General features: G+C 40.6%; 1 long non-coding RNA gene across 4 annotated transcripts; it reads right to left on the reverse strand.

The window, feature by feature from the left end:
- Window positions 1–18720: 18720 nt before the first annotated feature.
- Window positions 18721–96050, reverse strand: LOC121074845. 4 transcript variants are annotated; one of them, XR_005822565.1, is made up of 2 exons: window positions 95206–96050; window positions 18721–19915 (listed from the first exon to the last, which is right to left on the reverse strand). It is a non-coding gene; the product is annotated as an uncharacterized LOC121074845 (long non-coding RNA). The 4 variants fall into 4 exon arrangements; XR_005822567.1 differs by lacking the exon at window positions 95206–96050 and adding an exon at window positions 94804–95195; XR_005822568.1 differs by lacking the exon at window positions 95206–96050 and adding an exon at window positions 34927–35116.
- Window positions 96051–111342: the final 15292 nt, after the last annotated feature.

Consider the following 111342-nt stretch of genomic DNA (forward strand, 5'->3'; position numbering starts at 1 on the left):
AAGAAGCGAGAACTAATACACTCACACTGCGAGGTGTTATGGGCAACGCTACCTCTGACTTTCTTTGGGGGAGGGAAGGAAGAAGTTAAAGTCACTTCAGAGTTAATGTTGCTATCATTAATTTTCTGTGTGTGCACTTTACTCATGCAGTCAATTTGTCATTGAAGGGTATAATTTACTCTTCTCTCCACAGATTTTTGAACAGCGAAGGAAGAGACTTCAGCTATTGCAAAGCGTGCAATACTGATGATAAGGCAGAAAAATCAGAGCTCTTGCAACCCTCCCATCACTTTGAGCCCTTTCTTCCAGCCAGGCTCTAAAGGAACTTTCCATCAAAGCCAGAAGAAAACTATATACAATTTCAAACCTTTATCTGACCTCTCGTTTCCAAAGGGTTATACCTTAAACCTCTGGGTCCTTCCAGCTTTCTTTTTTCCTGTTAGAACGCTTTCAGGTGTCCTCTGTACCCCCGTGCAGCTCGGAGCGGTGGCTTTCACGTCAGCCATCTCCTGCTCTGCTGGGAGCCCTTGCAGACGGGCGTCTTGCTGACCTTGCCTTCAAACACAAAAGACAAAAGAGAAGGGATGAAACTAGCTGAAGCAAGAGAAAGAGTTGTACAAGACAGCAGAGGAGAGAGTGAAAGACCGCAGCGACCAAGTATCGGTGAAAACTGCAAGTTACAGCAAAACACACTGCACAAAGAGCATTTTAACCCTATCTCTGCAGCACAAGCAAGGAGAGCTTTTCTCCTTGTGATAACTTAGGATAGATTTTTATACTCCAGTGAATTATAAATGTATTATATTATACTCTAATTATTATGAAGTGACGGCAAAACTGGGCTAGAATAAAGATGTTATTTCCATTAAGAGAAAAACAAACTCCCAAATCTATAGTCTGTTAAGAGAGGCTTTAGAAAGTTTGGTTCTCTAAATATGGAGCATACTGACCTTGAAAGTAGTAGAATCAAGGAAAATTGCTTAAAGTATTGCCACACACAAAAAAAAAAAAGGTAATTTTTTTTTTTATACCTACTCAGCCTTATAACATGAACCACACTGATTCCAGATGACAACTTTCTGAGAGCATATTTAACATAGACACATTTCTGCCATATATCAGAAGACATAAAAAAAATAAAAATAAATTAAAAAAAATATATGAGTAAAAGTCTCTGTGAATTGTTATGGGCATATACCTGTCTTAGTATCTTCTAAAAGTAAATCCATCTCTAAGAGCACAGGCTTATGGACATGTTTAGAAATTGCATCTAAATCTGAACACTTGATAATGTTCAAATATGATCATAATAATCAAGTTCATAATGATGAGCTCTCTGTAGTATTGACTGTCTTTTCCTTTTACCACCAGAGTTAAGTACCATTTTTTGGATCTGAATGCAGTTTGATTCTCTGCAAAGTTTATTTTCACAGTTATATTCCACATTTGTCATTTTTAATATCAGTCCATAGCTGATTATATCCCCATTAGGGAATATAATAAAAAGAGGATACACGGAGGTGAATTTTAGCTTTCAATTTATTTATATATTTTGTTTTTATTATTATTAGTTTTTCTCTGAAATTCACATTGAGAGAAGACTTTTGAAGGTGAATCTAGTTTTCCAGACATAGCAGTTTTGAGTGGAGTTACTCTGAGTTCTACATTTTTTCCCACCATCCTTTGAGCCATCACGCTCATATTGTGGTTTCCAGAGTCACTCTGCCTTATTTTTACCTCGTATGACTTGAATTGGAGATGCTGCATAGCACAGTCTCTGCTGAATGCTGCCAGAGGAGCAAACACTGGGATCATGAGGAGCCCCGAGAAGGGTGAAAAGGGCTTTGTCTCCCTCAGCACAGCAAAGCTGTGTGCAGAAGCACCCTTGGTTAAGGGTGGAAATTCATCTGGAATAGCTCATGGGCTACATGCATGTGTACAGTTATGTGCACACATGCAAGCATATATCTCTGTTTTCTGCCATCTTGTCTTAAGCATGCAAATCTTTCTTGTTATTTATTGAACACATAGGTTGGCTAGTCACCCAAAACCCTTTTAAATCAACAGGAGAATATTTGCATTTAAAATTGAATGTTGTCCTTTCAAAGCTTTTACTGAAAATTAAGAGACACCATTCATGGAAGGAAAAAAAAAAAAAAAAAAAAAAGAGCTTCAGAACAATTAAATAAATTTACTGAAAACAAAGGTGAACAAAGTTGTCCAACATGTAAGTATTCAGATGAAGTTTTCTAACCTCCTTGAATGCTGACCTTCAAAATTACATGTAACCATCTGCTCCTGAAATCTATATATTTCTCAAGATGAGGGAATGGGAGTTCAGAGCATGAATTTCCTAGGGGCTAGATTCTTGGGGGAAGCATAACTAGGGAAGCATGACCAATAATTTCCCAGCCTGAAAATCTCAGGAGTTATCAGCAAAGATATTGAGGAGAGGCTTTATGATGTGGAGGGCATAGCTGATTAGAAAACTCACTTTAAATGGATGCTAAAACAGGGAGAGAAGGATCTTGGCTGGCGCTCAAAATTTAAATAGAGCATAAAAAGCTGTTACTTTATTATTTCACGAGAAACTAAAAGAAAGTAATCAAGAATACTTGTGTACAACTTATTGTAGTAAAGAAAAATAGAGGGACTGCAATTCAGATTTTGGAATCCAGCAGTTTTATGAACTAAAGCAGTAATAAGTCCAAAAATAACAAAATGAAACAGAATTTAGGAAGCTATTTTAAAACAATTTGAATTACAGTGTATTAGTGAGCGTTGGAAAAAAAAATCTATGTATTTTTACATTGCTGCAGTTCTTGCTTGGGTAAAAAAAATAATAAAATAATAGTAAAATAATAAAAAACAGGATAAAACAAGAAAGTATAACTCCTGGAAATCACAATTACTGCATTTTGTAATGGCAGCTTATATTTACAGTATCCATTGCGTAAAGATGAGATTGTTGCAGGTCTATAACTACTCTATCTTTTGAACCTGTTTTTTGAACTATACACACATTTCCTGAAGGCTTATACCCAATCCCTGGTAAACGTATCACACACAGATGGCCCTGATGTTTTATCAAGACACAGTTTTGTTCCTTTTCTCTAAGTACAACGGTATATTTTGCTATTCCCTGCCTCTGTTGCGCCGCAGGATGTTATGTTCCAAGGGGAAACGTCTTATACAGGATCACCTTTGTTATTATTTATTATTTATGCAGAAGTGCAGACAGGCATAAAGAGTGTTTAAATAAAAGGTCCCTCGCAGAGGAATGTACAAGCCTGAGTCCCAAGACTCCTGACTGTGCTTACCTCCTACACCACAAACGGCGTGGAAAGGCAGTCTACACTGAAATTAGTGAAAAAAATTGTTAAGCTTGCCTTAAAGATTTTCTCTTTCTACCACATCGTGTGCTAAGGAACAAAGGAATATCCCAGCTGGTACTCGGCTGAACTCTCACACTGCCTTTAGGTAAATGCTGTGTGTGCATCTGACCTCTCTTCACAGAGGTGGATTGGAACAGGAGAAGTTAACTAACTTGCCTAACTTTATGACAACAGCATGTCAAAAACAAGGAGTGTATCCCAAGTGCATTGTTTTGTTCTCATGTTTTAATCAGAAAGCTCTCAATCAAGATAAATATGCGAGTGGATAGGCAGGTCTTGCACCTCTGGCGGTATTTCAGTCTGTGCAGGGAAGGTGTAAGACTTCAAACAAAATTCTCCTCTGATGTTGGTGGTAGCAGTCCACACCTCATTTGACATGTGTAATTAGTATCTCAAGGTGCAAGGTAGCGAAGAATATTAGCTACAGCCTTTATAAGAGAGAACAAAAGACCTAGAAATATGCTTATACTTAGCCTTGATGTACTTTCATTTTTTAAAGCAAACAGAAGTAAATCACTATGAATAGATTTGAAAAAAAAAAAGTGATAGACCAACCAGAGCTAGCGAATCTTAACCAAAGGAGCAAAAAGGATAGACATTTTTCTTGTACTTTGATTTCTTATCTTTCATTCCTTACTCCTTATTAACCTCTTCATCTCCTGTTTGACCCGTGTTTCCACTATGCGGCTGTCCATGCACAAGGCTTGGCTTTTCAGCCTGTGACTGGGTCTATCACCTGCTCCTCCCTCTTGCACTGGAGGACCTTCTTCTTGGAAGGCAGCCATGCTCCTTCCGAAAGTGACTAAGCTGGAAGGCACATTGCTGAGGGTATATCCCACAACCTTGTTTTCCAAAAGCTTCCACAAGCTTTCAACATAAAAAGGACCTGTCCTGTCTTACATGTGGGGTGGACAGCTGCTTTTCCCAAAAACGCCAGTGAAAGGGGCAAACAGAATTGTCTAGATTCCTTCTCCTCTTCTTGTTTTCATACAGTATCACTAGTTTTGCTAGAATCAGAAGAGGACAACAAATAGTAAGCTCACACAAACAGAAAGTGAACTCTAGAAAAACCCATCAAGAGGCCAACAGTTGTGAGATTGATTTGTCTCACATTGCTCAGCCAGACAAAATGGCTTAGAGCCATTCAAGGGCCAGCAGGATCATAAGTCTGTACTTTGTTTCAGCAGTCTTTGTTTCATTCCTAGAAAGACATTTGTTGTGTCTTAAGATTTAGAAATAAAATTTTACAAACTTTATACTTCAGAAATAAACCTTTACAAATTTAATACTTAACAAACTATGTGAGACTTCGACTACTAGTTATCTTCTTTCTGGAAAAACAACTTTCCTGTATTAATGGTGTTTGATTCTGTACTTTTAAGTTGCAAGTGGAAATGGGAAAAAAAATAAATAAAGTGATGAAATAAGGACAAAGAAAATTTAGGCTGAAAACCAGCAGAAACTTCTATCTCTTAACAGACGGCTATAATAAAATTTGAAATAACAGATTGGCCAAAACACTGGAAATAAGCTATAGAGAACAACTTCTGCACTGACAAGAGATGAACTTGAAACTGAATAGCTTTCATCCATTTCTAACTTCTGATCATACCAATAGAACAAGGAGAGGGTGTGGATATCAAAGAAAATTTCTTTGGGGAATTTATTCTCACTATTAGTTCTTCATCCCCAAGGATGTTGTTATGAAATGAAAAACACCTCCTACAGCTGCCATAATGATAAAATGAAAAAGAAATACTTATTTGGAAGAAAATGTATGTCAGATGTTTATACAACAGGAGTAGACAATAACGAAAGAAAGCTAGATTTGGGTAGATAGAAATGGCTCTTGTGCAACTGGGGACCAGCAGGAACCTATAACAAGCCATATATCTTTGTTTAAGGATTAATTGCCACCTTTCAGCAATGCAGGGCTTCCATCAGTAGGAAGCTTGAAAAGAGAGACTCCTGAAAGGGAGTATTATCCTTGTGATGTCCCAGCTGTTTCAGAAAGGTAATTGAGCCTTCTTGAAAGAAAAGGAGCTTCTGCAAGTGGCACTGCACTGCCAGTAACAGCCTTTCATGCATCAGTAGTTCATTTCCGTTGAAGTATCGTGCCATTAGCATATAGGGATATTTATTATATACAGAATATCAAAACAAGGCGACAAAGCTCTTAGAAAGAGCTTACCTTGGAAAAAAGGAGCTCAGTTTGTCTGGAGGGGAAAAGGAGTGTTGGCTTCTGTATTAAAGTGCATACTAAAACATAATGGAGTTTGGAGAAAGGCAGAAAATCACTGAGAAGATGCTCCTGAACATCTTTTGGGTATTCTATAGTTTTTTCTACCTTAGGGCTAGATTGTGCCACCCGGGGCCAAGCCTTTATAGGGCATGATACAAATCGTCCCAGATTTCCACTGTGTGACCATACAATAAACTGGCTGACAACACTGGAGCCTTTACAACGACAGTCTGGTCCCCTTGCAAAGCTATGGCAGTGACATTACTGTCAGCATATTTTTCCATATCCACATCCCTGTTGTGCAAGGGGAGCAGACCCTGAAAAGCTGCAGGACAGCAGGAATACACTCCATGTAAAAAGGAAAAGCAAACAAAAAAATCTTTCTTGTTCTCATAACCTCTTATATTTTAAGGAACAGACCTCCCATGGAGGTGGTACAGAAGACAAGAAAGCAGCAAATGCTTCAAACATAGCTAATTTACCTAAGCCAAAGGCAGAAAACTTGAAGTTAAATAAGGTACTGAAAAGGAAATGTATTTTTAGCATTTCACAGTTTGGTGCTTTCATTTAGAAGAACACCCCTTTCAGAAATATCTCTAAGATTTCTATGGCTAAGAAGTGAAGTCACTCAGGCTCCCAGCGATTTTTACAGCAGTAAACCTGCAATCTCTCTCCTGCCACTTTTATGACTAGAACCATCTCCTTTTCACCTTCTTTTTGCTCCTTTCTGCTCCCCCAGTGACCTCAGCTCTGTACTCACTTAAGATGGAAGCAAAGGCATGACTGTACAGGTCTGAGCTCCACCAACTCCTTCTCCTTCCTGCTGCTGCCTCCAGTATTCTTTCTTGCTTCTTGGATCTCCAGTCTGAGAGTATTTTTGGATGAAATCTAAGTGTCATCTGTGTCAACTTCCTAGACCTTGAAAATGCTGTATGTATTGGGTTGAGATTAATCTCTCTCGCTTGACTCCCCAGGGAAGGCAATTTAAACCTCACATCACAACAGATGTGTATTAGATTCGTCACTAGCCATGCCAGCTTCCTGTATAAGTACCTTAATTCACTTTCCATATGCATTCCTCCCTGCTGAAATGAAAGACAAGATAAAAGGCATAGAGATGACATGTGGTTCTGTGACCCCGGCTCCTGTCAAGAGCTAAAAACTGGACCACGACCATAAACACATTTAACATAAGCAACTGAACAGCAGTCATATTATAATGATTTACACAGCTGCTAAGAGCCTTGGCCTTCAGATGGTATATTGAATTTAATATTCCCTTATGCAGATATGTAATCAATTTTTTAGCTCAGAAATTTAATATCTCCCCACACTGGAGTAAATTTCCTGTGTTGCGAAGACTGCAAGGATGAAATTTGCAGTCCATATTGCAGGCACTCAGCTGTCATTCTGTGGCCCACTTTATTGAGTTTTACTTATACCCAGATTGAACCAAAGGCTAGAACCTAATGACTTTTAGTATCCTGCTGATTGTGAGGCAGAATTTTTCCTTAGCCTAATCTTAAATCATAGAATGGCTTTGGTTGGAAGGGACCTTAAAGATCACCTAGTTCCAACCCCCCTGCCATGGGTGGGGATGCCACCCGCCAGATCAGGTTGCCCAGGGCCTTGTCCTACCTTTTCTTGAACACCTCCAGGGATGGGGCATCCACAGCTTCTCTGGGCCACATGTTCCAGTGCCTCACCACCTTTACGGTGAAAAATTTAATCCTTATATCCAATCTAAACTTGCCCTCTTTTAGTTCAAAGCCATTACTCCTTGTCTTATCACTACAAATGGAAATACCATAATTATCAGTTGACATATATTTATAAAAATAGTAAAATATTAACAGTGCGTTACATTTTTATAGTAATTTAAAATCATGCTGTTGTAAGTGAATAAGTAATCAGTTTGTCACTCCACAAAAAGCCAATGTGCACTAATATTGCTCATGTCCCTGAAGAGAAACAGCTATTAAATTCTTCAGTTTTTCTATGCAAAAAACTATTCTGGAAACATGCATGAATGTTCCTAAATACAGATCCTGTGATTCTTCTAAGCACTGCACATCATTTTGAGAAACATTTCTCTATCACCCTCCCATTTTTAGTTACAGGTGTCTTCAGAATAGTGATTTGGAGTGAATGAGTTATACATGCACTATGGAAAAGAGTTTTTCAGAAATATGTTGTGGAAAACTGAAGATATAAAACACTAAAGCTATGAGATATTGCACTGCATCTTTAGAATACGGAGCAACGAAGCAGTAATTTAGAATTAAATACCACATTTAGCATGCAGTGTATTCAGAGTAACAACTCAATAATATAATGCAATAATAACTCAATAATGTAATATCCAATACATTTCTCAGTAATGAATGTTAATGATTAGCCTGTTTATTAATGGCTGAAAATGAAACCACTATAAACTTTGGCTGTGGTAGTCAGCAATGATGCATTAGTCATATTATTTCCCACAAAGAAAGTTAATTGTTATTGTGCATTGTACCTGAAGTCCTCAGCAGTATATTTTTGTCCTCAGTATTTTGTATGAGTAGAAATTTCTGGAAAAAAAAATAAAAATGCTTTATTCTGAATTCATATACAGCACTGCTTTGTTTTAGAGAAAGTTATTTCCAATACTGCTCACCACCCACATGGGAACCAACTATTCAAAACAGCTCCCTGGCTGCTTTCAGCCTGCTTCTGCTCCCTCTGAAACCCTCCCAGTATCCAGATTTAGGATGAAATTTGCAAAAGTTTTTTTTTAGAAATCATTTTATTAAAGTGCTAAAATTCCAGTTTATCCTCATCACCAGAACACCCAACAGCCAAACAGAGATTTTAGCAATGACTAACATCTGCCCAGTGCTGTTATTTCGGCCTTTTATCTTTTTAATTGGGAAATCACTTTATGTATCACATAGAGTTTTTCTGCAGCTGACTATGTACCTGCTGTATGTGGTAATCTTTGTGAAATTTGGGGTAAAATCTGTATACTGGTCTACGAGGAGCATCTGTTAAGCTTTTCAGTCATTTTCCAGCCCTGTTTCTCAATGTGTACCTTTTCATATCTATATGGTCGATACCATGCTGCATTGCCTGCAGGTCTTCCTGCCACCCTCCCCTTACTACTTGTGAACACATTGACTTATTTCAACCTAATTGATTGCTAAAGAGTAGAGGTAAAGTCTAAAAATGATCCTAGTGAGGTCAAGGCTGAAATTGTAAGAAAACGTTTACAAGAATAAGTCCGTAGGACTTCATACATGCTCATGTTCAATTAGCATTTGGGAACCCCAGTATAGCTTTCCATTTGAACCATCCAGGATGATCACCAACCTCCTGGTGGGGGGATGTGGCATGACAAGGGAGGGTGTAGCACCCACTGCTCTTCCCCAGTCACTGTGAAATGTCCAAACCTGGGTGCTTTTGCAGCTTTGGAGTGTTTTCTTATTTAGCCAAATGGGGTTTGTGATTATAGTGAGCCATTGCATCAGAAGAAGACTGAAACCTTTCCTCCCGTTCCTTGTCTGCACCTAGTCAAACACTGGCATAGCTAACATCATATTATAGTTCGTGTATATTTTGGAATGGAGAGGATCTAAATGCTCATTTCTTCAATTATCCCTGCTTCGTTTTCTACAAATCAGTCCAGGCTTTTCATTTGAGATATGAGAAAATCAGGTAAAGAGCTACAATGCCACATTTCTTCAAGCTCCTGAGAGTAAAAACTTTTTCCTATTACATCTTTCTTCATATTTTGTGTAACAATAAACTTATTTCTTAGGCAGAAGCTGAAGGGGAAACTGAAAGTAGCACATTTGGTCTTTATACTAATATCAAAAAAAAATCAAAAAAAAAAAAAAAACATAAGCTAGAGCTAACAAGGAAATTACCTGTCCTATCAAAAGTATAATTTTTCTACAATGGGAGATTCTATTTACAGAGTGCTGCAAATGTAGTAAATCCAAAATTGAATTTAGTACAAAGACATTAATGTAAATGAAATCTGCAGTTATGAGCACTTTTTTCACAACTGTTTCTTCTTGAAAGTCATATGAAGTACATAAATAAATACAAGGATATAAGGAAAAATAACCTAAAAAATAAAACTTTCCAATAGTCTACATTACTTTGCTTGATCCAAGATGAAACGTGATCTGATTGTAAAAGGCAAAAACAATTATTTCAATGATTAGAAATGAAACCCTTTAGGGTAAGGAATCACTTACCTACAAGACAATTTCCACTGGTTTGCCATGGGAACACGAACACCATGGGCACATACCATGGGTGTAGCATCTTTGTTTCTTTTGCCAGTAGAACATTGGCAGTATTCTGCCAATGCTTCCCAGTCAGCCAGAAGTACAACAGCCCCCTCCCCCTGGGAATGGGTTATTACACTGCTTCATTGCTAGAAGCACCCATACTGCAATACCACATTTTCTGAAAGTTTCTGTAATAGAAATCCTTATTCCTGTGAGCCTGTTCATTTTTTTTTCTTTTACTTCCTTACATTTAAATAAAGCTCTCGGATGATTCCATTGCAATAGCCTTACACTTCACACTTAATCCCTTGTCTTCCTTCCGACTGCTGCACCGGAGAAAGTACTTGGAATTCAATCTTTAAATTTTTATTTCCACAAACTCCTTTTTTTTGCTGAGCATGTCAGTCCATCGCTTCCAATTCACTGTGCTATTTCTGCAGTTGGCAATATTCATGTTTTTCAATAAGGGTATGGTCTCTGTAAAAATAACTAAACACAACTCCAATGATAATGATGTTTTCCTCTTGCCATTTCTCACATGGGGCGAAGGTGAGCATGTAAACCAGGTGTTTTTGGCGAAAACAAATTCCTAAACTCATGACCTAGCAAAAGCTACTTCAGTGTATCTTAGCTTAGCTGGAGGAAGATCCTGTGTGATTTATAATAGCAGATACAGAGCAACAAACAAAACATTATATAAAAATATGCTATCATTAATTTAATGTTGTTATTTACAAATACCTATGCAATGCTCATAACTGTTTCTCCATCTACTCAAAACAATACCTCTAATTACATTAACTGCTCCACAATTTTATTTTTTTTAATTCAGGCATGAATTTCAATCAGGTTTTGTGATTCAAGTAGGTGGGAGGAAAACAGATAAACAGTCATTTTTCATGTGTTATTTATGCAAATATATTACTCTAACCAATAGACACACTGTTTACAGACAATGCCTTACTCTTCCAAGTAAGAATGCTAGGAAATGCTCATTTAACTCTATCTCATCTGCAGGTCAGATCTGCATCAGTTTTTAAAACAGCTTACTTATCTCAATGAAACAAATTAAATGTACTATTTCTGCACTGGTCTTATCCATGGCAAAATGTAATAGCTTTTTACATCCGAGTATATAGAGAACACATATAAGTGCAAGGAAAAACATTGCCTTTTAAAGGACTATATTAATCTCTTTCTCTGTGCCCATGGATCAAAAAAGAAAGGATTAAAATACTCTCAGTGCTCCCTTTCACACTGAAAAAAGTATGGAAACATCATTGCAAATGACAGAGAACCCAGCACAGGCCCTCGAGGCACTGCTTTGTGGTTGGCCAATGATTTTCTCCTCACTACTTTTCAGCACAGTGCTGTCTCTTGAAAGGCCACTTGTAGGATTTGATTACATTCTTTTGGACATTTTAAAGAATGGGAAACATTTTTCAGTAATAATAGAAAATGAAATTGCTGTTCTGAAGAGTTTATAATCTCAGAACTTAATTGTGTGATGGTAACTGCACATAAATAAATTACGCACTTGTATTTTAAATCCCTTGAAGTCATCAGACAAGAAATGAGTTTGTAGGTTACAAGTTTTGAGAAATGTGGCAGACACATACACCTAAACAGCGACATTACTGCTGGTGGCGGCCATCCAATATGTTCAGGACATTTGCAGGAACTCAAGCAGCTGTTGGCCTTGAAGCAGGAGCTTTTTCTGACTGTCATCATTTACCTTGAAAATGACTGTTTTGGAAACCTTTTCAGTGAAAACTGCACAAAAAATGTGTAAGCAAAAAATCAAGATGATCATGAAAGAAATATGTAGCAATAATAACGCATGCGATTTAAAACCAATAATAAATATCACTGTCTAGGAAAAAACACTCTACCCCTAGCAGTAGATGTAAACCAATTACTAAAGAAACTAAGATTAAAGATGTTTCTCATGAACAAGAAAAAGTCTCATGTGATAAGCAGCTCTTACTTAATTAAAATTCTTCTTCTGAGTCTTCTGTAATGGAGGAAATGCAAACATTTTTTGTTGATATTGCCAGGGGACAATCAAGGACATCGTTTAGTTCCCCCTTCATCCCCATTACAGAAATTGTACCAGTACCCCTGGGTAACATTTGTCTATCCTAATCTCTTCTGCCAATTGGAGGGGCTTCTGCAACCTGCCTAAGAAGATTAAAAAAAACCTTGTCTAATTCAAATGATGTGTTCTTATGCTCAGAAAGGTCCAATTCCTGCCTGAAACATCAAAACCACCAAGGAGAAATGGCCTCAAAGGGCAAACAGGGTTACACAAACAAGGATGCAAACTCCTTTAACAATTTTAGAAAATAATCAGAGGGACAGCTATCAAAGGGGTGCCTTGCTGGAGATAGAGAAATAAATTAATAATATAATTAATAAATTAATAATATTATTAATAATAATAAATAAATAATAGTATTGCCCATCTTTTCCATATGTTTCTAATTTGTGCCCCCAAACTTAACTATATTCAAGGTACTGTTTTTTCTCTCAGGGCTTCAGGACAGCTCTGCCCACAGAAGGCAAGAAAACATACCTTAACCCTTACCTTTGAGAAAGGCAAGATATAGGGCTACACGTCCAGGGGGGCTATTTCCCCTACTTCCTAGACTGAATGCCTCCTTTACTTCCAGAGGATATGTAAGACTGCACAGGTTAGCAGATATTTCAGTCCCTTCCTCTCTGTTTCCAGATTTTATACAAATGAGGCATGGCAGTTTCCCAATAACTAACACAACAGACTCAGAGGCTTTATGTTCTATTTTCTACCTTTCAAAAAAGATGAACTGCTGCCTTCCTTTTATGACCCCTGTGAAAGGGATGATTAACTGAATCAAAACATGTTTCATCAGGTGAGTCTTGGCAGCTGTAACAACGAGGGTTATTTAGGAGCATCTGAAAGTAACCTCATGGAACAATAAAACTCAGTATTTTGTCAGGTGTGTTACTTTACTATAGACAGCATGAATGACTGACACATGAAGGGGTCAAAACACTTATTTTTATGCAGCTGCATATTTGTGTTCACCCTTTAGGTTTTTCTCTCTCAGACTGGTGACATTCCAGATCGAAACAACAATCCCTTATAGTCTCTTCTTTTTTGTCTTACATGTTTTGAAAATTACAGAAATACAATGGGTAATCCACATTTTTAAACACCCATTTTTAACAAAGGGTATATAACATAAAAATACATATAATGGCTTTATGCTTTCCTCTGGTTATACTGTGTTGTATGCAAATGTATTTATAGCAATTTTCAAGAGTTTATAAAGCCAGAGTGCACTGTACAAAAGAAAAAAAAAATTGCATTCAAGGCATCAGTTTTCATCATTACTGAGTGCTGTTGAAAGCCCAAACAAATTTGTTTTACCAGTTCAGAAGCGTGGCATTCTGCTAAATATAACTTTGTTGATTTATCTACAAAAAAAATGGGGAGGAGATACTAGAATAAAATTTATTCTACAGTTTTACATTCCTCCTGAAACACAGGATGCCAATGAATGGAGCACAAAGGGATTCAATTAAATAAATCAGATGAATGCCTTTTGAAATATATCTCAAGGGGAAAGAGTATCAGTTCTTTATGACATGCATTCATGTAATTCTGAATGTTAGGATGGTCAAGGGGCCTTTTATTATCATTAATTGTTTCATTGTTTGTACTAAATTTTCACTTTGAAAGCCTCAAATGTGAGAAGATCTAATGAAGATCTACATTTACTAAAACAATTCAGTATGAACTCACAAATTCAGTATCTGTATTCATAGCTCTATACATTAATTCATATTCTAAAGGGATCTGTCAGAATACAGAACAATACTGTGAATATTTTGATGTATATTAAAACACTGACGTGAAGTTATTTAATTTCGTTGGTAAGAGATGGGTCAACATGAGGCAAATGTAAATATAACCAGTGTTAGAAGTTTTGGTGTGTAGCTGCTCCCTTCCCATTGTTCTAAAACCAGTTGATTCTGCAACAACAATAAAAAGTAACTAATACTAGCTGTCCAAGTAGCATTCAGGTGTTTATAATAAATGCCCCCTTAGGAACAGTGCCAGGAAATGTGTGAAACCAGACAGTTTTCTCCAAAACTAAGGAATATCCACTCAACCCAGTCAAAATTAATAAGTGACATGATCAAGACCTCTGGCTGAAAAGGTTATACAAAATGCATTAAATGTGGTTAATTCTGATATTGACAGACTAACTGTTTGGTTAAAGAATTCTTCTACACTACACTTATAAAGTACAAACTAGCATTTTCTGTATTTGCTTCAATGAATCTCTATGGACGTTCCAGGATGAATCTTAAAGACTTTGGGAAGAGTCTCAAAACAGCAGCTGAATATATTGGAAGACCTCAAGTTGCAGTATATCCGTAATCTTTTTTTTTTTTTTTAACATGTATTTTAAACCTGTTTTCTTTAAAGGGCTGATCTCAAATAGCAATGTTCATCCCAATCATTTCAAGAAATGGCTTTTAAAAAGCCAATCTTTAAGCACAGTATGAGAAATAATAGTTCTGAAATAATAGAACGTAATCAGGAAAATACCAAGACGTGAGTCATGACTCTTACTGATTGTTAAGTCTAGCGATCCAGTAAGCTAGATCATAAGGAAAACTTGACTCAATAGCTGTTAGTAAGTGTTCAGAAATCTCAGCATCGCTTTATCTGTTTTCACCAGCTCACTGGAGGAGGAGTCGTACCTTGAGATCAACTGCCATCACTGGGCCAAAGAATAGGAATACCTGTAGCAGCTCAAGAAACATGGTATCTTTGCACTGTCATCAGAACAAAGATCTTTTTGGGGAAAATATTAAGTCAAGTTTTGTAAGAAATAGTCACACTCACAATAGCAGACAGTCTTATGTCTTCATAGCGAAGCTCAAGCCAACTAGTATCTTCTCTGACTGGGTACCAAAACAAGCTGACGTGCAGGTGGGAGTAACTTGCTCAAGGAAGGAGGTCATGACAACACCTGGAAGAGATGGCAGAGGCTGGAAAAGTGAAAAAAACAGAACATTTTACTGACCATCTCTGATGTTACACATGCTCCTGAGAATGATTGTCCTAGATTTGAGGGTAGCTTTTAGACACTAGGATTATGAGTTTGTTTCTGACCTAAATCTGTTACATTTCCCGCTGCTGTAGCACAAATATATCCTTTAATCAATTTTACTTTGCTGCCGTTCATATTGGGTCTCCCCTGACTCCTGAATTATGAAACATAGTGAGTATAAAAACTTTCCTTTTTTTTTTTTTTTTTTTTTTACCACAAATACCACCAAAATATATGCAGCTCATCTTTCTTAGTTGTTTCTGATTTGAACATGCCCATCCGTTGGTTCACAACTTATGTTATAATAATCAAGGTATAATAATTTAAAGTGCATAAGCCTTTCTTATTCTTTCTGAGCCACACTAAAATAACCAAAAATTCTTATTTAGTTGTGCATCCAATGCTAGCAGATCATTTTCCCTTTCCAAATACATTAACCATTTGATAGCGTTAATAAGATGACTGCATACTTCAAACCATTCCTACCAGCATGCAAGAACTTGTTACTACCAGCAGTTGTACCATTTCATCAAGCTCTTCTATATCTCATCTTTTCCCATTCAGTCAGGTAAATCTCATTAATTGTATAAAACCTGTCTATTTTTACTCCTAGAGTTCAGCACTCTCTCTTAGCTCATTAAAACTGCCTTAGAACAAAACCAGAAGCTTTCTCTCTGAGAGACCTTCACCATGCAGAAAAATGTTAACCTCATTCCTAACCTCTTCTGTTTTTTAGCGTCATCTTGATATTTTTTAGCCATCTTTGACGTGTTGCAGTGAACACCTGGACTCTTGGATGAATATCACAAACAAATGCAGGAAAGGAAAAAAGCAGACCATTAAGCGTTCAGAGCATGCAATTCTGTTACATATCATCTACTCAAAACTTTTTAAAATAGTTGTACTCACTAAAACAGGTCTTTAATGAGAGTTGAAGCATGTATGAATATTTTCTATGAATAATTTGAAGCCAAGATGTTTCCATGTCAAAACCATACCAAAAAACAATTGCTTTTAATACTCCTATGAAATATATGAGATGCTTTACCCTTTTGGGATGTAACCCAAATAAAGTTTTTTGAGGATAAAAATAGTAAGTGACTTTAAATAAACCATTGTACAGCCATAAGCTAGCATATAAACATATTGTTTTAATTTGATTTAAATGCTCTGGGAATCTGCTTTCAAATAAAGATTCAGATCTTCTGGTTTACACAATATAGTCTAACATAAGACTAAGCAAACAGTATCACTGCTAAGACAATTTTCCTGCCCTTTCATTGTGGGTTCTTTGGGTATCTTCAACTTTCAGTAGTTTAAATGAGCCATTTTACTATTTCTCAGCAGCCAGAAGCTTGGAGATGTCCCTTATGTTTCACACTTCTGCTGGTTGCTTTAACTCTAAGATCAACCATAACACTCTCTGACTCCAAAAAGCCTTGAAACATATGTCAGTGTTTAGGGTGAATTTCAGAGATATTTTTTTTTAAACTTTGCATGCTACGGTTAGTAGGTATTTCTGCAATTTCAGAAGAGTATGATTTTCAAGATAGTCTCTTTCTTCTCTGAGACAGAAGAGACAAAGTCCTGGAGAGCTAAGTTTGATCAAGAAAAGAAGCTTAATTGAAAAGAATTGAAAAGTACCTTTTGCAAAATAACACCTTCTTCCCACATTACAGATATTTTAAAAGACTTGCGTAAGGCAAAATGAAAAGCCAGTAGGGGGCAAGTGAAACACTATACTTTGGGTTTGTTTGTTTGTTTTAACCACATGTATCTCATAGACATAAGCAAAATTATCCAGCCTTCTAGCAAAAGAGAGAAAGAGTTTGCAACACACTAAAAAAAAAAAAAGTAATAGTAGCTGCAAAAATAAGTTGAACATATACACATACACACACAAATCAAAGCTAGATGAAGGAAAATCCTTCCAAGAATATTATGGAGTAACTTGAGCACTTATGTTCCACAGATACAGCACTGTAAATCTTTAAATATATATATACATACATATAATGGATATTTCAGGGCTGTAGGTAGGAACAAACTTTTATACAGTTTTATATGTTCTCTGAACATCGTAACATATTGCACTTTTCACTGATGTTAAGACCAAATTCACATATAACATTGATTGATATATAAAGTATTTTTATGGAAGAGCAGTAGCCAGTCTTTCCTGCTCATGAAAAAGGAGGGGAGAGAAGACAAGCAAGATACAACAAATTACAAGAGATAAAGTACATCAATCAAGGCAGGCAGCAGTACGCTGATGACTGACAAATACAAGGTATGTATTCTACTACAATCTCAGCACCAGAAAACTCTAAAATATAAAGTGGAAAGTTGCTATCTTATGGAATATGACAAATTTAACGCCAGCAAAACTTGAAGGTTGTAGAAATTATCAACTAGGAAAGGAATAGTGAAACCACATATTACAGGAAACGCTGGTATCTAAGATGGCAGGTGCAAGAGGAGATGGGATTGGTATTTGCTGATAAAGTAGAAAAAATATATCGAATCCAGCATCAGCTGTCTTGTAGGAGTAACACACCGTTGTATCATTAGTTTTGTCACAGGCATCGTGTGGAATCAGAGCACCAGTCTGCAAGGCAGCAATATAGATATACACACTGAGAAATAGAGGAGGAAGGAGAATAGGGAGGAAATCACGGTTACAGGGAAGTCATGCAGCAGAAAGACACTTTACAATTATATTTGAAGAATTTTTTCTCATCCTACTGCACCATTTTCACTCCCTTCTGAATAGCTAGGCTGAGCCCCTAAACTCTTCCTTCAGAAAAATCCTCAGGAGAGCTCTGCTACAAATTAGATCCCACCCTGTAGAGTCAATATTATCTCTGTTTACAGAAAGATCATGTAATATCCCAAAGTCATTAATGTCAATTGCTTACATCACAAATCCTGAAATACAAAATCATGCTGGTAAACTATGTCATTGTTTGTTTCTATGCCATTTCTATCAGGGTAGTTTATACATATATATGCACATCATTTCAGCCTTCATGCTATGCTTGTTCTTTGAGATTCAAAAGCATATGCTCAGTTGCACGTTAAAAATTGAAATGATAATTGGAGGCATTCCAAAATACATGCCTGACCAAGCTATCTCAGGGAAAAAGTCAGTGCTGATGAAGCGACAAAGATAATTAAGTCTTGTGAAGACCTCATGTACTAGAGTAGAGTTATTTCTGAATGTCCTGAAGCACATCCATGCCTAGCACACATGTACAACTTCCCCTGGCACAGCTTTGTGCTGTTCCCATGTGTCCTGTCCTTGGTTCCCAGGGAGCAGAGACCGGCACCTCCCTGCCCATTTCCCCTCCTCAGGAAGCTGCAGAGAACAATGAGGCCGCCCCTCAGCCTCCTTTTCTCCAGACTGGACAACCCAAGTGTCCCCAGCCCCTCCTCACAGGATTTGCCTTCCAGCCCTTTTAACAGCTTTCTTGCCCTCCTCTGGAGGCTTTCAAGCATCTTAACAGCCTTTTTATGTTGGGAAGGCCATAACTGCACACAATATTCAAAGTTAGGCTGCACCAATGCTAAATTTAGTGGAAATTAAAGTCAGATATTGTATTTTCCTTTGTTTTTCAGGCAATCACTTACTTATTAACTCATTGCAGGTAAACAAGAGTCAGTAAAATAAAAAAACAAATCAAATAAAAAAAATCACAATTTTATTTTTTATTATTGCAACCTCAAGCCTCATCTAATGAGACCAACTTGCTGTTTGTAATTACTAGTTGCTACTTGTCAGAGTGATGCCCCTTGTCTTGAGAGGAGGACTCCTGTACTCCTCATGCATTGCAGCTTCTTCCTCCTCCATCTGTGGGAACATTCTGCTCATTTTGATGAATTTCAAAAGTTGGCATAAACAGCGATACCATTTACTGTCCTGGTAAAATTAGATTTCATGGTCCAGTTGTCAAAGGAATAACGGGAATCCATTTGTCACATGCAAAGATCTGTCAGTGTGGGAATTACCTGTGATTGTCACAGATGACAGGCGCTAATTAATGTTTTTTTCTGAAGGTGCAATCAGGCTGATAGGACCCTCTACCTGTCAGCTTTACAAGAAAACCCTTTTCACTCCTGACAGATTGCTTCCAGTCTTCAGCCTCTCTTTGGTCTGTAGGAGTCCTACACTTCCAGCCCAAATGTCTACAGCTTCAGAGAGAAATTAAAAAACAACAAAGCAATTCAGTGCACCTTTATAAATCACACTGGCAGCAAAACAGAATTGAAATGAGACATACAATGGGATGTGTAAGAGTTCAAAGGACAAAGCAATTACATTTTAAAGCATTTGCTGAACATCCCACATTAAAGCACACAAAATGCCTTTGCAGCCCCAGAGTCTCCCAGTCAAGCCCAGGGAGATGACTGATAGATGAAAACAACGTATTCCTCACGTTTCCATGGCAGCTTTCCCATCAGCCCGCTGATCAATGCAGGGAGTCCAATTTCCCCAAGTTGTTAATCTTGTCAGAAGTGTTAGCATCCCTCAGGTTTGGCAGCACATCTCCCGCTCCAGCTTTTCAATGACACCTCAGCTATGCCGACACGTCCCGTTGAGGACACAGCCCTGCGTGGGTTATGCAGCCCTGTGGTACAAAGCCATCACTCTTACACGCACGCTTCTCTGACAGACGTGCCTCTCATTTTGGGAAGGACTTGTGAGCAATTTCCACATTAGGAGTGTGCAGCTAGGTGTGTTCCCTCGCGCATTGTATATCGGTCCTAAAATATCCCAGGCTGTCACTCAGGGAACAGGCCTAACTCCTGGGCAGGGCCCAACTGACCTGAAATGGATCCTGGAGGAGCAGAGTCTGTACAGCTGCTGTGGGATCCTCTTGGAAAAACGAGGAGCTGCAGAATGGACAGAGAGCAAAGAGCTGCTGTAATCAATGGTACTAAATGTAAAAGGGAAAGCTTTGGTCACAAAATCAGCTACAATATTCCTAGGAGTTTCATAAATACTAAATTTTCACCTATCTTTAATAAAGCCTTAAAAGTGCTTGTGTGACTAAGGGCTTTATTTTCAAAGCTACTGAGGTGTGAGATTAGTTGTGAGATTTCCAGAAGAGTTTTGGCATCTTTCAGATGTGAGGTTCAGCTTCTATAGTAATAAAAGTCTCAAGCTTCTGACATGGCTTCATGTGAGCTCAGTACTCACTGGTCCAATAGATATTTATGCCATGCATCTGTTGGCTAAAATAAATGATTGTGAACTATATCCAGCACTATTAGAGTCAGCTCAAAAGCTTTTTTCCTTTACAACCAGAGATCAAGATGCACGGACTCATTTCCACTGCCAGAGGTATAAGATACCTGGGCATGTTCAAATGAACTTCCACTAAAGTTAAGTTCAAGTGTAGTTCACTGTGTAACTCAATAACATTTTTCCCCCACACAATTCCTTTAAAAGCACTGTTTATCAAAGCTTTCTTTGCATGATTATTCCCTGTAATTTTATTTGCAGTACCTGATTTATCAAAATCTGTATGTGCTTAGATTTATATTTGTGGGAAAAGACATAAAAAATAATTAAAGAGAGAGATTCAATTAATGTAGTATTAGATGTAGCTGTTTTAAAGTAAGAGCTTTTTAAGTAGCCAATTATTAAAATAGGAGTGCATTTATTTGCATATCATATTTGTCTATAAAAATACCATATATAAATGGATTTTCATGGTAGCTGAGTCACAAAAGTTTCTCAACAACTATATAGTTGCATTCAGATTAAAAAAAATAATAATAACCATGATTCTTCAAGTGAATATTTGATAGTGAGTTACAAAAACGGGGATAAATACAAGGTATAGGAAAATGTGTTGGGACAGATCCTTAACAAGTCTGAAGCAACATAGCATGATTGAATTTGGGAGCTGTGCTTCGCACCAACTAAGCGTTTTATCTATTAAACACACGATTAAATCAGAGAAGTGAATAACGGCACAAAAAAATATCTGTGCACTGGAGGCTGTCATTTCTAACCTCTTTCTACATTTGACCAAAGAATGAAGGACTTCCAGGGCCAGCAGCAGCTAGGACACACACAGGCAAACAGTATCACTGCTAACAGTGTTAGAAACCTAAAGGTCAACACATAAACATGCAGAAAATAAAGGTGTGCATTGTTTGAAAGGTGTATGTGGAGGAGCTTGGTATCTCAGAGCACATTTATTGGGGTTTTCAATCTGGATGAAAAGATTCCTCCAGCCACCAGAGCTACCACATCACCTTCTGTAGCTTTTCTGGCAATGCTAATTAAGAGCAGATTTTGTTCAGACAATATGCTTGCAGCCCGTACTACAATAAAAACTGATAACTGACTCAAAAATTTGTAACAATGTCAGTAATGCTATCTAATGGCAGTTCAGAGTTCAAAATTTATGTTTTGCCTCGTCAAAGTTTCTCCAGATGTATTTCTCTGGATATTTCACAGGTTCTAAATTCCGAGTTTCACAATGTCAAATGCATGGTTTAACCCCTCCTCAACACTGCCTCCTCACCACTTCGAGCAGAGCAAAGGAGAGGGGCCTAAGGTCTTGCCCTGTTCAATACTGGCTTTGATTGCCTTCTGTAAGCAGCTACAGCTGAGAATTGGAAAGAAAAAAAAAAAAAAAACTGAGAATGGACATAGAATACAAAATTAAGAAAAAAAATGTTAATAATTGACTTATTGAGAAAAAAAAAATGAACCAGGAAAGTTTTCAGCTTTAAAAGGAAAACTGTTTGAATGAAATTTAAGGAAAAATTTAAGGTAGATTTATGTTTAAAATTTGAGAAGATAACAGTCATTGGCATACGTCATGGCATGAGTGCCTACTGAGGGCTGACTCAGTGTCTTGGCCAAGGGACAGCATCACGCTCCCTTACTTGCTGAACGAACACATCTGCAGTCTCTGTATGACCACAGTTACTGTGACAGATAATTCAAAGACACATAATTCTGATGAAAAATTAGAGAGAAACCTCATGGCGCGTGACCACAAGTCAGACTGCGCATCCTTCACAAGTTACTGCTTGCAGCAGACGATACAATATGCATGAGCAAACTCAACAGAGGAATCTTAAGCCCACTCAGGACATGCAGTAACAAAGATAACAAGATGCTCTTCCTGTTAACAAGATGCTATTAAATAAAAAGATTTGTCATGGTAATAAAAAATATAAGCAAGAACAGACACAGCCTCAAAATTGTACCCAAAATGAGCAATTCTTCTCAAGCAAAACAAGATAAAGGCAAGCTTGTAAGTGAAGATACATATAACAGCAAGCCTAAATAGAAAAGACAATAACAAAAGAGAAAGAAAACAAGGAGATTAGCTTAGGAAAACAACAGACAAGAAAATCAAACCATATATAACAACTCTCCTGGGGAAAAGAGTATGAAGTTGAAACAAAAGGAAGTGCCTTAACCAAACACAAACAAAAGATGAATAGATGGGAATAGATAAATAAATAAATAAGAAATAAAATGACTCCAAATGTGGAAATATTAGCTAGTTGCAAATAGCTATCCAGTCATAGTAATTCTAAGAGGCACTTAAAATGAAAACATTATTGTGCAAGGATACGTACAAGAACAAAATGTCCCTCTCTTAAAAAAGTAGTCAGCCAGTTCCAGTGTCCTTTACCAAACTTTTTTGAGGGGATTTGAATGTACAGCTTTATTTTTCAGACACTATTATTTGCTCATGGTTCCCATCAATATCATTATCCACAATGCTTTTGTATTTTCCCCTGCAATGGCAATTTGTGAGTCAGCCAACGCAGCAGCCCAGAGATAATTGACAGGCGTCACTCAGAAATAGTAAAGCAGACTAAAGAGATGAGTGTGCAGGCAAGCGGTCATTATGTTCTACCCTTCCTAACAATATTAGAGGCAAATCTACTTAATATTTAAGAACAGGTCACTTCTTTTTGTCTGAAAGATTTAAGAAAGTTGGTTTCCCAATGTGAAAGTTTAAAAACCTAAATCTAACATCTGTTGAAATCAATGGGTAAAAAAATAAAGCGGTATTTTTGTGTTGATTTCAGAGAGATGTGAATCAGTTTCCAACACATTAATCACAAAGCACAAATAGAAATGAGACTCCTTTTTTGTATTACAATTGTTTTTTTATGAGTAGTTGTACAAAAGCCAAACAACAGGCTTAGCAGCAACATAAAGTTAACCTTCCAGAAAAATACCTTTCTCCTTTGTCCCAACCAGATACATGCAAAAAGATGGCTTATAAAGTATTAAAGCTGACCAGAAAATTATACCTTGAGCCAATCCTCATTGCTTGAGCAAAATTTGGTTTTATTCGGTACTATATCAGAATATATCTGGAAGATATATCTGAATAGAATAATGTATATCTATCTGGAAGAATATTGTATCCACATATCTAGTTTTAAAGAAAACAACCTCAGTTAGTGGTTTAGCAAAGTGCATTTGTTCTGATGGTTTATTTGGAACAAGACAGAAAAAAGGAAGTTCACTCTTTAGCAGAAATGATTGAACTTCCTTTGTTGGGTGACTGCTGGACACCCTCGCTTGGCCGGAGCCATGATGGGAAGCAGTCACTGCAAAGACTGGTAGAGGATCATCCCTTTGCACCTCTCTGGAGACGACCAGGCTGGCTGTGCTTCCTGCACCCCCTCTGTGTGCAGATATTTGGAATGTAAATGTATTTTCTGAATGCTGTCTAGAAAGACAAGAAATTGAAGTATCCAAAAATTTCAAGCACTTACCTGAATTGAAGTTACAAAACCAACAAAAGTGGTAGAATTATAATAGTAGATAATAACCTTTCCTGACCCTCTCTATAGATCTCCACAGTAGGCATATATTTTATTCAATGTTTTGTCAAAAAGAAAAAGAAAAGGGAGAGGGAAAAAAAAATTTAAAAAAGCAGCTGTTTATCCTTCCAGAACAACAACACGAAGCACATCTTCATAATGATTTTCCCAAAGTATCTTAGAGTAAGGACAGCTTTCTGGTATTTATTTTCAATGGATTTCTATTAGGCCACAAAATGTTTTTGATTGCTGAAGGCAACACATGTTGTAATAAAATAGAGACTCCACGCTCTGTACACATCAGGAGAGGATGTGCCTGTGCCGTACCTGGTAGGAATGCTCTGAGCTGCTGAGGCCAACCTCAACTACTGTCTGTAGACAAACTATTCCTTTCCAGGGCAGTATGGAAGCAAACTTTCCTTAGATATATTTTTGGTGCCAAATTCCTTTTATAAGCCAAGAATTTTCATTTCTTTGAAGATGCCTATTCCAAATAGCTGGGCAGTCCCAGAGAGGTTTAAAGGCTTTCATTTCAGCTCACAGCCTCCCCAGGAGCAGGAGGACAGAGGTCTCCCATCCTCTCTTTGAGACTCCGAGGCTCTGACATCTGTTCCACAGCTCAAGGCTCTTCAGGTCCTCTCTCATGGCTTTCCAGATGGCCAGTGAACCACCTCCTCCCGAACAGATGCAAGCGAGAAACGGGGCTCTTTAATTTTGTTCAGCTGCCTATTTAGGCATTGAACAATAGCGGAAGTATTTTACATTTACAAAAATATAACAAGGAGTCTCACATAAATCCTATATTTAAGCACCTTCTGTCCTGTGTAAGATAAATATACCAAAAATATTCTTCTGCAGAGCAGGCAAGTGAAATCAAGTTGTTCTCAGATTTGAAGACAAAGCCCTGGAACTAGAGCCATGTGAATAATTTATTGTTTTGGTGCAAATTTTAGCAGGCTTTTTTGGTGAGCATCCCCACCTGTCCAGTTTTGCCTTCTTCTGCAACCAAATCTGCTGTTCTTATAAGCATCAGTGCAAACAAAAGCACAGCATTGCTTCAAATTACTGCAAAGGGATATATGACCCCAGAAGCTGCTGCTGGCACATTCCTGGTCTCATTTCTAAGCTTTAATGACCACCATGGTCTGTCTTGCAATTGTCTCGTATGTGACAGAGGAAGAAGGACACAGGTTAGGAAAGAGGGATTGTAAACCCACTACCACATTTGATAAATTACATGTTAAAAGTTCTGAAAGACTAGTGTACAAAACACGTACAGAAAACTCACCATCCCTTCCTGGATGTAGTAGCTGCACTAGTCCATGAACATGTGCAGTCTTTTGGGACCATGACTGTTTAGAGGTACGTGGCTGAAAAATTATATATAAGACCAATGCTTCTGAAAGTTGCTTTAGGTTCTAAAAAGAAATGTATACTTATCAGAGCTGACATCAAGAAAAAGATAGGGAAGAGCTGAGTTATCTTTAGAGTGATAACAGCAAAGGGAAAACATTATCTGCTGAATTTCAGAATGCGCATCAGGCATCCTTCACGCACTGGAAAAGCCTCAGGGTCTCCTGAGGCTGGTTTATTCTGGGTTTATTCTGTCCCACATTGATCTCAGTGTGAGAGCTAAATTTAGCCACTATTTCTTTCTTTTTCTTTTTTTTTTTTTCCCTTTAGTCTTTTGGGATCTTCCTTAGTGATGGTGATAACAAGTGTTGAATACCACGATGTTTTCATGTTGGCTACTTTTAGATCCCTGATGGCCTTCTGTAATCCTACTGCTCAATAGTAGTAGTGTCACACAGAAGAATGTAAGAACATTTCCTGGTCCAGAAAACTTTCTCTGCCACTTTACAGTGGGAGGTCTTGACAAGTAGTCATGTTTTAACAGTTATCACTCTGATAACCTCAATTCTCTCCTCATCTACTTTTCTATTCCTCCTCCCTTCCTCAGTCTTCCCCTTCCTCTAGGCTTATCTATTTTTCCAATTTTTACAGGAAAATCTTCCTATTCCATGCTCTATGATTTTTTTTTCCTCCATTTTTGTATTACTTGTGCAGCACCCTGTTTCAATTAAGTGTGAAATCCCTCTTCATTAATGATAATTTTATCAAGAGCATTTGGTTATGCTATGTCCTTGCATTGCACCAAGTTACAGCTTCTACCTACAGCAATCCCCATAAGCATCTTTGTTCTCAACCTCTTTTAAAGGTTGCCTAAAAGGAGTAAATAGAAAGCCTGCTGGTTGACCTAATTGGCTACTGCGAGGTTGTCACTCAGCTTCACCTCCCACTAGCCATGAAGCTACAGGGCATCATTTCCTCTTATTTAATGGACTCAGTTACAGTATTTTTATCTGGGCTTCCTTCCTCCTCATTACAACCAAGCAAAACACGACGACAGCCCAAACACAGGCTCTTGGCCACACCATGATCCTCAGCTTAGCTCACTTTATGGCCTCCTCTAGTTTCCGGAGACCTGTTCCTCAACACATTGAGGAACACATCCTTCTGAACAGCTTGCAAAAAAACTTGGGAGAACTGCGCGTGCAGAACTGGTTCGTCAACACATTTGTTACTTCCATCCTAGTGTCCCAAATCACTGGCTCATCATGAAATTAGACTAGACAAAAGCAGACAAAACAAAATATATTAACAGTGGATATTAACCTGAATATTAAAAACCTGAAAATATTAACAGTGGATATTAGCAATCCTTTTGTTCTCTTCTTGTGCAGCTTCAGACTATTCACGATCATGTATTTTCTGTCTGCTGTCAATGCACATTTCAAAAACAATTTGCTCTTTATTTTTTTTTTACCATATCATTTAACTCAAAAACTTTATACAACAGGAGCAATCACAGTTGATCACTATGCGTACAGTTTCATCTGATAGCGCAGACTTTAATCCCAGATGACAAATGTATCTGAAATGCTATTCCTATGCGATTGCCTTAAAGATGATGACAGAAGGAAATGCGCGTGCACAGACACCCCCCTGCACATCACTTGCAGCCTGACCGGGAAGTGGCATTGATAAACTACCTATTGACACAGGTCAGTATGGATCAGGGAATGCTAACATGCCATAGTTGCAACAAGTCTCAACTCGTAACGCATAGGTCACTGCAAAAATCAGGACTGCTGATTTTATTTAGACTTCATTCTCTGAAACAAGAACTGCGATCAGGAATCCTGACACCATGCAGCTGCCAGCAGCCTTATCCCCAGCAGCACAACCCTACAGCTACTGCACTTAAGTTTTTATCCCCAAGAGCGTGCAAGTTTCACAGACAGGAAAATTATCACCAAGACAGATCCTGTGTTAACCAAATCTCACATGCTTGCAGTTGTCTGTCACGCTATGGCATTATTTGGGGTTTTGATGGGCAGCGACCACACGTGCTGACGCTGCCTCGATGATGCCTGCTCTCTAGCTGGAGCCACTGGGTGCTGCCATCAAGTCTGACGAACGATGTTAACACACACGAGAGCTGGCTAAGTCAATTGGAAGAAAAGAGCATCAGTGAAATGATTCAATCTGCATAAACCACATTTTCTGGGACGGCAGTATACCCACTTGTAGTTAATAATGACATCTTCAGCAATCCCCTCATTGATCTGAAGGAGGGCGCGCTACGTGCGGGGTTCGCAATCAATTGTTCTCCTCTCGGTACATTTAACTGCCGCAGAAGGCAGCAGTATTTCATACCCCTATTTTGCTGCTCACAGAGAAACGCTGCTTGAAAAACACCTCAGACTTCAATTTATTTCAAGTCATTAAACCAAAATCTTTCACATGGACAATATGATTTATAAACTCGGAGAGATATTTTTATGAACTATCTTCTGAATTCTAAACCTTCAATATTTGCTATACCTCTTTACTCATTTGGTCTCTGAAAAGAAAGAAAAAAGCTCACCAGTGAATAAAGAAGAAAATGATTCTCAGATTTCAAAGAATAAGCACATCAAATTAAAAAATCATTTATTTCAGTGCTTCTCATGCGGCTGAGTCACAAACGCGTACAATTGTCTAGCCAGGCTCCCCAGCCTGCACGCAGCCGCTCTGTCTTTGCGGCACAAATTGAAAGTGAGCAACTGACACAGAGCTGAGAGGAACGCACAGACTCTGAAGTGGGATTAAAACAGCAAACTTCACATTTTTCTTCACTCCCCTACTCAAATATATGCAGTTTGGTTTGCATTCAGTGCATGGATACCAGCCACCTCCGTCCTCTTAGAGGCACAAAAATCTTCACCCATTTAGGTTAAAAAAGCAAAAGAGCAAGGCCAACTCATATCCAACCCCCTCTCAAGCACAGCATCCATCAGCCCAGATATTTCAATGATAGATCCTGGCCACCCAATTGCACTGACACTCGTCTTTGGGCAAAACCTCAAGGAGCACAGCCCCATGCCCCAAGATGTGCCACCCTGCCAAGACAACTCTTCAACCGCAATGGCCCTGATAGCACGAGAGGCGTAACCCTGGGCTAACCCAGTTCTGCAGCAATCCCTGCCCTGGGCTAGGTAATCCTGCAGCATGCGTGTGTTTTTTGAGTGGCCCAGGGATGCTCCTGCAGCCTCGCAGCAATACCCGCAAACCCAGGCGGACGGAGGCTCTTGGTGCTTCACGCCATGCTAGTGCTCCTTTCCCTAAGGGCAGAGTCATTGAAACAGAAAAGCAGGGAAAAGGAAGGGGTGGGAACGAATATTAAGTGAAAACAGTATATATCCTCTAAGTATGAGCTCTGCATTTGATACATTACAGCCAACATTTGCAAACTCTAAAAATCAAATTATACAGCTGAACAAGGGAGGCTGTTTCACAAGTCATTGCTTTTACATCAGTGGCCTCTAGGCTTGACCTGTGTGACCACACAGACCTTCTGACATAAAATCTGCTGGAAAAAATTGAGGTGTTCAACCCTGTTGAAATATATACATTGACTTCAGTTTTGTTCTCATTAAATTACAGCAATTATTTCTTGCAATGCGTCACTCTGGGAACCGATCAAAACATATTTTTTGATAGAAAGCAAAAACGGTCTCAAGCATTGGGCTGTCCATTGCTGTGGAAAGTTCAAGTACTGTGTGATCTTCTATTTACATTTTCATCGTGGTGTGACTCCAGTATAACAGCTCCAAAATCCTAAACAATGGCCATATTCTCTGGGAAAGAGAGCACAGCTACACAGCATGCCTTGCTACTCAAATTCTCGCATTTATTCTGAGTCCAGGCAGCTCTCTGCAGTTTACTTTTTGTTCTTTGCCATTCATCCTGTTCCCTATTTCTCCCCTTTCATTTACCAGGTAACTTGTATTCATCCTTTTTCATCCATCCACAGTCGTGACTTTCTGGTGTTTTCTATCTAAGCTGTTTGAATATAACCTTTCATGGGCCTGCTGGCTCAGAATGATAGCTCTCCTTCCAGACCTCATTTATCATGTTACCGTATGGCAATATTACTTGGTTATTGGTAAGGATTCAAATTTTCCCTTTATTATTATAAAAATCTGTTATGAACCTCTAGACTCTCCTGTACCGTGTGAAGAAAAATAATTATAAAAAGGACCCGCTCTCTTTAATACCAATAATTTGTCATCTACAGGGAATTCTTTTCTAGGTATAATGGTAGTCTAACTCATTAGCTTTATGCTAAATAACAGAGATTTTGCTGTCTCCTTGCCAAATATTTCTAAAATGAAATACAATTTAGATATAATGATTTAAAAGGTGTACATATAATTTATTATGATTGCATAACACAAATGGATATCTTAAAGTTTTAACTCCAGTCTTTCATTATTGCTTTAATACTTCTGATGATCATTCTGTAACAGTCTTGCTTTGTAAATTTCATGATGTAGCTGGACTTTAAACCACCCCTGACTGGAAAGCAAAAAGGAGAAATATGCCTGGGAACACACTCACCTCTGCAGACGGAAGCAGCAAGTTGCAACGTGGAAATAGGTTGCAACGAGGAAATAGGTTCCTTGCTGCGATTGCAGGGGGTGCCAGGAGAAACTTCTGTGTGTACTGTATGCACAACAGCAGTACTTCAGATTATTTGGGGGGGGGAAAAAAAAAAAAAAAAAAGTATGCAGCTGCACACAAGCACAGGGAAAGTGGCTCCTGGCTGATTGCAAGGGGCCTGGGGAGGTTGCACAGCCACTCCCAGGCAAGGAAATGCTCTCTGCCACACCCTACCATGCACATCTCGCCTTCTAGGCGACACGATGGGGGCTAGCAAGGCTATCTTCTCACCTCAAAGCTCTTGCCTTCCTTTGCTGGGCAAGGAGAGAGGCCTCCCATCCTCCTAACTGCACAAACTCAAACTGGCAGTGCTCGAGCTCTTTGCCTGTCAGCTCCTCAGAACCAACCTGGGAAAGCACCAGGCACAGACATCAGCTCTGTCAGGCTGCAGAGTTACGGAGTTGTGGGCAAACAACACACCTTCCTTTTTCAGGTGTGATGTAGCACGTTGCAGGTTTTAAAGATACTCACTTCATAATGACATACTGATAAAAAAATCCTATACATTATCAAGAAAAATGTTTTATTACAGAATTTTCTCATTATCCAATTCAAACACAGCTGTAACCAGGACAGTGCTCTTTGCCCTCACTAATAACTTATCAGGAATACCTGCAACTGTTCCCTTATTACTAATTATTACTTATTGCATGGTCTGAAACTGTTTGCTCAGCTTGAGATGGGGTTTGGGACACAAAGAGGAGTCCCTGGAAATGGTCATCTTTAGCTCAATCAGAAACAGCTGCACTACATTCTGTGCAAAACAGGAAAGTCCACAAAATCCTTGACAACTCATTCTACTTAAAAAGAAATCTGTTCTACCATATTCTGATTAAATTTCAAGAAATGGTCTTAAATCTTATATATACACCCCCATAAAATTAAAACCTTCAAGAAATCACCATAGACTAAAACTCTAAGTGGTGTTTGTCTTCAGTAAGTCTCCCCCACACATTACCAACAGTGTGCTAAGTGATAACAGACCAAGACAATTGCACAATATTCAGAAGTTATGCTAGACTTTACTCAGTGCTCAACAGGGATGAAGAGTATATTTACAGCTCTCTTAATTCATTTTAAAAGCTGAAGTTCTCTAGCACATTTTGCATATGAAGTAAAATAAAAGAAGCATTAATAAGTGCAGGTGATGAGCACTAATCTTAGCCTTCAGCCTCAGGATCTCTGGAAGTTTTCCCTCCTGCCTGAACACCACATGTTCAGAATAGATCCAATTTTTCCATCTTTTATTTACACAGGTAGGGACAGTTTATTCAAGCCAATTATCTCAGCAAGATTCATCATCACGATGCTCTAAAATAAAAGCAATCATGCTAGATTGCTCGCAATTAAAAAGGTATTTTTACATTTGAAGAAAAATTACCTGTTGAACCAGAAACTTTTCTCCAAACAAAATCAGGATACCTGTTGAACTGTTGAGTATGCTGTATTTTTTTTCCTCTCCCTGAAGCTCAAGAGCATGGTGCCCACTCTGTGTTTTCCCTTGATAAGCTATCTGTAAAAATGAAGTGAAAAGCTCTGGTCCATCCACTAACTGAATATAAATTTTTATCGACTCATTTTAATCAATAAAACTGCCCCTATTTTGTAACATCACAAAGCAGTGCTCAGAAAGTGCTGCCAGTGATGAAACTAAAAGAATGGGTTCATCTCCCATAAATAAATAAGTCACTCCATTGAAAAAAACAAGGAATGACTTTCCTCCTACGAGGCTTTTCCCAGAGCCTCTCTCCTTCATGCACTTCCAACTGCTAATTAAACATTGCCTAATTGAGGTACTGGAGTTCTGGCAGATTGGATCATGCTTATAGGTGGAAGCTCAGCTCAGCACCAAACCCTACATTTCTATTTCAGTGTATGACCATGGGTCTCCCCTCATCCCCACCACAATGAGCGGTGCGACCCCCTGCATCAAGCCCTGCGCTCTCGTCACCACAGCTCCTCAGCTTGACAGTGCCTGTGTCTGTGCCTTCAGTGTTTCTCTTTCAACCCCTCAGGAAAACCTCTGCTCACTCCTTTTGAAGAGGAAGTGTTCAAATCTTGCAGAAATAATCTAAAGACTTAACTAATTTCTTACCAACCTCGGATCAGCGCATGCAAAAATAGCGATAAGGACTAAGTAACTATGGAAATTACAGATTAAGCTACTTTTAGAGTTTATGGCTATAGCAATACACTTCATCTTTATTCTTAGTGATGGGAGAGGGATTTTATATATGTATATATACATATGCATGTATCTATATGCACATACATATTGTTGGCAGCTCCCTGTGGCTACAGACAAGCACTTTTGCATTCTTCACAGGAAAGACGTTGCAAGTGTGACACCCAGAGAGAGCCACAAACCTTAAGGCTGTAAATAGAAAAATCATTGCTCAGATTTCGCTTTGATTTCCAGTGAAAGCAATTTGTAGAGGCACTGGGCAGAAGGGAACACAGACAGTCGCCTGTACACACTGAAAAGTGAACTTGCAACCTCCGAGCAGCGGTGTGCAGTGTATTGCAACTGAGCAACACCAACCGCAGCTCAGGTAAAAATTCCTGAGCTGGAAACATGTTTATAGCCCAGGCAACATGCTTCAAACAGGAGCTGCTGCTCTGGTTATGAAGAAATGAGACTGTCTTCAAATAGACCTCCAGCTGCATCAACTTTAAATACCTGAAACGTTCAGGTACCTGATTTTTTTTTTTTTTTTTAAGTGTCTCTCAGACTTTGATCTTTGTAGACTATGAAACTCATTATCATTCCACAGTTGCTCCTTCACTCCATTTGTTTCTTCTTTAAAAGAGCTGTTTTCTAGCAGAGCCGAAATAACTTTTAAGAGAGGATAAAAGCCCAGTTCTGCAGGCTGTGGTACACCCACAAAGCAGGACGCTGTGCTGCCGTGGTGCTGGCCCCCTGCAGCCAGGCAGGCTGCTGCAGCAGTGAGCATCCCCGCGGCCCTGGGCATGGGGGCACCGAGCCACCTGCCCACTGCCCCACCAAACAGAAACACTTGGCCAGTGGGACAGCAAGGAGCTCTTGCACTGGGGAATAAAGTAAAAAATTGCCTTGGTGTTTCTCCATGGCATTCACAGGGACTTGATCCATTTTTTAATATTTCTGTATTTACATATATTTACTTGCTGGCTCTTTTAACCACACTTCTTGCAGAAACAGGTGCAGGACATACCCACATGGCAGCTTGCGCCCTTTTCCCATGTCGATCTCAAACACCAAAGCACCGAGTGGAGCAGGGCAGGAGAGCTGAACACAGCCGGCTCCGGTCTTAAAGGCATACAGCCACAGACAAGCACCCCACAGGCTCAAAGCCTACCTCTGGAGGCTTCATGCTCCAAGCACAGCACGCATTAACAGAAGGATCTGTGTTCCCTCTCCCACCTGGTCGCCCCTGCTCTCGGGCTCTGGACATCTGCGGCATCTGCGACCCACCTCCCTGGGTCAAGGTCTACCTCCTGGTCTCCTTTTGCTGTGCCATGTCAAATTAGATTGGATCTCGGCTCTGAAAGAGAGGATGACACTAGTCCTGAAAACAGGGAATTTCTCCCCAACAGAGCCATGAGCAAGTCCTTGTGGAAGCTCTGCTGCCTGGCCGGGCATGCACAGTGCCCTGAGCTCAGCCACAGCACTGGGCACACTCCTCACGCCCCAGCGCAGGAGGAGCATGAAGAAGTATGCAGGACAAGCATCAGTTCTTGGTTTAGTTCCTTGCATTTCTCCCTTTCTGTTCCCATTCAGGCTGAACAAGAAAAGAAAGCTTAAAAATTAATGCTGCCGTTTCCCCTTGCCCCCCTCCCCGCCTTTATTGTTCTTTGGAGCTGGAGAGAAAACAAAGCTACTTCATTATTTACTACCGCCTTAAATTTTTGATAGTAGTCAACATCAGCTGCACCAAATTAAAGGGTACCAACTTGCCTTATCTAACAGCGAAGTTAATTGCAGGAACATTGCAGTGTGTCAGACTTGCGTGTAAGCATATGGACACGCTCAGGTCTGAGATGAAGCCTGTGCCGCAGCAAAGGCTGAGCTTGTCAAATGAATTACCGAGGCAGTGACTGCAAATTAACACAAATTACACACAGTTATCAGAAGGAAACTTTATACTTTTTTTTTTCCTCAAAGCTTCCAGGACAAAAAAAAAAAAAAAAAAAAAAAAAAGGGCTAGGAAAAAGCTTCAGAAATGCCAGCACGCACTCTCATGCAGCTTTGTGAGCAGTGAGAGTTAAAAGACACAGCTGAAAGAGGAAAACATACTTCAGGACTACAATTATCAAGCACTATTATGCAGAAGGACCAGCACAGGCTGGCTTTGGGTATCCTGCCAGGCTGAGCTCAGGTACAGCTCCTGCCTCTCCCATTAAGTGCAAAGCCAGCACTTTTTTTCAACCAAACTGCAGTTCTTGAAGACTGATGCTTACCTATCTCCAGCTCTAACTTTACCAGTGCTCACAGAGAAAACAGGAGTCCAAGCTGAGTTCACCACAAACACAGAAGCTTCCCAAGCCCCACGTGGAAATTAATTTCCACCATGGCCCTTCAAAACGGAAAATTAAAGACAATGTGTTTTGCTATTATTCTGGAATGCACAGTTCCTCAGAGCTGCTCGGATTAACAGCAGGAGCTGCCTGCTTCCAGCACTTCTCTAGTCACTACAAAAACCTGTTTACAAACAAAAGGTTCATAGAAGTAATTCAGCTATGTTCATTACAATAGAAATTTCTTTGTTTGTCCTGTGTATATCACTTGGGCCAAGCTGAGAATTTATGGGTATTTCCTACATTAATGAACCCCCCAAGTTTTGAAGAACTATTTCAACCAGCCAAACTTCTCAGAAATACCTTTGAAGTCTCATGACAAACAATTTTCTGTTCCAGCCTAAGAAATACTCTCTGAATTTTCATTTATTCCTTCCAATGAAAGCTCGCGCCCCTCTCTCACATCGCATCGCACACAATTTGCTCTATATTCCACTGGCCGGGCTGTTTCCCCCCCGTTCTGCTAGCACAGAATCTGTCACCTTGGGACGAAGTCTGAAGGTTGCCATCCCATCCGGGGTGCTGCAGCTGACCTCTTCACTCAGAGGCTCCCTCCTCTGGGGCAGTTTTTCAAAGTCCGTGGTTCTCGATGCCTGAGCATGATGTGATTGATGTAGACATCTAAGCCCTGGTGTTATAGTAATTGCCATTTCTGTCACTGTATCTGCAGGGTTTCCTCTCCATTATCTCAAAAGAGCTCTGGATGTCTGCGACTGTAGTACCATAAACAACAGATACCAAAAAGAATAAAGAAAAGAGGAAAAAAAGAAACAAAAAGTCTGCATCTCCAGGCACAGAGATTGTTTCTTATTGCTCAGTTGAAAATAGTTCAAGTTTACATCGCAATCTTCAATATTAATAGAAAAACCTCAAGAATAAGTTTCCCTAACTTTTCTGGTTAGATCTCTTGTTTTCTCTGGAAGAGAAAGCTTCGGCTGGAAGGGAAAGCTGCAGCCCCAGCACGTCAGACCCTTGCAGCTCTGACACTTCTCATATTTTTTCCTAAAAATTCCTTACTCTAAGGTATCTACAGTTTGTACCGTAACTTTTTGCTTCAACCTAAAACTTATCAGTAAATTTGAAGTTATCATCACTTTTTCATAATAAAATCAAGAAAAAACAGTGTAGAATAACATTTTAAGCTTTCAGAAAGAAAAAAAAAAAAAAAGAAAAGAAAAAACACTATAATAATATTACCAAGACAACATAGAAACAAATGCCTTTGAAATCTTAGCACAAGAACTAGTATCAGGTCTTATTTGTTTAACATGGAAATCTGTACACCGATAATAGGATGAGTAAATCACGAGCAACAACGCCAGCAATTAGTACAGCAGTTAACACGTTTTCACTACAAATAAATCACAAAGCTTCCTGGATCAGTTTCCACCTAGTCCTAGATCTTGTGCAAAACTTGGCCCAAGACTCTTACGAATCATTTAGCACCAACACTGAGAAGATGTCTTTGTTTCTTCACCCAGCCTTCCCATGAATAGGACGATATTTAATCTTACTTTACCTGAGATGTTAACCTGGGATTAAGAGAGTTGTTTTTTTTTTTTTTTTTTATCAGACTCCCCCCCATCTGTATGCTCTCTCCCCTCCAAGATTTATCTTGCTTTTTCCAGTAACACAACTATAGCCTTAAAATTCACTTCCCAACTGTTTTAGTTTTTTATTGTTGTTTTTACATTGCTTTTAAGAGAAAAGTAGTACAGCAATGGATGCTTGTAAATCAATGTTCACGGTACAAAGCAGAGGACAGGCCCTTATAGACATAGGTGCGAATACTCTTTTTTTGCACCATCTTTCTTCCAGTTACCATGGAACATGAGTACAGTTTATAGACATATAGCCGGTACTGGGTTGGATGTTCAGAGGAAGGGTCCCCTCTACACATCATGCAACTGATGCTACATGGAGCAAGTGGGTTGCACTGATTACTCAGCGGGCTCGAATAGGAAACCCCAGTCGCCCAGGAATCCTGGAAGTGATTATGGACTGGCCAGAAGGCAAGTACTTTGGGATATCGTCAGAGGAGGAGGTAGTCCGTGCTGAAGAAGCCCCACTGTACAACAAGCTACCAGAAAATGAGAAGAAATATGCCCTGTTCACTGATGGGTCCTGTCGTATTGTGGGAAAGCATCGGAGATGGAAAGCTGCTGTATGGAGTCCTACACGACGAGTTGCAGAAGCTGCTGAGGGAGAAGGTGAATCGAGTCAGTTTGCAGAAGTGAAAGCCGTTCAGCTGGCCTTAGATATTGCTGAACGAGAAAAGTGGCCAGTTCTCTATCTCTATACTGATTCATGGATGGTAGCAAATGCCCTGTGGGGGTGGCTACAACAATGGAAGCAGAACAACTGGGAACGCCGGGGCAAACCCATCTGGGCTGCTGCATTGTGGCAAGATATTGCTGCCCGGGTAGAGAACCTGGTTGTAAAGGTACGCCATGTAGATGCTCATGTGCCCAAGAATCGGGCTACTGAAGAACATCAAAACAACCAGCAGGTGGATCAGGCTGCTAAGATTGAAGTGGCTCAGGTGGACCTGGACTGGCAACATAAAGGTGAATTATTTATAGCCCGATGGGCCCATGACACCTCAGGCCATCAAGGTAGAGATGCAACATACAGATGGGCTCGTGACCGAGGGGTGGACCTGACCATGGACACTATAGCACAGGTTATTCATGATTGTGAAACATGTGCTGCAATTAAACAAGCCAAACGGTCAAAGCCTCTCTGGTATGGAGGACGATGGCTGAAATACAAATATGGAGAGGCCTGGCAGATTGATTACATCACACTCCCCCAAACCCGCAACGGCAAGCGCCACGTACTTACAATGGTGGAAGCAACCACCGGATGGCTGGAAACATATCCTGTGCCCCATGCCACCACCCGGAACACTATCCTGGGCCTTGAAAAGCAAGTCCTATGGCAACATGGCACCCCAGAAAGAATTGAGTCAGACAATGGGACTCATTTCCGAAACAACCTTATAGACACTTGGGCCAAAGAACATGGTATTGAGTGGGTGTATCACATCCCTTATCATGCACCAGCCTCCGGGAAAGTTGAACGATACAATGGACTGTTAAAGACTACACTGAAAGCAATGGGTGCTGGGACATTCAAAAATTGGGAAACACATCTGGCAAAGGCCACCTGGTTAGTCAATACTAGAGGATCTGCCAACCGAGCTGGACCTGCCCAATCAAACCTGTTACGCACTGTAGAAGGGGATAAAGTTCCTGTAGTGCACGTAAGAAACATGCTGGGTAAGACAGTCTGGGCTACTCCCGCCTCAGGAAAAGGCAAGCCCATTCGTGGGATTGCTTTTGCTCGGGGACCTGGATGCACTTGGTGGGTAATGCAAGAGAATGGGGAGGTCCGGTGTGTACCTCAAGGGGACCTAATACTGGGTGAGAATAGCCCATGAGTTGAATTATAATATGTTAATTATCATATAACACTGTATGTCATCGCTACCATGGTTGCTATATATCATAGATGAAAATGGTGATTAATTAGAAAGTATTGGAAAGAGTGTAACCTGAGCATGACATAAATGGTATGGAATAAGGGGTGGATATCTGTCCTGGTTTCAGTTAGGACAGAGTTAATTTTCCTCCTAGTAGCTGGCAGGGTGCTATGTTTTGGATTAGAATGAGAAGAGCGCTGATAACACGCTGATGTTTTAATTGTTGTAGAGCAGTGCTTACACCAAGCCAAGGACTTTTCAGCCTCTCTCTGTCCTGCTAGCGAGCAGGCTAGGGATGCAGCAGGAGCTGGGAGGGGACAGACCCAGGACAGCTGACCCAAACTGGCCAAAGGGGTATTCCATACCATCTGATGTCATGTTGAACAATATATAGGGGTGGCTAGCCGGGGTGGAGGGGTGGCCGGCTGCTCGGGGATAGGCTGGGCATCGGTCAACGGGTGGTGAGCAATTGCATTGTGCATCACTTATTTCGTACACATTATTACTATTAATACTATTATTATTATTATTATTGTTGTTATTCTTTTCCCTGTCTTAATAAACTGTCTTTATCTCAACTCACAGGCTTCACTTTCCCGTTTCTCTCCCCCATCCCGGAGAGGGAGGGGGGAGGGTGAGCGAACGGCTGTGTGGTGTTTGGCTGCCAGCCGGGCTAAACCACAACAAGTTTTTATAACTTATTTTCTACCTTTTTTTTTTTAATTAATGCAATATAGTGTAAATATACTAGAAAGGCATAAGCAGCTAAAAAAAAAAAGTAAATAGAAATGGAAGAAATAACAGGGAAGCAAACATTAAATTCCTTAACGTGGTTTCTGAAATTACTTCTGTGATCTTAGTGTAGAGGATGGAGGGGCAACTTCTCCCCCTTTTTCAGGGAATACAGTCACTGAAAGAGGACAGCCCATTAACACCCTGGTGTTCTGGCGACACCAGAGGGTCAAAGCTGCTGGCCATGGCTTTGTGCAGTCCCTTTTGGAACGTGCCAGGGCAATGCTCCTCCATCACCTCCCGCAGCAGCAAGCTGTGATGGTCACCGCACAGACCTAATAACGAACCCAGTGCATTTATTGCTCCCTGGTTCTCAACTGCAGGGTTTGGTGAAAAGCAACCTGTGCACCACTGCCTGCCAGACCAATGTCTCTGCTACAACAGTGACAAATCATGGCAATTAGTTAGTCTGGAGTCCAGCAATGCTTTGCAGTGCAACAGGATCAGGCTACTAAATTACTGCAGGCACCACCTGACCCCTGCCTATCTACTGCAGTCTCAGGAGAATTAAATTTGAAATCATCCTAATTGTCTGGAAGACATGAGGATCAAGTCTGAAATCAATTCATTCAGCTTCCCCTTCCGTGTTTCTAATACCGTTTCTGAAGCATCATGACAATTTAAAATAATTACAATTTAATTAGTGCTGATTTTCACTGGAAGTTGTGCACAGCCACTTAACAACTTCCACATTATATGAAATAAGTTCCCCATGAGAATCTGGAGACTCAAAAGGAAAAATAATGAGATAGCTTTGTTGAGTCCTTTCAAGAGAGATATCTAACAGGCTATGAGCAGTACGTATATGTCAGACACAGAAAACTAAGCAAAGTCATTGTAGAGAACATAAAGTAAACACAAGTAAACTAGAATACACAGTTGTCTAAAATATCTATCTTAACTTTATTATTTTCAGTAAGAAATAACGATGGTTTAAAGAATAACAATATACAGTACAACGAGTATTTCAGCTTTTGTCGTCAACACACACCTAGAGGTTTGATTTCAGTTCCTGGGAGTCATTTAGAGGAGGTGCCAATTCAACACCTGCTCTTTTAGCATTTCCCCTGTGGGTCCCTGAACACCCAGCTCTCGAGCAGGTTCACCATTACTGCCTTCTTCACTGAAATGCAGCTGGGACAAATGGAGTTTAAAGTGCTTTTAACTACGGATCCCGAAACATTTTTCGCACCCTCTTTGTGAGTTCCTTGGATATGGCTGCATTCATTTCACAGATGCAGGGTCATGGGCGTTCGCTGGGAATGAAAGTCAACTGTCCTAATTAGTTGCATAGTCCACTAATCACCTGATTACCTTCCTTTCCTGAAGCCAAAACAGTTAATTTTAAGTTTTGGGGGATTGCGCACAGCAGGATATTAGCTTGAATCAGAATATGTAGTTAAAAAGGAAATGCGTTCATTTCCTTAGGAAAGAGATTCAGGTTGAACACAGTGCCATTCTGTATCAGGAGTACATAAAAAAACATAACTAAGTAGCAGTGGTACATTGCTGACATACCCACATACATTTTTTGTCAACCTGAATTATGGAGGTGCTTTGGCACCCAAAAGGAAGAAAAGTCAATTTGCTACTGGGCTAAAACTGTCTCTGAGCAACACATTTTTCAGAAAGAGAGAGGAGCTTTAGAGAGTGGGTATTTAAACGACATGGCATTACTCCTAAAGGAAATATCACTGACAACAGCATGCAAATGTTTGGTATAGTGTTTGGCACAAAGAGAGAACATATGGTATTTAATGCAAGCAAATTAAACAGTTCCATGCTACAGTCAACTGGAGCTGCAGCGTATAGCAGCCCCAAATCCAGTATAAACTATCTCCCTCCAGATTTGCACCTGTATGAAATTGATTGAACATATGCATGGTTCAACCAAGTATGCATTGTTAAATTTCATCGAGGCTCTCCAGATGCATACAAATGATGGGTTATACGTAAAATTTACGGTGAAGTTCTTCTATCAGTAATTCACTGTTTCTCCATCCCTGTTCTTGTACTCAAGCAGCTGATGTGCAATCTCAGACTGGCCATCCACACATGAACAACTGTCTCCTCTTGCATCATCGGTAAATTTTTCCATTCTTTATTCAATCTCAATTGAATCAGTTTAAATTCTCTCACTCAAATGCACCAGCAACTGTCTACAGATCAGAAGTACCCCAAACTGTATGCTGCCAAATACTGAAGTCTGGAAGAGCCTCCTGAGCATGGCCTCTTGTATCACACCACCAGCACCAAGGCTGCTCAGCACCACGCTGTGCACCAAGGTACCCGGACGGCCCCATCGGGCAGCACTGCAGCCCTCCGACCCTCGGCAGGGGAGACTTTCCTCCCCCTAGCACTGCTCAAACCCTGTGCATGGGATGATGTGTATTACTGCATCCCTGTTATCACCTTCTGATGGCATCACCATGCTGCCGGGGTCATTTCGTCCCCCACCAAGTTAGAGAAGTTCCTTATCCTTTAATTTAACTTGTGGATTTCCTTCAGCTTGCTATTCCAGTTCTACCTTGCTAAAATCTACCATGAAATGCAAATAACCCAAACTAAATTTCCTGTGTAATGACATTATAATCACTGAATCTTCAGTTTCACCAGCGTTCATCAGATTTGGCTCCTCTTTTAGGATGAAGCCCAAAAAATCTCTCTGTTCTCATCGGCTGCTCAGTAGACTGTTCAGGGAGATAATCTTGTTTCACCTCTAGAAACACCTTAAGCTATTCTGAAAATATTCCTGCAGTCAGAGCCAATAATACAAACTGACCAAAATCAATGCTTCTGACTTCTTTCCACAAAATTCAAACATCTATATTAACTAGTATTTTCTCTCCCCTTGCCCTATCCTTCAGATCTATAAACATCTAACCCATTTGAGGAAATTTGCATTAAAATATTCATTTTAACCCACCTTTGTTGTAACAAGCTAAGTTACGTATTACAATTTGTAGACAAGTCTTATTATTTTAAATTAGAGCTAATTTTTGTTACCTTTAACATATTTCATTACACAAGTTGCCCTATTGAAATGAAGGATTTATTTCTATACTTTGGTATTGCCAAGGGTGAGTAATAGTAGTAAAATAAGATGTTATGAACTGTAGTCTCAGAATCAATGTCAAAATGTTTCAGCTATTTTTATGCTAAACATCATCTCTATGGAAACACTGCAGTTAAATTTAATATGAATTACCATAGATTTTTCTAGTAACACAGACTAGAATTAAAGGGTCTGGACCAGTTTTTAAGGGAACAAACCAGGAATTTAGGCAGCTGGACTGACTGGATACTTTAACCTTAATCAGTTTTATCTCTGTGCATTGACTTTATCGCCTCCAAAATGAATCTATTGCTCTGATATGAACAACTCACTGTGGCTATGATATGAACTAGCAGTGCAAGTTTCTTTGGATTCTCCACAAAAAAAATCTCAGACGATATTAATACTGCCAATCAACAACCTCTTTGATTAGTGAATTAACTACTACTACAAGCACTTTAATTTTGAAGGACAACTCATATTACTATTCTTTCTAGTTCTCCATATTAAATATATATATATATATTATACATATTTTTTTGACATACAATTATGTGGAGAATTTGGGAATCGTGGCAAAGGGAATGGACCAGTCCCACACTCTTATTACCTTCATATGGAAAGAGGGAAGATGTCTAACAAGCAATTTTTGAACCAATCCGGTCTTGAAACCTTGAAGTTTTTCCTGTCACAAATTCTGTGGACATTGAGCCATTTCCACTTGCAGGTTCATGCTGGACATGACTTAAGTTGCAGGTGCAGAGTACTGCAGCAGAGTGGGTGGCACTGTTCTGCCCACATGAAGTTTCAGTCCAGTTTAGTGCATTCTGTGACTTTCTCTTACTTCCTTTCTTATTTTTTTTTTAATTTTAAGAAACATTAACTTGAATTCTTTAAACAATTCTGTTACTATTTCTTACTTCCCTCTTACTTTAAACACTGTCAGACTTGTGTACAAAGACAAGATTAAAAACTGCAGATTATTACTTTACCGTCAAATGTTCTTACCCACAAATCAAAAGTGATATGACTTTACAAAGGTGTGTACAAAGGCTCAGTACCTGGATACCCGAAACCATGTACACTAAATAGAACAAGTGTAACTACATAGGGAGATCTGGAATAAAACAAACATTACTTTCAAATTATGGAAACCTGAAATTCAAATCACACATTTAATGTTACTAGAAATAATAATAATATTCTTATTTAGATTTATTTTGATTAATATTCCTATCAATAATAAAAGGCAACTTTCACCTGCTTGCATTAAAGGAAAGACGACTTGTGATGCTTTGTGATTAGCTTCTGAACTCAAGAAATTTCAGACCAGAAATGAGTCCAAATGGGTAAAGGCAAATATCAGGAACGGTTTTCAATCTTTGTCTCAGAAAATGCATACATTCTCTCAATTTTCTAATGTTCTTCTCAGGTATAATAGACATTGCTTTGAAGGTCATTCATCTCTGACTTCTACATTAACAATTTCACTATCGTGCAATCTGCAAGTGGGATTTGAGTGTGCCTTTCATGGAGTTCCAAAGAAAAATGCCATTAAAAAAAAAAAAGCATTCAAAAAAAAAAGTCATGTTTTTAAATGAGTATGGAGCAATAATTCATCCATTTGAAATACCTGAAAGAAATACTTACTGAAATTCCCTTACATTTTGCTAAAAGTCAAAAAAAAAAAGGGGGGGTGCAGCCCCTGCTCCCAGCCTGGCAGAGCCCCTTTTGCCAGGCTCCTAGCACAGCTTCAAATCCTTCAGATGCCATATTTTGAAAACAGAAAAACGGCATGGAAGTGCCACGTTTTGTTTTCAGAAATAAATTAGGATGAATGGCCTCACAGAGCAAGAAAAGCTACTATCTGTATATTCATATATAGAGAGTGAAGAGGTTTACGCAAGAGGAAGAGCTGCCAAAATAAATGGCAGCTTCTCACTCCATTTACAGACTGCTTCTCCTAGAAAAACCCCTTTTATCACAATAAATCTGCCTTGCTAGTTTAACTCACCACTTTGCTTCCCAGGTGTGAGAAAACCCCGGGGTGTTTCTGGAGGAAGGCAGACATACAGAAAGGTTGGGGCTGAGCCATGCATGGGCCATGGGCCATACAGGCTTAATGGACGATGTAAAGCCCCAAGGATTTGTGCGTATGTAAGAACTTTAGTGGGATGCATAGTCTAGAAGATCTCTTTAAGTTAATTTGATCAGTGGGCATCACTGCACCCAAATTAATTATTAGACTTCTGCGAACTATCCAGCCAGAGCTTTAATGGCCTGGGCATGTGGCTGACAACACGGGTAATGTCTTAGCAATGGGCATTGCTTCCTGTGGGGTCTCAGTTCCTGCCTGAAACAGCTCTCCCCCTTCAGAGATACTGGAAGCAAAAGCAGGATAAGCAAATCTGCCTGTGCTCTGCTGCAAAAAAAATAGCTCCATCCCAAGGAGTCCCTAGTGCAGGGAGCAGTAAATCCTTCTCGGCCATCAGGAATTTTAGTGTTAACCATTTTAGTGTTAAGTTTAACTTTATTAAAAAAGCATTAATCACTCAGAATATCCTGAGCATCATTTAGAGTGAGCATAAGAGAACACAAGCTATTTATTAGGCATTGAAGCAACTGGGGATTCAGTGAGAGGAACAAGATTTCAGCCACTCAGCTGCTGTGACCCAGGAGAGCCAAACAATAGGGAATTTGGACCTCAAGTACTTTCCCTGGCTTGGTTTGGGTCTGCATCAGTAAGTCTGGGTATATTTAACCAGGTAGGAAGCTGAGAGCAACTTTGCACCAGGTTACACCATGGAAAAAAAAATGCACTTGCAACTAAAAGGTACGTTTCAGTATATTTCTAAAAGTTTAACCTGCCCAAGTATTGAAGAGGCCCCCAACTCTTGGGCTTCCTAACAAATAAGATTATTCAAGTTTGTGATGCCAGCGCTGCGGTCACAGCAGAGTAGACCAACCCACTTTTTATGCTGCTTTAAAACGTTATTGAATTCCTGCACCCAGAAATAGAAGTTGCTCTCAGTGCCTTATTACAGCTGTAGGACAAATAGCTAAAACTGGAAAATACATTGAAATGCCCTTAAAATTACTGACATTCTAATGAATAATAGAAAAAGGGAAGAGAAAGCATACGCAAAACCCCGAAATGCGTATCTCAATATTTTGAGAGTTTCTGCGGAGTCAGGTGAGCATCCAGCTCTGGCCCATCCTGGGGGCACGTTGATTTGCGCATTATCATCGGAGCCGTCTCTCGCTGATTTAATCAATAGACATATTATATGCTGGGAGTCAGCACCTCTGTGTCAGAAGCAACAATAAATCAGATCAGAAGCACAAATGTGCTGAAGATGATACAGGCCTGCCCAGTTTTTGCTGCCAAGATAACAGTCCCAACAGTGTCAGCTAAGGCACCGCAGTTTGCCAGAGGCACCGCATCAGCAGTGTGAGTCCTGGAGAATGGAATTAGCCAGTCTTTATAAAACATTGAAATACATGAGGATAGGAAGGAGGAAAAAATACATTTAAAAAAAAAAAAAAAAAAGTCTGCTAACTTACAGGTATGTCAACTGCCCCGAAAATGTTGTTACCCAGTATAAAAGCAGAAGGGTTCGGGACAGGAAACCACACTTTGGAGAGCAGAGCATGAACGCCAATAATCAAAGCAAAAGGTTTCAAGAAATATCAGGCTTATTACAATAACAGTAGTTCCTTGGTTACAGAAGAGTCATTCCAGTAATTTCAGCTCTGATTTTTCAAATTAACAGGTGAGTTGTAAAACAGGATCTTCAGATTAACAGAAAGGTAACTTCTTACACTGGCATGATGTTTTGTTATCACTGGATGAGTATTTAAAGAAAGCAATAGTTCTACTTGTTGTTATCACCACATACAACTATGCGGACCCTGAGAGAGACAGAAGAAAAAGCTCAACACCAAAATAGTTTTGACATGCTTTTTTTCCCCTATAACGAGGAACAGTAAGTTCTACAGAAACTGGTTTTTCAAACCATAAATCATATCAACAGAAAGTCTCTAGGAATTGCTATTCTTTACCTGTCAACTTTCAACTCCGATATTTCTCTTCACTCGATAAATATCGTATTTATATCAGTATCATCACGTTAAAAGAAAAAAATCATTTAAAAGAAAAAAAATCCAAACTGTGAGAACCAATTCTGAAATCCAACAGGCACAGAGCCCTGCATCCCTGCACGACAGCATCGCCATGCGCATAGCGAGGTGCGCCCCGGCAGAAATGGGGAAAAGGCACCGTGGTAACGATGGTGTTAACCAGAGGGGTGCATTCCCCCATTAAATCTGGAATTATAAAAAGTTTGCTCCATTTATTAAAAAAAAATCAGGTGGGAAAGTACTATAGCTTACCGACACATCTTGTACTTACATAAAACTAGAGGCTTCTGCAAATATCTTATGCAGTTTAGGTTTTTACTTCATAAGAAAAGCGCATCTCCTCCCGCCAGGACTATTCATTGCAAGTGTTATTTTTAAAGCAACTGCTACTATTCACCTAATAAGACACCTACACATCCAGCTAATGCAAGAAGCCTGGTGACATAAGATTACAACATTAGCATACAAGGCCTCTCATGTATAATTTATAGGTATCAGGGTTTAAGCTATTTTTCCCCTCCTCGGACGCTAGGCATAGTGTGCAATTCCAGCTAATCCTTTCATCTTTTTCAATCTAGATTGTGAAGGTCAGGCTGAATGCAATATTCCTTATAAAATTCGAACCAAGGTCAGCCTTTGAATTTTATGATCAAAATTTCCCTCAGGAGGATGAAGTAGGAGGTAGCAATCGGTTCCCTCCTGAAACCAACCCTAGCTAATTACTGAACCCTTCCATACGGAAATGCTTGTGTTGAAAAATAAAATAACACTTGTACTTTTTTTTTTCTTTTCTTTAAATAGGCTGAAGGGCAAAGCTAAAGGAATTGCACAAAGCACGTGATGAGAACTTCCCTTGGCACTGCATACAGTATGATTTGAGCGCACGGCTCTCATACCATAAAATCAGGCTTTTTGCCTTTATATGATTGCCTTTTCCTGAAGGATAGATTGATGCACCTATGGGCCACGCATGGCAATGCATCTGCAGCAGTGCTTTGTGGACAAATCCAGCATTATAGGTCTTCTCAGTGGTTTCTTCAGAGGGAAAAGCATTCTCCCTGCATTTTTCTCCCTCTCAGAGCTGAGAGAGTTTGAGATGAAGGATCAAAGCACTCATGATGTCTGGGAATTTCACTCAAACGGTTTCTTTTAATTCACAGCCTGCAGCTACAGCCAGATGTACAGGCGATGAGAGGGACGAGACGTGCCCGGCTGCAGCCCCAGATGCTTGCCAGGAGGAGACGAAGGAGCCAACACAGCTCTAACACCTCACATCTCCCAAATCTGCCTGCACCAAGCTGCCCTTGGCTCATGATTGTGCTGCTCAAATGCGGTCTCTGTGTGAACCCAGCAGTGAAGCAAGCAGAGGTGTGAGGTCCTCAGTCCCTTGCCTGCACCTGGTGATGCTCACAACACCCAAAGATGCCTGGCTGGCATTTTTGTTTGTTAAACCTCTGCGGAGGGGTCCATAACTCCAGAGAGCGTGAACCACCACAGCCCCAGGCTCTGCACACTTCCCAGGAAATGGGGAGGCCACACAGCAGGCCCTCGCACAAATGCCAAGGGTTAGTTGGCAAGCAACCCTCTTCTCCACCAAAACTCACGTTCAAGCAGCTATAAAATCAGTTGTTCAAAGAAACCAGAAAAAAGAAACAAGTTGTATCTGCAGCATCCTATTTTACTAAGCAAAGCACAGCAGAACAAAAATCTAAAGCCCAGCTAAGGCTTTCTGAAGGTAAACAAGTGGAAATCACAAAATTACCCCAAACCTGCGTTTTTCTCATCTTGTAAACAGACAAGTGCCATCAGGATGAGTGCTCTCCAAAGCATGCTGCAAAAAGGGGCATCTGCCACGTGCCGCACCCAATACACCCCAGCTCCTCTCCAGTGGGCCAGGTCATCCCCGTGAGCTGCCAAAAACCATTTTAAACTAAACCACAGCGCAGAAGCCATAGGAAATATGAGCAACAGTGATCAATGCCAGCTGAGCTACTAGGGCAGGTAGTCAAAAATGTGCATAGGTCTTACTAACATTCCAGATAAACTTGATGGTACGCGTAATACTCACACATCACACGTCCTAAGAGTAATTTGCATTAGGTTGGGTATTTTTTGTTGGTGGTGGTTTGTTTGTTTTTATTTGGTTGGTTGGTTGGTTGGTTTTACTTTCATGGCCGTAATTTACTTCTGGTGCAGGCTTCTCACTCATTTCCCTTTGTTATATAGTATGTCTTCCAGAAGTATGTTTTGTTTGTATATACACATGTGCATGCACGTATATGTACCTGTATACACACATACATACTTATTATCGATATAAAAGGGTCAATGTTAATTCCCATCCACTTGTCATATGCTTAAAATGGAAACACTTCATTTGGACACAATGGATATTGTGGGAGAAAAAAAAAAACACATTGTTATAAGGAAAAAACAAATCTCAGTTTGACCGAAACAAAAAGTTGTGCTTTACTCAATATATTTATTTTTCTGCGTAGTCAGAACTGGGAGAAAAAAAAAAAAAAAAAAAAAAAAAAAAAAAATCAGTTGAGAGGTTTTTATTTTAAACCAATAAAAAAGATTTTTATGTTAGTAAGGCTTTTAATCAAAACCAAAATTTACTGCAGATTAGAGACAAAACGTGGAGTACAAGAGCTTCAGATAGCACGTAAATTGTTGTGTAATATTTCTGAAATGTTCTGATTGAAAGGCTAGAGGTTTTTTTTTCCCCTTTTTTAAGGACAGAATCTTTTAAACTATAATCGGTCTCTGTCACTGTGCAGGTCCATAATACTGTGTCTTTCACTAATCTTATTTACCTGTCTCCCTGTTTCGCCTTGCTTTTGAAATGTTATCTTCTCAAGGATAATAAAGATATACCTCCTGAAGGCCTTTTTCCTTCTCTTTTTCTAACATTTAGTTTATGGCAAAGTTCTGGAATGGAAAAATAATCGCATGAGAACAAGCTAGGCACAAAGAATTGCAGAGTAACTGGGGGGGGATGTTGGACACGTCCCACTCCCATGACATTGCTGCTTGGGGAATTCAGTGTTTATCAGGAAGGTTTTTCCTGAAGGTCAAGAGATCCTCAGTTTCCTTGCGAAAATTCAGCCTGCAGGAGCTGACACTCGAGTTTGAGGGGTTGAACCCCAAACGAGCAACATGTGTCTGAGTGTGTTTATATAAAGAGAAACAGATAAGATACGTATGAACACATTACATATCTTATGAACAAAGACATCTCTTCATTTTCAGGAAGTCTGAAGACTTTTCTGTTTCCTGTTCATAAGCTCTCCCTGTTTTAGAGCTCTAAGAAAATCAGGTCAACCGGCACATCCTTTTCTCTCTTCAGTTTCCCCTGCACTTGGGCTATAAACCAAGAACCTCTCTAACCCAAAATAGTCAATAGCGTCACGCTGGTTTTAATTACCCCTGCACTTTCTGTGCATGCAATCCCTTCCCAACAAGCATTTTAGCTACTCAGTTTCTACACTTCTGCAGCCCTTTTTGGAAACACACAGGGCAGTTTAAAGGTTTAAATGATCTTTTACCTATACATAAAACTTACTGCCCTTGCTCGTGCTCAACAGCTGAATCCTGTCCATACATTAAGGTTTTACAGCTTCTATAATAATAGACCCAAATCGTTTAATTTGCAAGTGCCAGCCCCGGAGGAGAAGGATGGAGATGGGAGCTGGAGGAACACAGCCGGCCAGTCTTGATGCTCAGGGCAGAGGATCACATCTAGTCTCCTCCAGCCCACACACTTTACTCCTCTTTTCTTCCAAGAAGCAGACAGGAGATTTATTGCAGCAGACTTTCAGAGCCGCAGGCACTGCGCATCCCTCCCCAGCCTAGGTGGTTTCTGCCTAGGAAGCAAAGCACTAAAGGCTGTATTAGTTCTCATTTGCTTAATGTATCCCTTTACCGCTACACTCGCAGCATGTATCATCCTTACATCTCCTGAAACCCTCCACTTCCTGCTGTCTCCCTACCACTACCTGCCTGCCATAGTCTTTTTTTTTTTCCCCTCCTTTTATTCTTTTTCTGTTTGCATTGGTTTTGTTTTCTGCATCTCAGTAGCCATGGGAGAAGTTCCCTGGCCTTCAGCAGGTCTGAGTCAAAACCTGTCTGCAGATGGTCTCCATTGAAGCTCAGGTTTCAGAATTAACTGTTTTGCCTATTTTTATGCTCCTACATCATTTTTGTTCAGTTCTAGGTCTAGTTTACCAGGAATATGTTCACAGGGAAAAATCCTAACTGCACCAGAAATCTTTCATTTCTTTTTAAATGGGATAAATTTTTCTATGAAAAGGGGTAATGAAAGGCAAGTCCTATGAACTCAAAACCTCATATACATGGTCATCAGTCCGTTCGTCCTGGTTTACCCCAATTTATAGCATTACATTCAAAATACTTCTCCTGGCTTTAAGTCTGACCTGACAAAGCAGAAAGAGTGTTAATACTTAACGCTGCCTTTTTCTCACAAGCTTACATATTTTGTTTTCAAACATCAGGTACCCCACCAGACACCGCAGGCACAGGAGGTGGAAGAGCACAGGAGGCTGCAGAGCGGATTTCTTTCCCAGTCACCTCCTAAAGCACCACGGGTTATTACTGAAAATACATTATATTATTTCATTAGTTTGAATAAACAGATTATCAAGGCTAAGAATTTTGCCAGCTGAAAAAGCTGCCTTCTCTGTAGCACTAAGAGCAGCCAAGCTATTGCTCGAGGAAAAAGGCAGGGAACTGCCACACATAACTCAGTTTAAGCACACTATTACTCTGCAGTACTACTCATAAGGTGCCTGTGTGCATTCTCATTACATACTTACTTGCTATTCCCCTTAATAAAATAAGTAATTTTAAAAATGACACTATGGTAAGCAAAATGGAAGGAAAGCTCATTTACAGTGTTTCTATGTTCCTTTCAAGCACAATTGTCATCAATGATTTATTGTATTATTAATAAAATCAATTTAGTTACATCCTTCTGTCAGGATGCTTAGTGCTAATATAAATATTATCGGTACCAAGATTATTTTTATGAGCTAAGAACATTACAAAACAAGATCACTCCATCAACCAGTATAGTCCATTATTAATGTACAATGATAGTATCTACCTCACACCAGGTTTTCAAATACTAATTTACCAAGGCAATATACGCAGCTCTCACTTAGACAAAACTGGAAAACACGATTTGTCATTTCTGCAATAAATGTAGATGGGGAGACATTATTCTTATATTGAAAATGTGTAGTACTCCATTATGCAGAACTTGGAGAGGAGAGAGTCGCAAGCAGTCATTACTCCTCAATGTTTTAATGAGTGCTTCTTTCATGGGGGAAAATATAGCTGGAGCTATTTCTGTAAATGTGTATTATCGGTCTAATACTTGTGTGATGATACCATGAATATACACATGGTAGATATATTTGGCATTAACCTGCATTCACTTTACGGCAGAAGTTATCTAGCGTGCTCACTACCACCATATGCTTTAAGTAAAATAAAAAAATTATGAAGGATTTAAAAATTACAAGTTTTGCAACAATATTGAAACCATATGGCACAATTATTTTCTTACCAGCTATTTCCTCGGTGCGTGCCTACACTGACAATCAGCCTTGGAAACACAGAGCAAAGCATATGTTGTAGCACAGAGGAGCTGGACAATACATGACATCTTCTTCATGAAGAGGTACAACAGAAGATTGCCATTATATAGTGCAATTATTACACACATTTCAAAGGAACCACGAAAAAGGGAGAGAGACTAAGTACTTTAGACTACACATAGTTCAGGAAAATAAGAGTTCCCTTGATAACATAAGTAGGCATCAGAGATACCTGGTTAGCTATTTGGCCTCATTGGTGGAGATTGATGACTTTAAGAGGGACCTAATAGGACATGTGGAAAGATATTTAGATGAAAACTTTCCATACCAGCAATAAGTTTTTGAGGAAATAAATAATAAATACACCTTCACCCAATTCTGTTAGGAACAAGCAGAAGAAAAAAAAAATCATATACATCAATGGAAAGTTGGTGCTGGCAGCATGACTGAAAAATCTGTTTTATTTGTATGTAAACAAGTGTAATTAATATTCCCCAGTAGTGTCACACACATGTGGTGGCCAGAAAACAGAAAAGGGGAAATTAGTTCTCAGGTTTGTTGATATTTTCAGGGACACCCAGAAACAGTCACATTTTTTTACTGCACTCACTCCGGTCTCTGTAAGGCCAGCAAGCAAGTCACACCTCTGGCTAATTTATGCATGAGTAAATAAATGCTTTGACAATAAAACCCACAAGAGATCATTAAAATAGATTTATTTCTACCAAGAAACAATGTTTAGAGATACCAGTGTATAGATTAGGCCACTGAGTCTCGTTCATCAGCTGTTTTATAAAAGCAGGTACTGGCCAGCAGGGCTTTCTCCAGCCCCAGGCATGGAGCAGGGTCAGGCATGCTCCCAGCCTCCAATCCATCTGCCTTTTGATAAGCATAAATACACTAATAGGGTGCTTTAGCATAAAGCTAACACAGAGGTGTGATTGGGTTTTTTAATTATTATTATTTTTTTTTTAATCTATTGGCATTGACGTTTTATCCGTACTGCAAGGCCACGAGAGATGGATGCCAAGATCCTCACAAATTTTTTAGGCAGAAGAGGAAATTAGGAACAAACTCTCCGGGAAAAGAAAGAAATATTTAGATAAATGAAAACCACTTTGTGGCTCCTCACTTTTCTGTTTGAGTTTTTCCATTCTTTGTGATCTAATCAGATGTTTGTCTTGACATCGGCTGGCCAAATTGAACTTAACAAAGGCACGAAACATTTCAAATGTCAGTTCCTTCAATTTAGCAAAAACACCAGCTGCATGTCTAAGTAGAAATACCACATACAGTCTACAGCCAGATGTAAAACCACATAAATACCACAAATACCATCTTGTATTTGTGCTTTTATGCCATATGAAGGAGGTCCAGTGCTTGCTGGGAATGGCATCTCAGCACCACTCAGGTTATTCACTGACCTCCGTGCAGCATCCCCTCCTGCTATCAGCTCCATAATGGGGAAATTCCGGTTTCCATAGCTCCATAAGGTGGAAACACTGATTCTGGCTGGCATTCAAAGAATAAATAGATAAATAAATAAGTTCACACACAAAATAAGAGAACACAAGTTGTTTTAGGAAATTATTATGGGGAAAAAAATGGTAATTTTTGTACAGCAGTGCAGTGTGGTTGAAATATATACCATGGGCTTTGTTTAGATGAATGATGCTTTGAAAATTGTTGGATTTATTCTGAAGAAAGAGGAAGTGTCTGGAAAGCCTAGAAAAACAGTCAGACAGCTTTTGAGCTACAAGCCACCTACAATGCTGACTTCTGATGTTGACTCTTGTCTGTCGGTTGTCTGTTATCCCACCAAACCGTCCGTGAGCTAAGCCTCTCTCAAAATGAGTTGGCTCCCTCTCAGAAACACATATGCTGCAGTTAGGCAGAGTTAATTGTTTTTGGTATGAATTATCTGGGGCCTGCATCTACTCCCCACAAACAAGATTAGATCATGTCCACAGCTTCCATCAATGGGGACGGAAGTTTGATTTTGCAGGCTAACAGCAACCAGGGTAGGGACATGAGGGAAAGGTACAGTGTGAATATCAAGCAAGAGAAACAAGACATCAATTTAATTTATTACTGTCGTGATAAAAGGCAATTAGCATGCTTATTCACACTCTCTTCAGAAGGAATGTGAACAGAAGGGTCTAATGACCAAATTATCATCTTTTTGGGTCACTTCCAAGAAGAGATTTTGAGGACCTACAATAGGATTTTAAGCACAGCAACCCAAGCCGCAGTGTTGAAGCCTCACACAGCGGGGCCACAGTCCCGTAGCTCTCCCAGCACCGGGAGCTCAGCTTCCACTTGCACAAGGACCTGTCCCAGCCACTCTGAGCTCAGCGTGAGCACAGGCAAACACCTAATCAAGAATTGCACACACAAACGTTCAAAAGGGCTTAGAACATCAGGCGTTTCCAGACAACACCCATCAGGAGCAGAAAGCAAGAGTTTCCATTCTCCATTAGGTGTTTGCTGGGACAGACCTTCTGCAAGTTGTGAAATATGGCCAGGTAAAGGGAGAAATTGAACACAGAACTTCAACAAAGTGGGCACACATTTTGGCTGCAGAAAACACAGCTCACCTTCCAGCTCTGTCACCCTTATCCCTTGCAAAAGGAAACAGAAATCACTGGTGACACTTTAACCAGTGTAAGAACTTATTCTTTTTTTTTTTCAGAAACCCAAGCTCAGTCTTCATCATCAAGCCCCCCAACTAACAGTGGTAAGAATCAGCATCAGAAAAAGCACTGCAAAAAAACTTTTGGCCCAGCCTCAACCACGCAGAAGTATGCGAACACAACCAGAGCCTCCTCATTTTCCCTGCTGCTACAGAAGAAAGCATGTACAGTTTGAAACTAACAAAGTGCGTGTGCTTCCTAATACCAACCACCTCTTTTTGCGCTGCATGAGAAATGCAGAGCTTCCAGTGAAAAGGATTTATTTATTTATTTGTTAATGAGAATCCCACATCAGAAAAACTGAAGCTGCTCGTGAGTAGAAGCTGCCAAAATGACACCGCAGAACTGGGTGATGGTGGTTACAAAAGGCCAGAAGGGATGGTTTGGCCATTCATAAAAAAAAATAAATAAATAAAATAAATCAAGTAATAAGGTGATGCAGTTTGGTAATGATAAGTGAAAGCCTTTCCTCTATGTACACACTCAGAGAGGAAGAACTGCAAACAAGGACAAACGGGGCACTCGAGGGCTGAACGTCCCCCTGCCGTCTCCTGTTGGAGGGCTTTCGCTAAGTGCAGGCCTGCTGGATGCAGATGCTGTCTCGGGCATCATGCTAAGCACTGCTTTCAGGCAGCTCTGCTGCGTGGAAAAGGTCACCTTTGGTTTTCTTTTAAACAATTGTTAAGTAGCAAGTAAATGGTTGTGACTACACTGAATTCCCTGGAAGGAGGAAAACAGAGCTCTCGCCACAGGGATGTGCTGGAGGAGCAGAGTTAAAAGCTGCTGCAGGCTTTCCCACAGTGACTTTTTCTTGATATTTTTTTTCCCCCAGTCAAAAGCCAACATTTGGAGGAAGAAACTAATAAATAAGAGCAACAACAACATATTATCACAGCTAGCTCTGCCTCTGAGCAAGGTGTGCAGGACCCAGCCACATGCCATTTCCTATGGTGCCTTTGAGAAACGTGTTCATTTTGGCTCTTGTGCTCAAAATTCAATCACAGAAGACGACTACAAAATGAATGGGTTCTGTTCCAAAAAGCCATAACAAACTGATTTTTGTGTGAGGAATGAAGTGAATTAACCTAGAACAAGGAAAAGCCGAAGGGGCCCCAGAACTGTCAGAAGGTTTTCAACTCCTGAAGGATTGAGAAGGATTCAGAAAAGAAGAGGAAAAAAAAAAAAAAAAAAAAAAACAGACCCTAGAACAGCTCTTGTAATAGTTGTTCATTTCACGTGCCCGTGATTCTAGCAGAAAAATCAATGCAAGTGTGAAATAACATTCAGGAAGTTATTTTATACCTGTACTCAGATCCTATTAAAAGTTTACTGCAGGTAAAATGATACCTTTGCCTGAATATATCAGCAAATTCAGATAAGAAAAAACAGATAATTCACGTATGACCAAAATTTAAAAAACACCCATAGGAGCAGTTTTAGTAACTTCAACATAAATCATTTTAATGAAAATTCATGATGTGGACTACAGCTATGTGAAAACAAAAATAAAGAAGCTTTGCAACCTCACTTTATTAATAGTTATACTGTGCTAATTCATTATAGGACTGAAACAGAGCTGTAACCTACAGATACAGTAAGTCCTCTTTCACATATCTAAAGAATATTTATATATAGGAAAAAAGGAATTTAGCCAGGAGAGACACACTAGCATTTTCATAGCTGGACTGAAAGAATGACAGATTAAACAAAATAAATAAATAAAAATAAAGAAAACTACACAAAACCTTATCTGTGAAGCAGAACTGCCACCTTGTGATTAAACATTGCAATTCAGGTAGCATTTGGGGGTACAAAACACTTGGGTTATAGTTGCCTCCCCCCTTCAAAAGCATCTTCAACCTTTGGAGAATAGGTTTGAAGGCAAATCAGTGATTCTTTTCCACGGACCTTCCCAAATGACCGGCACAAGGACCCAAACCACACCAAGAAAACCATAAACATTTTTGTCCTTAAGGATCTTATGTTTAAACAACTTCTGAATTAGGACTGCATTTTCTACTTCACTATTCTGTTATTCAGCAAATAGCAATTACCATTACTACATTAAAATTAAAAAAAAAAAAAAAAGATACTTTCAGAATACTGCTTTTTACATCACCCATGAATGTTACACGGGTACATGTGGGAAGGAATAGTCCTACATAAAAAGAGCACTAAGAGGATGCTGACGTGGTCAAATATAGAATTCAAGATGCATTCAAGCCCCTTCATCTGGGGCTCAGCAGAAGGCAGGGGTGAGCGTGGAGGGCTGTCTCACCAACAAAGTGGGGTGGAGGGCAAAGTGGGACACCAATGATTTGCCAAGGTAGCTTAAGGCAAAGACCAGGCATTTTCAAAGCCTTTCAAGAGGCTCAAGGTGAATTCTGCACGCAAGATGAGCAGTATTGCAAAATGTCTAATAAAGGCTAATAAGATGTTGAAAGACAAAAAATATGCCCTCCAAAAAATCCCAGAAGACCACAACGGCAATGTGACTCCTTTGGATTCTGCAGGGCAGCACTCAACATTGCTAGAGGGACACAGTCGTTTCCATTATTTTCTCTGCACCTGCTGCCTTATTTTCATCCCTGTTTGGTTTTGCATCTTTTATTCCCAGGAAACAGGAGGGGCAGAGTGGGCACTCTTGACATCATTCCCATGGTGGCCAGGATGGCTAATGCCACAGGGCAGAAGTGGCTCACCCCAGTCTCTCCTTGGCTCTTTGCTAGGTGGGAACCAAGCAGGTGCCGTGCTCCTGCAGGAACACCCCCAGCCTCCCTGCCACAAAGCATGGGGAGCCAGAGCACATCCAGACCCTGATGCAGTCACTGGAAGCGCTCCCACTCTGGGAACTGAATCAGGCTCAGGAGAAGTTTTAGAAGCCAGCTTGCATACGCAAACGAGTAACCTAGGAACATGGAGCATGATGACTTGAGTAGGCCACGCGTTTGGTGCGACGTTAGTGGTGCATTTGATGGATGCTTCCTGACTGTCAGACTTTAAATAGTAGGATATTTAAAGTTATCTCTATCAAATAAGTGATTGCTAATTTGATACATCAGTTTTGTTAAATCCAAATTAAATGCCTGTACAAGCCCATGAAAACTCAAAGTAATGCAATTATCATTTTAGACTTTATATAAAGGCATGCTATTACCACAGCATTCAAATGTATCTTTCACATATTAAAATAGACACGTTCAGGTAGTTTGTGCATCAAAATGCAACTTCCACTCTTTGTCTATATATAAGTTTTAAGCTTGTCATACATACACGTGTATACCCACATACATACCCACGGGCCCTTTTTTTCCCCCTCTCAGGAAAAATTCTGCACGGAAATATTTGAAAGTCTGATTTCAAGTGTGGTTGCGTATGCCTCATTGACACATTACCTTTTAAATAGCTATCCTAAACTAAGAGCTAAAAAAAATATACATAATTACTTTTAAAGACATTTACACGTTATGGGGAAGCATTAACTGCATGAGCAAACACCACACAAAGGCTCCTTCCACTTCGGGGAGGGAAGCAGCAATGCCCACTGAAGGAAAACACCCTCCAGATCTCACATTCTTACATTACCTTCTTCTTTTTGCTTCTTTTTTTATACCAAAATCTTTGGCCAAGGTGCAATTTATTGCCCATTAACATTATTACCCTAACGAAATAAGTATTTATTTTACTCCTGGGAGTTCATCACAACAGCATCCGAGTGCTTTGTAAACACACATTTGTTTTACAACACAGCTGTGAGATGAGCACATATTTTCTAGAGAAAGAGCCAAAGCACAGAGACATTAAGGTCACAAGTACCTCTGAATTCTGGGTGCCAGGTGGAGCCAGAGAACACAAACCTATTGGGATATTTGGTACTTCACGTAATCCTAGGCGCTGCTTGGATCTCTGGAAGGGCTGTTCAGTGAGCAAATCTTCCCTTTGCATGGGCAACAGAAAGATCCCATCAAAGAAAAGATAATATCACTGCACAGACAGAAAGAGTCCAACAGTGGTAGCTCCTTATTTTTTACTTTGAAATTTGGTGACTACTATGAACCCTAGCATTCTCCATACGAGTTGCCAATAATTTCTTGAGCAAAACAAGCAAGCAAACCAAAAACAAATGCCAAGAAACCAAAAGACAGGAATTCAGTGAAGGGCCATTAATGGGGCTGGAAGCCTGGATCCATGATACCAAGGTCTGAGCATTAAATAATGATACCAACGATACCTTTCATTGGCAGTTGTGTTGCCAGAAGGAAGCAAACAAGAAGACACACATCTCTAGTTTCCAGTCACAGCTTTTGAGATCTGCTGGGACAAGATGGTTTTCTGCTCATTTTCCCCACTTATGTTTGCTGTGCCAGCTGACCTATTTGACTCCTCGCCCACCACATTGGCCAGGCAGGATCAGGCTCCTCCAGATTTTTGATCTCCCCATTTCAGCGCTCGCTCCAAGGCTCTTTAGCGAAGCTGCCAGAATGGGTCCTACTCTTCCTCTAGCCCCTCCTACAGAGGGTTTCAAAGTTGCCTTTAGTTTTGGTCTTTTCTTTCCAAATTCAAACTACAGATTTTCAAAGGTGCGTACTTTGAAATGCTTCCTTAGCAAAATAGGAATTATGCTTTACCTATCCACGTTTGGCAAAACAGCAGGGATTTTCAAACAAGGGCAGAACAAAACAAAAACCTCTTGTTTGTAAAAGAAAACAAAACTCCTTTTTCTCAAAAGCATGAGAGAGGGTTTGTTTTGTTTGATGTCTACAGAAATTTTCTTTAATGGACAAAGCAATTGACACCCTCAGAAAGGGCTGAAATTTTCCCAAGAGGTTGCAGTGATACCAACCACAGACACTTTGTGCTTAAGAGATTACATTTTAGCAGAGCCACATGCAACTCAAAATACAACCCAGTAAGTTAGGAGTATTCTAAGACGTTTGACAGTGTTGCAAAGTAAACAGAGCTGCACACGCCGAGGATGTCAGGTCCTGCATCCCACTACAGGATGGTTTAGCCCAATGCTGTCTTCTCTCACACACACACAAAAAAAAAAAGCAAAATACTGATGAGGAAAAACAAAGATGATGGGGAAACAGGTCTGAAAAACATTTTGACCTGTATCAGGACTGCATGTTCAGGCAGACCCCACTTCCCCAGACATGTCAGGGGTAGGGTACTGCAGGTGTTGGAAATTGTGCTTCATTTGCAATAGGGTAAATCCCACACAATGGAAATAAAACAGGGACTCGCTATATAAAATAATCCCCAAGCACCAAACACAGTTCTCTATCTGCTTCTTAACCTGAGGATTAGGTGACACCCGACAACTAAAGGCATCATTTTTTTGGCTGGAGAGCATCAGCCAGCAGAACTACCTTTAGGCAGAACTGTGCAGGGCAGCATTGAAGTGAGCTTTTCAGAAACACCAGGCAGTAGTTTCAGCTGAATTGCGCGGTTCACGTTGATTAAGTTGCACCCATGTACAAGGCAATTAGCAACTAAAACACTACATCAATCAAAGATCAGATATGTTCTTTCTACATCTTCACAAACTGCATAAAAAGGGGTTGAGATACTGACAACACGTTCTTAGTTCTCTCTTCTGTAGAGCTGGAGTTGAAAGCCAAGTCTATTATTGCGGGTTACAAGTTCCCTCCTTCAATTCTGTCAACAAGTGCTGATAGCTGTGTCATTTCCAGGAATCTGGGCTCTTATCTCGGCATGTCTGTGTTGATCTGGAAGTTCATCATTTTCCGTTTCATAATGCCTGACAGCCAGGAGTAAGATCGCTTTACTTGAAGCACTGGGTGTTTCAGACCACTGCAAACGCTACTGCACACTCAGAGTACAGCCACGTACAAGAACCTATTAATTTTCATTCAGAAGTGGCCAAAAAAGACACGGAAGTGGTTAAAATTCATTTTGCCATCCCTGCCACAGGCATCCTCCTATGGCAGACTTGTTCTCCCAAAAACACCACAGAAGCCTACAGGAGGTGCAGAGGGATGATGTGTTCAGCTCACACCTCCCACAGCTCCTGGGCAAGTACCAGGGTAGAAGGATATCTAAGGTTACCACACCAGCCCTTACAGACAAAGGGATGTGGTCTGAGCTCCAGAATTAACTACAGCTAGGCCATCTGTTTGGGCTCTTTTGGTAGTACCTTTTCGTACAAGATGCCAATTATTCAAGCTACATTTAGAATACAAAAAAAAAAATCCACAATATAAGTAAAAAATATATATAATTACAAGGACACTTTTGTTCAAGGATCCAGAACTGTGGTGGAACTGCATTTTGATAGGTGTTTTATGTATTGCCTTATCATAACAAAGACACATCCTGAGAAAGAAAAAAAAAAAGTGGAGAAGCTGTGCAAAAAAAAGCTGTTTTAAGTAGTGGGAGTGATATAATGAATTACAGTTTCAAACTGATTCATCCTTACTGTACCACACTTATCCAAAACTGTCTCCCTTAATCCCCTTAAAAATAACATAACATGTTTTCATGCAGATATTCCTGTGATTCTGCCAAGGTTACTTAGAGAAATTACAGAAATATTGATGTATGATATATACAGCTACTCCATTTTGGATCCAAACCCTAAGGCCAAAGACTACACACTAATTAATCCAAGAATCACAATGATACAAGTGGAAATGTGATTTCCGAAAAGCAAGAGGTGGTAGTTCTTACTTGCCAATACAGATAAAGCACATGTGTATATGAACTCAGTATTGATGCTGCTGCAAATCCAAACTTCATTACAGCTGGAACTTTTTGACAGAGGATGAGAAGATTCTCTCCCCATTGCACAGAAGTTTAATAAGCAAAACCTACCCACATTAGACTCTTGTGAGTTTCCTGCTCTTCATTTTATGACTCCACAGCTGCAGCACTAAGTTGTTCAATTGAGCATAGGCTCAGTTTTTAAAAAAAAAAATGTAAGTTTGATAAATACAGTCAATTTGTATTTTTTTTTTATATACATGCTAAAGTTTAGGCTGCTTCATAACTATATGTTCAAAAGGCGTATAAATGAGCAGCCAACGAGGAACAAGCTTCTACTCTAACACAGATCGATGCGATACAGACAGCCCAAATATTACAGCTCCTATCAAGCTGGGCTTAAGAATAGATTGGTAATTCTCCCTAACCATCAGTATCCATTTGCAAAGCCTGCTGGGGTGTAAAATGGATAACGCTGGAGCTCACATAAAACTTGCAAGTGAGTTGAAGAAAGGAAGAATCAGAAGAATAATTGACTATAAATATCCCATATGGATTTTTCTTTTTTTTTTTTTTTTCCCTGAGAATTTTTATGGGTTTTGTTGAGCTTTAACCATATAAAGGTGAGAAATATCCCCCTTACACTTTCTTTAACAGAAATATAAAACCAAAATTGTTCAGGAAGTGAATAGAACCAATATCTAAAAGCCATAACACCAGAAGTATTACTTGATATCATACATGTATTTTCGATCTTTCCACATAACTTTGCCAGACAGCACGATGCCGGGCCTTGCAGCGCTGCTGCTATTTCAGGCTGCACCTCTTCAGCCGAGATGGCAATTCATATCCAATCGTGTGGGCAGCTGGAGCCAGAGCGATTTTGATGTACAGTTTCCCTGTGCAGGTAAGACAGCCACAGTTTAAGAAATCACGGATCCTTCATGCTTGTTCGTGACCCAGCACCGCCGCAGCACAAAGTTGGGTGGCTCAAATTAAACACGCTTTGCTATCCCCGCTTCTGAAAATCATAATCCTAAGCAGCTCTTATTTTTCATTAGGTACAATCCCCGTGATTCTAGTGATGCTTTTTAAACCCAGCAGATCCCCTGACCTCACGGCCATGAATTGTCCTCCTGCAAAGCCAGAGGCTCTGCCCCAGACCCAAGGAGTTGGCAGCCAAGGTCCGGTGCTGAGCAGTTCGGAGAGTGCCACCGTAAGCAACTCTGGAAAATCTCGTAAAGCTGAAGGAACAGCAGCTTTGTGCAGCATTCAATAAGAGAGCAGTAGAAAACACAAAGGACAGCATATAATAGAAACAGTGTCTTGTTAACCATGCTTAATTAGCAGTCAGGTTGGTCTACATTTATTTGCTGTGATTCGGTCATTAGCTGAGTGTTTGCATAAAGGAAAAAAAAGGAAATTCTGGCAAGTCAGAGGGCAAAGGAAGATTGTTTGCAGGCTTCCCCTTCCCCCAAAAAGATGTTAATGATCTCTGACCTCCAATTAGCACTTTTCTGAAACCCTGTACAAGAGCCAAGGGCTCAGGAGAGACGATTGCCTCTGGTTTTCACTACAGTTCATTACATATTCCTCTCAAAAATAAACCACAATGGGAAACATCATAAAGCTGTGATATTTGGAATTCAATCATTTTAATGTAGCTGTTACAACTTCAGCAGGTCAGCATGCAGCATAATAAATACAAATGACAGAGCTAGCAGAAACCAGGAGTCTGACATTATCATCATCTCCGTGCTATCATCTCAACTGTATCATTTTACATATAAAGATTAGCAACCCTACGAACAGCGACTCCACAAAACTCATTAAAGAAAAGAGAATCAAACATCCAGAAACACTCGCATTGTGGTGCCAAGCGCAGGCAGAGGCTGTAGCCGACACCAACAGCAAAGCAGACCAGGTTTCAGATGCTCACTCAGGGTAATTATTAGATTCGATCTTTGCTTGATGATTTAGAGAAGCAAACAAACAGAAGGGATGACCCCTTCTGTATATTTTAGTACAAGGATACTGCAAAGTTCCAGGCTTCTGAAGTTCAGGAGGTAGGCATATCTATATTTTTCATACTGATAGTATAAGCAGTCTAAGTTCTTTACGTGTTATTAGATGGAAAATAGTAATTTTGTTTTCCGCATCATTACTGAACCAATTTCTTGTTATCATATAAGGAATTAATTCAAATTTTATCTGCTTCTCAACTAAATTTCATGACTGAGCTCTCTAAGGCATCATTTATAATGCTGAAAAATCTATAAACTGTGGTTATGATATAGCCAGGAGATGTTACAGGAAAAATAAAGCTAATTTAAGCAGAAATTAAAAAAAAAAATCAAGACGTGGCAGCCAGAAAAAAAAAGTTTTCTGGCCTTGGGATCGTGGAACTCTACAAGCTCTTTGCAAGATGCAACTGTTATGAATTACTATGGTCTGGCCACTGGATCTTCACTGTTTTTGTTTCCTGGAACTAATTAACGCAGATTAAAGCCGGACTAGAAGTTTCAGTCTTTCTTACAGACTGCAGTATAGACGTGGACTGCGTTTAGTAGTCGGAGGCTATCGTCGAAAGTCAGCATTTGCCAAACGATGCCACAAAGCAACACAAAGTGTTCAATACAGCCAGCTTCTTTCTGTCTCGAAAGCTACAAATCTCAGACGGCCTCTACTAACTTCAATTATCGCCGCTTTGTTTGAAGTGGCAATCAATAGAAACACAAGTGATCCGTTAGCTACATTGAGCCTGGCACTACAAAAACAGCACAAAAACACAACTTCACAGAAACTGCTGAAACAGAACCATTGGTTTCTTCTCCTGCTGAGGCCTCACCCGAGGTCACGAGAACCAAATAACCAGAGGCTCCCCGAAATGTGCCAACCATGCAGAAGGCCGCAAGAAATTTCATTTTTCATGATTTTAGGCCAAACTGAGTAAAGAACGGGAAGTTCTCTGAAGAAACGTACCACTCCTGCACAGCAGAAGACAGGACTCTAGGTCAACGGGCACCGAGTGTTACCTACCATGGGCGTGCTCCAAGTCACACCTGGTATCTTGTTATCAGGACAAGGCTCTTCAAGAGCTTTATAATCAATCAGCCAAGGTTCCACAGGTGCCTCAGAAGGCCCTGGCAGTGGAGATTAACTCCAGCCTGTTCCAGAGGCAGCTGAAACACGTGCCTGTACCATCATTCTCCTAGTCAACGTACATCCCTAGTCCCAGAGGCTCTGTGCTCCAAAACCATCCAAGCACACCCATGGAACAATAGGGTTAACTCTGTCCCATTCACTCTCAGAAGAAAGGAGAGCCCTAAACAAGCATGTGGGGAAAAATATGCATTTATAGTATTTGATGTACTCATTTATTGACCTTTACAGCCTCCCACAAAACCAAACACAAGTTTAAATAAATAAAACATTAAATGAATAGTGAAGAAGTTCTCTCCTGATGTAATCCCCGTCTCCAACAGCTCCAATAACCAGATAATAGCAGCACTTGTGAAGATGTTTGAGAGTTAAACCTGGCCCGAAGGGTGTTGAGGCCCCTGTTGTCACATTGCAGAGCCCCAAAAGGTCTGGTGTGCGTTACACTCGTAGTAACAACACAAACAAACATAAACTTTGATGGGTTTTATTTCATGGAGATTTTTCCGTTTACCTCATGGTAAATATAACGCTCATCCTAAAAGGATGTTGTTTCAACCACCTGTAGAGCTCTTAGAGCATGCCTAATCTCTAAATCTTCCCATATTGAGGGGGGAAAAAAGCAGCAATGCCAGTGCAGCTGATCCAAGTTTTTCTCAGTGTGAAACAATCTTCGATATTCTGCATAAGAAATCGATAGCACATCTGACAACCTCTCCTGAGCTCCTGCACAGTCCTCTTCGCATGAATGATATTGGCAAGGTCGCCGCCAACGCTGGCCCCGTGCTTTCAAATGCACTTTGCTTCTTCCTTTGTTCAGAGGGAGAACCAACACGGGTTTTTGCTGCTTTGATCGTCTTTTTTGCTCAGAAGATTAAATTTCATGAAGTTTGTTCTCATAGATTGTACACTTTGTGCTAAACAAATGGTCATAGTCTTTCTGGTGCTTTCAATAAATTAGAACTAGATGTTCAAGCCAATATTGAACTGACACAAATTAGATTTACAAAGCAAAATTTTCCAAAAATATAATCTTATTGAACCAGTACGGTATTTTGCACCTGTCAGAAAATGCTTATTGCTTTATTTCATTAGCATGTCCTGTCAACCTTTAATTTGAAATTCCTTAGCAGAAGAGAAAAGGCATTTTGCTAAGAGAACTAACTTTTAATGACAGGAAACATGAACCCATGTGGAATAAAATACCACTGTGTCTTTAGGGTACATTTTTTGTTAGCCGCTTGAAACACAGTTTTTCCAAATGATTCATATAGCTAAAATACACAAACCCACCAGTGGACTCCCTCTGTTTTAATGTTACTTGTCAAGTCTGAATCATTTTCATTAAAATCATAATCTATTTTAAGCTATGTGGATTTTTCAGTTCTTATTCTGCTGTGACAAGCATTTCCTACCACGAGGTGTGGTTTCTGCTAGTGTTTGTTGAGAAGAAAGCTAAAAACAGAACCATAAAACCGTATTTGTATACGCTGCTGCTAAGTGAGATTTTTCATTTTAATGGATGAAAAAATGCTTTTTAAAGCAATTAAGAGTAGCAGCCTTCTCGACAGCTCTCACTGCTGTCTCAGGGCACTTGAGGAGCACCGTACCTGCTCAGCACTTGGTGGTGGCTCTTCTGGGAAGGATTTCTGAGCTTCAGGTGGGCAGCACTGACAGCTGCTGTCTGAAATCCACTTCTTGGATTGAAAGAGTCAAACGTGAGCACTCATTCACACTTGGTTCGTATCTGGCTCTAGCTCAACGAGGGCTTCAGTTAAGTACAGATAAGCTTTTCATTATGCTCAGTAGTGTGTTCAGGACCTAATGCATCGTGCCCCGTTGGTCATTAACCATTCCAGCTGTCAGAGCTAGCAAAAGCATAAATAACTTCACGGAAACTCATCTTCTGCTGATCTACTACTCATCCATGTCAGTTCGTAGGACCTCCATGTTCAACAGTTTTCAGTGCATCTTGCAAAGACTGGAGGAAAGGGACTGTTCTGAGGGAGCTGGTGAGGGCATCCAGCCACGCGTGGGTGACCTTGGCAGCAAGTCTGGCATCCTGCCTCCAGTGACAATATATCCTTGGAACACCCCAGTGACTGAAAACTTGACATTTACTTACTTATTTATTGGGAATTTTGGTCAATATTTCCAGCTGCCCATACTCTCTCCCCTAACAGAAGGGAAATACATCTCCCCAGCATACTGTTGTTGACCTCAGTAATTTACACTGGCTGAAAGTGCAACCCCTCTGTTTAAAAGTGAAAATATGGAAAAAAATAAATATAAAAAAAACAATAAAAACACTGGTAGTTAATCCATGTATTGTAGACTGATGATATCTCATTTCCATGAATGGGTGATGGTCATAGTCAATCATGGAAAAACAAGTCTGTTCTCCACAAATTTTAGTTGAGGAAAATATTATCAAAAACCATTATTAACTCATAAGGTTTTGATTTCATTGACAGCACCATGTCAAGTGAGTTTTATTTTTTGCTGCTAATTTTGATAATTGCCTTTTTGCATTTCTTTAAAGCACTGCTGCATCTGCTTCAGACACAGTATTCTCCAGGTTGTCATTCATTTGCTGGCATTAAAGCTAATTGACAGCACTTCCAAAAAATGCTCATTACAAAAGCCTTTTAGATATACGTTCTTAAGAGCATGCAACTATTTCTGTACTAGCCAACAACCATATGTTTTGGTACAAATAATATAAATTGCATCCCTAACAAGCTGCTCAGGCAGGACAGACCTCATGTGAAAAAGTGAAGTTGTATTATGTTCTTTCCACGTTTTCCAGCCTTGAAAACACTGAATCTTGTCAAGCTTTTCAAAGATAAAAAGGAAGGGAGGGGGGTTGGGTTTTTAACTAAATAAAGACTCCCCAAGCTGTAGAAGTGTGTCAAAATGTGGTTGTTCTGAGATACTTTGACTTCCTTATTATCATTTTTAGAAATCCTTCACACACAAACACCTATGCCCAAAATTATGACCCCTCAGCCATAGAGCAGTTGACTTACCTATTCCACACCAACAATTCCTCATCTATAGCTTTGATTTTTCAATGTGCACAGTGGCACATACTTAAACGAGTGCGGCTTTGTACCCGCTCTGATTTGGAAAGTTTAATCAAGCAACCAGCAATGCTCATGTTTTAATCACAAAGAAGAGAGCCTCTTTCCATAGCTTCAGCTTTAAACAGCCCTGTTCCCAGGCTTTGCCATGCCAAGCCTCTTTAAACCAAAGTTTTCATATGATCCCTTTCATGCCAGGAGACAGGGCAAAAAGAAAGAGAATTTGTAAGGAGTAGTAGCATATTATTATGTTTTCTAATCACAGTTCACACATTAAATTGTAATGCTGGGCTTGTGCTGACAGGTGGTCAGGAGATTCAGCTTTTAGCAGTCCTCTGTTCAGCCAGCTCAACATTGGATTTGATTTATTTATTTATTTTTAATTGTGGCCTTTAATCCTTATCTGATGCCCACACACGCAGCATCTGTTTTTGCAGTGTCCAGACCAATAAGGACCGATAGTAAAACAAGGGCTGTGCCTGGCTGCAGGAGGATATATTGGCTGTTGACTGCATTTGCCCAGAGCCATCATCAAACCTCCTGCCCAGCGCTCAGGGCGCAGTTAGCACTGTCACGCAGCCACTGGCTCCAGGCATCAGCCATTGCGTTTTCATCGAGTGCCGCAATGTATTTCGAGACCTATGACACAGGTCTAATTTTACTTTAGTAAACAGTGTCCTCCCCGATTTGTCAATTTATTGTTGATACACCGTTTGCAAAGAGTTCAATTATTGAGCGGGGAACAAACAGGCAAAGTAAATGTGTTTTCCTCCAGAGGGAGCAGAAGACATACTGCTGGTCCTTTCAAGTGCTCTTCTGAGCTCTTTGGAAGGTAGATTGTTTAATTTAATGTTCAAACAAATGATAGTCTGAAAGAGCTTCTTGCATTCGGATAATACTTTCTCAGAACCTTAATTTGCTAATTTCATTAGGCACCACGTCAGCCCGCACAGTTTTCAGGGACACATTTAGAGGGCAACTTGTCTGAGTGTAATTTTAAAGAAACGGATTTGACACAGTGTCAATCTATTGCCAAGCTGCATGGCATCTCCCAGGAAAACAATTGAATTTAGGAACGCAGCCTGCTTGTTTTAATCTCCTCTATCTCACCAGAATAAAGTTACTCTTTTACATAAGCAGCAAATATATTCGATGTTTGATGATGTGCAACTTCAAATTTGTCCTTCACCAAGGAAAATAATTCAAGGCATTCAGAAGCAAAGACTAAAAGCTCAACCATTATCCCCTTCAGTTTTCCAGCAGTTTTTAAGCGAAAGATCATGCTAGTAACTGCCATTCCAAATTTGATTCATCTTCTTGATTTTATAAAACACTTAATTTCACAAAACGTCCTCCCAGATGAGGCTACCCAGCCCTCCTGAACACTCAAAACCCAACTGCACGTTGTCCTCCAGGGGAAAGCAGGAATGAAAACCTCAATTCTCTAAGAGTATCTGCAGCCCATGGGCCAGGGGATGCTTTCCCATTTGTTTGGGGTTCACCATGAAACCGCTGCAGTGATCAGCCAGGGAGCTGGCAGGTGCAGAAGAAAAGCAATGATACGCCAGGGTGACATTCAAGCCTCTGATACGTATGTCTTATTACTAAGTACTGTACGGGGTTCTTCAGAGTGAAAGGAAAAGTAGCTTTTAACGGAGAAATGTTATAACGAGTTCAGTTAGAAAATCAATGAGTTTTCAAACTTTACCAACACGGAAAGAGAGTCGGGTTAATATAAAGCAAGCATAGAAACAACAACAAAAAACACCCAGCCACCTGCAGCCTAAAACTCTGTCCCTTTTTGTGGCAGGACACACATCCAAATGGATGTGTTCCTCGGGGAAAGAAAAGCTCTCACCTACACGTGCCTCACACAAGAGGATGACACACACCGTCCCTCTTTTCTGATGAGCGCATAGGAGAACTGGGAGACTTTGAGAAGTAGTAGCTAATGCTTCAGACCTCTTTCCGAGTAGGAGGAAACAGGCCTTGGAAACATTTAAATTCTGCTTCTGGCTTGCAGCAAGTCTGGACACAGGGAGGTCGTGGCTTGATGTTATTTCTTTTGATGATGGAGGAGAATTTTATATCATCTACCTCTTACAAGTTTTAATCAATCTTCTGGCTCTGCAAGCTTGTTAGTTTATATCTGTAAGCCCAGAAATATACTGTTAGTATCATTTTCTATTCTGCGAGGCATTTAATCCGTTCAAAGCAAGGAACAGGGCAAAGTACAGCATTCGAGCACCTGCCTTACAGGCTTGGTTTTAGGGCACTAAATCTCCCGGCGGTTCAGTTGTACCAAGGGGTAAAATGGCACAAGTGACAGCTGTAGAGGATGGCAAAGGGTTTCTGGTCCACTTCTTGATCCTTCCTGCGAGGGAAATTCTCTGGCCCTCAAGGACCTCTGAAGCACCAGGTTACACTTCAGTTTAGCATTTAAGGTTGGATTTCATTAGAGCACTCCAATAAAGACTTGTTAGCCTTACAGTGAGTTATGGTAGCAGCCTAAAAAGGCTAGAGGAGACCACATCCCTTCCTTAGACTTTGTTTCTTCCCTAGTGCTTATTACCTCACTCGTTCTTAATATGTTGCCATCATATTTAGAAACTGTGACTCAGCCTTCCCTCTGCCAGGCAGCAACGAAGCACAGTCCCCAGGGCAGCTCACAAGCATCGCAATTTGAGCCCAAGTTACACAGTCCTCACAGTAGATGTAGGGACACGCAGACAAGCAGGACCTTGCCCTTTTATGCCATCACCCTAATCCATCGCCAAGCATGCCGGATTCACCAAACCCTTGACTGAGCACGAAGGTGACATCCGCACTAGTGCATTCCTCCCTGGATCTCGGAGCAGAGGGGAGTCACTTCTGTGACGTGCCCTCAGAAGTTGCCTGCTCGACCTCTCCCAGGCACATGCGCTGGAGAAGAGCCAACTACTGAAGTCTTTAGCACAGAGCTTTCCTGGGGAGTACCGGGGAGAACAAGCAGGTTTGGGCTTTGGGTTGGCACAGCCAGGACGACACAAACATCTGTTCCTGCTCATCCTTTGCTGTTTGAAAGGGATGAGAGAAGAAGAGATATTAATACTCAGAGTCCTGTGGGATAGGGTGCATCTCAAATCCCCACGACAGAACACGCATTACATGTTGTTTCCAGCGCTGTAATTATCTGATAAAGCTATTAACCATACCCTTGAGATGCTATAAAGCATTAATACTTCCCACCAAAGCAAGCTGAATCATGGCCAAGTATTAGTCAGCAGCTGTATGTTACTTTTGGAAAAAAAGAAAACGATATCAGGAGAGTCATTGCCCGGTGCTTCTGAGAAAACGAAGGTTTACAACGGGAGGTTGAGGCTGCCGTGCACAGCTCTGCTGAGAAACTCCGAGCACACAGCACTTCTATCCTAGCAGAATTTCACAGGGAAAAGCAAGCAAACGAGGAGGAAACCTCGGTCTCAACACATTGGTGCCGAGAGAGGAGGCTGCTGCGGAGCACTGCGGTCCTGCAGGGAGGGATGGGACCCTGCAGCGGGGTGGTGGAGCTGGGGCGGATACGGGATGGCTTCCCGATCTAACTGAGAGCCTCGGGCCATCTCCCAGGGCAGCTGGCACAAGCTGCACATCCGAATGCTTGCTGAACACCCCACAGAGTGTGGGGTGCAGGGGACAACACTGCCTGGGTTGGGGGAGGCTAACTGCTGGGGGCAGCACTCCCTGCACACACACAGCAGCCTCTTCGCTCTGTGCTGCCTCTCGTGGTACCCTACTGGGCTGAGATCTCTAATCAGCTTGTGTCCTAGAAAATAGTGGGGAAAAATAGATTAATTTTTACACTGAAAACCTGGGAAAAGTGCATTTTAATGACAGGTGTTCCTGAGCTCTTTTGTGCTGTACAAAAGTCACCTGTTACACATACAAGAGTGGGTGTCTCAGGCCACATTTGCCTCCTCTTCACATTGAAATCTCATTGAGAAATTCAAACGCTTGTAACCAAGCTACTATGGATTCAGCCCAAAGTAAAAAGCCAGCAACAAGGAAGAATTCCAAGCATACATATAGGACCCCTATGCACCAACTGCTTTGTCAGTTACAAGCCAGTGAGAGCAATTTCAATTCTCCTCTCCATTTTCTATCTCAGTTTCTTCCCTCACACTTATATTTACACACACACCCCTTATTTTTTGGTCTTTAATTACACATTAGTGTATTCTTGCAACGTGCTATTAAGAGTTTTCAGGAGCATCACTTGGAGCATCACTGCTCCAACAAACAAGCAAATAAAGCTCTGCTGGAAGGGGCTGTAAGAGGTCAGCCAGCCTACCTCCAGTCTCAAGGCAGGCACAACGACACCTGCACCCACTGATACAGCTTCCACATTGCCTATAAGGGCTGAAGAGCAGCCTTGTCCTCGCTATTGCTGAAAATCCACATCACAATAAGAATTTTGCATTTTTTCTTCCTCCTCTCTCTCTCCACAACCCCCATTTATTTATTTTTTTGCTACCAGTACTTCTCAGCATAAATCTCTGACAATTTCCATGTCATTCCCAAACCAGCCTCCTACTCTGCCCCATTGCATCTAGGGCCAGCCAGGCGGTACAACTGCAGCATGCTGGAAAACACAACTGCAAAGCAATACTAAAACATTTTGAGCTATAATGTTTGTACTTGTATTTTGTAATTTCACATATGGAGATATCACCTAATTGTCAGTAGACTAACAACAATTCTCATCAAGGGCCTAACCCACAGCTCTTCAGAGTCAATGAGACTGTTCTATTACCTTCAAACGGCTTTGGATCACCCTCAAAAGAAAAAAACATAAAATAAAATAAAAAAATTACAAATTGTCTCATTAACTTCTCCAAATGTCTTTTGAACCACTTCCAGAAAAATAAATGAAGAAAAAAGTATCAAGCACTCCAAGAACACAACTGAAGGAGGAAAAAAAAGCCCAGACTGCTTTCAAAATGATGTGAGATAAAACATAATCACATATTGCAAATGACTCCTGAAGTCAGGGAGAACAGAACCTGCCATAAGGCTGCCCTTCGATCCTTCTACGTCTCCATCATTCAGCCTCCCCTCGCTATTCAGTCAGGTCATGTGCGAAGCATTCACACAATCATTGTCAGAAATAACCACACTTCTCCCCATCTGCACTTGCTCCAAGCTGAGCAGAAAGAAAAAAACAAAACCCCATAGCACTGACAAAGCAGCTACATCAACAGATGTGAGTTCTGATTTAAAGAGCCATATTTCTTCCCCTAGAAATCTTTGTTGCACTAGGAGCACGTGGACTTGCATAAAGTTTTCTTCTAATCGAATGCATTAAAGAAAATCTTACAAGACAAATATGGGACAAACAAGACTATCACAGGTGCCCAAATCCAGGTGCTTTAGGATGGAAGTAAGGAACAGAAGTGCCTTCAGGAATCCTGCCTTAGGCTTTAGGAATCACGGTTTGGGGTGCAGCAAAAGCTGTGCAGCTGATGCACTCCCACCGTGAGTTTCACTTTGTTGTAGGCCTATAATTGGTTAATTTGGACCTGCCTACTAAAGCAATAAAATTACTGCCACCGTCCTGAATATTTCCTGCTCGTTGCTGAAATAAAAGCCTCTGCTGGGTGGTGATTATGAAGCATGATTGCCCTTGTAATTCTAATATCTGCCTTCCTTAATTTACAACTCTCCCACCAAATAAAACCGAGGAATAGATAGAAACCTCATTAGCATTACAAAATTAAAATTATTAAAATGATCCACAATATTATCCTTCTGGATTTTGCATCAAATAAAGCTTTGTTCTGCAACATTTTCGCTGTTTGAAAAATAGATTGCTGCCAGCCTCACACCGCGGCTCACCAGAAGTTCAGAGAGAATATCAGTCTTCATTTTCTACTTAAATTGTTTTGATACAAGACTGAGCCATTGACCACACAATTTGGGGGATGGAGCGAGACACCACAAACACAACCAAAGCTCACGTATAGTCTTAGTTGTCCGTACTGTGAAGAGTCTGATTTTTAAGATATTGCAGAACAATGCTTGGGATAGCAACTGCAGACATTTTCAAAACATCCAGTAATTGCTCATAACTCACTCTGTCAAATCTCCTGAAGGCTAGGGGCCAAAGACTTGACCAAATGCATTTCTGGTTGAGCTCTCAGAGCCCCCTCACCAATCCAGGTTTCTCAGGAAAACCCCTGCAGTATCCAGACTGTGACTAAAAGAAGTTTGTAAACACAGAAAGCAAGTGAAGACGACATTTTTGAAGCATCTAACAGACTTTTTTCCTCCGTTAAACAATATTGAAACCTTACCTACTTAAGCAGGCAGAAAACAGTGAGATATTACCTACCAAAAAAAAAAAATAAAAATCTCAGAAGTAGGAGTTAGTATCCAGCCTGTCGTTCTGCTGGAAGTTAATGAGATCTTATGCTGGGAATAAATCATATGGTAGACACTAGATACAACGTTGCCCACCAAAATCCACAGCTGCATTCACTAGGTGTATTTCAGGGTTATCTTTAAAATATATGTTAGAAGACGAGGGCAGGACTAGCTGAAAGCTGCTGTGCTGTGAAGCTGTTCCACCTGGAAGCAGGCGTCTGCTCTGAAGGAGGAATGGGGGTGGGAGAGGGGAGGTGGGCAAGGGAGACCACTGTTGTGGTTTAGCCCGGCTGGCAGCCAACCACCACACAGCCGTTCGCTCACCCTCCCCCCTCCCTCTCCGGGACGGGGGAGAGAAACAGGAAAGTGAAGTCTGTGAGTTGAGATAAAGACGGTTTATTAAGACAGGGAAAAGAATAACAATAATAATAATAATAATAATAGTATTAATAGTAATAATGTGTACAAAATAAGTGATGCACAATGCAATTGCTCACCACCCGTTGACCGATGCCCAGCCTATCCCCGAGCAGCCGGCCCCCCCCTCCACCCCGGCTAGCCACCCCTATATATTGTTCAGCATGACGTCAGATGGTATGGAATACCCCTTTGGCCAGTTTGGGTCAGCTGTCCTGGGTCTGTCCCCTCCCAGCTCCTGCTGCATCCCTAGCCTGCTCGCTAGCAGGACAGAGAGAGGCTGAAAAGTCCTTGGCTTGGTGTAAGCACTGCTCTACAACAATTAAAACATCAGCGTGTTATCAGCGCTCTTCTCATTCTAATCCAAAACATAGCACCCTGCCAGCTACTAGGAGGAAAATTAACTCTGTCCTAACTGAAACCAGGACAACCACGCAAGGGAGAGATGCTGCAGCACCTTCCCTCTCCCTGCCCACATGACAACGCTCACATCCCCTTCCATGGATCCGCAGATGCCTCAGTGCCATCACACTGAGTTTTGTGCAATGCTCCACGGCGCCTAAGTTGCAGCCCTTCTGAACAACCCCACATCCAACGTACACAAACCACCTTCCCTCACTTCAGGAAGGTTAAAAAAGCCTAAAAGAAAGGCAAAACTTCAGGCACATCCAGAGATGTGATTAAAATACTGGAGACAATTGCATGTCTTGATTCGACAAAAGCACATGTTGGAATATTTATGGGGCACACTGAGGCCCGTTGTGGAGTGATCCAGCTCCTCCACACCGGGTGAGAAACCCAAATGAGATCTGTAAGCCACACCAGGGGACAGGATGAAAAACCTGAAGCAAACACGTTCCGTATTTGTCTGGTCCTAATGGCGGTTGATCCGGTTAGCATCCTGCTCAATTGCTTGATAAACTAACGATAAACACAGCTTAAGAAGAAAAGCACAGCTTTGACAAGTATAGGATAGAAAGCTTTGGAGAAGGCTTTCAGGCATTTCAGCATGTAATTACTCCTTTTCTTTTCTTGTTCCTTGCATGGAGCTTGGCCACAGCCAGTAGTCTGTAAATTAAACATTCATAACCACGATAGCTGCACAATAACAATAATACTTATTTTTTCCAGCATGTTTCATCTTGGAAGGCCCCCTGAAGAGCAGCCAGCTGTCTCTGAGAAAGTCAGGCAGAGCACAGCGTGCCACAGGATCCAGCGGCCACAACACGAGGTGCCAGCAAGGCTTGGGAACAGAGACCAAGGCCAAGGCAGAAGGCTACCAAAGAGCAGAAATTAGTCATCACTTAAGTGAAGCAGGCACAAACAAGACTTTAAAACACAATCTTAAAGTTCCGTTTTTCCTCAGACACTGTGAAGTTTCAGGGTCCAACTTTTCCAGAAAACTACCTTTCACTCCTCTTCTGTCATCTCCATGCCCTGGTTTCCCAAAAGCAAAATGGAGTTAACATCTATTCAGCCAGACACCCGTTAGAAACTCATTTAAATAGCTTTAGTTTGATATCCCAGCACTTTTAGGTCAACTGTGTTACCAGAGCATCTCCACTCCGCAGAACTCGCAAACAGCTTCCAGGCACATATTTTAATGTGCATTTGTCTATGATGGAAGAGGCACCCATCAGCCACATTTTGAGGCTACGCTGTACTTCCCACCAGCCTCTTCTAACCAAACTTCTCCTGTACGCTCCAAGGGTGCCTCCTTTGCCACGTATAAGAAAAGAACCCAGAAATTCAGTAAATATAAGTGAGTAAATTTAAAAAGAAAAAACAAAACTGTATAACAAAAGTGAACAAGACTTCAGGGAGTTTCTAACTGCTTCTCAGGAGTACTAGGTAAGGCATCCATATGGATCGTGTCATGATGAATTACAGGGATTTTTTCTATGCATGTCACCTAATTCTAACATTTATCCACTTCATTTTACAATTTCAATTTTAATTTGATCATCCTTCCCATTTTCTCCCACAACCCATACACTCTTGGGACTTCTTAAAAATAGCACATGTATTTAAGCCAGATTCACATGAAAATACCACACATAAATCTAGGCCAACAATAAATAATGACTGGCTTCTCTCAGATGCTAAAACCAGATTTATAAAGCTAAAGTAGATATTGAACAGACAGCCAGAGACGTCTTCCACCCATCAGTCACAGTGGCATTATTCCCTTCTCACGGCCTCTAGATTTGCACTATTATAGCCTCAGGTTGGGGGGCAGGATAGTTTGGTGCTTAATCAGGAGGCCAAAGAAAAGCATGTTAAAATTAGGAGTTGGGCTTGATGATTCTTGTGTTTCCCTTCCAACTCAGGATATTCTATAGGGAAAAAAAAAAGTGTTTTGTTTTGTTTTTTTAAACTGAAAAAACAGATGACATGTTCTGGAGAACTTATCAAAAATGACTACTAGAAAGTGAATAAAGATTTAACAAACAATATCTAAATCAGGGGATGACACCGAACTCATTTTCCACACGGGCAGCATTATTGTTCCAGCAGAAAGGAACAGCTGCAGGCCCTGGTGTAAGGCCCAAGTCTGGCCTAGTGAGCCTGATCGATTCTCTGCCGCCTCTAACAGAAGGAGGTTTTTCTCCTGAAGTTCAGTTCCTTCATACGGATGAGGCCAAGGACTCTGTAATCCCCCCACACCTCACCCATGGGTACTCCCCTGCTGCAGAAGCGTATCCAGTTTAACCCCTGGTGAACGTGTTGGCCTTCGCTGTTTGCTTCTGCTCACCAACATCACCTCATGACTGCTGGTTGCCACATGGCGGCTGAGCCCAGAAAACCCCGCACTTATAACCCAGAGTTCTGTATTTGTATGGGTTAAATTGGAAACCTGGCAAATGGCATGGGAAGGCCCAGGTCCCCCCTAGGCCGCACCGCCCATTGCTCTCTGCATGAGCATACCCTGATCACAAAAAGCCAGGTGTCCCTCAACTGTCACCCCCCTCCTTGCAAACACCGTATTTCCCATTTATCCTCTATAGCAGGGCACTTTCTACTGTCAAAGTGAGTTAAAGAGGTTTCATTTGATTTACCACAAGGCAGCTAAAAGCTGTTGGCAGAGGCTGATGGATGTATGCAAGGCCACAGCTCAGCAGTGGGGGATTTGGGGCATTTGCCCAACGTTTTCTTTCATTTTTCCATCAAAATTTAAAATTTTTTTTCTAAGTTTAACAGAGCCGGGTGCCGGAGAGGGGCTGGGGAATCACCCTGGGAGCCCAGCACCCCACAGAGCAGGGGAGAAGGGACAACCAAGCACCAGGGGAGCCAGATCAGCCACACCACCAGGGAGAAACCCTTCGCCCTCCACAAGAGCTGACAGTAAGCCACAGGCTAACAGAAGAGATTGAATGAGGAACAGTGAGAAACAATAGCTGTTTTTATATTGCTCACGTTACAGTGTTATGTTGCTGTCATACATATTAATAAATGGAGTATTTGTTATAGACATACTGGCCTTTTTTTTTTTTATTCCCAGGCTCTCTACCAAGTGGGATTGTTTAAATTTGCTCCGCTCAGCAGGGGTGAAATAGGATTTTAAAAGTATCTGTAATGACACAGAGATAGAATGAGCAACCAGGGAAAGAGAGGCTGTTTTCTTTGTTTTCGTCTTTTTAAATTCAGGCTTCATCACAGCCTGTCACTTGACTTTGAAGGGAAATCAAGCAACTAAAATAAGGCCTAGTGAAATGCATTTCAGTTATATCACATCCTAAAAATGAACACCATGTACATGCAGAGGATGAACATAGGAATATAGACACACAACTTCCTCTGTAGAAGAACTATATATTTTAATAAGTTTTTCTTTCTCAACTTCAAATGTTAATTGCATTAATAGCAACTTAAAAGCTACACAAGACCATAACACAAGGATATTAATCTTATCAGAATAACCCTCCACACAGAAAACCTTCTGGAAGAGAATCTTCAAGAGTAACTTTTCCAAAGGAGATTCACTCACTTTAAGGTTTTTTTGTTTGTTTTTCCCCCCCTGGAGTTTCTATAGCTTGTTGTGGAAATTTAGAAGAACAATAGAGATCAAATGTTAAAGTCTACTTCAGTTTCAAAAGTTTCCTATTTAATTCTAATTTCTTACATTCCATATATACTGCTAGGAACAGACCCTCAAATACAAGAAGTATCTTAAGGACCATGAGAAGTCAGAAATAATTATTACTGAATTAAAGAAGTTTGAAAAGGCTCTGAGATGCCATACATCCAAAGAGGCCTGAACTTTATATAAAGAGCCTCCATGCAGACACAGAATTCAGGTTTGCAATGTAAGTTACTCTGCAATGGTAGAGCATATATCCAACAATAATGCACACTGATTATTATATTTCACTTCAACATTATTACATAACATCTACAGACCATGCTACAAAAAGCTCTTCCCTACGTCCCAGCATTAATCTTCAGAAACCCTTGAAAGTAACAACCCCCTTTCCTTGTTCCTCCTTACTTCCAAGGGTAATATTTCTATTATTTTAGCAGATTTTTCCAATACCTCAACTGCTATTCAAATTAAAGTTCAGCTGAAGCGATAGCATCACCTGTTATAACTCATCCTTCTCTCACTCCCAGCCCAAGGAAAACACCAACTGCAAGTCACGTGCCTCACATACCCAGCTTTCTGAGCTTCATACCGTAATGGATCAAAAGCTTTCAACATGAAAAGCTTGTTAGCAATGCCCTGCTCACCAGCCGACTTTCAGAGAGTTCAGCATACGTCTAATCAAAAGATCATCCATATAAATCAGACTTTCCTTTTTAATTGTAACATCTCAGTGGGCCTTTCTAATAAATATTTTAAATTTATTAAACAAGTTTCATAAAAGTACCACCTTGGGCCTTTTAAAGGCTTCAGAATTGAAAATGCGAGCCTAGCTCGGTGCTAGAGCCTACTTATGTTTAATGTTGGCATTTCCCCGTGTTGACATTCGGGACCGCGCTAGGTGCAGTGCTGCGTTATCACTCCTGGCTGCCTGCCACGAGGAGACGTTTCGGAGCAGCAGCAATTACTGTCTTTGAAGCAAAAGATTCAGAGGCAATGAATTGTCTGTGGCTTCGGATCATCCCTTAGCACGTTAACCAATGCCCACACTAAGCATCTCATGAAGATTCAGATACCACAGTGGTGAGGACGGGGCACTCCGGCCACGTCAGGGTTGCTGCAGAAAGGGTTTTGCACGGCTGCAGAGAGTGGTGCATGGTGCAGCCTGGATCAGGGACAACAACTGCGTTAGATGCTCCTTTGGAGCTTTAGGGTGCACAAAATACTCTCAGGAAGGTCACTATTTGTGGATAAGCAATGATTATATAACCCCTGGTCTAGAACTTGGGCATCGCCAAGGCTTTGTGTGTAAGGGAACGCAGCTCCAACAGCAGAACCACAGAGTGGTCATTTGTAGTGCAAGGAGGTCCTGCAGACACCTTGGCCCAAGGCTACGGCAACAACACCAGGAAAAACACACCTCAAGTTTGAGGGCCAGGACACATTCAGATTTTCTTCCTGTCTTGAGACCATAACATTCATTTGAGAGTTGTGGCTTTCTTTTTCAAGATAGGAGCTCAATATGCAATATCTCAAGAATAAAGCACCTGTGAAGCACCTGGAGATTGTCAGGTAGCTGTTAGCATCTTACACAAACTCTTGGACATGGTAAGTCTTCACAGCTTCAAAACAAGTCTTTAAATTACAACCTATTAAGCTCAGCAAGGTTCTTACACTTCTGGATTTTTGCAGCCATGCTCATTTCATTAGTACACTCCTAAATAAGCTGCCTAAGCACAAACTTGGTAATTAATGCAAAACATTTTCCTCAAGGTAACAAAATTAGTCAACATGCCTTCATGAAAAACAGCCCAGGGATGTTTCCCATCTTCCTGTGAGCATCCCCAGGTAGATATCTACTTTGCAGAGCACAAACCCAAGTGCCAAGGCACACAGCCCAAGCTTTATGCTTCAGAGTTACCAGAAACACTGTCAATCTTAATAATTTGAGAACAAGATGATCCACTGGGGCAGGGCTCAGCAATTTTATTTCTTTAATACTAAACTAAGGATCAAACTCCAAAGCTTGTATAAATATCCAAAGCAACTGCTTCGCCATATGAGAGAGATCACTAGAAAATATATTTCCTTCATATTTCACTGTGATTTTTTACTATAATAGCAATAATCCTAAAAACTCTAAAAACTTATTAAAAAACAATTTAGATGTGGGAAGGGTTCCCCTTTCTGTCTGACAACTTCATTTGCCTCCCTTATTTTGCAAACCAATTTTCTTAAGATCTTATGAGGAAAAATTGATCAAGCAAACAGATTGAACAGCTTGCTCTATGTGAATTCCTCCCCAGGTTCCATAAATACAGGTCACGTATGAGCTGAAACGAAATCAATAAAAAAAGAACTCTACAGTATCTTATTTTCCCATCAAAATTATTTATTTGGTTAAAATCAGAAGGGGGAGGGAACCCTTTTATCTTCCCAGTAAGTATTGGCATTGCAGATTCAGTACATCATCGACAGAAGTTGCATTTCCTTGCTGGAAACGGTGTCGTGTTGCCACACGTTGAGGTGCCCACAGCTGTGACCAGCCCTGCACAGCGACAGCACAACGCGGGGTTTTGTTCTTGTTAACATCAACATCCTTTTCAGCTTCAGTAGCGCAGAAATCATGGCTTAGACCCTGAGATACCTTCCAAAACAGTGTTGACGATGCCATTTACTCGACGAAGTGAAACTCCGTAAGAGTAAGCTGGACTGTCCCTGAGGCCTCTTTACTTGCAGCATGCATACCTAATGCACCTCAGTAGAAAAATCCTGAACCAGAGGGCTTAGCTCAAGGTCAGATGCATTTGCTTAATGCACAGATACTGTGAGATAATGATGAGCCATATAAGATTTAAGTATTCGGTATAAATGGCTTGCCTAACCTTCCCTGTTCTATCAGCTACTCCTGCAACATTTTGTTACGTATAGAGGACAGTATCTTAATACAAAGAATAATTGTTTTATATCCAAGGATTAGTATTTCCTATCTTACTAAAATTATTAAAAAAATATTTGAGCTGTGCTGGTTAGCTTTGTTTAGTTACTAGTTAGGCTTCATGTATCTCATCTATGCCACTGTTAGGCTCTTAATGAAATAAATTGAGTTAAAGCAAAACAATTGAGGTAAAGGCGTGAAGTTAAATTAACTCCTTCCATTCCCTTTTGACTCCTTCCATTCCCCAGGTCAAGGAAACCAGAAAAAAAAAAATTAAGTTTTCAGAGACTCTACACCAACAAGCCCACCAGCAAAATTCATCACAAAATTTGAGGCGGGCAGCAATGCGAGAGGCACATGAAAGGAAGGCCACAGGCAAAAGATAAGTAGATTTTATTTAAGCAACTTTAAACAAATGTTGGCGAAGCACTGGTAAATCTGCTGTAGCATCATTTTTTCCATCTAGCAGCACTCTTATTGACAACTCTATGCTAGTAGAAACTTAGAAGAAAAGTATCCTAGAAGATGGTTAGCTTCATCCAGATCTGTTTACATCCTTCTATCTTATCAAAGACACGTATTCTGCATTTCAACCTGCAGCACAGAAGTGTGAAGCCTTCACACAGCATCAGCTGCAGGGACACACAGAAGCATCTCCTCCGAGCCCTTCACCAGACTCAGACAAGAACTGTGCCTCTGGAAAGGCCTTTGCTGGCATGTAACTGACATCCATTAAGTATTGGGAGGGTTTCCAAAAGCCAGATAGTTTGACTGTTTTGCTGTTGTTTTTGTTTAATTTGCCCGTTCTCTACTGCTTGGTGTACCTCTGGCCTGGAGACTTGACAGACAAGTCCCCTTGCAGTACTTAAAAGGGAGTTAGTAATTACATTTCCACCCACCACTAAAATGAGAAACTCTCGTTGCCATTTTGTGAAAGGAAGGCTTTGTATTAACCACCTTATTAAATAAATTGCAAATACTTTCCTTTCCTGAGCCTCATAGGTGCAGCTCATTTTTTCTTGCAAACTCTTCACTTCAAAGCACACGCACTCTACAAATTCCCCAAACCAAAGTGGTCGCATTTCCACACACACAGAGGGGCGAATAGGTAGTAGCTACAATTGATTAGTACTTGTAACAAGAACGTATGTCCTTCATATTGCCAACATGCAACATTACCACCAGAAAAGTGACTTGTGCTCCAAGGACAACCTGAGTCCAGCTGCAGTCACTGCCATGCAGCATGTATTCTCATGGACCTACGCAAAGAATTCTCTCTATAAATGTAAAAATCTGATAGCACGCTTAAGTCACTCAGGCCAAGATGGGGATTTGCAAAGCACTCAATACTGCTCTAGCTCTCCTGCTTCCATTGATGCTCATTATTTATTAGCAGGAAAGAACAAAATAAAGATGAAGCAAGACCAAAAATCCAGTGCCAGCAGTGGGAACCACTCACCCATCCTCTCCAGATGCAGGTGTTTTTTTCACACCCAACCTTCACTATGCAAGAAGGAGGGGAGCCCACTTCCTTTACAGCATGGCATTGTGAAAGTGTCAGTAGGTTAAAGACTAAAGAAAAGGCAAAGTCTGTATATTAAAGGATTCTTCTCTTTCAATGAGGTTTGTAACAGTGGTTACATGTCACATTAACCAAGCTATAAAAGAACCTGCTACCATTTAACTCGCTTTTATAGTCTTCCTCCACACCTAATGCTACATTATGCACGCAATAATGAAACCTGATTACACAGCTGGGTGGTATTCTCTGGACAGGGTTTCCCTCGCAGTCCTTCTCCCTAAACAACCTCATCTTCCTTTATTTCCCAAATATAACAGATGTTCTACAGTCTCATTATGAATATGTATTAACCAAGCGAAAGCTGTAGGAAAGGAAGTTTTAAAGAAAATACTGGAGGTGGACGGCTGGGGTCTTGTTCCTTGGGTTTGGTTGTTGGTGTTTTATAGTTTTGGGTTGGCGGTTGTTGGTTTTTTGACTGAGGCAGAAAGTTCTGCGTTTCATTCATTTGCACATCTATAATTTAGTTGTTTCTTTGGGGTTGTTTTGAACTACTATTAATTTAAGGTTTAATTGATTGACAAAATCAGGCTACCTAGTTTAGCAAACTGACCATTCAGCGCTTCATCATGAACACGTCTCCCGTTCAGTATTAATATGCAGTGTGACAGTATTGACACCTCAACAGCACGGAAAGTGGTTCCCTCGCATTGTTTGCTGCCTGGGAAGTGAAGACTGGCAGATGTTCAGCCCTTCACTTGCCAGGAAAATTAGCACTTTCCCAACAGATATGCATACAGAGTGAAGCATCCCGTAGTCATTGACAAAACGGATCTCAGCATGGCAATGGACTGCTTGGAGACAGGAGCTCTTCAAACTCAGTATGTCAAGAAAGTACAGGCAAAGATATTATTTGCAGTCACACAACCAAGACTTCAGAACTGTGCAATTACTGTGGCATCACAACACAGAGTTTATCATCTATCCATTGCATCTTCACAGGGAAATTGCAGAGAAACTAATTTACAAGGCCTTAGCAGTATAAAATGCATTTTTTTTGATTTCATCATAAGGAATGATTAAAGATGAATAAGCAATTTTTCTGAACTTACAGTCAGATTAGATTGATTTCCTGAATATTTTGAAATGATAAATCAGTAAGAGTTTTCTTGCCTGATCCCTGTTAAACCTTACAAGTCTTTAGTGATTTCTACATAAGCCTCAGACCTACTCACATTAAAACACTATCCAAAGCTCTGTATTTGGTATGATTTCACTTCTAAGACATGACATATATAAGAAAAAAATCCACCTTTAAGGAAATCACTTGGAAATAAAGAACGAAATATTTGTCATTGAGCACCAAATTCTTTAGTATCCGCAACCATAAAGATAGCTGCAAAAATGGCAAATTATGGACCCAAGGTGGAAAGAAGAAAGATATTTAAGTCTGAAAGAAGTATTCATGAAGGAATTATATCATTATTCCCTGGTCTGTACATCTCATGCAGAGAAACAGAGCCTCCCACACAGCCCAGAGCCAAGATGAATCTAGCTGACGTTGGATTTCCTTTGAGCAGCACCCTTGGTGACTCTTCGGGTACCAGCGGGGCAGCCAGGGACAATACCTTTTGGGCAGTTCCCTACTTTCCATTTCTGTCTGTAGAAAATATTAAACTACAGCCAAAACTAATTCCTTCAGAACAAAGTACTTTAAAATTAGCTCAAGAAAAAAAAAAATCCATCAGTTCTTACAAGGGCCCCAGGTTTTATGAGAACTCATACCAGCAGTTTTCTCCTTCCATTATGCAACTTTGAAGAGGAAGAGTGGAATGAGCAAGAGGCTTTGGGGGATATTTGACAGGTATTTGGTTTAGAAGATCAATAACAAATTGACTGTAGAGTCCAAGGCCACCACAAACAATTATTGATACCCTCAGCACAACTGAGATCTCTGAAACCTGAGGTGCTGCAAGCGGTGCTTGTTGCTGCCAGTTCTTACTGCCATCCCCAGCCTGATGAGCTAGGGAAGGGGAAGACAAAAAAGAGAGCCACTGGTGCACTTGGACGTGTCACCAGCTATTTTTTCAACATGGACTACAAGAAGTTGAAGACCTGAATAGTTCTGGGGACGAGCTGAACACAGGGATCTACATCCCTCTTCAAAATAGAAGACTAGGCATGCAGTCAGTACGTAGTGTGGGAACCTTCCAACATTTTCCTCCACACCTTTCCCTTTAAGGTCTCCAGCACCACAGCGAGGAAAAATGCTTCTGTTTGTTCAGAAGACAAGCTCATTTGAACTGATGAGTCCAGGCACAAACAGGACTCTTACCAGGCATTACAGCAGCACCAGAGACAGACACCCCACCTCTGCACACTTCGCACCTGAGCTCAGGACCCCTTTCCCAAGTCCTTCGATGAGCAGCTCTAAGACAAGTCCTCGGCTAAGGCAGCAGTTCCACGGCCCTCTGTAAATACCACTGCAGTGACTGGCAACACTTCATCTAACTACAGAGATAGCATAAAAGGACAATTTGTTACTGTCACCCTGATTTGATATTTCAAATAATCCTGATACGTGTTAGTCCTATTAGTCACTATTTGACATTATCTTCTGCGACGTCACATGAAATCCACAGTCACTCAAAACAACATTTCCTTCCTCGCTTTTCTGTTCGTAATAGTCAGGTATTAAACACAGCTCATCTTGGGCCTCTAAAGCATCAGTGTAGGACTGCAGCTACAGTTGTTTCTTCCTAAAAAAGCATTTCCTAGCAGACTGGGAGTGTTCACAGCAGAATTTATACCACTTTAGCAATAAAATGAAAGTCATGTTGTGGAAGCAGCATAAAAACGCATCTTTTAGTGACAAAATCTTGTAAATCCTCGCCTAAAATACTGTTGAAATCATGTTTTTCTTGCAAAAACATTGAAGAGTATATCCTTACCAAGTGAACGCAGGTCATATGTTTGAATGATTGGGATTCGTGAAGTGGCTCAGAACACATTTAGCTGTCTCAGCGTTTTAGGGCTTAAGTTAAAAATATGAAGCAATAAAATCCAAATGTGATTATTCAGTAGGTGCATCTGGTCACTGCTGGAGAACAGCATCTGAACAATACTGTTCTGCAGGCAGTTCGAGTACGGGATGCTGGCCAACACAGCGCTGGGTTTTTGAACGAAGCAGCCACTTTAAATTCAAGCCAAGGCTATGCTGGAGGCGGCCCAGCAGAACCTCCCTTGGAGAGGTGCTCCCTGGTGCTCCGAGGACCCCGAATGCCCCTGCTTGCCACCAGTCTCCCCCAGCAGACTCTCTCTCCATCACCAGGTCAACCGCAAGTGTTTGTCAGAAGTTTGAGTCTGACGATTTTTGCACTAAATGTAAACAGTTTCAAGTTCTTTAAGTGATGGAAAGATGCCCAAGGTTAGAAAGAGCAAAGAGATGCAAGTTAAAACGAAGAGAAGAGACCCACACATCATCTTCTTCCATTTTTTTTTAAATATGGAAAAAGAAGGAACTACTGTTATCAAGACGTATTTACAGTATTCTGCTGTCTCCTGGGCTCAGTAGGAGCAAGTTTCCCCCATGCTTTTTTTTTTATTATTATTATTTTAAGGGAAAAAATGGAAAGAAAACTTAGGGGAGGCAGGGGAAGGACTGCAATGGTAAATAGTTCTAGAAAATGGGTTGGGAAAAATAAAAAAAAGCAAAGAGGAAAACAGGATGGAAAGCTTTGATCCTAGAGCACGTATTCAAGCCTTGGATTTATTCCCTTCGTTTGAAAATTGCAGCAATGTGATCTGGAACATCAATACACTGCTTTTGCCTAGACATGTACTTTTACTTCACATATAGATTTCCTGAAGAAAAAAGTCTGAAACACAAGACAGTCACACAGAGATAACTTACAGCTCTTCTCTCCCAAGAAGCAGAAAATCCAGCAGGAAATCCACAGCCAAAGAGAGGCCAAAAGAGGTGTTATAAATGTCCCAGGGCTTGTCTCCAGGGGAGCGCTACATGGTGGTGGTGGTCCATGCAGATGCAGCAGCTCTTTGCTGCTCACCTTCCTCACTTCATGTAAGAGAACCACTGACGATATGGACTCACAGCAGCTTTGCATTTCTAAGCACTAGAGGCTGACCTGGCTCAAGAGCTCTGCTATAAATAACTTATTTTAATAGAAGGATTTTAAGGAGGAAACAGTGGAAAATAGTCCAAACACACACCATTCCTCAAACTTCCTCAGGGTCTCAAGAAAGTGCCAAAACCAGAAGGTGCTGATCAGACATAAAATCCAAAGGGCGATGCAAATGTAGAAGAAAAACACCGTCAGGGAAGATTGGCATTGAGTCAGGGAACTCTGCCTGAAGCAGAGGAATCAGGAGGAGTCTTGTGGAGCCCATGAACCTGAAGAAATCAGAGATGCCTTCAGGAGGGCAACACTAAAATAAAATATTCAAGCTATAAACATGCTTTCTCTAGCAGTGACCCCAGCACAGCAGTTAAGATTAGGGACGTGTCCTGCTTAAGACTTTCTGACCCCCAAGACACTGACCATGTTCCAGACAGCAGTCACCAGCACACAGAGATGCAGTGACCATTACAGGCCTGCCACTGGGTCCATCTGAGCCCACCGGCCATGGAAATGCCAACACTCACACAAATGAATGAGTCTGATACAAACGAGGGAGAGCCTGCTCCAGAAACTTTGCCACAACACTAAATTCACATGGGTTGAGCGGACAGGCAGGTCTATCAAAGAGGATTACATGCTTTAGCTTAGCATCACTCTTCTGCTGCACACAGGCAGAAGAAAGAAGTACAAGCAACGCAACTTCCGACTCAGTTAGCATTTGCTTTACACTCTCAGTAACGACCTGCCTTACATTTCAATAACAAGTTGAACTGTACTTTAAAATACATCATATTTTACTCAAGTAATTAGAATTTTCAGCATGACCTTTAAGATATAGTGAAATGCGTAACCACACATCTTAAAAGGGTAGGGTAAAACACATTTAAAAGTAGATAGACCAAAGGAATACACACCTCAACACCACAGCTCCAAAAGCATTCAAAGCTCTTCCCAGAAGAAACTTATCAAGTCATGAAAGAACCATTTAGCATTGCCAGGAGGACTAACGTGAGTCTTGTAAATTACTTACTCTGTCCTCATACTACAGGGAACAAGGGAAAGCTTGCAGCAACATCAACACAAGACATGGTTATCAGCCTTTCACTTTTGTTTTGTCAGCCTGCTCATGTGCTTTGAAATTTTTGAATGTTTGAGCTCATTGAAGAGATACAACAATCTTGTCTATATATATATGTACAACTAAAGCTGTTAAGAACTTGGATCTCATTTTAAGCACTATCTTTTCCTGTAACCACTCCAAAGGTGATCCATAAAGAACATCTGAGATTTAATTTGGGGTCTTCCACAAAGAGCCATTAGCTTATCACCGTTATTAGCAACAAACAAATAAATGCTGCCACTGAATACGTGTTTCAGTAAGAATAACGCCTTGTCACTCATTCCAACATATCCTTCATCTAACTGTCTTCCACTTAACAATCTTCTTCATCTGTGCAATTTCCAGACAGAGAATGTAGTAATTAAAACATATGCAAAAAAAAAATCTTTACATGACATTTTATTGTCATTTACTCTGCTTTCTTACTCTGATGTATAACGAGTATTTTGAGACAAGCCTTATTCTCAAGACTAGGTAAAAGGAGAGGAACCACACACAAATTGCATGAGACACCAGCATATGGTTCCCTGGCCATGCAACATGGGAGAAGGTGGCTGCAAGCAGCCCAGCTCCCCGACCAGAGCCAGCCGAGGAGCCGCCAACCAGCAGCAGCTGCCCTGGCTGGCACGTTTCCATCCCGAGCAGTTGTACTCTCGCCAGTTAAAATCACCACTGTAAATTGCAGTTGTGTTGAATGTTATTGAGCTACAACCTCTTAAACAGCAGGCATTATTCAGAACTAAGTGACTTTTTAGCTTGTTTGTTTTATTATTTCCCAATAGCTTGCAAGACCAACACAACCGAGAAGAATATTTTAAGTCCCACTTCTCTGCAGTCACACCGGTTACTGAGTTCCATGTAGGTACATCCATGCAGATCACCGTAAGCAGCAGCATTGTGCACGGCAGATTCTGACTACAGAGATATAATATTGTGCTTAAGATAAGGCACACAGTTCAGTATGAAATACCATCTTCAGCTTTACTTTTCAACTATTAAAAATATTTTTAAAAATATTAAAATGCAAAAATTCTACTGGCTGGTAGTTCATGTGAAGAGGCACAGGAGGAAAAGGGCCACAACAGAAGATCATCTGTGGATTCAGAAAAAGCTGAGAACATGTAAATTGCCTGCAATTCCCCTATTGAAAATCTCCTTTTCCACCAAGATGTAAGAGTTCAGAAGCACAAGATGCTGACTTTTCCACTGAACTCACTAGCACTGAGTCTTTTCCTTCCCTGTTCTTCATTCAGCCTACATTGTGCAACTGCCCAGTTCAAGACACTCAGGACAGGGTAGAAAATTCAAGGACCTTTCCTTTTCATTACTAGTTTGACTATTTTCCTTGCTAACTTGGAAATCTTTCACTTGCCAACATCTCCTTCCATCACCGATTACGAGAGCTCTACAGATAAACACGGTAAAAGTTTCTTCTTCCATTTTTGTAGAGATTTACACAAGTGCTCAGCACCTAAAATGTCAACAGACCACAAACCTGTGAAGAACCACATAATACAGCAATAAGAAAAACGTGGGGACAACCTCCTAGTCAGTCTTACTTCAAAGAGATGGACAGATCCTGATCTGACAGCCTTGCTAGGAAACTTTATATATATACAGAAGACGAATGAAAGTGTCCAGATAGGAGGGAAGAAAGAAAATATTTTCCTCTTGTCTTTACCTCTTTCATTGTTAAACATAACTGACAAACATACACCATCCCTATTTCAGAAGGAAAAAAAAATAATAAAAAAGGCTACACTGAATTAGGCCAATTGATATTTCCTAGAGTGGATACAGAAAGGAGCCTGTTTCAGAAGGGCTCAGGTCACCACCCAACAATTGAGGCACAGATGTGGGAAGAATATTGAGCTTTGGGGAATAACCAGATTTTTTTTTCCAATAAGTAGAGCACATTATTTTCAAGTGGTTAACTGAGAATAACTCTTGCAGAAGTACAATATAACAGTAATTATTCCAAAATCAATTGCACAAAAGGGTTCGTTTTAAATCATATTATGATTGCTGGATTAAAGTAGTTATTATATAATCGGATAGCAATTACTCCACCTTAATAATTTCTGGGTTTCTAAGGGTGAAAGTGATAATACAAGCTACAGCAGGTGTCAAATTTTAGACTTTGTGAAATGAATATTCTAAAGGCTGGAAAGAAACAAACATATTAGCATATAACAACCACAAGCATAGAAGAGAGCTAAAAATATAGAAATACTTCAACCCCCATGCCTTGAGCAGACATTCAGGAACAGTTCACTCAGGAAAAAGGGCTTTCAACATACCGTTTATATCGCAAGGAAAGAATCACAGAATCACCACAGAATGGACCTCAAAGATCCTCTATAATGCTGATAATAAACTTGAGCATCTATGATTTGGACCCCTCTTCACCAGATCAGCAAAACAAGTCTCAAACAGCTCGCCGATTCACAGGACACTGTAGAGATGTGTTCCGGAAAAAAAAGCGTCCTTATCACACCTGTTCTTCTTCGAGCTTCTGCCAACTCATTTACTGCAAAGGCAGCATCCATATTGTTTTTCCTGTTGTCGTTTTTTTCCTTATCTTGTTTCTCTTTAATTTGAAAGTCCCTTCTTGTTTCTTAAGTACTAGGTGCCTCTTGCTTTTCGATCATGTCTCACTCAAAGAGCAGCTCTTTACCAGATCCCACCAAAACCTCTCAGAAGAGATGAATGGAATACAACTGAGAAACAATCCTCTTTGCAACCTACTCCAATTCTTCCTTTTTTTTTTTTTTTTGTGATGGCTTTTACTTAATCCCAACACCTGAAAGAAATGCGTGCTAAAGGACCAAGGCAATGAGGTTCTTCCCAAGATTCAAGAGCCTGCCCACAAGGCTGTAGGTACAGGAACAGAAGCTTTGTTTCTCGCTTCCTTAGAGCAAAAATCTCATCCATGCCTCAATTCACACCTAACAGCTGTCGCAAGAAGGTAGAACTAAATACACTAAGTCCTTACTATTCTTTGAAACACACTGTTCTTTGGGGGAGAATATACTCTATTGGATTACAAACTAAATGGCAAGTTAAAATAGAGTCCACCTAGTTTTTAAAGGACAAATATTTGAGACATGCCACTGAATATAAAGACCATTTGGCAAAGTAAGTAGACACTGAGGTTCAATATATACTAAAAGTAAATGCCCGAAGCTTAACACAGTTAAGACAAGGGAAAAGGAAGCTCTTGGAAAGAGGTACATTCAGTAAGTCTAAAAATCAATGTATAGGTAGTTCAACACACCAATTTACAAACCATTCCATTAAAATAGGGAAAGAGAGAAAAGTAGACCTTGAAATGCAGGCAGATAATAACATAAGTAGATTGATTTCTATCACCATGTGTTTCTGCAGCATTGATTTCATTCTGTAAGCATCTGCAGTAACTGAACAATTACAGGTGCTACATGATCAAAAACCTAACTAGTTAGGGAGTTTTGAAGTGAAACCTACCAACAAAAAAAAAAGAAAAATAGTAAGAGAAATAGTGTTTTAAGAACATTGCAACTGTAGAAATCAAAAAAGAAATGTGAAAGAGAGATGTCAAAAAAGTTGTGGAGAAGAAAAAAGGTGCTTTCCATTTGGATTTTGCCCTTAGGAATACATATGCCATGAGTCTTAAAGAACGAACCCAGTGATCTGGGTTACAATGGCGCAGGCAGCCTCAAGAGACCAAATATGTGCACATAAAAGAAAAAAGCTAGCCACCTTAGATGGAAACCTGCACAGCCACAAGCCTTCCACTAGCTGCACTTGTGCAGCAGAGTCAAAACAGATAGGATCTAATGATCCCACAGGTGTAGGACCACAGGCTGTGAGCGTGCGCCCTGCAGTTACCAGCCCTTCCCACCCAGTACCTGCTCGTTGAGGAGCAGCAGCTGCTCAGCTCCTGTGAACCAAGGACCACTCCTCCTTTTACAGCATTCAGCACAGTGCACTCTCGCATATGAGCGAGCAGGAAGGAAAGAAGTATTCCCCAAGTCTGTGATTAATTTATGACCCGCAGTGTGAGATTTGCTTACACTACTTTCATAATTAGAAGTGCTGTTATTGGTTGTAAGGAACCGGTTTAGATTCCGGCAGTGCTGGAGAGCCACAGCTTCACACACAAGCAGGGCTCTGTCTCAGTCCTAAAGCAAGCACCGAGCTCAACGGCTGCAGGGCAATCTCTGCTGTCCGCTGCCACCACTGCAAAACCCACCGTGCTTAAAAGCATTCCTCAACATGCTGCAAGCAGTGAGACACTAAGCATTCTCTATCCTAAAAAGCAGACATCAGTGTTATAAAACATTAGTGTAAACGCACCTTTTATTATTGCAGAGGCATATCAACCATTTCCTCATCCCCCACCCAACGTTTTTCAATCCCATCTTCCTGCCTGCCTTTCATTAAGTCACTGCTACGTCTAGCATAGGATACCAAGTTCTCCTTGAGCTCCTTGTTGACTTGACACTTGCTGAAGTGCGACAAGCCTGACACGTAGCCTTTGGAAATCTGTAAGATACTACACGAAGCTGGGAAGTCAAACTGCAGAATCCTATTACAGATTTCCACCTCCCCACCACGCACACCTCCCAGCCTGACACGTTTGTAGCACGTAGGTAAGACATCAGTAAGTGCAAGAGGACAAAGAAGAAAGATTTCCAGCCAAATATTTGCTCGTCGCCATTCCTGAAGAAAAGCATCGTAATACAGATAGGTGCTGGACTACCTGGGGAAATACATTAAAGACGATGTAGAAATAGCTGCTCTACTGAAACCATTTCAGAGGGCAGGAAATTTTAGCAACTCTACTCCAGGAAAAGAGATTCCCAAAGATGAATGGCAGCAAGATGTGTCAACTCTTCATCATAAGCGATTTTTGAAACATTAAACCAAGAGCCATAAATAAACACTCAAATATTCCTTAGAAACTGAAAATGCATAAAACTAATCCTCTTTCACTAGAAAGAGAAGCCAGTCATAAAAATAGTTACCACAGCTGTTCTTTAACCTCTTTATCCATCTCGTTTAGAAACGCAGAAAGCAGTGCTATTGTGCCACTAACAAAAGTTACGGCTTTCATGTTAACACAATCTCGCATCAACAATTGTGCTGACCGGTCTGTCGTGCCCTCTGATGAGCACTTCTGAGATGCAGCAAGAAAAGTTATTATGCAAAGAAAGAAACGTCGGGTGACTCCCATCCACGTGCAATTTTTAAACCCACAAATCCACAAGCCAGAGAAGTTGGCAGCTGCCACTTCGGGTTGTCAGCTGCCAACTAAGCGCATTGTTTTAATTGTTGGAAATGATTGATTATGCAGCTGAACTACCGTGGTAGCTGAACAATTTCACGACAACACAAACAATGGTGGTGTCACTCATTCTCCTCCAGATACGTGGTCAGATGGGTAGAGCAGTGCTGTTATGCAGTGCTAAATTACAGCAGCTAGTAGGAGAGCTATGATTATTTTCCCTGTCACTAAAGTTCAGCATGTGCTGTTGCATCCACGTGGACACCCGTTGCCTGAACCAACGTGTATCATCAGTCTGGAGGTACGAGGCAAAAGCTATATATACATTACACAAATTCTGTGTCTTTTATATCCCATGTTTTATCTTACTGTAAGGATTCAGCAAAATTACTGGGCATTAAAAAAGCTCAAGGTATTATCGAATAGTGGGGCAGGTTTTGCGTTATCTTGATCAATGTACAGAGGAACAGTAACTTATTATTGAAGTATCATGGATGCCTTCTGTTTTCCCCACAGAAGTGAGTTCATTCAGATCAACAGGACAAGACAGACCCGATACGCAGTAGAAAAGCAAGCTGGATATCTTCATTTGACCATCTTTCAGTCTCCCGTGCATACGAGACTGCCTACCACTGATGACCTCCCTTCCCATCCATTTAACTCCAAGTTCAACAGGGATAAACACTAATCCAGGAATGCTGTCATGCCAGGTTTTCTTTTTCCTCTTCCTCCTCATGCTTCAGGGTTTTGTGGTTTTGTTCTACATTCTGGTGAGCTTCATCTCAGCAGCTGAGAGCCAAAAAGCTAATGGGCTGTTACAAACACAGCCTCCAGACTGTCAAATACTGAGAACAAAGAATGGGGGGAAAAGAGGGGGAGAAAATGTTGGCCACAGGCACTTTTGCAACTCCCAGTCCTAGAGGGTTGATTCTGGAGGAGCTTCTCGTTCATCAAGCAAACCTGACTCAGAGAGGCATACTGCTGTTGTTTTTTTTCCCCCAGCTGCTCCATTGTTTATAATTACCAAATTTTTCATGCATCAGAATAAGGGCCTGATCCTCCAGGCTGTAAACACCAGCTGACAGATCAAGAGAAGTCAGTTCGCTACTGGAAATACCTAACAGTGATACTGCATACTGCCCAATTACTCCCTCTCCAAAATCTCAATTTATTAGAAAGCTGTTAGGACATATACAAATTCCCTGTACCACAGGATAGTCAATGGCAATTTAAGCCATTAATTACCAGCAAGTATTTCACTAAAGAGGGTAGTTTGGCACTGTGATGTTGAACCAGAAAGATTCCTCTGTGTTCAGCAGGCATGGATCAAGCCGAACTTCTGCTCTGAAGCCTACAAAGCCATGACACTGCTCCACCAGGACTTACACTGGGTCTTAGGCTGTCTTATTTGAATGCTTCTAGTGAGAGACTGCTTGCAGTCTTTCTGTACCTGCGCAGGTTGTCTTCTACGCCGCATGTCCTGCTCATGGCTTTGCTTGCCCCTCAGCTCCCAGTCACAGCACTAAATAAGGACAGTGCACCAGGCTGTTCTGCCCCAGGTTCTCACAGGCTGCACTGCCAAGCAACTGAACTGCTCCCCTTCAGGTGTTCAGAGTCAGTCATCAAAGCAACAAGCTTTAGGAGGCTTCAAAATAGTAAGATTTGGAGCTCAAAAATAATAACAAATAATAATAATAAAAGAAAAAAAAACAGCTCCTCACCATGTCAGCCAGCCATGCCCTCCTTCTCAAGTCCCCTTCCTTCCACCCCCCTACACACAAGGCAAGGCAGCGGTGGATGGGAAACCACCCCTAGGCTCAAGGCACAACAGGCAAGCTTCCTTCCTGCAGGATTGCTTCCCCGAGCACAAGAGAAAGCCAACATCCAGCTGTGTCCCAGGGACAAGGCACAGACTGCCATCGTGCTCAGACCCAGGAAGCTGTGGCTCTCATATCACAGATGTAGCTCCTCAGTACGTGCTCAGCCACTACAACCAAGTTGAGCTCAGCAGCCCTGGGCAGATCATCCCTTCCAAGCAGCCGAAAGACAAAAACACCCCACAATGCAAACCCCTCCTCAAGCTCCTGTTTAGTGACAGGTTTATTACAGCTCAGCCCCGTTACCTTAATGCAGCCCCCGCCTCCATCTTCAGAAACAGCCAAGAAGAAACATCCAAACTTTCTATAACCTTCAGCCCCCAGTCTCCACACCAACACCTAAGATAAAGCTGTGCTTTCTTTTTCACTACTTCCCCTCTTCTGATAGGCCTCCCCAGAGCACCCTCCCTTCCTGAGCTTCTCTGCTAGCATCAGGTGTTTCTGGGCTGCATCATGGTCCCAGCTGGTAGACATCATGTTCCTCCTGAAAGTCTGCATCTTTCAAAATAAATGGTTTCAAATATTCTCATTAACAGTAGTAAACAGCGAATTGCACCTCCCTAGGTTTTCCTGGGAGCTGAGCTTCTACAAATGCAGCTGAGCTTACTAAACATTTATTGTTACATCTTCATCATAAAACTGGACAGCAAAGAAACAGCAAAGTATTTTTTTATCCCTATCTTTCTGTGCTTCCCTTTGTCAGACACTGGCCCAATATTTATATCCTCTTGCCTAAAGTCATTGACATAATGAATTAAGGATACTTGGAAAGTAGAACAGAAAATTAGAGGCCATTTCTGAAAGTGCAGTTGTATGTGATTTGCCGAAAGTCATACAGTTCATCAGGAGACGGAGAGCACATCACCTTAGTTCCCTGCCCTTGGCTTTAACCCTTACACCGTGCATCATTGCTCATAGATCTCTGATTGGTAGGTGGTTTACCCAAATTACAAGGCACATAATGCGGTTATGTTTACCTAAAATAATTGTATGCGTTTCTGGTGTTGAGTAGGTAAGATGACCTCTCTATCTCCCTCTAGCTGACTTCAGCTTCATGAGGAGTTTGGTAAGATCATTAGTATTTTTTTTTTCTGTTATATGTAGTGTATATTTATTTCTTCATATAATATAAATATGATATTGAAAAAGCCCAGAGAATTACTAAACACTGCAATATTCAAAGTCTAATGACTAAAAACTACATTCCAGTAAAGATTCGTTCTCAAAAGAAAGTAAAACTTCTCTCATCTCTAGGGTCAGTGATTCAATTGGGACAAAGTATAATCAGTTCTTTCTTGAATTGACCAATTCTAACACTATCCTTCAATCAATTCACATATAGTCTTTAAGAGCACAACCACAGCTATGATTAGTGGAAACCTTCTAATGACGTTCACTGAAATATTTGACACATTTTAATAGGCTGTGGGGTTTGTACTTTTAGGCCAATAGAGAATATGACCACCACCACAGAATGACTTAAGGGACTATTACTAAGATGAAGAACTTCAGCTGTAGAGATCAGTTCTGCCTCAGCAATAAGACTGAACGTTATGAAAGGAAAGAGAATTGGCAGCTTTATGACCATAATTAATTTCTAAGAGTACCTTTTCTGGAAGACGTGTTAGTTGTGTTTTAACTTGATGCTTCAGAGCTAATTCCCATCTTAGAAGTGCTGGATAACCACTAAAAAAATCTGGATAACATGAACAGTGAAGAGAGCATCTACAGGAAATAAAATAACTTGATGTGACCTGAAGTTGAATGGCAAAGAACAACCATGTGCTGCCTAAGGACAAAAAAAGATAAAACTGAAGACTGAAATCTTAGCAGACATGAATAGTATGTGGACTACTTTTAAGGAATTCCCTGCCAGAGTACTATGTAACATAAAATCATGCAATGGGTTTTGTAAACAGACCAATAACAACTTGCATGTAGATAGATTTTCTGTGTGTCCCGTCACGACATAGACAGTAGGAATTTTTTTTTTATTTTTTTTCCAGTTTTGGATGAATGAAAAGTATGGACTCTTCATTTGGCAGCTTCTTGATCTGCTAGTAACAGCCGTTTTAAGATCCAACAACTGCAGCCTAAAAAAAACACAATCCTGTTTTTAGGTAAAGAGAGACATTTGTATATCCTCCTGACAGAAATTAATGCAGGATTTGGAAGCCTCAGGATCAGACCATGAAATACCACTTAAGACATCAAAGCCTTTCAGTCCCTTAATTTTACCGGATTTTTTTTTTTTTTTTAAGGTTCCCTTGTGCATCTGTGGAGTCCCATAGGTTGTCAAACAACTCCAGTTAAAGGCAAGCAATTAAAGGCAGGAGGCTGCAATCACCATGAGGTCTAGAGTCCAAGATACTGTGGAGGAATGCCATCTTCTGTGAAACAATGTCTCTTCCTTGAGATTAAGTCCTGCATTTAACTATCCAAATCTGGCAGCCTATGCTTCTGCCTTAAAGCTTTCTCATTTGCGCAGACAAGGAGAAAATTGGAGAGTCCTACAATGTTCCAGGAGAGCTTGGTTTTAAAAAATGTGAGTTTTTACTATTTTTTCTCCCTCTTTGAGTTTTGCACTATTACAGATTGTTTTTTAAGTTTCATTATTTACTTTTCTTCCCTTATACAGAACACCTGACATTTGTCTTGGCGATCAATGCTTCTGTTCGGCCTCACACCAGACTGTTTTTTTCTCTGTTGTTAACACGTCTCATTTATTGAAGTCCTCAGTTCCAAATCATTGCCAAACACATCTATACCATTGGTATAACACCACTGGAGATATACATATATATATATATATATATATATACACACACAAATTTCCCCTTACAAAAATTATCTTTCATGGAGGGCTTATTGAGTGTGCTGTCCTCCTAAGCTCTTGCCTGCAAACTGCAAAACTCTTGGTCACCCACAGTTTGGAAGGACTGATTTCTCTCCTAGACCCAGGAGTCCACATTAGATGTTCATAACTTTGACTGTGCCCAAGTCGGAAGGGGTGTTACATCTCCTCTCAGCTTCACTTTTTCAGCTTATTCCTTTTTCATTATCATGCAGGGAAGTCAAACTCTTGTGCTGTGAAATTGCAAACTGTTTCCATGGAGATGATTAATATGTTCATAAATCCACAATAATTCATTCACTACAGGATCAGGGAGTATGAAACATTAGCTGTGAAAAGAATAAAATGCCTTTAAAAACAGATTTTTTTCCTTCTAAACGTAATCCAAATAAAGAAAGAAAACAACAAAAAACAAGTGAAAGGCAAATGAAAATATATTTTACATTACTATGTCTCCTGTATGGTTTTCAAGTATTGTGCCAACAGATGTCATAAAATACATTTCGCTCGCAAACTTAGAAAATGCTAAAGAATACCTAGTTATAAAGTCTTCCAACATCAAAAAGGTAAAAAATGTTTTTCAATTACAATTACAGCCTGTAGATGGTATATTGTAATTTATATAATTCTATTGCGTGATAGGTACTTCCAGGCAGATAATATTGACCTTTAATGGTGATTATCACATGTTGTGTCTTAAATAGCATAGGTATGACAGGAATCATCTTCTATTTCATGAAACTGCAGCAACTCAGAGAGAAACATGTGGCAGTTCTTGGCAAACACTGACTTTTGATGGACACCAGTGCAGACAATAATATTCTCTGTAACTAGTGGTGGCTTATCGTTAGCCAATACAGAGCCTTTCCAAATCGTTTAATGGGAATTGGAACAAGTGTCAATCATTTTGAACTGTTCTATTTTTAAATTAAGACATAGTTTTCCTTAAGACTCAAACACATTTATATATACAAAATGAACTTTGTTAAGTGATGTCAAGAGTTAAGCACATGGCTGCCTCCTGTTGCCACTCCAGCCCAGCACCGCTCCTGCCTGGCCACTGGGGCCCAGGCCCAGGCCCGGGGTCTCTGCCCAAGCTGAGGGACACGGCTGCAGCTTTCCCCTTCGCAGGGTGAACTGGTAGCACAGCTAAGCATGTACCCCAGAAACACAGAGACAGGACGCTGGCACGACCAGCCTCGCAGACTGCTTCCAGCACCCCTGTGCAAATTCTGGGCCATCTTACACCTCAGTCACTCAGGCAGCTGGGCTGAGAGCACACACCACTCCCACCCCATGTCTTGGAGTAGAAGACCTGGCTCCCTTCAGGAGCAGGCACCACAGGCCTATACCCCCAGCCTGCCTCCAGGAGCAGACATCGTAGGCCTACACCCCTGGCCCGCCTCCAGAAACAGGCACCACAGGCCTACACCCCCAGCCTGCCTCCAGTAGCTGGCACCGGAGGCCTACAGCTGCGGCCCGCCCCAAGGAGCAGGCAGCAGCTCCACTTGCACACACAGATCCCACCAATGACCAGCACTGAGACCCCCACAGTCACTCCTCTGCAGGCCAGGGTGCCCTTCACTGCCCTGACTCCAGCAGCAGGCATCACTCACACAGAGGTCTCACCAGTAGCTGGCACATCATCCTTGCAGCACACACAGATGCAGGAGAGAGTGTGAATACACAGAGAGAGAGTTAAGAAAGGATTTAATGAGAAAATATAAGAACATAGAACAGAGCGTGGTGTTCAGCTGCAGGGCTTGGCCAGACAAGTGTGCTGATTGGCCCCGTTTTACACGCAACCAGCCCTTTTATACCCTTTTTTACCTGTCCCCCCTCTGTTCCTTGTGATCCCACTTTCCCCTGCACACCCCCATGGGTCTGCAGAGCTCGGCAGTTTCTATACCCTCGCAATCTGGGGCCACTTGGTTCACAGTCTTACCAGCTGTGTGTTTCATTCTTCCTGGAAGCGGTGCCGGTAGCTTTGGTGCCCACAAATTAGTGTGACTGGGAGGTTTGTTTCTTACGATTGTCTCCCAGCTCAGAAGCCCTCCATTAGATAACGTTGGCATAACCATTCCTATATTCTTACATGCTCATATATTATTAGTGTGATCAACCAGACTTGGTTCCCAGCACTGCCTCCCTTTGCCTTGTCCCTTTTTTGCCTTGGAAAAGGCCCTTGCCAAGGTACCTGTAGAAGAGCAGACACTCTCCTTCTGCATACCCTTACAAAATTTATTGATTTTCCACTGTATTTGACCCCAAATTAATAAAATCTATTGATGTGAATGGGTAGAAAGATGATCTATGCTAGCATGTAGTCATTAAAGAGAAAAGGGGAGCAGTCTAAAAAGCCTCTGGGGGTTCCACACAAAGTACACCTTTTTTACTGCATCTTTCATTAATGAATATTTTTCTATCAAAACTATGTTTATAAAAATCATCTAACCATCCTGGTATGTGATAGACAAGCAGAGCTTCTCCACTTTCTTAATATAGCTCTCTTAACTAATGTCAGTGCTGTAAAGACTCACTTCAAAACAAATGAGGAGAGATGAAGGGCTAGATCTGGAGGATGAAAATACGACTGGTCTAGACTCTCCAAAGAAGCAGAAGCAATTAATTTTAATTAGATTAATTAAAAGTCATTTGGAATTTGAAATTTCCAATGCAGTTCTGTCATCTTGATTCATCATGGCTAGTTACCCTTTTTCACCCCAGTAGAAGTCAGCAATTTCAGATACTTGGCAAAGATACAAAACCAGGCTCTAAAAATGGCAGAAAGTAACATCACTCAGCCATCTAATTTCCTAGATGACCAACAACATCACAATACGACCCTACAAAGGCCTATTTTCCTCTCTGGGTCTTCAAAAATTAGCTGTGATGCCTAACCATGAAAGGTTCAATGAAGTCACTCCACTTAGGCCAGAACATGACAAATCTGTTTCCCTGTTAGATGAAAAGACCAGAACTAACACATCAGAGATCTTAGATCCACCCACTAAATGCTTCTGCTTCCTACAAGTCTGAGAGATTTATGAGAAGGTCTCCAAAGTTTACAAATGAGGACCCATAGAGGAGAGCTATGAGAAATTCATTATGAAATGTTAAGTATTCTGTAGGTATGTTTGTGTACATTATAGCATATGGTTCTGGAATTCTAAAGAGTGGTTCACAAAACCTGTAGAAGGTCTGTCATTAAACTTCTATAAGAAGAACTTCTACAGAAATTTTCAATTAATATTGATATATAACTGTAGCAGTCTATGCTTTCATTCCCATTTGGATCAACAGGAGATTTTCAAAAAGGTAAAACCACTCTGGAGTTGTAGGTGACCTTACTAGCAAATAAATATTTTGCTAGTATTTGAGCAATGTAATCAAACTGAAGTATATTCCTTCCTGAAACCTTCATCTGTTTCTTATATAACTGATTTCATGAGAGTTCAAGGCATACGGGCAGCAGAGAGAGTTTGCACCTGGCAAACATCTTCCTTCCTAGCACTGAAAGCAGAGTTTATAGGAGCATTAAAACAGATTTAGAAATACATAGTGGTTGTAGCACTGACATACAGCTGCCTGTTAACAAGTACTGGAGAGATTCATGGAATAGCTACACTGGTGAAGAGAAGAATAAATTCAACAGCACCTCAAAGTCAGAGAGGGTAACAGATGCGCTGGCTCCAGCACTGATCCCGCTGCAGTGGACCAGGGCCAGTGAAACTTTTGCTCTGACCATGTGTGTTCAACCGTGATGTTTGGATCAGTCCACGAAATGCAACTGCTGCTCCTGGCTGGCTGATGAAAGGAAAATCCAACCCATGGGTGCCAGATGCAGCTAAAAGCTGTAGCGGGTAACCCATCTGCAGAGCACAGGCTCTGCCACTTCTCTCGGTCAGGGAGCTGGGAGCAACCTGGAAACACGAGTTTACAAAACATGAACCAAAAGGATTTGCACCTGTGTCATGCTGCTTTATGAGCATCCTGGATCTATTGTGCATGCAGGCAAATGGGGATTGTGGATGCACAGAATTCAGAAATAAGGTCCAAGGGAGTTGATTAACAAAGTACTATAGATTTCTCTTTTTCTTATGCTTTGAGTTACTCCGCCCAGGGTGTTTAAGCATCACTTCAGACTAGTAAATTTCTTTAGATTTTTTCTGTACCTAGAGATACTTGGGCGATCCTCCCTTCACCGTAGAGTTGCATTCCTAAAAAATTACTTTTGGTGGAGGAAGACATCTGATTCAGTGTTTTTCCTTCAGCTTATAAGAAACCAAGATTTCATTTAAAAGCCTCCAAACAGGTTGATTTCTGTTGCAATAATGTATTATTTATTCAGTATTTACCACCCAGTTTATTATCATTACTTCCTTATCTAGTTTCTAGGCCTGATCCAGAGTTCGTCAACTGTGATGAGGTATCGAAACATGTCAGGATGCAACAATTTTCAACTTTCTGCAAGGTCCGATATCCACAAAACGTTTATGTATCTGGGTTCTTCCTCCTTTGAAAAGAGCCAATAATACTGATAATAACCAGAAGTTCTCTGCTTCCCGTGTCCCCAGGAAAACCAAATAGAATGATCTGACTTGGCCTCCAAAGACTGGGGGTGACATGGGCTTTCAGCCCCATATCTAAAGAGAAGAAAATCTGTAACCCTGAGCTCAGACAAAACTTTATTCAATAATTTCAGGATGATATTACACCATTAGATTCTCTAAAAAGAAGCAAATATATAAAATAGACCCCAAAATCCTGACTTCGCCAAGAACTAGGGTTAACCCGTAATAGCTTCTCAGCAAATCTTAATAAAACCCATTAAAAAAACAGGAAGCCTTGAAGTATTTAAAATATATATATCAATAAATCTAATTCAAAGTAATTTTCCACCTCTGTTGTAGTCCTGTTTCATTTAGGCAAATGGTATCTGGGAGCCTCCTGTGAAGTAAAGCACTTTTAGCAATGAACGAAGTGAAATTCATACTTTTCTATTAGTACGCTCAGAATTTTGTGAGCTGTGGAGAATCTGTTAGTATGAGAGAATTTCATGTATAATTACCTTCACCAAGAGGCAAATGGGCCCTAGAGGTACAAACCAAACAGCAAATACATTTACTAAAACATATCATCCACTAATATCACTGGCACGATGAGATTTGGTGCTGTGAGGACAAAGTGTAATTTCAAACAGATGCCTGAATGACTAGAAAAGACAGTTCTTATCAAACTGCCTAGCAGCTTTTAAAACATATTTACTGGTAGGGACAAACTGTCTGGGTGTAAATCCAGGAGCTCGTATTCTGCTGCTTCTTACATATTTCATTTGTAGGCTCACCAATTTGCCAGTTAACTGCACAATCTGTCTTAGAAATGTGGGCAGTTTAATAAAACTACTGTTCTCCCGTAGTTCATTTTGCTCGCTGAAACTCCTTGAGTTGCACAAAGGTCCCCTCGTCACACAGAACTGGGCACTTTGTGATTTATGATGACAGTGCCTATGTGCTGCTCACTGAAAACCTGCAGAGAAAATATTCCTTATTCAGGATTATGATTTGAATATTTCTTTCCTCCCTTTAAGTGCTACCACCTAATGAATTTTAAAAATAGGTAATTTCAGTAATGGAAAGACTTATGATCTCCTGTCCAAGGACTGATAATGAAATGTGCTTAATGCTCAAAAGTTCCACAGAAACCAAGGGGGATTACAGGTATCTGTCAGTCCTAGATCTGGGGCCTGGATCTGATGGAATTATCCTCTCTGATAGCTTTTAAATTAACTAAAGGAGACTGCATCAAAACCCACCATCTTCTTAATCAATGTTTCTCAAGTTTTGGTGCAGTTGTGCACACTTTCCCTTCTGTGCTGGTACAGAGGAGAATGAAGACACTATTTCACGGCAGCAGCACTTACTGTACCTCCAGGAGTCACTGGGGTCTCATATCTGCTGCAGTGGATTAAATTAAATCAAAGAAGATTGCAGCTTAAACTGTAAAACAAATTTGTTCTGCTGCTGGAAGCAATGAGAGGACCACCATCTCCAAGACTAATTTGCAGTTTGTTCTACCACCCCCAACCCTTTTTTTTTTTTCCCTAAAAATTCCCAGCAACCACATGGCTCTCCAAAAGGTGAATAAGTTGCCTGCATCAAATTCCAGGAATAAAAATAAAAATAACATGTTTTTTGGTGGTGGTGGTGATGGTTTTTCCCTACAAACCCTTACAAAATAGTTGGAGCACACAGAAGATAGACACTTAGAAAGCCAAAATACCATGGGAGGAGGGGACGGGGTGAATAGGATCTGAGAGACCCCAGGCCAACCCAGAATAAAAATGTGATAGCTACATCATGCACTGCATGAAATGGCTACAGAGAAAAGCCATCCACATTAATCTTCTGCATATGGTTTATTATTATTTTGAAGGCTTTTTTGAGGTTGGCAAAGCCACCCTTTATAGAAAACAGTGTATTGGATTCCTCATCAGAATAAGTTACACAATGTTCTGTGCCTGAGTTTCCTAGAAGGAATCCTAAATATTAATAAAGAATGTCAATATCTGAGAATTTTAGAGTATTTCAATTTTTATTTTGATGTTTTTGTCATTTGAACATTTCCTTATTGTATAGTGCACTGTGTTTTACTGTTTTGCACCAAAAAACCATCAAATTTTCAATTATACCGTTTATAATGGAAACTACTGCAATGGAGATGAGGCAAGGACTTAATTTTATCAGAAATTCTGCCTGAGACTGTGTACCGAGAAGAGTGGGCATAAATCTGTTTTATTATTCAGCTATGATGAGCAACTGAATTACTTCAGAAAAGCTGAGAAATAATTCAAAAAAAGGAAAGGAATTTTCAAGAATGTTTATGGCACCTCATGTTGAAATTCTGGGACAACATTCTTTCTTGGGTAAAAGTGAGCTTGGGGTACTCAAAATGTTTTATTTACATCTAGTCCAAAATTTTCCATCGGAAGAAAACAAAAGCTCAAGAAAATAAGACTTTTGATGCTAACATATCTAAAATAAGTATCACCAAACTATGAGTCCATTAGCACTGTCCATGCCATTTGTATTAATTATAAATGCTTATCACCAGGTTACGTTGCTTGTTTTCACCATCCTTATTCATTAATGTTAATTAGAAATAATTGTGACCGATACCTGAAATGTTTAATTAAAAGATTTATCTGCTTCTATTGTGATGTTTTTGGACAGCTGAGTACAGAATTGCTGGGATTATAGTTCTATCTTTGGACCTTCTGTAAGACTTGACACGATCCTGTACCTATTCTCATTACAGCTAGTCTTACCAATCAGGAAGAAACCTCCCTCTTAGCCTTTAACTCACCTCAAGAGATCAATACTCTGAGAGAAGAACTGATGTATTTTTACCCCGGTTCCTGAGGAAAGGAGATCCAGCCCGCTGCTTGGGCATCCCTCTGCCCCTTCAGCAGTCTCTTCCTGGAGAGTTTGACCAGATTTGATAGAAAAGACAACATCATTGCTTTCCTCCTGCTTTCACGAAACTCCTTGGCCAGGCAGAGGACAGGGATACACGGTGGTGGCCTCCTCCCTGAGGGCCGTCCTACATGGGCTGAGTTCATGTGTGCACCCCGAGCACAGCTCACAATGACAGCCACCACGTGCAGAAGGCTCTCAGCTCCCTACCTTGGGGATAGAGGTTTTCATTTTGTTTGCCAAATACCAGCATTTCCTGTCAGTATTTCCAACCCGTCAGGTAACTGCATAAACAGATGGTTTTCTGGTTGCACAGGCCAGGAGAGATGGTGAGCCAATGAGCCAAGGCTGAGCCAAGCACCCTAGAAGCTGGTGCCTGAAGTCCTCCAAATCGCGAGACCTTCACGATTCCTAACAGCCTCACCTCAACGGCACGAGGGAAAGCAAAAACAATAGTTCAGAAGTCACGCCCTCCTATTTCACAGCTCTCTTTTCCCCTCAGTACTCTGAAGTACTGACAGGAAGGGTGAAATATAGGTTCTGCTCCATTAACTCCCTGATCGCTCCTGCATTTCGCTTGCTCCCAGCGATGTCTGCTCTAAATGGTGGTACGGCATCGACAGCAATGCCACAGAGGTGCTTCCCCACAGGAGGGCTTTGTTGCACACCCTGACATGGCATGGGTACAGCCTTCCATATAGCCTGGTCACAAGGCACTACAGGGCTTCAGCATCCTTCATAGCCTTCAAAATGCATAGTGTGAAACAGCGCCTGCATCGTGCCCAAACTCAGCCCTTTACAGGCTGGCGAGGGTAAACTGCCTTTTATAATCTCATAAACTGGCAGGCTGAAATTATCACTGCAGTTGTCAAGAGTTTTATATAGATTAAATCTCATCTATGATAGACTGGTAGCAAAACTGAGTGTTTCTGTGTTGTTTTTTTATGAGAAAAGAACAATCAGAGAGAGAGAATTAGCTTCCCTCACCCTTCCAGAGCCTTGTTTGAGAGCTCTTCCTGGCAGTCCTGCCACTAATAAAAAAAATTATTTCTTCCCAATTTTGTCCTTCTCTATCAAACACCTTGCTCCAGAGAGTATCATGTTCTGCAGACTGAAATGTTTCTGATTGGGATTGGGAACGTTTTGCAGTCCTGGTAATGCCCAGTCAGTAGCAGTGCAGTCATGAGTGTGGATCCTTACAGTCTGGCTGAAGGGGGAGGCAGCACTTTGGGAGGATTTCTTAAGACCCTGTTTTTAAACAAACAGCTGGGAAAATAAAGCTAAGGGCACATAATGCCATTTGGATCACAGAACCTGTAAGAATCAGTTTGCTGGGGGAAAAAACTGGGTATAGCTTTGTGAGCTGGGTGGTAGAGTTAGTCCCACAAAAGATGCTGAAAGACTTGGTAATGCACCTGCTGGTTTGATCCAGTTCACTTCACATAGGAAATTACCGTTGTTTATTCAGGTAATTATTTTTGTAGGAATTATGAAGAAACCTTCTAGCAGCATGTTAATAAATGCATTGTAAAACTAGCACAGGACAAGTCCGGCATCCAGCCGAAGGCAAGGGGGCACTCACCAGCCTGAACTCTCCATCACAAGGTGGAGATCAGTGCAGGGTTTTGCAATTAACACAAAGTATTGAGGTACACGAAAAGCCCTTCCCCAGACTCACAGGATATTTTCAAGTGGAAAGTTGTGGTTAGCGTACTTTTTTGCTAAAGGACCGGGAAAATGTCAAGTGGCCCAGATCTGTGTCCCTCAGAAGTGATTTAACAGCAGATATTCCCAGCAGACACTGAGTGTAGCTTTTCCAGAGATAATGAAAGAAAACTAATAAAAGCAAAGCTTTAAAGATGAGAAAAACAGCCTGCCAAAACTCCATTCTCAGTACACTTACCCTATAACTTAACTTCTTCAAATCAAAGAGGTGACCAAGCTGACAGGATTGACAACAGCCACCTGTAAATTCATGAAAAAAAGTCACTTTCAAAAAAGTCACTTTCCCCAGTAAATTCACATTTGGATAACATTTCCTTCATGTTAACTTTCACATGAGCCTGCCTTCCGCATCCAGCCAAAGCCTTTACTCTGACATTGCCTTGAGATGCACTGGCTCTTAGTAATAATAAGGACAAGTGAGAAATTATTAGAAGAGATTTATTGAAAGTGACTGAATGCTCCAGGGTGCCATAGTAGGAGGTTCGATCCTCAGAACAATTTTATACAACATATTGAGGCTGTTTAGACTTTCAGCTTAAAAATTTTAAACTTTCTCCCGCTTCAGTGCTACTTTGACGCAGCTTCAAAGAAGATCCATCTCAAAGCACTATGAAAGGAAAAAATGGATGCATTTTACGATGACAGCTCTAATATCCAAGCTGAACCTAAGTGTCAAATAAATTAGGAGTGATCTAGCAATTTTGGTAGTGAACTCCCTAATGTACAAATGGCCTTAGGTTTTTAGCCTACTTTCCCAGTATGATGTATTTGCAGATTAATTCCGAAAATGCTCACTTGTGCTACCAGTTTGTGTAGCTCTGGACCATAACTGAATCATCTTCCTTAGCGAGCTCAGTAACCGAGGCTTTATGTTAAATACAGTGTTAAATGCTAAATCTATTTAAAAATATACAAGTGCAACTAATTTAATTCTTTCCAAATGCAATGGCTTGGTGACTAAACAGGTATCTGTATTCACAAAAAGACATTTATTTTATTGTTTGCTTTTTTTTTTTTAATGTTTGTCTTAAAAGTCCTTCTGACACACAAGCAAGTTCTATAATCTCATCGAAGGAAAGATAAAGTGCTAATAATGCTGCAAAACACTGCAGTAGTCTGACAACGGAGAGTAGAAAGAGAGCCTTTGCTCAGAGAGGAAAACCTGTACACCTAACAGAAAATATTTTTTCTTCCAGAAGGGAGGAATAGAAAGTGACTGAGAGCATAGTATTTTTAACACTATTTACTTTGATAGTGTGAGAATGTACTGGTTTGTAAAAAGATACAAGTCTAGTGGCATAGTAAGTAGCTGGAATCTATTTACTAAAAACTAAAAACAAGGTGACAACAGACAGGAGATTTAGAAAAGTTCATTTCATCGTATTTTTTTTTAGATCAGTCAAAATGTTGCTGTCAGATTATGATTTTTCATTTCAGTTGGTGATGTGCTTAGAGGAAAAAAATTGTTTCAGAACAAAACTATCCAGACATCCTTCTCAATAATGCTGTACTGGATTTTTTTCCTCTTATCCATTTTTTTCTGCAAAATAATATTTCAATTCAATCAAATTATTATTGTTGAAGTTTGCCAGTTGATCAGCAAAATAAAGTCCTTTTCCATCAAGAAAACAGATTCTGACCCATCTCAAACAAGCTGCACATTTGAGAACAAAAAATGTGTTTATGTTGATTTGGTTCTATTTGTTCTTTTTCTATTTTCAGAAGTTATTTCATTTTTGTTATCTCTGTCACAAAAGTAAAAATTTTGAAGTAAGGTTGCTTTTTTCTCCTACCCCCCCCCCCCCCTTTTTTCCTCTCCTCTATGTTATGATTTTACTCTAGCCTGCCTATTTCAGTCTAGCTAATTTGGACATGTCTCTGGTTTTCCTGGATATTCACTCATCCCCAACAACAGATAATGCTTTTCCTGGCCTGACTGTTCCCTTGATTTTTCCCCTTCTCCAAGGAAAAGCTAACATAGTATGCACCTCTTTAATATTTCCATGGGATCCTGCAGAGTTTAAACAGGAAAAATTGGGGTAGGTGTGCACTAAAATCACAATGTGAAAATTACCATCCCTTGTACGAGCCTGGGCAAGGATCACAGCTGCAGAGGTGACACTGCTCACTTGCTCATCTGTCTTCTCAGGAAAGGCTTCTTCCATGGACGATATTGAACTGGATCTGGCGACAAGCAGCTTCACCCATCACCGTAGCATAAAATAAATTTTATTTTGCAAACTCACTCAACTTCAGCAAACGGGCATCTACAAAATTCTCTTTCTGTTCAAACTGTTTCTGGGTTACTATTCTGAATTGATTTCTATTACAAAAGACCGTTCCCGCCTCACTTTTCCGCACATAAATAGTATTCTGTTCTATGGCTTCACTCATGTTGAACAAAATACATTGATTCCTCCCTTTTCTGTGTGGACCACTAATCAATAAAATCTAAATAATATAAAATCCGACCTTTTAATCTCTGTCCTTTGATGAAAATAGCACTGTAGAAACAACACAGCTATAGTAAATGTTATTCAATAAATTAAATTCTATATGGTCTATCTACACATGACAAAAGCAGAATTTTCCATCAGAGTTAAATCATCAGAAATATGCCCCACTGATGTTTGCAGGCACAACTAGACTGCCTACACTTGTGCTGGGTTACGGCAGTTCAGAGGTGGCTGCTTAAAATAAACTGAAATATGTTTATAGGAAGAGAATCACAGAAAAGTAAGTGCGTCCATACTATCTTATGGGAAGTTAGAAATTTGCCCCCACTCCAGGTAAATCAATATGTTATACATCAGCTCATATTTTATACAATCTCTGTCACCTTGTCCATCAAGGCCAAAGACCCAACAGAAGCTGGCTTTGTTGGCTTCTCAGTTATTTCAGAGATAATCTTGAAAGCCAGTGAGCAGACGGGGGTAATCCTTGCGTTCATTTAACTATAGAAGGACCACTTATGGTCAGGCAGCTGGGAACTACTTTAGGAGATTCGGGCTTGCAAAGCACAGAGCAGGTTCACTATTGCTTTGGCTACGCAACATCAACATCTTGCAAAACCATCACCCAGTGACTGGGTTTTGCAAACAACTTTACTGCACTGGTTTGTAGCTGAATGGCTACAACCCAGGGTTTTAGATTAACTGGATCTTATGTGGTTGCAAAGGATGCAGCCACTAGAACTGCGGGCATCCTATAGGGTTATCCATCCCCTTCTACAGGGGATACACACCTCCTTCCTCCTTCATCTACAGCAAGAGATGGTCAAGTGTAACAACACACTACTGTATAAGTACGAGAAGTGTGAGAGTCATGAGAACTTTGTAGGAATAAAAGCATGCCCCAACTAGAGAGAAAAATCCAGACAATCTACAAAGCAACGGGAATTATGTATTCAGAAAGCAAAGCACATCTATCTTTCCTGACATCACCAGTCCCAGGCAGACAGTGAGGGATCTCATCCTGATTCACTCAGTACCCTCCTCTGACCGTTTTCTCCTCGTTATGTTGGAAATCAGACTCTGGTAAGAGACGCACCAGGGAGAGGTCAGCGTCGCTGCTGCTGCACGGTACCCCCGGGACCACGCCAGCCCCTTACCTCGTCCAGTGAGCTTCGGCAGCTGGACTTGTCTCAGGCAGCCTCTTCCCTACATCAAACCCCTATCGACCTTTTTCACCATGCAGTGGATTTTATGGGAATTTTTAATAACTTTCCTTGCTAATACCAAATTTTTAATAACTTTCCCTGCTAATACCATTTGCTAAGACCAGAGCTTTGTACTACCAATATTCACCAAGAAGTGCTAAATATTTCAAACCATAGACATTGCCTATTGCCATGACGTTTTATCCCTGAGGAAGCAACTGCATCCTTTTATCCAATTCACAATTTAAAAACAATTTTGAAATCAAAAACTAAACTGAAATACAATTTTGATGACACCCAAGGTTGTACCCATGGCCTGGATGGGCATATTTTCAGTATGGCTCAGGTATCTTCCTGGGCCTCTTGTTCACTCACTCATAGAATTAAAGTCCTGATCAGAGTTTACAACATTAAATATGAATGTAAAATGCATAAGGATGTCAGAAACACCACAACAGCCAGAGTACTTCTGCTACAGGAGTGCCTCTGCAGTTATTAAATGAACATCCCCCTGTGAGCACATCACAAATTTTTAAGCCTTCACCTATTTACAAGTTAGAAAAATATAACTGCTAACGTAACTCCAGATTGTGCCATTTAAATGCAAGGTAGCCTTTTGTTGGAAATTGAGTATTTGATTCTACATTAGGTAAATTATTAATTGGTATGCT

The sequence above is a fragment of the Cygnus olor genome, chromosome 9 (assembly GCF_009769625.2).
Source record: "Cygnus olor isolate bCygOlo1 chromosome 9, bCygOlo1.pri.v2, whole genome shotgun sequence".
NCBI classification, from domain to species: Eukaryota; Metazoa; Chordata; class Aves; order Anseriformes; family Anatidae; genus Cygnus; species Cygnus olor.